The 144,179-nt window shown below is 36.2% G+C and overlaps 1 long non-coding RNA gene across 1 annotated transcript in view; it reads left to right on the top strand.

Moving 5' to 3' along the window:
* LOC120243877 overlaps positions 1–1,013 on the top strand; it is a 13,366-nt gene extending 12,353 nt beyond the window's left edge. The window contains exon 4 of the long non-coding RNA XR_005531419.1: positions 940–1,013. This is a non-coding gene — a long non-coding RNA (uncharacterized LOC120243877). The remainder of the gene's footprint in view (positions 1–939) is intronic.
* Positions 1,014–144,179: the final 143,166 nt, after the last annotated feature.

Raw genomic sequence — 144,179 nt, 5'->3', positions numbered from 1 at the left:
CCTTCAAGAGAGCACAGGTAGTAAGTAGTGTCTCTGACATCAGCCATAACAACATTTTTCTAGACATGTCTCGTGAAAACCAAAAATGAACTATTTGGAATACATCAAAATAAATTCTGTACAGCAGAGGAAATAATCAAGAAAATTAAAAGGTAGACTACGGAATGGGAGAAGATATTTGCAAATGGCATATCTGATAAAGGGTCAGTAACCAAAATATGTAAAGAAATTATACAGCTCAACACCACAAAACAAATAATCCAATTGAAAAATGGGCAGAAGAAATGAACATTTAGCCACCGAAGACATCCAGATGGCCAAGAGACACATGAAAAGATGCACAACCATAATCATCATCATGAAATGCTGATCAAAACTACTATGAGATATCATATTACACCTGCCAGAATGGATAAAATTAAAACCAGAAGAAGAAACGTTAAGTGTTGGCAAGGATGTGGAGAAAGGGGAACCCACCTGCACTGTTGGTGGGAATGCAAACTGCAGCAGCCCCTCTGGAGGACCGTATGGAGGTTCGCCAAAGAGTGAAGAATAGAACTACTCTCCAACCCAGTAATAGCACCACTGGGTATTTACCCAAAGAATATGAAAACACTAATTTGAAAGGATATATGGATCCCCTGTTTATTTATAACAGCCACATTATGGAAGCAGCCCAAGTGTTGACTGGAAGATGAATGGATAAAGAATATGTATATATATAATGGAATATTACTCAGGCATAAAAAGAATGAAATCTTGCCATTTGTAATGACATGGATGGAGCCAGAGAATATTATGATAAGCAAAATAAGCCAGTGAGAGAAAGACAGATGTCAAATTATTTCACTTATATGAGGAATCTAAGAAACAAAGCAAATAAGCAAAGGGAGAAAAAAGAGACAAAACAAAAAAAGAGTCTTAACTACACAAAACAAGTGATGGTTATCAGAGGTGAGGTAAGTGGGGGGATGGGTGAAATACGTGAAGGGGGTTAAGAGTACACTTATCTTGATGAGCACGGAGTTGAATCACTATATTGTGCACCCCGAAATATTATAATACCCTATGTTAACTACACTGGAAGAAAAGAAAAGAAAAGAAAGGAAAAGAAAAGAAAAGAAAAGAAAAGAAAAGAAAAGAATAGAAAAGAAAAGAAATAACAGCTGAATGAATAATGAAACCAGTCATACAAACAATTGAATAGTGCCACTTAAAAAAGATGACTTCTGTGAATGAAAATTTCCTTATGGCAATCATAACTTATTTTATTTTGGAAAATGAGGATACTATCTCCACAATGGATCAATATTTTCATGAAAAGTATGTCTTAATCACTTTTTCAAAGCTTAAGGAACTTTAAGAACAAATTATATAATTTGATTTGATCAAGACTAGTTAATTCTTTTTTCGTTTTGAAAAACCACACAAAGTAAAGCCTTTTGAAAATAGCTCAGTAAGATAAAATTATTAGAGAAAGTTACCCTAAAAGTATGGCTCTTGCTGTACTATCCTGGAGTTATTAGAATGATAAGATACTTCATTTTTTTAGTGTTTATTTTTTGAGAGAGAGAGAGAGCACAAGTGGGACATGGGTAGAGAGAGAGGGGACAGAGGATCTGAAGCAGGTTCTGTGCTGACAGCAGTGAGCCCGATGCAGGGCTTGAACTCATGAACTGTGAGATCATGACCTGAGCCAAAGTCGGATGCTCAACTAACCAAACCACCGATGCACTGCTAGAATGATAAGAGTCTTTAAATGAAATTATTGCCTGACTAAGAGATATATTTTGTTAGGTGAATATGCTTTGAACTTTTAAGCTTCAAAACTGTTTTATGTCATATAGTGCAATGTTGACTCCTATTTGCTGTGGTTTCCATTTGTATGTTTATATTTAACCCAGAATAGCGAATCAAGTAACTTATGGAGTTTAGAAATATTGTGATATTATGGCACAAAGTAATAATATTTTTTATATAGCCAAGAAGATGTTTTTATAGTGTAGATAGATAGATAGATAGATAGATGATAGATATTTAAGAAAATGAAAGGCAGGGCATGTGAGGTCTTAGGCCAATAGCAGGAGACTTGTTCCAGGTAATAAAATACTCCATTTAATGTGTTCAGTCTGCTGTGGCTTGTCTATAAACAAAACACATGCCTACCTTAGTACATAAAGAAAGGGAGCTGCATCAGAATTATGTAGTCAAGAGTACCTTAATTAGTAAACACAACTGAAACAAAGTTTCAATTATTGGAGAAAAAGGCAATCTATCAAAAATTACAAGGCACAAAAAAGCAAAGGAAACAGAAAAGCATTCTTAAGAGATACAGCAATCAGCAGAATGAGACTCAGCTGTTGGAACTGTTCATCAGGAATTAAAATATCTATGATTCATAGGCTAAAGATCTAGTAGAAAAGGTAAACAATAGGCATGAACAGATGGGCAATTTTAGCACAGAAATAGAAATGATAAGAAAGTGACAAAGGGAAGTGAGAAAGTGTTAGAAACAATATCCTTTATGAAAAATCCTTTGATAGGCTCATCTGAAAATTCTACATAGTTATGATTGAGCTAAGAATCTGTGATCTTGAAGCTATATTAATAGAAGTGTCAAATTAAAATACAAAGAGGCAAATAATTAAAATATAATAAATAAAGTAGTGGTGGGACTACCCACCACTTGGGAATACCCAAGAGTGGTGGGACAATGTAACATGGTGTAATATACATATATTTAGAGTAACAGAAGGATAAGAGAGGAGAATAGGATGGGGTAAATATTTTAAGAAATCACTGAGAATTTTCCAAATATACTGAAAGACATCTAATGTCAGACATAAGAAGCTTAGGATGAAACAACAAATAAAACTACATCTAAATATGACATTGTAAACTTCTGAAAACAAAGAGAAAAATAAAATTTTAAAGGTAGAGAGAAAAAGACATTTTGTACAGAAGAATGAAACTATAATGACAGCAGACTTCTTGTCAGAAATTCCGAAAACTTTGAGTTATTAGAGTGATATAAAGTGCTCAATGATAACAATTAAAGCTGTTAATATAGATTTAAATCTCTTTACCTTTCTTCTTTTTAATTTTCAATATATTTCATAAATGAAGGCAAAGAAACTCTTTTTCTGGCAAATAAAAACTGAGAAATTCATTGCCAGTATACATGCATTACAGGAAACTTTAAATGAAATATTTTCAAGCAGAAGGTATGAGGAATAGCTGGCTCTACAGAAAGAAATAAAGAGAGTTGGAAAGAACAAAATTTAAAGTAGAAATTAAAAAATATATCAAGTGCTTTAAAATGCCTGTATGGAACAAAAATAAATAGTAACAAAGCACTGTGAAGTTTATAACCTGTAAAAGTAAATGCAGGACAATAGCACAGGAATAGGAGGAAGGGATTGGAAGTCTACAGTTTTAAGATTCTTACACTCTATGTGAAGTGTTTTAATATTTTTAGAAAGTAGATTTTACTAAGTTCAGATATATATTATAAAGAAGAGAGCATCAATAAAACTAAAAATAGGTATAAATAATAAGCTAAAAGTAAAGATTAAATACTAAAATTTACAAATCCAAAATAATGCAGAAAGGGGGCAGCACCAAGATGAGAAATGATGGATAATAGATGGCTAGCAAGATCAGAGATGAAATCCAAAGCTATCATAATCACATTAAATTAAAAGGTTTAAATACTTTAATTAAAAGAGAGGAGTTGTCAGATTCGATAAAAAAAAGATCGCCATCTAACTGTGAAAAAGAAACCAATTTTAATTATTACGAAATAGATAAGTAAAGTAATATGCAAATGTGAGTCAAAATAAAGCTGGGGTATATACCTGACAAAGTGGACTTCAGAGCAAGGAATATTATTAGAAATATAAGGACATTCCATACTATTAATCAGATCAATTTACGAAGAGGGCATTCAATCATAATATGTATGCACCTAACAAAATAGCCCTCAAAATACATAAATCTGGAACTGAAAAGGTAAATAGACAAACCTACAATTATGTTTGGAGTCTCCAACATTCCATTCTTAGCTAATCCTAAAATAAGTAGATACATAATGCTTAAGGAAGTAAAAGACCTAAACAACAGTCTCATACATCTTGACCTAACTGACATTTATAGAACAGCAATATTAGGATGCACATTTTTCTCAAGTGCACATAAAGAATTCATCAAGAAAGTCCATATTCTGGGGTGCCTGGGTTGCTCAGTTGGTTTAGCAAACCTTTTTGATTTTGGCTCAGCTCATGATCTCACGGTTCCTGAGTTGGGGTCCGACAGGCTCCATGCTGTCCTGGGATTTTCTCTCTCTTCTTCTTTCTCCTTGCCCCTCCATCACTGGCACACGTGCGCTTTCTCTCTCTCTCTCTCAAAAGTAAATAAATAAACTTTAATTTTAAAAAGTCCATATCTGAGCTATTAAAACAAACCTCAAAAAATTAAAAGAATTGAAACCATATAGTGTACGTTCTCTGATTATAGTAAAATTACATTGGAAATCAATAACAGAAAAAAAAATATTCAGTGAGAATCTCCAGATATATGGAAGTTAAATAACAAATTTCTAAATTAAGAGTTAGATAGTCAAAAAGGAATGTATAAATATTTTGAATTGAATGAACTTAAAAAGACTATCAAAATGTGTTGGGAAAGCTTTTATAATGATGCATATTTCATGTCCTGCTCAGAATATAAAACAAGAAAGTTTTAAATAAAAAAGCCAACCTTTTCCTTACAAAATGAGAAAGAAGAGCAAAATAAATCTAAAACATGAAGAATTTAGGAAATAATAAAAACTAGAGTTACATAAAATTGAAAACAGAAAAAAGAAAAGAAATCAATGAAATTAAATGAGGCTGATTTTCAGAAATGATCAATGAAATTAATAAACCACTATGCAGATACACTGAGTGAAAATGAAAAGAAGATACAGATTACCAATATTAAAAAGACCAAAGGGACATCTCTACCAGTTTTACATACATAGAAAAGAGGAAAGGAATAATATTCTAAACAACTCATACCAAGCAGTTTGATAATAATTGAAATGGACAAATTTTCAAAAGACACAAACTACCAGAGCTTACTGAAGAAGAAATAGGCAATTTTTTCAAATTGAATCACCCCTCCGTAATCAGTCCCCTTGAGCCTCTTCAAAGGTCCTCTTACATCACTAAGGTGTTCTGATGTTAAAATTTTCCTCAGGGTAATTGCTGTCAGGATTAGAAGGCAACATGTGCTTGAAATTTGGTTACTGTGGGTCTTGAATTGGGAAAATAACATTATTTAACAGATTTGGACATTGTAAAGAGTGAATGATGCAACTGGGATTTGGTACTGATGTAATTAAACTTCCGAGACCATAAAGGATTTACTCCTAACCAGGGAGAAGCAGCCAGGTTACAGTTGCTGTGGGAACGGCACCACCACCCAGGTAGTGATTAAAATAAGAAAATCATGGATGGGGGCAGGTTTTTATTTTTTTTTAACGTTTATTTATCTTTCAGACACAGAGTGCAAGTTGGGGAGGGACAGAGAGAGAGGGAGACAGAGAATCCCAAGCAGGTTCCAGGCTTTGAGCTGTCAGACCAGAGCCCTGGGGTGAGGGGTTGGGGTAGGGGTGGGGTTGGAGTTCAAATCTGCAAACTGCGGTCATAACCTAAGCCAGACAACTGAGAGACCCAGGTGCTCCTAGGGGCAGATTTGTTTGATTTGCACTTTAAGACACAAATTTTTTTTCTGACCCTCCCCTGCTCATGCTCTGTCTCTCTCACTCAAAAAATATATATTTAAAAAATATATATTTAAAAGCCAGGGTGGGGGTGCCTGGGTGGCTTAGTCGGTTAAGCGTCCGACTTTCGCTTAGGTCATGATCTCGCTGTTCGTGGGTTCGAGCCCCGCGTCGGGCTCTGTGCTGACTGCCAGCTCAGAGCCTGGAGCCTGTTTCAGTCTGTGACTCCCTCTCTCTGACCCTCTCCTGCTCACGCTGTCTCTCTCTCTCTCTCCTAGAAATAAATAAAACATTAAAAAAAAAAAATTTAAAAGCCAGGGTGGCTCAGTCGTAAAGCATCCAATTTCAGCACAGGTCATGAATCTCAAGTTAAATCATTCCAGGCCACGTCAGACTCTGTGCTGACAGCTCAGAGCCTGGAGCCTGTTTCAGATTCTATGTCTCCCTCTCTCTCTACCCTCCCCGCCAACACATGCTGTGTCTCTCTCACTCAAATAAATAAATTAATAAATAAATAAATAAATAAATAAATAAATAAATAAAAACATTTAAAAATATTTTTTAAGATATGCAGTTTTTTGTCAGTAGGCTTTAACTTATGAGAACAATATAATTTTATTTTTGATTTTAATTTCCTTGAATTTTAATGTCTAAGACACTTTAATTATTGTAACTGAATTTAAAAATTTTGGCAGTTCTGTGTTTCATTATTAAAATAGCTTTACGTGACATTCAAATGCCTAATCTCTGATAGGCTATGCACAACAATTTGGAATAAGATATAGTATATGGAGTGAAAATTTAGTTTTGGGTGAAGAGAGTATTAGAGTTGATAAATGTATGTATCAGAGCCTTTGAGGAGTAGATCATTACAAACCAGTAGAAATGTTCTGAAAGGCACACAAAGGGGAGGTGGTTAGACCTGGGGCAGTGAGGCCTTGTGAGTGTAGAAGCAGATTAGCAATGTTATGGTACCGATAAGTTCCTCAAGAATGGTAGAAAAAATTATGTATACATAGGAGAGGTTAAATCCTGTATTTATAAACGCTTAAGAATATTGTGAAGGTTAGAATAAGGCTGTTTTCCCCAGGCCTTATATTTCTATGCAAAGTGTTTGTAACACTACTGGCTTGTGCCTTTCTACACTTCCCTAGGGGAAAAGGAATCACTTAGCTGATTGGAGTGATAGAAGCCGCTAGACAACTAGACACCAGCTCCTTCCTTTCTCATGTTGAGTTGCCCATAATTCGCTCCTCCTGGAACAAGTTCTATAAGAAGCAGACTCCATTTTTAGAAGCACTTTCTCTAACTCCCTACTCATGACCAAATACAGCAAAATTTGAAGAAGTGTGTTGTTAAGATGCATGTTTTCGTATAGGAGGATTAGGAGGAAATTGACGGAGGAACAAGGGGGAGAAGAAGGGCGGAAATGGTGGGGGAAAGGGAGAGAGGCAAACCATGAGAGACTCTTGAATGCTGACAAAAACTGAGGACTGATGGATGTGGGGGGGAGGGGGGATGGGCATGGAGGAGGGCACTTGTGGGGATGAGCACTGAGTGTTATGTGGAAACTAATTTGACAATAAACTATTTGTAAAAAAAAAAAAAGATGCATGTTGCCTACTATAAGCTTTATTAGAATGCCAATATTCCTTCCACTTGCCTTATTGCTCTTCAATTTTCAATTTGTTCAAATATTAGGATGTGGGGAAACAGGGCTGTTACATATCAATTTCCATTATGATCTTCCAATTTGTTTTCCGTCTCTGGACCATCCATTATTGAAAGATAAAGGGAGACGGCAAACTTAACTTTACACTTTACAAGTCACATTAATTTGGTTCAAGAAGAAATTAGTGTATTATTGAAATTAATGCTTTGGAATATGTTTTAAAAGAAAAAAATGTTTTGTTGTTATCACATGATTTAAGAATATAATAAGTATTTGTTCTATGTATTATAAAGTCAGTACTTTTTATAATGAATAGAACAATTGCTATTCATTAACGATTTAATTTTCTATCTTCTGTTGTCAAGACAACCTTCCATTCTTTACTCAATTACTAAGCTGTAGAAAAAATACACTTCCTGAGTCTTATTTACATGATTGGGCTTATAATATTGATGGCTTCTTTTAGAGACTTTGTTTTCCAAACTTTAACTATTAATCGTAAGTACTACACTTTGAAAAGATACAAAATATAATTTAATTTTAAGGCTATGTGAAAGAAGGCCAGCAACATCTCAAATGTATAAAGAAATTTCATGAATAAAATTATTTATTAATTTTATCTTTTAATGAAGCAAACTATTATAAAGCTCTTTAATTTAGTATGCTTTGTAACACTGATAGCACTACTATAAAAGATGTTACAATGATGTATATTTATAATGGTCTATTTTAATAAGATAGTATTTCAGTATGTGCAAGTAACCTAAAAATGGCAGATTTTCCTGACTGCAGAAATACTGTGTTACCAACCAGCAGTGATAAAGCGTTTTGCTTTCTTGTACTAGGCTGGCTATGTCCAGGTCAATACTTTTACCAGGCTCTTATATGTTCCATTTGTTAGGAAGTTAACTGGTATAATGAATTAATGCACTTATATGTGAATGACTTCAACACATATATTTACATGCCTGTTTTGTGCCGTGTACTGTAGCTAACGCGAGGAGTAAGACATTTGCTTTCTCTGTTATCCTGGATCCTCCGAGCTGCCTCTTCATCCACTTCCTGAAAAGGAATCAACATCCAATTATGGACAGAAGTGAATGCATTCTTGGCATTATGAAAACCTGTGTTCAACATTTATGTTAAGCTCTTTTATTTCATTGGCATATTTTTAGATAGGATCATATTTTTCTTGTAAAAATCATCATAGAGAACTATATATTTTAAAATATTCTCATTTATTCTATCTCCCATTTTCTGTATCAGAGTTAAATATTCAACAACACTTTCTTTTTATGAACCTTGCTAAACACTTAAATAATATAAAAGTTAAGAAAAAATTGAATATTAATCACATTACAATGAGGAACTGGGTATTGTTTTCTAATTTAGTTTTCTATGTAATTATACATCTTAGAGCTATTTCCTTGTCAATTTGTACATAACTATATATTACTTTATAACTGCTGTTCAGTTGTCCATAGAATACTTACACAGTAGTCTTTTTAGATCTGTCCTAAGTTATATTATTACAAAAAGCCATAGCAAATGTGGTTGTACAGGTATATTGGTACACACTGCAAATAGTTGTTTTGGATGCATGCTTAAAAAAAGACTTTGCTCGGGGCACCTGGGTGGCTCAGCTGGTGAGGCATCTGACTTCAGCTCAAGTCATGATCTCACAGTTCGTGGGTTTGAGCCCCACGTTGGGCTCTGGGATGACAGCTAGCTCAGAGCCTGGAGGCTGTTTCAGATTCTGTATCTCCCTCTCTCTCTGACCCTCCCCTGCTCACGCTATATCTCTCTCTCTAAGAAATAAATAAAACCATTAAAAAATTAAAAAAATAAAATGACTTGCTACATCAGATTATATGCACACTTTGGTGGTGGAAATGAGGATATAGGTATAAAATTTCAGTTATTCTAGATGAGTAAATTCTAAGGATGTTATATAACACAAGTGCCTATAGTAAACAGTAGAGTATTGTACATTTCAAAATTTGCTGGGGTAGATCTCATGTTAAGTATTCTTACTTTTTCTCACCCCGTACCTCCAACTAATAAAAATAAAGAAAAAGATAACTACCAAAGGAAGTGTATATGTTATTGTCTTGGTTTTGGTTAGGGTATCATTTGGGTTTGCATTTTTGCAAGCCCATCAAATTGTTTATATTAAATCTATACACTCCCTTGTATGTCAATTATACCTCAATAAAGCTATGATGTTGTTTTGTTAGAGATATGAAGTTGCCAACCACAAAGTTTAAATCCTCTGCTGGGGTACCTGAGTGGCTCAGCTGGTTAAGCATCTGACTCTTGATATCAGCTCAGGTCACGATCTTGTAGTTTTGGAGTTCAAGCTCTGTTTCTGCCTCTGCGGTGAGAGTGCGGAGCCTGCTTGAGATTCTCTCTCTCCTTCTCTCTGCCTCTCCTCCACTCATGTACTCATGCTATGTCACTCTCTCTCAAAATAAGCAAAATAAACATTACAAAATAAATCTTCTGGTAATATATGAAAGTATATTTCTGATAATCATTCTTTATACTAGATTTTATCACATTGAAAATTATATAGCCAAATATTGAGGGAAAAATCATATACCATATTTAGTTGACATATATACATTCTTGATCATTACTGAAGTTGAATATATTTATATATATATAGGCCATTAATATTTCTTATGTATTTAATCTGTAAATTTGTCTTCATAATCATTTCTAGTTCTTTCTTATCATAAATAGTTATTTAAAATTCTAAGCTATTTGAGTTATATAAAAAGAGATAAAATTAATCTAAATATTACAAGTCAGGATAAAGCATCTAGAAACATGATTATAAGTATCTTCTTTGTGCATACACACACAAATTAAAAGGATCATATTATGCATGTAGTTTTCCCAAGAACCTTTTCTTTTATCCAAACATAAGAAATAGTCCTTTATTATGTGAATTACCATTCAAAATCAAGCCATTTTAAAGTAGTAATTCAGGTATCTCTTCAATGGTTGTACATAATTAATTTAACTAATATCCTATGACAGAACATTTAGAATTGGACAGTTACTTGATATTATAAGCAACATTGCAATGATAGTCTGTGTGTACACACACACACACACACACACACACACCACACTTTCTCCCTTAAAACCTGAGGATAAGTTCATAGATGTGAAACAGCTGGGACATGATATGCACATTTTAAACACGGATACATATTATAAATCTGCCTTTTTACAAAACTTGCACACATTAACAGATTGTCAGAGAACTGGTTTTCACATAACAAATCCTAGAACTACATAGGGCATTTCTTCTGACTTGCTTATCAGTTAAATGGCAAAATATTTTATTATTGATTTCATTTGAAGGAGTTCATTAATGTGCTTAATATTTGCTAAATAGTTATTGGCCAATTGTATTTCTTCCTCTCTTCCTTCCCAATTACTTATTCATGTTCTTCAGCTATGTTTTTCTCAAGAATTTTTCTTTTTCATACAAATATGTAAGAATTCTTCTCAAATTTTTACCTATGATAAAATTAAATAAATATTCTTCAGTTTATAATTTGAAATATATTTGCATCATATAGAATTTGCAATATTTAGGTACTTTAAGTTAGAATGGTGCTGTTATTAATTGCATTATTTTTGGTCTTTTTATCAATGTGACAGTTAATTTTTCCAGCTCAAGATTTTTTAATTTAATTATAATTTATATACAGGGGCACCTGGGTGGCTCTGTTGGTCAACTGTCTTACTTCAGCTCAGGTCATGATCTCATGGTTCATGTATTTGAGCTCCATGTTGGGCTCTGTGCTGACAGCTGAAGCCTGGAGCCTGCTTCAGATTCTTTGTCTCCCTCTCTCTGCCCCTCCCCTGCTCATGCTCTCTCTCTCTCTCTCTCTCTCTCATTTTTTCTCTCAAAAATAAATAAAAATTTAAAAAATTTAAAAGTGATAATTTACACTCAGGTATATTTCTTAATTCCTTAATTATACCTCCCAGTCCTGATGCCATGCTTTTTAATTTAAATTTTTGAATTTTGATAACTGATTGGGAATCTTTCTATATTTATATTTATTTTTAGTAACTTTTTAATTGCCAATATTTTTTTATTTCAGGAATTAGTACTAGAATCATTTGTAAAATATTAAGTAAACCTCAAGCTCATGAGATCACTTTAACAAATTAAAGTATTCTTAATAAATTTTAAGAAATCTCAGTCAAACTCCAGTAGATTTTTTTACATAAAAACTGACAAATTGATCAGGAATTTTATATGGACATGCAAAATACTTGGAGGGGCAAAAACAATTTAAAAAAAACCCCAAACTGGGAAATTTATACTTCCTTAACTAGTCTTAACATCTATAAGATCTATTACAAATCAGAGTAACCAATGTAATATTGGCAAAATACAGATGAGTAGATTAAGAGAACAAAGTAGAGAATCAATATTGATCCATGCATATATGGTTAACTGATTTTTAACAAAGGTGCTAAGATAATTTATTGGAGAAAGATACAATGTTTTCCATGAATTGTCCTGGACAACTGGGTATCTTCTTGGAAAACTGAAACTTTACCCTTATTTCTAACTATGTAGAAAAATTAATTTATGATAGATTATAATTGTAAACATAACAGCTAGAAGTGTATAACTTCTAAGGAAAAAAAAACCTTAGACCATTATATTTGCAGTTTTGGAGTAGACAAAGATTTCTTGGATAAGACATAAAAAGCCCAAGAAGAAAAAGGGGGAAAAAAAAGATATATTGGACTTTATCTCAATGAATAACTTCTGTTCTTCAAGAGATGCTGTTAAGAAAATAAAAAGTAAAGACACAGACTTGGATATAATATTTGTTATGCATATATTTGACAAAGAACTTGTATCCAGAATATAAAATGATTCTTACTACCCAAAAAAGATACCCAATTTTTAAAAATTGGGCAGAATATTTGAACAGAAAATTCACAAAATGAATCTACAGATCATGAGTAAATACTCATTATCCTCTAGGGAAATAAAAATTAAAACCATGAGATAATACTTCACACTGACTAAAATGGCTAGGATCAAAATGACTGGTGAGCTTTTGTGATAGATGATCCCCAGTGATCCTCATCTTATTAAATCCATACCCTCATAGAACCCCCCAGCCTTGAATAACTTTCTTATAATAAATGGAATATGAAAAAGTTGATGTGATGTAACTCTTATGATTGGGTTATAGGAAGGCTGAGACTTTTTTTTTTAAATATTTTTATTTATTTCTAGGAGAGAGAGAGAGAGAGAGAGACAGCGTGAGCAGGGGAGGGTCAGAGAGAGAGGGAGTCACAGACTGAAACAGGCTCCAGGCTCTGAGCTGGCAGTCAGCACAGAGCCCGACGCGGGGCTCGAACCCACGAATCGCGAGATCATGACCTAAGCGAAAGTCGGACGCTTAACCGACTAAGCCACCCAGGCGCCCCGGCTGAGACTTTTGTCTTACTATCACACTGTTTCTTCCTATCACTGGCTTTGACCAAACAAACTGCATGTTTGCAGTAGTCTCTGTGGTGTGTAACTGAGTGCAGCCTCCAGGCAATAATCAGTAAGAAACTAAGACCCTCAGGCCAATAGGGTCCTGAAGGAACTGAATCCTACAAATAAGCAGTGAAGTTGAGCTTGGAACTGAACAATCCCCAGTTGACTCTTCAGCTGGGGTTCCAGTCTTGGCCAACACCATCAGATATGGAGGAACTGTACTTCTCATCTTTCTGGTGAAAATACAATATAATTCAGCCATATTGGAAAATGATTTGGCAGTTATTTATATAATTAAACCATATCCACCTTATAACTAGAAATTCTATTCCTATGTACTTATTAAAGAGAAATGTGGTACCAATTACCACAAATTGGATGATGTAAAACAGCAAAAAATTATTTCTTACACTTCTGGAGGATAGAAGTCTAAACACATGATTTTGGCAGGGCCATGGTCCCTCTGAAGATGTTAAGGGAGATTCCTTCTTTCCTTACCCCTTCTTGGCTTAGTATGGTTGCTGGCACTCCTTGGCATTTCTTGGCTTGCAGGTGTATCACTGTGTCTGTCATCATTTGGCCTTCTTCCTTCTGAGGTATTTATATGTCAAATGTCCCTCTACCTATGAGGTTACAAGTCATTGGATTTAGGGCCCATCCCAATCTAATATGACCTCATCTTAACTTGATGGATATTAGTGGAGAAACTGACAGAAACCTAATAGAGTCTAGGTTTTAATACTAATGTACCAATGTTGTTTTGTTAGTTTTGACAAATATATCATGATTATCTAAGATATTAATAGGGGGGATAGGTTGAGAGTCACATGAGGACTTTCTGTGTTCTCAGTGTCACTTTTACTTTATTTTATTTTATTATTTTATTTTGTTTTATTTATGTATTTTTGAGACAGAGAGAAACAGAACGTGAGTAGGGGAGGGGCAGAGAGAGAGGGAGACACAGAATCCAAAGGGCTCCGGGCTCTGAGCTGTCAACACAGAGCCTGATGTGGGGCTCTAACCCACGAACTGAGAGATCATGACCTGAGCCCAAGTCGGACTCTTAACTGATTAAGCCACCCAGGCACCCCTCATTGTCACTTTTAAATACATCTAAAATTATTCCAAAATAGTTTGAGTTTTTAAAATGAAATCTATGGGGTAGACTCAGGAAATTTAGTTTACATTAGATGGTCTAAGCCAGCTTTTTGGAGGACTTTGTATTTAAACCGTAAACAAAGAGTCACATACAACCAGCCTTGCCAAGAATGGGGGACAGGGCTGCCTGCGCAGAACACACAGCCAGCAAACAGAAGCTGGAAGAGAAATGTGCTTGGGACGTTGGAGGGAATGAAAAGCTTCAGAGTGACTGGAGAAGAGTTGATGAGAGGGAGCACAGCATAACATTGACCTGAGGAGTTGCTTATGAGCAGCCTATACAAGGAATTAGGAAGGGAGGAAGAGCAGACAGGAAGAAGGGAGGCAGGAGGGAGGAAGATTGAAAGGAAAGAAGATCATTTCTATAGTATTTTCTATGTACCAGATGCCTTTCTAAACACATTTCATATGCGAGCATTTTAATTCTTTTCTCAGTTGTATTCGGTGTATACTCGTATTATGTCCCCATTTATGGTTAGAGAATCTGCCTCTAAAGGTTGGCAACTTGCCCAGTGTCACTCCATTGCTAAAAGGCAGAGCTGTGGCAGTGTGGTTTCAGGGTCTCCATTTATCTACCATGATCTGAGTGCCAGCCCAGTCCTTAGAGGCTAAGACATCAATTTAGACAAAAGATGATAGTGATTCAGGCTGATATGGAGCTGAGCTGGATGCGTTTGAGATGGCCTCCAGGTAAAATCAAATGGAACTGCCTGTAGCTTAGGTAACAGTAATGAGGAAGAAAACAACCTCAGGAATGGCTTTGCAACTTCTGCCTTGATTAGATTTTTCACTAAATGAGGGAACAGCAAGGATGTTTGGTGAAACAAATAAAAATTACAGTTTTTGTCAGTGTTCGGGATGCTAAAGCAATGTCTAAGTAGTCAAAGCTCAGTGTTTCACTGTTTTCATTCCTCTTCCTCAAGGGAGAGAGGTGTCTGAGAAGATCATCTGACTGCCTGGTAAAAGGAAGGAGGCCGTGGTGCCAAAGGCAGATAATCAGGCTGCCTTCAGGTCAACACAGGTCACAGACTCAGGTGGCTGGTCAGGCATGTTCTCTGAGAGCTCCGCTCACAGTAGCTTCTGTTCCTTGAGGATGGAATGTTTTTCCTTGCTGACCAGGCCCCCTCTTCCCTGTCACTTGTGCCACAGATTCTTCACGAATACACAGCGAACATGTTGACTCACCCATTACCCCTTGCTGTATCGTACACTAGACTCCTCTTATCAGATCCCTACCCTTATAGAACCCCCTGCTGCCCTGATACTAGACGCAGCATCCCTTCTCTAACCTGAGGGAATGGAGAGGTGCTCAGTCAAGTCTTCTCATGGCTGGACTCCAACACAACGCCTTTTCCCCTGTGATGCCGTTAGCCTATGGGAGAGAGCCAGAGCGCAAGACGATTTGCTGACAGCTGCCCCCTCAATCTGCCTACTTTCATTCTAAATAGGGAAGCCAGAACACAGGATGGACAACTTCCCTTCCCTTCCTCTTCTCTTTCTTTTTAGGAATCAGAAGAAACTTAATTATTTATTTTCTTATGCCTGGAACTTCCCTATATTGTATGTTATTTCTTCCATAACCGGTAACCCCCAGCCCTTTTCTACAAAGACTGTAAAGCTGAGTCTCCGAGAGAACATGGGTCGCTGAGATGATGAAAATACACATCCATAAACACTAGTTCAGTTTTCTTAAAATAATTTCCCCATTGCACCCATTTACACCAAATGCATTTCATGTCCATCCCTCCATCACTCAATAAGAATGTAAATGTTAGATGAGGGAGACAGTTTAGAGTCTTTGTCACTGCTCTTCGAATTTAGATACAAATTAGAGAAATGGACAGGCCCCCTATCTCCACAGAAGAGTAAACATTGAAAGGAGTTAGCTGGTTAAAATATTTTTTAATGTTTATTTATTTTTGAGGGAGAGACATAGCATGAATGGGTCGGGGCAGATAGAGGGAGAGACACAGAATCCAAAGCAGACTCCCAGCTCTTAGCTGTCAGCACAGAGCCCAAAGTGGGGCTCAAACCCACGAACTGGGGGATCATGACCTGAGCTGAAGTCAGACTCTTAACCAACTGAGCCACCCAGGTGCCCCAGGAGTTGATGGATTTTAGAGAGTAGATACACTTGTGTAGCAAAGTCTGTAGTTTAGATGGAAGAGAAAGAAAACTGGCCCACATCAGGGGATATTAACGGGAAAGTTAAATTGATTCCACTTAAAATTTCAGTGTTTGAAAAATTACTATATCTAACTGAACACCCCACTGGGCTTGGTCCAAAATGCCCTGTAAGAACTGCTGCTTCTAAGCAGGAAATACAAATTTAAAATATATTTTGTACATTTATGAAACTTGAAAGCATTCAACAGATTTGACATGTTTTCAGATTTTCCTTTCTGTGCTTTATTTTCAATAGAGAAACATAAAAGTGTCTGCAGACAGTGATTAATTTAATATGTGGTTACACTTTCTTGCTATTAAAATACTCTTTGCATCCAGATGTTAGGACTTAGGATGTCTTTCTAAATAATTTTCTAATTTGTGTTTTCACAAATGTTTGTTATATGAAGAACATTGTGAGATCCATATTGTTTTCCAATTGCCCACCTTCTCCTTTTGGGTTATATTCATGACTTTTTTGGTGTCAGCCTTTCCTCATTTTTAGTAAAAAGAATTTTTTCTTAGGCTTATGATGTTTATAAGAATCAAACAAACAGGGGTGCCTGGGTGGCTTAGTCGGTTAAGCGTCCGACTTTTGCTTAGGTCATGATCTCGCGGTTCGTGAGTTCGAGCCCCGCGTCGGGCTCTGTGCTGACAGCCAGCTCAGAGCCTGGAGCCTGTTTCAGTCTGTGACTCCCTCTCTCTCTGACCCTCCCCTGCTCACGCTGTCTCTCTCTCTCTCTCCTAGAAATAAATAAAATCTTTAAAAAAAAAAAAAAGAATCAAACAAACAGAAAGGCTAGAAGTAGAGGATGGGTAGTTATTATATATTCATTCTGCTGCTGTTAGTCTCAGTTGATTTCCTTGGCTCCTTAGAGCTTACCTCTGAATTGGCAACTGGCTCAAAAACTCTTTGTTCCTGAAGTAATTTCAAATAAGATTCAATGGTTGTTGTATGTAAGTGAATAATCACTAAATTCTACTCCTGAACCTAATGTTACACTATATGTTAACAAACCAGAATTTAAATAAAACCTTGAAACAACAACAATAACAACATGACCTTCAATGGGATGGCTGTCCCCTTCCCCCAAATCAAACAAGAGAAGGAATTTGAGATCACTTCCCTGTGCCTGGATGTCAATTCCTACTGCCATGGATTTGTTCCCATATTGCTTCTTATGTCTGCTTTTCAGCCAATTCTTCCAAGTTCACTGTTAATCTCCTTTTCTGGCTTATTCATGTGATCAAATGGATATAATTTTAGCTTGGTGCCTACTCTGAAGACTGTTACCCTGCTTTGAATAAGCATATGAATTTGCATGCACTAATGTACATTGGAGGTCATTCTGTTCTTCTTTTCTTTTTTAATGATTTTACAAACAGAAGTGACATCTCATTTTTGTTTGAATGATCATGATTATGATTATGAATGAGATGATATTTTAAGCAGTTTGAACATCTTTAGTAAATTATTTCTGTGACTTTCTCATTCATCCAAACCAGTCATTTTGGAGAAATTTCCCCAAGGGTCTCATTGCTCTCTGCTCCTTCCATTAGGGGCTACTTTGCTCCGGGTGATAATTGCTTGACTTCCTGAAGGCTGTCCTTTTGAGGTCAGAGGCTGTGTGATGTATCCACCTGAATGGCTAACTCTAGCAACCCGGGTCTTGGCAAGTGCCGAAAAAATGGGCAATTGATAACATCAATTAAAACCTCTCTTTCCCAAAAACGATTTGTTTTTTCTTCCATCTAACCTACAGACCTTGCTACTTAAGTGCATCTGCTCTAAAGTGTGTGTCTTCTCCCTAATAACAGACTTACAAATGCAGGACTTTATTCCATTAAGATTTAACTTCACGACCTTTAGTTATATATGTAGCCCAGAAACATAAATAGATAGAGAACAAATATTTGGCACATAATGAATACCCTAGATGGGTGTTAGGAAATAGTATAGAAAATTCTTAAGTAAGAAATTTATTTTGTGGTTTGAAATATGTACTCAAGAGAGAGCAAGGGAAGCATCTATTATTGAGCTATTAATTTCTCAATTAATATGACCAATTGTAAAATTACTTCATCTTCATTGATTTCCTCCTGTGGCTACAGAGTATAGAATTCTTTGAGAAATAGAATTATACAGAGTGTGATTGTTCACGCAATTAATAGATTTTTCCAGAAAAACTTTAAATAATGCCCTGTCATTTTATGAGGAAATTAGATCTTTTCATGAGAAAGCTGGAAAAATGATATGGCAGGACCATTTTCGTTGTTAATTTATGAAGTGGCAGGTCAAGAGTTATTGACAAGACCTGTTTTTATGATTGGATCAAAATATGATTTTCGGGTTTTCCTTCATGCGCCTTCAGATTTGAAGAATCATGATCTAAGTTTTAGCTGAATGTATACAATTTTTGCTTATTGTAAAAATTTAAAGATGCACCAGAAGTTTCTCTACTGTTTATCCTCCTGGATAACTGCTGTCATTTGATGTGTAGCTCTCAGATTTTGATAATTATGTATCTATAATATGTATGATATAATTTTATAAATTCTTTAGTCTTCTTAATGTTTCTCTTTTAATAAAAAGCAGTTTTTGCTGTCAACACAAATATATTTACCCTCTAATTTCAGTGGCTAAATATTCCATTGAATGGAGCCCCTGAGTTCTTAACCAGCTCGCAGATCTTAAATGCTTAGATATTTTTAATTCTCGCTTAAAAATTATGTTGCATCACATATCCTTTCCTTTAGGAAAATGTCCTGAAAATTATATTGTGAAATTGATGGATCTGCACATTTAAACATTGCACATGGCCTTCTGATTACTCTCTAGGCAGGTGTTACCTTCCACACATCAGCCTGGGGAGGAGAGCACCCATTTCTCAAAGGAAGGTAACTCCTGAAATTCAGACCTGAGCTTTGCATCCAAGTAGAAAAGCAAACAGTATAACTCATGCTGACAAAATGTACTTTATTAACATACTTAAACCCGTGTATTCGCATTATTGGACTGCACTTCTGAAAAGTAAGTAGGTAGAGAAATCTCTCACTTTTTCTATTATTAATCCTTGTAACATATATTTAAAGTGGACAACTTCCTGGATTTATTTCTGTACCTTTTTGAGTATCCTATTTTTTTCTCTTCCCACACCCCAAAGACTATATCCAGGTCCATGCTCAAAATAATTTGCCTCTATGTTGATCCTAACACAAAAGCTAATTTTTTGGTTTCAATTTGCTGCTAGGGGAAAGCAATCCAGCTTAACTCATGTCAAGTAAAAGATAAATAATTTGCATCTTTCTAAGCCTATTTAGAGAGTTAGTTTTGACAGTAAGCAACTCGAATGTATTTATGACCTGTAACAAAGTGAAGAATGCTGAATTGATTCAGGAAATAAATAATTTCAGGCAATTTGAATAAATTATTTTTAATATTTGTAATGTTTTTATTCATTTTTATTTAGTTTTTATATAGAGAGAGTACCCAAGTGGGAGAGAGGGGCAGAAGGAGAGACAGACTCTTTTTTTAAAAAATTTTTATTAAATTTATTTTGAGAGAAAGAGAGGGAGAGCAAGAGCAAGCATGAGTGGGGCAGAGGCACAGGGGGAGGGAGAGAGAGAATCCTAAGCAGAGTCTGCCTTGTTAGTGCAGAGCCCAGTGTGGGCCTCTGTCCCATGACCCTGAGATCATGACCTGAGCAGAAATCAAAGGTCAGATGTTCAACCAACTGAGCCACCAAGGTGTCCCTATTTTTAATATTTTTAAATTGAGGAAAACATATCCAATAGAGTACATACACTAAGCTACTCTAAAATATATAGCTCAATTTTTTTTTCATATACTGTGTTTATGTACATATGCACACAGGTTTAGCTACTGCTCAGATTAAGATGTGGACTATATTCAGGATTATATGAGTCCTTCATCTGCTTTCCAGTCTATACAACTCACACACACACACACACACACACACACACACACTCACATTCACACACTGAAAGTACATACTTTGACATTCCGACTTCCATGTTTTATTATATTTGTCTTAGACTGAACCGTTCTTGTGTAAATATTCCATTTCCTTCTTGATAGATGTTTGAATTGTCTAGTTGGTGCTGATAATGGTACTGCTGCTATGAGTACAAGTCTTTGTGTGGATACATATACTCATTCATGAACAAGACCTTGTATAGGTAGATACACTTATTCATGAACAAGACCCTGTGTGGGTAGAAATACTCGTTCATATACAAGCCCTTGTGCGGGTAGATATACACATTATTGGACACATGCTTGTATAGACTGATAGACTCACTTCTTGAGTGGTGCAATTGCCAGGTCATAGAATAGGAGTATGTTTCACTTTATTAAAAAACCCCAAACCACTCCAAACTTAGCAGTACTGTTTTACACCCCAATTAGATACATAAGAGAGTTTTTATTGCTCTATGTACTCAATGAAACTTAACATTGTTAATCATTTTAGCTACTTTGTTGTGTAGTGAAACTGCTATTTTGCATGAGACTGGGCATAAAAACAGTAGTTTATTACAATCATGCAAAATACAAGATCACTTAGGGGTCTTGAATTCTTTAATGCTTTATACACATCTATCTTGAGGTTATTATTATTCTTGTTTTTTCATATATTCTAAGTTTTTTTCCTATATTTTAACATTTGTGTTCTTTGGGATTTTTCATAAGACAGAGGCTGTGACTGCTATTACTGAGAAGGCTGTTACTTTGTGGTCGTATCTTACGTGCAGTGATAAACAGCATCCTTGCTGTTCATACCGCCATCTCTTCAGCTGTACTTAAACTACATGCAATAAGTTTGTCTTTTTAAAAATTTTTAATGTTTATTTAGGTTTGAGAGAGGGAGAGAGAGACAGACTGTGAGAGGGAGAGGGCAGAGAGAGAGGGAGACACAGTATATGAACCAGAGTCCAGGCTCTGAGTTGTCAGCACAGAGCCCAACTTGGGGCTCGAACTCATGAACCGTGAGATCATGACCTGAACCAAAGTTGGACGCTTAACCGACTGAGCCACCCAGGTGCCCAAATGTCTTCTGAAATATATTCAAAAGCTTACACTATGACTTGGTGTTAAAGAAAACTACTATGGATACAAAATAGCTCTGAAATAGAGTGGTGGATAAATATATTTTGGCAACACAAAGATATTAAAGGAATATCTTTAATTGTCTTTTGGGGGTAAATCTCTATTTTGTTCATATTTTAATTGCTTTCTATGAATGAGAGAGATTATTAATAAAATTTTTTGTTTAAACAATTCATAAAAACCTCTTTTAGGATAAAGAAAATTAAAACTCAAATTTTAGGAGACATGTTACACTCTGTCATCATTATTTTTTTCCTCTTAGTGCAACATGAAATCATGGTGCTTCATAAAATATACACCATCTTATACTCAATGAATTACAGCATTGCCCTCTGTTCTTTTAAGTTGTCTATGCTTTTCAATGCTTTGTCCATTTCTCCACCCTCCTCTGGTTGGGACGGATTTGGGCTGTCATCTCAGCAAAGAACTGTGGGCTCCCCATCTTGGAATGAGAGTTGCTCTATTTTCTATATTGAGGCCATTAAGCAAGTTGAGGACTGTCCATAAGCAGCATTCATGGAATGAAAAATATGGGGAAATGGGAAACCTAATGAAAATCCTTCCTATTTGTTGTTCTGGATTTACCAGCCCATTTTCGGTCATTGTGTCATCTACGACAAAACTTATTCTTGTTGACGTCTTCAACTATGCCAGTCATTTTCGGCAGCCATTGCTTAAATAAGCAAAAGATCAAATTTCACATTTGAAGGCATTTTGAATACATTTTAAGATCATGCTGCTAAGTTGTCTTCTCTTTTTAAACGACTCTCATGATTTTTCTCCTTATGGTGGCCCACTGGTTGGCACTTCCCAAATGGTCTATACAAACTACAACAACTATCTGGAAAGGATTTTCTTACCGCTTACCTGTGTCCAGAACCAGTGTGCTCAGCCTGTAATAATAACTCTCCCCATTTTTAATTCTAAATAAATCATAAAAACAGTTTTGATTTGCTGAATTCTTTCCTCAAATACTGAGAACACATTTCTGGTTTTAGCATTTGATTCTTATATCCTTGAAGAAATTGATACATCGATCCAGAAACTATGTTTCACAGGATTTCCCGAGTGGCCAAAAGTAGTTTTCAATTTCATAAAAGCAAATTGACATGTAATAGGCCTCATTATTTGTCTTTGGTGGATATTTTGTAATAGAACATATTTTGGGGGTCAGTAATTATATGTGGAGGGATGCTTGTTATCCCTAAACTTCAAAATTGATTGGCACATAATACCCTGGCTGAGGTGGGTCAGGAGGGGAGATGGAAAAGATGATGAAAAATGATCTCTTTTTGTCCATTCCCACCTCTTGGATAGTTTCATCTAAGTAGATTTTTTAATACTAAGATGTGAAATTTGGGGGCACTTCATGAAATCTCAATATTACATATTAGTTTTAATCGTAATAATTTTCTGTTTTTGTAGCTCAAGGATGATCATAAATGGCCATTTCATGTGGTTCAACATAATACTTAGGAATAAAAGTTAAATTCTACAAAAATGTACTATAAAAATCATAAATGCCATTTTTTAAAAAATAAATACAGGTGTTTTAATTATTAATGGGACCAGAAATTACTACACTATTCACTTCTCATGTTGGTATTTTCACATTTTACATTCATACCATAGTTATATATACATACATGTAGATAAAAGATTTGAATAATATATAAATAATTTGTAAGTAATGAGGTTAGTACCTCTAAGGTAAAAAATTATATTTATATGACCAAATAATGATGGCCAGAATTTAATAGTCTAATATTGAAGAATTTACCTAACTCTTCAAGGCTCATTTTCCTTTTCAGTAGATTGATGATATAAATCCCTACTTTCCAGGGCGCCTGGGTGGCTCAGTCAGTGAAGCGTCTGACTTCAGCTCCCATCATGATCTCACAGTTCATGAGTTCGAGCCCTACATCGGGCTCTGTGCTGACAGTGTGGAGACTGCTCGGGATTCTCTCTCTCTGCCTCTCCCCCACTTGTGCTCCATCTCTGAAAATAAATATTTTTTTTAAAAAAAGAACAAAACCTTTACTTTCCTCACAGGACCGTTGAGAGTGAATGATGGGGACACAAAAGAACATAAATCTGAGAAATATATAATTTAATGGATTATTATCATTTTGTTCTTCTGTTTGGTTTATTTCAAAAAGTTAGGCAAATTTGTGATTTTTTCCTTCTTTTGTCACCTAGAGAAAAAAGTCAGAAGCTAGAAGAAAGACAACACCATCCCTTTAACACTGCTTGATGCTTCCACATAAGCCCCAGGCCACCTCCAGGGAGATGAGGGTGCTTTTCCAAGAAACAAGCCAGTCCCGTCTGAAGGGCGATTTCCAGCCTGCATTTTTGGGTATGGGAGGGAACTGCCTAGGAGAGGAATATATTTGAATAATGAGTTCTTCATCGGGGAGAGGAGGGAACAGGTTTCAAAGCAGAGAGGGGCAAGCAAGGTGAAGACAGAGATTATCACCAGCCCGTAATGTGGGACAGCGACTCTGTCAGGTTTGTGGGACCCGAGTTGGGAAAGCTTTCTCACTGCAGTGGGAGACAGACCTGGAATGTGTCCCAGGCTTGAATTCCTAAAGCCTGTGCAGGATTCGTGCAGCAAATACCTAGACCTTCTGGATACGACTGCATGGGAGGTTTGGTTTAGATTAAAGAACCAGTTTGGAAAAGTCATTTTCCGAGGTGAAGAGCAGAACAAAAACTGAGAGGAGACAGTATTGACTGTGGGGGCTTGTGACAGACTCACCATTGCTGAGACGATGCACCAGAAAAAGTGTCCCTTGGGCCACTGTAATTACACTAGTAATTGCTAGGATGTATTGATCACTGCCTTTGTGCCAAGTTTCACTATTAGTAGTTTCAATGTTTGGGTTGTTTAATTCTTCCAACAACTCTATGATCATCATGATTTCTGTACTGTTAAGATTCCTCATTTGATAGATGAGTAAACTGAGTCTCAGGGAAATATTGTAATTTCTTAAGACTACCCGGCTAGCAAGCACTGGCATCAGATTCAATCCCAGTCATTCTGATTCCAGAGATAGGCCCCCTGGGCCTTAAGTCAGACAGTTTCTCTTTCCTGCCTTCCCATACCACTTCTCCCCACATCGTACAGTTGTAGCATAAGTCTTAAATTCTTCTTTCTTTTTTTGTTTGTTTGTTTGTTTAAATTTGAGAGAGACATGGTGGGGGGTATCTTAAGCAGGCTTCAGGCTCAATGTGGAGCCCATCCTGGGGCTCAACCCCACAACCTTAAGATCATGACCTCCACCAAAATGTAGAGTCTGACCCTCAACTGACTAAGCCACCCAGGCGCCCCTTAAATTCTTCTTTCCTTAATTTTTCCTCTCCTTCTTGTGAACACTACTGACCCATGAGAATTTGGATGCAGTGGTCACCAAGGCAAGCAGGGTGCTGTGGCAGCTCTCCCCAGTCTACCTGGGTGCATTTGCCGAGACAGAAGGGGACAGAAGCATGCTCCTGGAGCACTGTGTTCCCTGTGACCCATGCTGTAACCAGCGGCACAGTGACTTTAGGCTCCCAGTTGTGTAAAGTGATGGGAGAAGATCCAGTAGACAGAAAGGATTGGAGGGCAACTGGGTGCTGGGAGCCTCACTGGCCTCTCTGGATGACAGTCACAGTGAGGAAATGGCAGTGTTTGCAAAACTCCTGCCGCGAGAAACCAAAACTGGTATCTCCTTCTGCTACTACTGGCTCATGTTGGAAATGAGGCTGCTGGTATTGACCAGGCCTCACAATATTCCAAATCAGACCGATATTCCCCACACATATTGCTCACAAGGAAAAGCATATTCCTGCCTTTTCAAAAGAGACTTCAAATGAAAGCATTGTGGATGATTGTCAAAAGGCTCTTCCTATGGGCCTTGCAGATCCAAGACTTACATAATAAAGAGGGGGAAGAACACAAGAGTTACAATTGAGTCTGGCCCTGAGACAAAGAGCCTAATTTAGAATTAAGGACAGATATCCACCCCCACCCAATTGTTTCTGCTTGGAGCATCGGTCCCCAAGGCATCTTGTGATCAGTATTTGGAGTGACTTATTCTGGCCTTGAATATGCTGATTGCACCCTGTGAAGGAACCTATTGAGGAACTTCTTCTTTTGTGATTATGGGAGCAAACATTATGTTTCCTGAAAGACCTGTTTTTCTTAATACTTCTCCTTAAACAAACAAACTATTGACCCCTGCTCACAAAGAACTAACTTCACCCTTTTTATGCTAAAAACATTGTCTTGTGTGCTAAAGATACCTTCTTCTCCATAGGATAAGCATCTAAATCCCCTACCTCAATCACTACTGATAAAGGTTATACATGAGTCTTCTACAAATCTATGTTCTGGGAAGATCTTACATATCAAAGAAGTTTGTCATCAGAAATCATTGTCTAAGGCAAATGCCACTTCTGTGCCATCCCCCAAACTTAATTATAAAATAAAATTGAGTCCCAGTCAGAGCAGAGATGCCTGCCTGGTGACCAGAAAGAATCTCTGGGCTCTCTCACTCTCTTGCCAACACCGTCCATCCTTCAGGGACCCCTGGACCAGCTGGAGCCGGCCTCTGGCAACTGGGCATCTTGGGAATACTCTGGAAACAAACTGCCCCCACCTAATACTGATTCCCGTAAGAGACAAATAGCTTTCTGTGGCTTGAAACTTTGCTAATGAAAGCACTTCCGGAAAGACAAAATGGCAAATTACCGAAAATAAAATCAGATACGTATTGTGGATTTCCTTCCACATTTGAGATTACTCGGTGGCTTACTGACTAAACTGACGTATAATGTATATTTAGTGATTAAAAACATTTTTAAGTACTTGGTAATTATCAGGCCCCAAAATACTGTAATAGAAAAATTGAGTTTGTTATTCAATTTCACATCTTGTAACTCCTACTCAATTTCCTCCAGCAGCTTAGCAAGGGGATTTCATAGCTTCCTTCCGCATGCAAAGGTTGTTCAGTATAACAAAAGCTACTCTCTCTCAAACTTGACAATTCACAAAAGGGCATTCCAAGACTGTGATCCTGAGTGTGAGAGTGTTTCAGCTTATTCTGAGAGAAGAATAAATTTCTTGGCTGTGATAGTTGTTCTTAGGAACTGTCACTTTTCTTGGCTGTTAAAAGTATCCTACTGATTTGTGTCACCAAGCGTAAGTCATCCAAAGCCATAACAAAGACCATAGTACATGGCATGCTTGATTGGGGATATTATTTTCCCCCACTCTGGGGACAAGCCGATTACAGGTACCAGGCTCCTTTGACACAGCCCCCTGATACCAATAAGGTCATAGGATTTCATTTTACTTTTTGTATAATTTCCAGCTGCAACGATTTTGATTCCTAAATTGCAGGGCCCTCAGGAATGTTACCTGAGATGGAATTTTACAGTTTCTTTTCTCCAATGATTCGTTCGGGTCCTTTGTACTGCGCTGCTTCGTTTATTATGTATCTCTTAGGTAATAGACATGCAATTTCAGGCACAATGCCCTGCATTGGGCCATGTCTGTGTTTACTCTCCTAGTAACTTTTGTCCCTAATATGGGACACATTACTTAGATTCAAGGGCTAGATGCTACTGACATGAGTATTATCTAGTTAAACTTTCCCCTGAGTTCTCGCCAATGCTAAGTGCAGCTGTGTTGTTAAAAACATCCTTCAGGCTGTCACTGAAGAATTTTATAAAGCTAACATAGTTATCAAGCCAACTTGGGTATTGCATATTGATGTAGGTACCATCCAGAGTCTTTTCTTTCCAACAGAATAAAAAAAAATCAATTCTGACTATATCTTATGATTAGATTCAAACATTTGCTTAACATTCAAAAAATATTCGGTGAGCAAATTCTATGCCTCAGTCACCTGTCTGGGAAGATCAGGATCCAACACAAAACAGGAGTTGAAAATGCTTGCAGTCACAGAATTTTGTGATGTAGGAACTGGCTTTTCTACAAGCGAAGGGACTGTAGTAGATGTCTGTAATATGTCTTCTCTAATCATAGGCAAATATTGAGAAGTAATTTAACTAACATTGTAGAAAGAAACTTAAAAATAACCCAATCGGACTCATGAAGATTGTATAAGTTATCAAGGAATGGCATTACTCATTTAAGATTATCACAATGTGGCAGATTTATGGCCATCCATATTTGAACATAAATTTATCTTTTGTTAAGAAAATAATTTTAATTATTGATGGATGCATGTGCATTTCTAAAAATTGCTTAGAGAGATATGAGTTGCTGGGAGATACTTTGCAATGATATTCAATAATTTTGCAGTCTCTGTCATTAGGTCTTGCCCACAAAACCTCCACCATCATAATTAGATCATAGGGCATAGGTGTCTCTAGGAAGATGCTCGCTACCTGAATCCTGTACCAAGTCTGTGGCACATGTATGTGAGTTTATTTCCCTATTGGCAATCCTGCCTGCTGAGTGCATTTAGTCCAGATGCCTGAATTATGTAGTTGGTTCATGTGGTACTAAGGGAGTTGTATCTGGATATAAGAAGTACTAACTACGAGACTTAATGCATAGGTTGGTAGCTATAATTTGAACAGAAACCACCTCTTGTGACCAAGGATGTTCTCTTTGGTGGTTGTGTTTGGTTGAGGGAGGAGGGGAGGTGGAGGGGTCTAGAAGTTAAACCTGATATTTTTCATGAGCATCTAACCCAACTGCTATTTGGGTGTGTGCTGTTTTGTCTGCTTTGCATCTTTTGCAGTTAAATAAAAAGTTATCTGTAGAACATATTGTATCACATAAATCGTTTTAATCATTTCGAACCAAGGACCAATGGATACTGTCAGTGGTCACATACCTTGCGAGGAACCATTCCCCACAACCCCCACCCACCTGTATACAGCCATTGCATCTGATTTAGGCAAGTAAGATATTACAATACATAGACAAAATGGCAGATGGCATCTACAATAAGGACTCTACAAGATATGAGAGTGAAATCTTATCAGGCCGAAAAAATTCTCCATAGACACCAATTACATAGAATAAAATTTAGGCACTCTCTCTGAACCGGAATTAAATATCCTTAAGCAATTACAGGCATGATGAAAATCTTTATTCAGAAATATTTTTAGAAATTCCAAAAACAAACAAACAAGAATCAGGGAGCTATTAAATGCAAATAAAACAGACCAAGAAAATAATTAAAAACATTTTTAATGATTGAAGAGAATATTGTAGAAAAGGGGAAAATCATTGTTTTGGATTAATATACAAAACTGCCAAAGAGAAAGTAGATTTGATCAAAAGCATAAGAAAGATGTTGAACTAAATAATGAAGGAAATAAATGTTCTAATGGCTTAAAATTGATCTGAAAAGAAAGTATTTATCTAGGAGATAGGAAACAAAATCAGTTATATATTTTTAGTGGAACTTTGGCGAAGAAAAACAAATGCTACATGGAAATATTTAATACTATAATCCAAAGTTTATTTCTGGAAATAAAAGATCTGCATTTGTTTTTAAAAGGGCCAGAGTGTACCTGGAAAGACTGACCTAGAGCTTTCGAAACCAAGACATATCATAATAAAATTATATTAATAATAAATGAAAGTAAGTTCTCAAGGCCTTAGGCAAAAAGAGCAAGTCAGCTACAAAGGAAAGAAAATCAAGTTGGCCTTAGAGTTAAATGAAATCTACAAATCAAGAGGAACTTCAGCATTTTCAATAAAATAAGGAAAGAAAGTATGAAGAAAGATTTTACATCCATCCATGCTATGATTCATATTTCAAGGTTGCAGAGAAAAATTCAATAGGCAAAAATTCAGGGAATATGGTATTCATGAAAAATATCAAAGAGAGATCTGTTCATCTAATCAAAAATAAAAGGGAATTTTTCCAAAAGAACTGATGGCGGGAAGTAAATATATCTAATTGCAGAGCTCATGCTAAAACAAATGTGCATTCTTGTGTGGAAAACAATACATAACAATATAGAAATACTTCTGTGAGTAATGTAAAAATATGTCTAAGTAATGTGACACTGTTATGAATAATGTAAAAACAAGAGAAAAAGATATGTCTAATCATTGTCACATTATTAATAAATGGAGTCAAATAAATCACAGAAAACTGAACCATATTATTAAATGACACCTAAACGATGAAAAAGGATATTGAAGGCATTGTAACTCTATTAGGAAATATGTAAAAACCTCTAGAACTATAAACAGGCATCCTTAAAGACTCAAAATAATGCAAAATGACTAAGTAGAGTCTGAATGGAGAAATGCATGTGAAGAAAACAATCTTGATAAAGAACAGTCAAATCAGTTATATAACTTAGGATAAAGAAGATAAAACAAGATCCAAGAAGCTTTTGAACATAGTATTCTGACTGCCCACTCTCACTGTGGCATATTCTTTTTTAATTTTTTAATTTACTTATATTTTTAATGTTTTATTTATTTCTGAGAGAGAGAGAGGTAGCGTGAACAGGGGAGGGTCAGAGAGGGAGGGAGACAAAGAATCTAAAGCAGGCTCCAGCCTCTGAGCTACCTGTCAGCACAGAACCTGACGTGGGGCTCAAACCGATGACTGTGAGATCATGACCTGAGCCGAAGTCAGATGCTTAACCGACTGAGCCACCCAGGTGCCCCTCACTGTGGTATATTCTAAGCATGAAAACAATTGCAAAGTAATTTTGAATTTTTCTTAGTTTGTTATTCGTTATGTTATGTTATGTTATGTTATGTTATGTTATGTTATGTTATGGAAGCAGTCATTTTGATACAAATCTGTGTTCAGTGGAAGACTGAGCAAGTGGTAACTAAATTGCAAGTGTGTACAGCAGGGGACACATAATTTAACACTGGGGTGAGAAAAGGCAGTTATCAAGGATGTTATTAACAAAAGTGGGGAAGTTCAGATAATGCGCCGGTGTTAAATTTTAGGTACTTGATGATTGTATTTTAGATGTCCTTGTTTTCAGTGATATCTTGAAATATTTATTTGTGAAATGACATGGTGTCTGCAATATATTCTCAAATTTTCAGAATTGTGAATGACAGATAAAGAGAATACACAAATTTGGTGATACTAACAATGCTAATAATTAGGTGAATGGTATTCATCATACTATTCTTTCAACTCTTTTGGGATTGAAATTTTCCAAAAAATAAGTAGAAGAGAAAGCATTAACCCAACCCTAAAAAAGTTACAAAGTGCACTATAGGCCAACCTGCTGAAACAACACATTTTAAAAGTAAAATGACAGGGGCGCCTGGGTGGCTCAGTCGGTTGGGCGTCCGACTTTGGCTCAGATCATGATCTCACAGTTCATAGGTTTGAGCCCCGCGTTGGGCTCTGTGCTGACAGCTAGCTCAGAGCCTGGAGCCCGTTTCAGATTCTGTATCACCGTCTCTCTCTGACCCTTCCCTGCTCACACTATCTCTCTCTAAGAAATAAATAAAACATTAAAAAAAAAAGTAAAATGACAAAAACAGTTTATGTAGAGACTGTTATTTTAGGTTTGGTAAGACAGAGAAATAACAAAAAGTGAAATTATGGTCTTTGAGTTGCAAACTAGGCTATTAGAATTCACAGAGGACATGGTGGTCTTAAAGAAAAAGTCATGCTCTTATTGGAGAGAATGCTTTAATTTTAGAAAACTTGACTTTGTGTTTCCCTACAGGACTTGACACATAAATGCTCTACCCAAAACTCAAGTGTCATATTTTAGATTGTGCAGCTTTATCGATGCTTGGAGCCACAGTGCTAATGCAGCCATGTATTTATTTATAAATTACATGTATAAACATCTGTAGTAATATATTATATACATTGGAGATTTCACACAAAAAATACAAAAGAAGATAAAAAGATAAATAGGAATAGAAGCTCAAATGCAGATAATTTCAAGTGCACCCTGGGAAGTGTGCCTCATGTTTTAGAAACCAGTACCTGAAGTGCTAGCTTTGGGAACTCGGTGCGGTGATGAAGGACTTTGGTTTACAGCTTCAAATGAGAAGAGGCTAAATGGCTGAAAAAAGGATGGAGAATTGGAAGAAGCATCAGTGGACTTGATTACAGATGGAAGTTTCTGAGAAGTGATTCACATTCCTTAAGGCAAAACTTTACTGGGGTGGGATGAGGGAAAAAACACCAGATAATTTGGGCACAATCCAAGCACAATCCAAGAGTGGTTTCAAAGGTATAGCCAACAGGCCTTTGTGGACCTGTTCCAGAAGCTGCAAGTCCCGCCCCCCAGCAGAGAACAGAGTAACTGCAACAGAGAACAGCATGGCGGCAATGGCGATGGTGAACGAGCGAAACTGAAGGCAGAATTCCAGTGCCCAGAGTCCAGTGATTGTAGTCAAGAGACTGATAAATGCGGCCCGGGCTAACAGAGGAAGATGAGGCTAAAGAGTGTAATGAGTTGTTTGAATTTTAATTTTCCACTTAAGGAGCTTCAACCTTGAAATAAGTTTGGGAAAAATAATTTACTGAGTTTTTCTGGAACTGAATAGATCATTTTTTTGTTAGCGAGCAGAATGAAATTCAAAGTCAAATGTAGTTGTTACGAAAAAAGTTGTATTTTGGATGGTTAAAATTGTGATGTGAAAATCCCCATCTGCTACCTTAAAAATTATTTTTTTTTACTTCTACCACCAGAACTAATTACCAATTATTTCATGAGAACTTTCTTGTACGTGTGGCAATATTAAAATCGAATCTCTTACACCCATTCATCAAATATTTATTGAGTGTTTACTTGTTCAGGATCCTGTTTAAACTGTTGGGGATGTTTTGGTAGTAAAATAAGGCTCTAACAGATCTGCTAAGAAAATGTCAAGATCACTGCTTTAATGCAGATAAATTGTTAAAAATATTTGGCAAATGAAGGGCAGCACATATTTATAACCATGTGACTTCACCGTCCTAGGCAGTTTCTTGACATTTGGACTCTATTGTTCTTCCTGAAGTTGAATAATAAGGCACGTCTCCATTGCCATCTCTTTCCATCTAAAAAAAGTTCTGGATTGTTCATCTTCTGTTCCATTAGTGGACACTGAGGACAGTAAGGTGGGGTTTGAGTACTGGCATCCTAGGGTTGGTAAACCAAGCCTTCGCTGAGTCAGGCCAGTAACTTTGTCAATTAAATACCAGATTCAAGGATGTTTTTTCTCTGGTTATCCAGACACTTGGAAATGCCTTGGTTTTTGGGATTTTATTTTTATGTTAAACTTTTAAAATTATTTTAAATGTACTGTTTTTAATTTACATTAAAAACCATTGATTTCCAAAATGGTTGATCCTATGTTAAAAATCATGGAATGGAAAAACTTAGGTATAGAGATTTTTTTTTTTAAGTGTTTATTTATTTATTTTGAGAGAGAGAGAGAGAGAGAAAATGAGCAGGGAATGGGTAGGGAGAGAGAGAGAGAGAAGAGAGAGAGAGAATCCTAAGTAGGCTCTGCTCTGTCAGCACAGAGCCTGATGTGGGACTCTATCTCATGAACTGTGACATCGTGACCTGAGCTGAAATCAAGATTTGGATGCTCAACTCATAAGCTGTCCAGGCACACGATAAAAAATTCTCAAAGTGTCTAGGTAGCAAAACATTTCAATAACAGGAAGCTATTTGAGGATTCTATAACAAAGCTTCTGATTTCTACAAAATGAATTTAAAGAATTAAATTAAGGAAAGTATATCTAACTGAAGATTACGTTGACTTTCCAAGGAAAATAAGCCACAATTTGTATGAGTGGACCATCGCTGATATTTGACATAAGGCTCCTGTAAGACAACGGCATAATGTGAATAGGAGAAAAGGGCCCGTGGCAAACAGATCATTCGTTCTCTACTGGAATACATCAAATTCTAAATACCTGTCAGTCTCAGGCAGAAATTACCCACTGGCTTTTAACAGCCCTTTGGAGACCTATAAAATGAATTTAAATTAATTTTAATATTATGTCGATTCAAGTTCTTTTCAAATCTGTATATTCTGATCTTTGATATTCCTGATTTATTTTGCGGATTTTAAATGTGAATTATTAACAACTTACTTCTCTTGGCAAATAATTTCTGTTTGCTCACATTTCAGTGTTTTATCATAATTTTAAGCTCTCAATTTATTTATTATGTCATACTTTTATTAAGTTTGGTTTATGAAAACACTCAAGGGATTTTTTTCAACTTTATTAAAGTAACTTCTTTCACTCTGTGCTACTTTTTGCATTCTACGTTCCATATATATATATGTATATGCCTATATTATGTTTTTATACAGATATATTTATTATAAGATATTATATTATATATATAATGTATATATATAATGTATAATATATAATTATAATATATAAGATATATATTATAAGATATAAGATATTACTATAATAATATATTTATTATAAGGTTATATATGGTTAATTACCACCATTTCTTTTTATCTTGATCATGTTTAATTTGGGCATCTCATTCTATACCTATTTGTTCTAAGATACTAGGAGTGAATTCCACTTAGAGGCTTTCACATTTTATCTCTATCTTATTTCTCTTTTATTAATTCATTCAATTGTTCATTAAAGAGAATGGAATTGGGGCGCCTGGGTGGCTTAGTCGGTTGAGCGTCCGACTTTCGCTTAGGTCACGATCTCGCGGTTCGTGGGTTCGAGCCCCGCGTCGGGCTCTGTGCTGACTGCCGGCTCGGAGCCTGGAGCCTGTTTCAGTCTGTGACTCCCTCTCTCTCTGACCCTCCCCTGCTCACGCTGTCTCTCTCTCTCTCTCCTAGAAATAAATAAAACATTAAAAAAAAAATTTAAAGAGAATGGAATTGAGTACTCACTGTGGTATGTGGGCAGGCACTCTGCATGATTCTGGAGAATCAGCACTGACAAAAGTGGGCAAAATCCTTGCGGTGGAACTTAATGTTTATAGGGAGGCACAAGTAAAAAGGCAAGTTACATAGAAAATAACTTGGGGGGAGGGGAGGGTGATGGGCAAGGAGGAGGGTACTTGTGGGGATAAGCACTGGGTGTTATATGGAAACCAACTTGACAATAAACTACTGAAAAAAGAAAATATCTTAGTGAACAAAAAAAACAGAAAAAAATGAGGAAAATAAGATTGAAAGTATGGTGAATGTTGGAATTTTAGACAAGAAAGATGATATTGTTGAGAATGTGACTTTGGAGTCCAGATTTCCTAACCCCTAGGCAACAACAAGAGGGCTAGAAATGGCTTCCACTAGTAGTGAGTGGGCTCAACTTGGCAGGATTGTCCTGTTGGGACAAACAGGCCTCGTTTCTCTTTGGGGATCCTAATAGTTTTTATGCTTGAGGGCCTGTCCCTTCCATTGGTGGTATAGCCCATGTATGTAACTTGAGCTCACTTTCCTATCCTGCTTAGCATAGAAGTCTGGAAAATAGGCTTGTTTATAAATTCTATTCCTAAGAGATTATAAATTAAGAATTCTCCCCTGTGGTGCTATATTTGTTCCTTAGTAATTTTTTTTTCTTTTTTTGCATTTAAGTCTTTTACTCACCTGGATTTGTTTAATGAAGCAAAACTCAAACTAAGTAGTTTTTGTTTTGTTTTTTGTTGTTTTTTTACTCCATTAAAATGAAGGGAAAAATCTCTGCATAGGAAGAAAAATCTTCAGAATCTAAAAACAAATGACCAAATAAAAATAAATATTGCAGTGTTGTTGGAAATGAATGGCTTTTTGAAACCATGTAAATGGTTCCTAGAGACCAATACAGAAAGAATACACAGCAAACCAGTTAACATCTAGAACAGTGGCCATCTGAGAACAGACAGTTCACAGAGAGAAATGTTTACTTCTTTTAAATATGTGAAAAGATGCTATAACTCACATGGCATAAGAGAGATGCCAATTAAAAGTATAATAATATAGTGTTTGATTTTAGCTCTCAGATTGGCAGTGATGAAGAATCCTGATGACACATTTGTTGGTGAGGGTATGGAGTAACTGGCACTCCCACACATGTGCTAGAACTCTAAATTGGTGTGTCTCGAGTTCATCAGTCCCATGAGTAATTTCATTGAGGGTTGGTTTAACCTGTAACTTCCTTCTAAGCAAAATAATACAGGAAAAGTCACAGGATGTACATTGTTTCATATATATGATTTCATTATGTAAGATATAGTACCCATCTTGCTGAGAGATTCATGGCTTGCTGGCTTTGATGATACAAATGGCTAGGAGCCTGAAGGTGAGGGGCCTGAAGATGTAAAGAACAAGGTTTGACCTCTAGAAGCTGAGCAGACCTTCAGCCAACAGTCTGCAAGAAAGTGAGGCCCGCTATCCTAAAATTCAAGCTAATCAATTCTGCTAATGAGGTGAACGATCTTAGAAGAGGATTCTTCCCCAGTTGAGCATTCAGATGGATCGTGGCCCCAGCTGACACCTTGATTGCAATCTTACATATAGCTCAGCTAAGCCATGCCTGGGCTTGTGTCCCATGGAAACTGTGAAAAAATAAATGTACATTGTTTTAAGCCCATAAGTTTGAATTTGGTATCTTGATATGTAGCAATAGATAAATAATATAGTATATATGCACAAAAATTTGACGATACATATAAAAATAATATTAATAAGCAATTTGATCAGTTATTCCTACCTAAGGAATTTATTTGTTTCACTGTAGATATGTACAAAAATATACGTACAAAAAGAATTCATTGTAAAAAGTTTTTGTGATAGCAGTAGAATGAAAAAAAAAAACCTCTACATGCTTATTAATATCTAATCAAAGTAGTGAGAGATCATGGCAAAATCACTAAAGAACACTATAAATAATGTTAGTATATATATTACATATATCTCCAAAATGATTCTTCAGGGGAAAAACAGGATGCAGGATATTTTATAAGTCTGCTAATATGTATAAATGGGCAAAAGTATATGCAGAGCTAAGCTTGTATATTCATAAATTATCTCAGGAAAAATACATGGAATTGGTAATATAGGTTGCCTCTTTAGAATGGCATGTGGGACTGGAGGAAGGGCTTGAGAAACTATGTTAGTGTCCACTTTCTTTGGTATCTTTTGGATTTTTAATGGCATATATGATTTTATGTTTAAATTCATCATTGTTTTTAAATGAGATGAACTAGAAACAGGTTTTAAAAATAATGAAATTATCTCACTAAACTTTAAGAAGCTCTGGTGAACTATTTTCCAGAATGTATGATTACTTGGATAGTAAACTCTTTGATGGTGGAATCATTTGCGAAACAGTCTTGATGTCGTTTCCTTCATTTTTATGTACTTGCTGCATTATTCATTCACTCAACAAATAAATATTTGAGTGCTTGCAAGATGTTCTGTTATTTATCACAGCTTTAGGTTCTGTGAAGAATTTATATATGAATAAGATAATGTCCCTAGTCTCAGAACTTTATAATCCAGCAAAGGAAGTGAAAGAAGGAAAAACTTACTAACAAGGCAACATGTGGTTGCCATTAGTTAAATGAAACACATGGAGTTTGTGGGTTCCTACAGGAAGTTCCATCTCCTTTCTGATATGTTCAGGACAAAGGAAAGTACATTTAATTTGATGCTCAACTTTATGTAAAATATCTTCATTTTAGGTGCATTCAGAAAGGCATTTCAAACATTTGGAATGGATTCAAGCCATGGATCTGTGAATAACTGTTAGATGTTCCTAAGAAGAAGGTACCTCTGTTCTCTGGCTAGAAGGTAGAATTCTCGATGGAATGTAGTGAAAAGTAAGGGCAAATAAGAGATTTTTAGGAATGGTTTTTGGAGTTCCTTGATAACAGGAAATTTTATTTAATAAGAAATGGTAAGCAATACACAATTTCTGAGCGGAGTAATACATCAGTCAGAACTGTGAATGAGGTATATTATCCTAACAATGGTGTAGAGATGTTGAGTAAGATCAATTTTGGATGCCTTTAATTTGGGGTTTTGTTGTTGTATAGGAGTTATAGTGGGAGCAGTCGTATGAAAACACAAAGGTGACACTCAGTAGAGGATTAGTTGACTCTCAACTGAAGATTTTCAAATAGATATGATTACTGGAAACCTGAACAAAAAAGAAGAGTGCCAAGGAGTTATATTTGTGAAAACTCTCATTTGAAGAACAAAATGAGTCACAAATTCCTATTTCTCTGGGAAAAATATAATGAAGAAGCTGAGACTTTATAGCATTAAAGGTAGTCGAGAAATTCACAAACATTCACATATTATAATGATTAAACATTTTATAGTCTGTGCTTAAATTTAACTCAAAATTAAATACATATGTGGACTAACACGCATGAAATAACCCATTTATTTCACAAGAGTCCTAATTATTAGTTATTTACTAACATCTTCTCTAACTTTTAAGTGGCCAGTTTCCTTTGGAACATTGGAAAGTATCAAGTATTTGCCTCAAATTAGGTCCTATTTTGAAAATTATTATTTTGGCATAATGTTTCCAATGTATAAATAGATTTCTCCATAGGGGTGTGTGAAGAGAATAATTGTTTTAAAATTCAAAATGTAAAAAGGCATAGTGGTTCCACCAAAACTTGCTCTCACAGTTGGTTTTTTGAATTCTTAATTAGAAATACAGAGAGAACATACATTACTGGAATATTTTAATCATTTCTAAAATGGGAAAGCTGAAATAAGGGAATATCAATTGTTAGTAATTTCAGAGCTGCTTCTAATAGTGGGGAGGAAAATAAAGGAAAGATTTAAAAAAATATCCCTCAGCCATCTGGGTTAACAGTCAAAATAGATCGAAGCTGAACTTTCAATGAATTTGGTACATTCATTTGCATGTCGAGTTTCACAGCATGAAGTGACTTCTTTTTTAACAAAAGATAAGCTGCACTTCAACCTCTATTACTATTATCAATGTGTCCTGTCACAGTGGCATTACTTTCTTTTCAAGGAAAAAATGCCACTACACTCCAGTTTCTCTTGAGAGGCCATTTCTGGTCCAGTCAGCTCTGCACATATTATAAATTCCTGGTATGTGCAAAAGACTAGTCAGCATTTCTTTAGCAAAGGAGGAACATAAACCGCATTGTTCAGTACCAAGCACTCTGATGGATGTGAGCAATACATGTTGGAAATGAAGACATGGCTCTGGCTTCATAGAACATGCAAGACAGTTTTCAAATAATGTCTAATAACTTAAAGGCTATGAGAATTAAAAGGTGACTTGACTCAGTCAAAAATGTCAGGAAGGAATTAAGGAGTATAAGTATGACCAATCCTGATCACAACAATAACATCCATTGTTGGAAATACTTCTAAAAGAAGAGTTGTTTATATAAATGTCAGTCATTTGGAGAGACAGAAAATATAAGAGGGGGAATTGAGGTGGGGAGTATGGGAGGGAAAACTATCTCAGTAGCTTCCCGAGTGTGCTATTAAGCAAGCTATTATAGAAATGTTCACAGACTAGATTAAGACATTAACGTTACATGCTTTATTTGGTTCATTTTTAACATGCAAAACAAAGCAGAAAGGAAGAGACCGGGTGAGTCAGCAACCTTAGGATAGGCTGGATGGAAAGACCACGCTACCTGTATCCTGTGTGATGAATACTTCTAGGCCCCGTCTTCTTCAGATGCATCAGTTTCTGCCACTGGCGGTGTGATTAAAAGGGGGATAATTGGGGTTTAAAAAATGTAGTTTAGGGGCGCCTGGGTGGCTTAGTCGGTTAAGCGTCCGACTTTCGCTTAGGTCATGATCTCGAGGTTCGTGGGTTCGAGCCCCGCGTCGGGCTTTGTGCTGACTGCCAGCTCAGAGCCTGGAGCCTGTTTCAGTCTGTGACTCCCTCTCTCTCTGACCCTCCCCTGCTCACGCTGTCTCTCTCTCTCTCCTAGAAATAAATAAAACATTAAAAAAAAAAATTTTTTTTTAATGTAGTTTAGCGGCCAAATGCCCCTGGAGCCAATCCATGCTGTCTTGGTCAAGTATGGTCACCAGTTGTCACTTTCCAATGAGCGTGTGAATTGCACTTAGTCTCATCTGAGTTTCTCGGAAGAACCTGGGGTCAGAATCAGATGATAATGGGTGATAAGGCTGATTTGGGGATGACATTGCTGTTTTTCTGGAAGAGGCATGATTCAGAACTTACGATTTGGCCTTTCCAATTTTTCTGTCTATAAGTAACACCCTTGTTTGCCTCATCTATTTTTTTAAATTATATATCCCATTTATCATATACATCTTTAACTTATCTTACAGATTGCTAACTTATTATGCAAACCTAATGTATCTTATAGATTTGGCCCATTTCTTATGAGATGTTTTACTTGATTACTCACCATCTCTGACTAATGCCTTATGAATTTGCTTACATCTCAAAGGCTACTCATGTACACATTCTTTATAGTTAGCCCTTCTAATGAGTCTTATTTGTCCTGTTTGTTTTTATTTTTGAATTTTCTCAAATACTAGAACAAAGATGCATCATAGTGGGTAAAGAATATCCAGTTGATTTGGGATGTGTTTGATTTTTGAGGCATCGGTATGAAAATTGAGGGTAGGAAGGTGGATATATGGTTAGGTTAAGATGGAGCTCTAAATATGGAGATAATTTTTTAATCTTATTTTATGGCCCATTGTGTGGTCTGTATTTGTGAACAAAAAAATACAAATACTAAAAGAAAGTCTGTTCTACTTTTGGGAGGTGCAGTGTTCCATAAATACTTCTTCCACATTCCTTTTTTCAGCTTTTAGTAACAATAGATTATCAACAGTGATAACTTCAGATAATAGTGTTTTTGCTGTTACTGTTAAAATGTGTACCGAGATCTTGTTCAGAAAGTGTGGATGAAGTATTGGAAAGCATTTTTGCTTGGTGCATGTCTATTTAAATTTTGGCACTGAAACTAAACAATTATTTACGTTAGAACTCTTTTCATAGATGTAATTTTATGCTTTTCTTATTAGGAAAAAAAAAAAAAAGGCCTGGTATAATTAAGACTTCTATTCCAGTCTTGAAAATATCAGTTGAAGATATAAGGGTCAAATGAAAACTATCCAGCATGTTGGTCTTGTTCTCTCTGCGTTTTCTGCAGCTACAACACATTCATCAGGGAGACCACAGAGAGGGTAAAAGGAACAATCAGTGAACTGAGTCTGCCTTCTTCCTTGAATTAAGATATTCATGACATGTTTGAAGAATTGTTTCTTTATTTTACCTTCAAATTTAACTTTTACAAAGTAGGGGTACCTGGGTGGCTCAGTCAGTTGATCGTCTGACTTCAGGTCAGGTCATGATCTCACAGTTTGTGGGTTTGAGCCCCACATTGGGCTCTGTGCTGACAGCATAGAGCCTGGCGCCTACTTCAGATTCTGTGTCTCCCTCTCACTGTGCCCCACCCTGGCTCGCTGGCTTGTGCTCTGTCTCCGTCTCTCGAAAAATGAATAAATATTAAAAAAATTTAAATTTTACAAAGTATATTTTTATCTCCCATCATCATGAAGTTGTGTGTGTACAGAAGCTTTGGGGGAAATTTATTTTTCCTGTTTAAGGGTAAAAACAAGGTGCCTATTTTATATTTACATTGTACCAAATAATATAATTCAAAGCATACCCTGAATTTAGATGATGAAAGTAATTTAGTCATTCTAATGTCTGTAAAATAGAAGTTTCCACTCTGAGTAGAGCTCTGTATGTATTACAGAGGAAAAAGATTATCAGACGCCATAAATTAAAGCCATATTCTGGCAGAACATTCTATTCTTCGAATAGCATCACGATTCTTTCTGAAATGGTTTTCAGTGTCATCGAATTTGCATGTCTATACTACTGGAATAGACTCCTTATGATTTAAAAGAACAAAAGCTTGCTATGGATAAATTTGTTGTTTATTTAATGTTTCATTTGAATCTTAGCTTAGCATAACATTCTATAAAGTGTATTTTCCCCTATTGTAAATGGTAAAATTAAAAAACAAAGGCTACTACATGCCTCTCACATACAGATACGGTGCAATTGACTCTCACTGAAATATTCTATGCATAGTGATAAATAGAAGATTATTAAGATTCCTTGGAAATTTCAGCTTTAGCAATAGAATCAGAAATTTCTAGTTAAGAATGGCTTACACACAAACTGTTTACAATTATTTTAGGTCATAGGGGATATAAAATACATTTGCAAGGCCAGTAACCATTTTAGCAGGATTTTTAAGCCCTAAGAAAGAGACACATTCAAGCTTACCAATAAATTATCGAGTAAAAATCTGAACATTAACATCCTGTACCCAGGTGAAAAATTAGTGTAAGGTTAGGTATATTTGTATGTAAAGCATGGCTTAAATAAGAATCAAATGATTAGTAGAATGTGAGCTAGAGCCTATCCCACCTGTTATTTTCTAGAATTCTCTGTTACCATTCAGCAGCCACAGTCTTGGTTACCACTTTCCAAGCAAGACATGGTAACTCTCTATCCTCAGGGTACAATTCACTGGCAGAAACCCTTGGGTCTGGCCTTTCCTTCCAAGTTAATTCACAATTAATAAACTCATTTCATTCAACAGTCTGCTACAGAATATGCCTGATCATTATCTCTAAACACCCCACTTTACGCTGCTTTATTTTTCATATTAGCACGGAAACCACCTTGCACACGGTGTATGAATTTGCTCAGTCATCATTGTCTCCTGCACTGGAAGGTAAGCGTTAGGAGGGTCATGTTTTGGGTTCTGTTCTATCCCAACACCCTCAGGACATAGGTCATAAACACCGAGTGAGTTGAAGGAAGGATACAATTCTTCTCTCACGCAGATAGTAAGTAAGCCTCATTCGACTGGAGAACCATATATAATTCAGCTTTGCTAAATGAACCGCACATTCTCTACCTCCTTGAGGCACCTCCCTCCCCAACATCGTTCCCCGTGGGAGTCATACATGCAGCTACATCTACCAGCTACCTCAGGCACCACAGCGACCAGTCTCCTTTTCTTCCTTTCCCTGATAATGCTCTCCTACTTCGAATCCACTTCTCCTGTGTGTCTCTTGAGATTTTACCGTGTCCTTCAGGAAGATCTCTTCAGTCAGCTCAGACTCCCCTTCTAACTCTACCCAACACCTTCCAGAAGATTGGAAAGGGGTTCTTGGCCTCACCCTGTTTGGTCTTGGAATCCCTTGCCAGTGTCTCTCTTGTCGTTGACAGTGGATTCTGCTCCCATGTCAGATTTTTCCTTTGCTTTGAGCTTCTGTAATTATGCTTTCTCTACTGAGGTAAATAAATATAATATATGCCTTACTTTGGCTTAGTGCTGCAGAGTTTCAAAGTACTGGAATGTTTATTTTAATATTTAGTTAAAAATAATACATTCTACGGGGCGCCTGGGTGGCTTAGTCGGTTGAGCGTCCGACTTTCGCTCAGGTCATGATCTCGCGGTTCGTGGGTTCGAGCCCCGCGTCTAGCTCTGTGCTGACTGTCAGCTCAGAGCCTGGAGCCTGTTTCAGTCTGTGACTCCCTCTCTCTCTGACCCTCCCCTGCTCACGCTGTCTCTCTCTCTCTCTCTCTCTCTCCTAGAAATAAATAAAAATATTAAAAAAAAAACAATACATTCTATCAACTGGAAAATGAATCATTATTCCTAATGAAAGTTTCCCTCGCCGTTTTGTTTTGGAAAAGGTGACTATTCTCAGACCCTAAGAGAAAACAATGTCCTTCCTTCCTGTGACATCAGGGAAACTCTTTTCTTGAAGGTCATAGGTCCATTTTATATTTCCTAAAACATCCCAAGATTTATCTTCCCAAATGCTGTGTGGAGGAATCCCCAATTATTGTTCCTAAATCTCCCGAGATAGTCAATCATATTCTATCCCTGACATAATTTAACCTATTTTGCTTAGGTCCCGTCATGTATGACAACATTTTTAACAATTAGAAGCAGTAACAAAATAACAACTAAACATGTACTGAATACTCAATAAATTGTAGGCTTTATGTGTTCATAAATGTTATCCTATTTACTTTCACTAACATCTGTGGGCAATAATAGCTTTGCTGATGAGATAACTAGGGATGAAGGAATTAAGTCATTTCAAAGAGTAAGCAGTCCTTAAGTGGTTAATTGGATCTAATTGCTCTTCTCCACTCTGCTAATGAAACCTTTCCTGCCCTGCTCCTGAAGTTCATTCAATCAACACAGATCTGAATGCCTCATCCTTGCTCAGCTCACATTCTAATGAGTTGCCCCCAAAATCAGAAGAGATGATGTATGTAAACTGGCAACTCATGTGCAGATAAAAGCGAGGACTGGCTTTGGCATTCAAGTCTGCTTCTCCATCGGAGAAAGAAAAGGTGTTAAAAGAAAAAGTGTTAGAACACCTGCCCAAGTTTCTTTTCCTCTTTTTGAAGGACTTAGGGAGAGGGAAGCAAATCCAACAGCCTTTCTTGTAAGTATTGGTTCCACTCATCTATGCTGGTTCCAAACGGATGCATTCTGTCTTTTAGATTCAATTGAAAAGTTGTGAAAAGCTCTGGGTAAGTTGAAAGAACATGAAAACTTCAAATTAGGCTGGTGAGAAAAGGGAAAGCATTTATTCTGAATATTTGCCACCTGGGAGCAGATTTGCAGTAAGATCTTGCTTTTTTCTTTTTCTTTTCTTTCTTTCTTTTTCTTTCTTTCTTTCTCTCTTTCTTTTTTTTTTTTTGCTTGTGGCAACACACTGGTTGTATCACAGCAGGAATATTTAGCTAAGCCAGTGTTTTCAATAATATTACTGGGGAGATTTATGAATAAATAGACACACTTGTTGTCTTCTTCAGATTCTGTAAGTTTAGGCAATAGGCACTAAAGTAGTATTTATATACAGTATCATTAAAGAAGCATTTATAACAGCAAAAAATATTTTAAATACCCTAAGGTCCAAAAATATGAGGTTACTACCTTATGAATATGTTAGATTAGCAATTTAATTATCATAAAAAAATAAATGGATATTCAAGATCCTTCGTCTAGCCTACAGGTTATGAGTTATACTCCCCAACTCCAAAAACTATTTTTCAAGAGTCTGAATAGTTTACTTCTTTATACCCCAAACAATAATAGATGTATCTGATAAAGAAACTAATCTGTTAACCCTTTTATTATTCTATCTTTAGATGATTTTATATAAATGAGTTTAAATGGAAGAATCACTTGGTGTCGTTTGATTTGTCATGTAAGAGTTGGCTCATAAATTCAAGCAACTTTTCTTTATTGCTGTGTGTCTGGTTTTATCTTGGGCTCTGAAAACACAAAGAGTAGTAGGAAATGATGTAAACTCACAATGCTTGAAGTTTTATGTGAGGGAGCTGAAAACCAGCTTGCAAGACAAGCTTTCATGGGAGTACATCAGGTCATGATAATGTCTGTTTTGAATGTGTTTGACTTACAGTTACTTAGAACCACATATAGACACCTCATTCAAAAAGGAATAGACTTAGACCCTATGTCATTTCACCTGGTGGAACTATGATTTTGGGAAAGGTCTTGCCCGGGGAGAGGGGCATTCCCCAGTATGTAACCATCACCAGCACAAACCCCTTCAGCTTGTGTTAATAACCATAGATTAAATCTTTTTTTTAAATGTTTTTTATTTATTTCTAGGAGAGAGAGAGAGAGACAGCGTGAGCAGGGGAGGGTCAGAGAGAGAGGGAGTCACAGACTGAAATAGGCTCCAGGCTCTGAGCTGGCAGTCAGCACAGAGCCTGACGCAGGGCTCGAACCCACGAACCACTAGATCATGACCTAAGAGAAAGTTGGACGCTTAACCGACTAAGCCACCCAGGTGCCCCTCCATAGATTAAATCTTGAGAAGAGCATGGTTGTAAAGAATACAGAACGTAAGTCTTGTTTAGGTAACAAACATACCATTAACAGGAGTCTAACAGTCCCTCACTGTTAATAGAAAAGAGGCTTTAGAACCCCTACTTCACTCAAATTTGACCCAGAGAGAGTCCATCATACCACTCAATCTGCATTATTTAGTGTCTGTTGAATAGAAAAGCTCATTGTAGTAGAGGCTCTGCAGAGAATCATCAGAAGTACCTCCTCATCACAGTGACATCATGCGAAGAAAGAGAAGACATGCTATAACGGGAAAAAAGTATCATGTAGATACTGAGAGACATATAAGAAATGAGAAAAGGGCAACACTTGTGTGAAAGGGAACTATCAAGAAGAGTCTGTAGGTATCATGAGAACACAATTAAAATTGTGTGCAATTTTAGTTTGGGACATTGTGAATATTAGAAATGTTATATAGCTTGTGTGGCATTTCTATGTTAGTTGAACATGTCCGCAGACAATCTACTGAGCTCTGATTGAGTTGATTTGGACTTGATCCTCACATTCAAAGCACAGGACTCAAAATTCTTTCAAGCATTTCTGCAGAGCTTTAAATCAGCTTCAGTATGCCCAGACACAATGAAAACACTGGAAGGCCAATGTCATTAAAAAAAAATATGGTGCTTTCATTCAAAGAGATACTGTGTAATTATTGATAATGATGTGGCAGAACATATTTACTTAGTTATGACAGTATGTGGAAGATGTCTATAAATTTTTATGATATGGAAGAAGGAAGAACCTAGAGACCAGAGAGAACATGAAGTGTGCTTTGTTTCATTTTTGTACCATGTGTTCTGTTCACATAATGAAAAAAGACATGGCCCAGAGGAAAAGCAGGGATGATATCTGTATGGGGGGATAACAAATTCTTCTTACTTTATTTTATTTTGTTTATAAAGTTTATTTATTTATTTTGAGACAGACAGGAGAGTACAAGTAGAGGGAGGTGGGACAGAGAGAGAGAGAGAGAGAAAGAATCTCAAGCAAAATCCGAGTGTGCAGAGTACAGAGCCAGATGTGGGCTTGAACTTATGAAAGATCATGACCTGTGTTGGTTGCTTCAGCAACCACTCAGGAGCCCCTCTTTTTACTTCATTTTATATTTAATATGCATTTTCTAATTTTTTACAACAAGCATTCACTAGATAGAGCAGAAGAAAGATAGTATCATAAACAACAGTGAAGAGAACGAGTTCTCCTGTGTCTCTGTTTTTATCTTCTGATCTAGTGTTTTCCAGGAGAGGAAGCCATGTTTCCTCTCTAACAACAAAGTGGCCTTAGCGTCAACAGTCAAACTAATGTGCACAAAACAGTAGCCTTTTCCCCTAGTTTTCTTCTTAATTATCCTCTTCCAGCCTGGTGCTGCTCACCTTCCCTTATACCACTTCTGCCCTCCCATCAATCACACAAACCAATCCATGACACTGAGGAACATTCAGCAGTGACCAACAGGTAACACCCTGAGGAAAGCCATGATTAGCAAGCCTTCATCTATCTTTGCCTTGGGAGTGCCACCATCTGGGAGCAATGAAGGTGCAGAGTAGCGATGGGTAGATGGCTCTGCTGTGCTATGCAGACCCTGGCTATTTAAGGAAGAGTCAAGTGCTTTAAATGATAATAAAGGTCAGGGATTATACTTTTTAATGCTTAACACTTACTTTAAATGTTTTTTTTTATGTTTATTCATTTTTGACAGAGAGAGAGAGGGATTGTATGAGTGGGATAGGGGCAAAAGAGGGGAAGAGAAGATCTGAAGTGTGCCCTGAGCTGATAGTAGTGAGCCCCATATGGGGCCTGAACTCATGAACCATGATATCATGACTTGAGCTGAAGTCAGACACTCAACCCACTGAGCCACCCAGGTGCCTCTAGATCATGGAATATTTTAAGAGCTTACTCATCTATAGAAATATTTAATTTCTCTTATGAGAAGGTAAGTGAAATTAGGAAAAAGCTAAAATGGAATGCAAGTGAGATTCCCCATGGGTTGCAAACTAATGTAGATTTGAGGATAATGTAGTTGTTTTTCTTCTTTGTTTAATTACATTCATCTAGTCTTTACTCTCTCTGAAGCCAACATTTTTTTTTAAGTGAGGATAAAATCCCAACTTTAGAAGAAAACACTTGTTTTATTGGACCTTAAATTAATCTTCTGCTTTTTCTTAGTGACACTATGTGATATTTTCTTCTGAAAAATAGAAGTCATTGTTGTTTTGTTTTAAGACACATGACTGCTTTTTAATTAATAACATTAGGAATCCATTTCTGAGAAGACGGATGATGTCATTTTCCCCCAAAGTCCATGCTTATATAAATCTTTGCTTTCATCAATTTATATGCATGGAAGAGTTTCTAAGAATAAAATTTCCTCAACTAAGTAATGGTGGCATTTAAGTGTCTCAAGGATCCTACTTGAGATTTTAGTAAAGGCTGTGGAGGAAGGTCCCAAATTGGGCAAGGAATGATACACCGTGATCTATAGCAATTGTGTGGTCAACTGGCTCTTCCTATCTGTCCCACTATTAAATTAAATATGGGTTGATGGATGACACCTTTTACATTAAAGTGTTAGGTGTTTCTTCCTCTCTCACCCATATGAGATTCACGTATTCTTTGTTCAGTTTTTATTTTCAAATATATCCCCTTAATATAAGAACTAATTGAAGCATGCAAATAATATAGAATAGTGGATAATCCCCCCAATATAGGAGTGCCCACCATTTAATAAGTTTGATTTCAGTCTCTGGTATATTGTGTCACTTTATCTTCATGCTCACTTATGAATAAATGAAGGGACATTGATGAAATTAACTCATTTGCAGTTTGTGTAGCTTGTTTATTGAATAACTAAACCTACAGTTCAGATTGGCCTGATTTTGAGCCAATTTATTTCACCCCTCCTCTCTATGAGCTGTTTAAACTTTATACTGCATTCAAATTTTGATCTGCATATATTCTTGGAATTTCAAACATTTCAAAGACAGCAATGAACTCTGAGTTAAAAGTAGAAAGAAAGACATTGGGATTTGAAATCATTAATGGAAATTCAGAAACGCTTTCCCACATTCTAATTAAATATCTGCCTCCGCTTTTGTTATGCTCTGTATGGACTCTTCTTTGTTCTCCATTTGATAATGAATAGCAACCGTCATCACCCTCAATAAAAGAAAAGCCCACATATATGTGTGTGTTTACCTACACATTATTACCCCACACATTATTTCTATAAAACTTGGTGGCCCAGATACGTATTGATGCCTAGCAAACCAGAAATAGGATAGGCAGTTGATTCTAGCAGTTTTTCCTAAAACAAAAATAATGATAAATGTTGCTTATGAATCTTCCATTTGGCCAGGGCTCAGAAGAGATGGCTCATCTCTGATCTGCACAGCATTTGCTGGGGCGGCTTTACTGGGGATAGAAGAGCCCCTTCCTGGATGGGAGGTAATTCAGTGTCCAACTGAGACAACTCGGTCAGTCATGGCTGGAAACTTGCGTCTGGCGCCTGTCCACATGAGTCTCTCCACACGAGCATCCCCTCGTATGCTGACAGCTTACTTACAATGTGCACATCTCAGGAAAGCCAAGCAGACGCGATGCCAACCTTGAGACCCACCATCAGAAGTCATGTAGGGTCACTTCTGATGCAGTTACTGTAGCTGTAAGATGCTGTTTGGGTAGTTGTAAGATGCTGTTTGGGTGGTAGAAAGCAGGTGTAAGCAAAATTAAATAAGAGCTTCTGCCACCCATTCTGATTGAGCTTTAAATAAGGAAATAAAAGCAGTGATTGCCACAGACAGTTGAAGATTGTCTTTATCTTCAACCTGAACACTCTGCTATAAAATCAAGTTCTCCCTGGGCACACATCTAGAAGTGCACGTGTTTTAAAAGCATCTAGTTGGAAGTTACAAACCTTTATGTTCCCCGCAGCACATGTGTTACTTCTTTAAGGAATATGCCTGGTGGACTGTAAGAATTTTATTTCTGCAAATTTTACTTAAAATTATAATTTTTCTTTTCAGGACAGCACTGAAATGATTTCATACTGATTTCATTATGCTCTGCTCAGCACCTGACACACTGCCTTGCACACCTGGGTGCTTAATAATGTGATTCGATGATGAATTCTTATTATAAGCCCTTCATGGGATTCAAAAATATTTCACTGTATGATTTGGGTTCCAGCACTTGACTAAAGTTTTTCTTTCCCTCTTATTCATTTAATACATATTTATTGAGGATTTCCAAGGTCATAGTTTTTAATTATTGGCTTTGGGAGTAAAATAGAGGGAATCTAATAAATACCTGATTTTTTTGAAATGATATAAAGCCCAGGGCAGATGATATAATTTAAATCTATTTATTCGACTTAAATACATACCAGGCCATACATAGAGGCCATGCCCTTGTCCTCTGAGAGAAGGGACAGTGTGTTTATGTCACTTTGGAATATAAGATCATTATATTAACAAATGGTCAATTCAGCAAGTACAGCCACAGAAATAGCCAAATGACTCCTATGAATATTTTTTTTACCTCTATCTCAAGGACCGAATCGTATTTCTTTGGTTGTAGGTACGTGTAACATGTGCATTTTTAAGTATTGAAATACATGTTTAGAATATACAATTATTGTCATACCTGGAAGAACTTTAATTTGTTTTTCATTTATTTAAAATGGATGGGGGAGGGTCTGGGTGGCTCAGTTGGTTAAGCGTCCGACCCTGGCTCAGATCATGTCCTCACGGCTTGTGAGTTCCAGCTCTGCGTTGGGCTCTGTGCTGAAAGCCCAGAGCCTGGAGCCTACTTCGGATTCTGTGTCTCCCTCTCTCTCTGCCCCTCTCCTGCTCATTCTCTCTCTCTCTAGAAATTAATGAACATTAAAAAAATTTTAAAAATGGATTTGGGCAGCAAACTGATACCAGATATTTCTGAGAGAAACTTATGTGTATTTAAATATCAGTTTCCTTGCTATTTTAAATACATACTTTGCCAGCATCCCTTGGAGACCAGTCCTGCTGAGGTCACTGATAGTGAATGACTGTTATAAATTATTCTCGCTTCCATGATGATTTTCTAGACCACAAATCTGGTGCTGTGGAGTGTGAACCCGGATGCAATGAGGTTACATTTCTTTAGCTATAGATTGGATACAGTATTTCTGTTTGTTACCATTTCACTCAGACACTTCCACTTTCTCCATTCCCCAATTCAGTGTTGTAGTTTGAATTTCTAATGAAATGAAAGTATGGACCTCACCTGTTTCCCAAGGGTCACCTTCTTTAGTTTTGAAGAGGAGGGATGTATGGCTGGTGCACCCTAAGTTGTTGGCCTGTCAGCAGCTGGACATGTATAGACTCTCTTCCCTGTGAGGTGTCCCACTCTTTCCTCTATTGTAGAGGCCACTCTGCCTTAGTGCTACCCAGGGCACTGCTCATTTCTTGTACCTTAGCTGATATGCTATGAAAGATTTTCACTTCTTCTGCAAGTCAATTCTTTTTTCCCCTCCAAACTAAAAAGCATTAATAAAATATATTTCATTGCTTGTTTTCTTTTTAATTTATCTTACTGAAAGTACATTATTGTGCATATATGGGCATTAGAGGTACCAGTTTAAATGTGCATTGCTTTTTTAATGGCCTCCATGCCTTTCAGTGGAAGAACATCTATACACGTAGGGATTAGGTAAGATTATTAATATTTCTTTCCCTGGGTTAGGATGATTTCACCCATTAATTCAAACATATTTTCTTCTTATTGCAACTCACTTGAATTGCTCTGCAGATGCAAGCGAAGTTCAAATCTGTTTGATTTTGTAATAGTCCACTTCAACCTGAAATGATAGGATTAGAGCCTGGATGTTATAGTGTGATTAGTTTGTTCATACAATGTGTTATGAAACTTCTGTTGTTGCTGCCTATGATGAGTTGCCTAGTGATGTAGAGAATGTCCTGCCTGAATTGACAAGATCTCCTGCCTTTGACGGAATCATGTGGCCTTGGGGGGAAACTAACCAGGTTAAAGGGATTGGTATCAGGGTGATGATTAAATCTTGATGAAATGGGTGTGCTGACATTTAAAACATGAAAAATAGAGGTTCTTATCATGTTTACCTCTTGTACTTAATAACTTATCATAAAACTAAAAATTACTTGTAGAAGAGGGATTTGTTCAGTCCTTTCTTCCTTTTCTGGGTCCACCTGTCCTTCTATGTTTTTAATCATTCCAGTGGAATGGCTAATGTTCTTATTGGTTTCAGCCCTTCTTACTCTCTGGAGGCAATCACACAGCACCAATACCCACATGGAATTCCTTATGCTCGCCACAGACTATTTCGAAATAATTGGCTATAAATACAGCAGGCATCTGACTTACTTCCTAATGGTTTAGAATGGAAAAGGAAACTGTATCGATTCACTGGCCTCGAATACCTCCTGGAGATCTTTAGAAGGAGATATTTGAAAACTATTAATTTACTGTTGCCAGGTAACATCAGAGAAAGCCAGTCATCTATCCCTGGAGGAGGTGACCTAAAATAAAAAATATATATATTTAAAATCCTCCATTTTTAAGAGTAATTAGTGTGCCAGAGTGTAAATTGATTTTTCACATAAGCTCTGTTCCTTAAACTGTTTTATATTTTCGTATAAATAGCTACAATTCTTAGGAAATATGCTAATTAGTTTGTGTATACATTATGCATAAATTACCCATTAGATTAATTGATTAATTTTTAAATTTCTAACTTTTAGACAACAACATGACTTTAAAAAAATGGTTCTAAGAGGTATCAAAGATTCCAATAATCTGGAAAGTTTTCTGCTGCTTTTATTTTAGCCTTAACTTCTGTATATGAGAATGTGACTTGTTTGTGTTTAAGGGATATTAGAAAACTGATCTCTTTTCTCTCTTACTCAAGTCAATCAGCAACTCTTGTAAGAGCTGCAAGTTCGTAGATTACACCAATTAGGGTTGTCATGAGGTGTAAAGTTGGAGGAAATGTTCAAGTTTGATCTTACCCAGTGAATAACAAGTCAAATAATACTTCAGAGTGTTATGGTTTCATTATTTCTAACTTAAGTTTAGAATAGAAACTACAAAGCAAAAGGAGAAAAAAAAATGTTCATTAGCTTCGTTTTCAATATCATTAAATATCTTTTTAACATTGTATGTTGTCTAAGAAATATTAATCGGGTAAAATAAGTCCACCAAATGATGGCTGAGTGACTGATTTTATTCTTTCTACAATTTTTGCTTTCATATCTTGAATAAGGGCATGAAGCCAACAGCAACATGTTTTAGAAAGAAGTGGCTTGTGTTTAAGAAGGATGTTGTAACATCTCTGAAGCTCTGTCCTTCCTCATCTTGAGTTGAGACTTGTCTTTTCAAAAAGTATTGATTTATACTTAAAATAATAGTAAATATTAGTGTTATGTATAGGATTTGCATTTTAACTAGGGTTACATTCATTAAGTTTGCTTTATTCAGAGTTGTGGCCACTGAGCTTAATAACAAAAATATATTTCAGTTTGACCCATAACAGTGTAGTGATTTTCTACTTGCTTCCTATTGGTTACCCTGTATCAGGGATGATCCTTAGTATTTTATATATTTACTTCTTTAATCCCACTTAGCCCTGTTACAGAGAGATTCTGGCAGTTACAACATTAGAGATGCAGAAACTGAGGTGGAGAAGGACATTTACTTCCCCCAAAGTCATGCAAGTCAGCCACAAATATTTGATGTGAACCCAGGCTACTGCACTCCAGAGTCTCTGCTCTCCTGGGCTATGCAGGGGTACTCTGGATAATGCAGAATAATGATAGCTACAATTTTGTAGTTCCTAGTAGATGCCCGAAAATGTGATTTCTCTGCAATATCTCATGTAATTCTCCCAACAAATCTACAAGATAAGGACATTAATTTACCCTTCTTAAAGATGAGAAAATGTTGCTGCAGAATGCTGAATAACCTTCCCATTTGCTCAAATTATGTTATCAGCTGCCAAACCTAGAATATAAATCTTTGGGTTAAGCTACCCTTAGGCCTTAAGTGTTTCAACCAATTCCAAAATTGTACAACGTTATTATTTTTTCCTTTTAAAAATGTTACAGTGGAAGTGATAAAGTTGAGGTTGTGGACTGGCATCAGGAAGAAGGGGATGAAGGAAAAATGCAAATTATTATTGCAAAACACATGAAAGAAAATATTGTTGTCAGGAATAGCAACACAAAAACGTATTAAAGCAAAAGCACCGATCATGATCAGTGTTACAATGTGGTTTCCTTAGCAACAGACTCAGAGTTAGAGATTAACACGAGCAGAAGTTTTATTAAGACATTATCTTGGGCAACATCTGTGGCAGGGGGGCAGGTGAGGGCTTACAGAGAATTTGAGCAGTGATGCAATCCTCATCAAGGCCATGGCTGACTCTACTGGGCATCTCTGTAGCTGCGATGGCCACTCAAAATTTTCCTGATTTGGGATATGGGGCTCAGGCCTTTACAATCCATTATCAATCAGTCATTAATCAGCTAAGGAAAATCATGGGCTTCCCTTGGAAATAGGTCTGACCTTGAAGAAAGCCACTTTCATTAGCCAAGGTAATTTCCAACTAACAAAATTCCAGTGATGGATATTGGCCAGTGGTACCCACAGAAGCAGGGAAAACAGTCCTCATTTCCTGAAGGGGGCCTGAATGGCACATCATTGCATCCACCAAAGGCCATCTGTTGTACTAACCCAATTCGCTTTTTCTGTATATTTTTGAACATCCTTTCCAGGATCACAGTAGGCTTCTCTTCCCAGAGGATTTATGAAGGTTAGGGGTATCCGGTATAATCCCCACTACTGGAGTAGGTCTTGGGAGTTTCAGTAGCTACTTATGGGTTTAGTGACATAATTTATTTATTTATGAGTTCAAAATTAAAATGTGGCCTCCTTGGTAAAAATGCATTCAAAAATTTCAAGGGGGTGATGGTAGAGTTTAAACCAAGTATGAGATTATTCTAAGTGTGGGGCCTTAAGGGCTCTACAGGTTGAATGTTCATGAAGCAAGCCCTGGATACCTTTTGTTTCCTTCTCTTACTATTTTGTCTAGACTTCTCTTGCCATCAGCCAGGACCCTATATGGTCTTGAAGGATTACCTGGTAGTCTGAGGGGGCTGAGTCCCTGGGATGGTGACAATAGCCCACATATCATCATATGGGTTAAGAAAATAGTAAAAGAGGCCAGGTGGACCACTTGTCACTAAACATAGGTCTCTGCCCCCAGTGTTTATAAGTAGCAACATTCCCTCCTGATTATCAACATCAGTTACCCCTATAAGAACCTCTTTTCTTTGTTTGTTAGTTACAAGATACTAAGAACCCCATATCTTGATAACTTGATGGATGCAGCTTTCTTGTGAATTTTTTGTTCTGCTATGTTCAACCATTTTTTAAAAAATTTTTAAATGTTTATTCAGTTTTGAGAGAGAGACAGACAGACAGACAGACAGACATGAGCAAGGGAGGGGCAAAGAGAGAGGGAGACACAGAATCCGAAGAGGCTCCAGCTCTGAGCTGTCAGCACAGAGCTTAATGTGGGGTTTGAACTCACAAAACATGAGATCATGACCTGAGCCAAAGTCAGACACTTAACCGACTGGGCCACCCAGGCACCCCTCAATTGTAGATGTAACATTCAACTTATGATATATTATTGCAGGGTTCACCCAACCTTTTGACTTCATGAGTCAAACAAAATGCAGATCATGATGAACAGTACTGGATTTTTGGTCACTGGGAAGCTTGTGGTCATGTAATTCTCCTCTTATTTAAGGTGTATAGTCAATTTTCTCTTAAAGTGATTATAAAATGAAAAAATCTTTTTTTTTTTTTTTAAATGTTTTATTTATTTCTAGGCGAGAGAGAGAGACAGCATGAGCAGGGGAGGGTCAGAGAGAGAGGGAGTCACAGACTGAAACAGGCTCCAGGCCCTGAGCTGGCAGTCAGCACAGAGCCCGACGCGGGGCTCGAACCCACGAACCGCGAGATCATGACCCAAGCGAAAGTCGGATGCCTAACCGACTAAGCCACCCAGGCGCCCCGAGAAAAATCTTTTTTATTGTCCCACATATTTATCCATTTTGACACTCTTATTCCTTTATGTAGATTCAGATTATCATCTGGTATAATTTTCTTCTGCCTGGAAAGCTTCCTTTGACATTACTTGTAGAATAAGTCTATTAGCAATGAATTCCCTGCAATTTTCTCTATTTTAAAATGCATTTAATTTACTTTGATTATTGAAGGAGATATTTCTCTGCATATATAATTCTAGATTAGCTTTTTTTTCTCTTTTTGTTCCCTAGAACTTTTAAGACTTGGTTGAATTTTCTGTTGGCTTGAGCATTTATTTTCTAGTCAGAAGTCTATAATAATTATTGTCTTTGATTTGCTGGATGTGTATGTTATCCTTCTGAATGATTTTAAGGTTCTCATTCACTTTTTCATGGTACTTATGAAGTGTTTCAATGCTAAATTTTTTTTAAGTTTATTTATTTATATTGATAGAGCCAGAAAGCATATGCACACATTCAGGTAGAACAGAAGGAGAAGAGAGAGAATCTCAACCAAAAAAAAAAAAAAAAAAAGAATAAATAAGAGTATGAATCCTAAGAGTCCTCCAGTGATCCTGCATTAGATCAATGAGATTTCAGGAATATGAGTGTTCACAGAAGAGGCAGAGTATACACCCGACAGTATACACCCGAGAGACCAATTAAAGAGATATTTTTAACCAAGCTTTGTTAAGGGTGACTAGTATACACAATGGAGAAAGGACAGTCTCTTTAACAAATGGTGTTGGGAAAACTAGACATCTACATGCAAAGGAATGAAATTGGACCCTATCTTACACCATACACAAAAATTAACTCAAAATCCATTAAAGCCTTAAGTATGTATGAGACCTGAAATTGTAAAATATCTGTAAGAAAACAGAGGAAAATCTCAACATTGGTCTTGGTAATGTTTTCATGGATATAACACAAAAAGTACAGGCAACAAAAACAAAAATAGACAAGTAGTACTATGTCAAACTAAAAAAGCTTCCACACAACAAAAGAAACAATCAAGACAGTCAACAGGAAGCCTATGGGAGGGAGAAAATATGTGCAAATGATATATCTGATAAAGGGTTCATCTCCAAAATATATAAGGCACTTCTATAATGAAATAGTAAAACAATAAAAATAAGTAACCCAATTAAAAAATGTCCAAAGAAAACATAGATACAAGTGATCAACAGATATATAAGACGGTGCCTGACATCCCTGCTTATCAGGGAAATGCAAATCAAAACCACAATGAGATATCACCGTCTGCTTATTAGGATACACATCATCAAAACTCAAAAGATAACAAATGTTGAAGAAGTTGTGGAGAAATTGGACCCTTTATCCACTGCTGATGGAAATGTAAAGTGGTGCAGCCACTTACAGACAACAGTATGGAGGTTTCTCAAACATTAAAAATAGAACTATCATAAAGCCCATCAATTCCACTGCTATGTTCAAAGGAAATGAAATCACTGTCTTAGAGATATTTGTACCCCATATTCATAGCATCATTATTCAAAAAAGCCAATAGATGGAAACAGCCCAAATACTCATTGACAGGAGACTTTAATGGAATATCATTCATCTTTAACAAAGAAAGAGTTCTTTGTTAAACAAAATTCTACCTTTTGTTTCGATATGAATGGATCTAGAAGATGTTATGATACATGAAATAAGTTAGGCACTGAAGAATCACTGCATGATTCTGCTTCTATGATGAATCTAAATTACCCATATTTATAGAAGCAGAAAATAGATTTGTGGTTACCAGGAGATGGGGGTGGGGGAAATGGGGAGTTGTTGTTCAGTGAGTATAAAGTTACCATTATACAGAATGAATACCTTCTGGAGATCTGCTGTACAACTTAACATCTGTAGATAACAATATGGCATTATATACTTCAAAACTGTTAAGAGGTTGAATATTATGTTAAATGTTTGTACTCCACTCATGTGTGCATGTACACACACACACACACCAAAACCAAGGGGACACAAGTAAACTTTTAGAAGTCCAAACTTATCAAATTGCATACATTTGATATATATATGTCTATCAAATGTATGCAGTTTTGTATACATGTGCAGTTTTCTGTGTACCTATCATACTTCAATAAAGCTGTTAAAAAACAAAACTGTAAACAGCCTTTAAAAAGCATAATTTTTCAGTTTCCCAGTTTTTCAGTTTACATTTCTTAAAATGTGAATAAATGCGTTAGCTTTTCCTAGAACTGAGCAGGGGATGGTGAGGTAAGTAGTGAGGAAGGAGATGCCGGTCTCACTTGTTTCCCTTTAGGAAATCCTACCATCCTCATCTGGGGAGACTGGCAGATGAAAGGAAGGGATCGACACATTCCGGTACAAAGAACTTACAACAATGGATTTTTCAGTGAGCAATGCAGATTGCTTAATACCCCTAACTAAACGTTAAGGATCTAAACTAAATGATGTAGTTTTTGTGAGCGTTTTTCAGAATAACAAAGCAGAACTTTAAATGGAGAACACGCCTTTTCACTTCCCATCAACATCACTGTGTTTTCTTTCTTCCAATCAAAGTTGAATATGGGTCAGAAAAGAAATAGCATAATGCTTATTCATGAAGACTCTGAAAAAAAAAAAAAACCCAACCAAAGAAAATGAAAAGCAAGGAAATCAGTGTAAATAAAAGGTAGATGAAAACATCCTGATAGGGAGATTTTACTAAGACATGGCATAAGACTTGAGAGAAATGCTGCTTTATAATTTCAGTGAAATGACAACATATTTATTCTTAAACAAACAAACAAAAAAGAGATCTGATTCAGATCTAAGAGTTAAAAAATGATAGTATAAGACAACAGAGGGAGATAAAGATTGAACACCGACTTAAAAGGGAAAGGAACAGTAAAAGCTTCACAGAGTGAAGCACTTTAGAAACAACATAATAGTGTAATCATGACAGATGACAGAGTCAGTGGTATGATAACAAAGGAAATCAAATCCCAGTGACATAGGAAGAACAAGGATTTGAAGAACTTGTAGAGCGCGAGATGGCTTTGAGCAGAACAGAATGATCCGATGGTGTTACTGGACCTCAAAGCATTAAAAAAACGCCATCAAATAAATATTCAAGTCTATAATGGAAGGAAATTTTTCTTTTAAAAATTTTTTTCTAATGTTTATTTATTTTTGAGGAAAAGAATGAAATATTGAGGGAGCAGGGGAGGGGCAGAGAAAGGGAGCCCCAGAATCCAAAGCAGGCTCCACAGTTTCAGCACAGAGCCCTACGCTGGGCTTGAGCTCAGGAACCAAGAAATCATGATCAAAGCCAAAGTATGACGCTTAACAGACAGGCACCCTTTTAATGGAAGGAAACTTTTCTGAAGTAAAGACAGACTTAATCTAACGATCAAAAGTCATTTAATGTGTGGGTGGGTGAATGAGGAATGGGAAAAGAGGATTCTGAAACAGATCTGTCAGAAAAGAAGCCACATCGTGGTTAGATTATAAGTAAATATCCTAAAATATTGAAGAAAATATCAGTATAATGCAGATTTTTCCAAAATAGCTTTTAATACTAAAAGAGTACAGAAGCATCCGCAAATTTCTGAGGAAAGTACATCTAAAGAGTTTTATATCATCTGATTTATCTTTCATACATAGAATCAAAAAATATACTGTCAATTATTCAAGATTTTAGAGGACATTGATAGTGAATTTTGAAGCTAGAAATAGAATAATAGAATGTCACATGGAAAATATTCCATTTTTTTAGAGACACCTAAGGTTAAATAACTGTAGGACATATTTTTATATGATCAAATGTAAATACACTAATGAATGACAGTAAAGTAAAACGTTTTGAAATAAGGAAAGGTCAAACGGGGGCGCCTGGGTGGCTTAGTCGGTTAAGCGTCCGACTTTCGCTCAGGTCATGATCTCGTGGTTCTTGGGTTCGAGCCCTGCGTCGGGCTCTGTGCTGACTGCCAGCTCAGAGCCTGGAGCCTCTTTCAGTCTGTGACTCCCTCTCTCTCTGACCCTCCCCTGCTCACGCTGTCTCTCTCTCTCTCTCAGAAATAAAGAAAACATTAAAAAATTTTAAAGAGATCTTCTAGTAACTAATATTTCATTTAATTAGCATTAGGAAGCCATTACTTATGAGGTGCACCACTATTTTATGTATCACTAATGAAGGAAAATAAAGGCTACAAATAAACTATGATCATTATTAAGATGTCCTTGACTGTAAGGAGTGTCCTGATTTCAAAGAACTTAAAATGTGGAAACTCAAGTATCTTTAATGGATACAACACCATATATCTTTTGGTGAAGAAGCATTTATCTAAAGTTCTAAAAATCCTTTAACTTCACCCTAATATCTAAATATTATATTTAAGTAACATTAAGTTTAACATTTTATTTAAAAATAACCTTATATAATGTCATTTACATGTATTAATATACTTCCATATGTGAAATATATATTTATATTCTTTTTCTCCCCTTCTATCTATTCACTTGTCTGTCCAACTATTCCCCATATATCTCTATCAATAGAAAAAAGGATGTAATTGTGTCTGTCACACAGTAACTAAAGTTTATTAATGTGATTGTATGTAATAATATGTATGTGTATTTGTGTATGTACTGTTTCTTTGTTCTTTTGTCCTTTCTTTGAAAATTTTGTAACAGACATCTAACAAATTTGCACAACAATCATTAGTCTTAGAAAAAATGCTTTCTATATGTGAATAACAATACCAAAAAGTCTTTTGTCATTTTTCTTACAAAATATTGTTGCATTATCTACCAATTGTAGAAATTTGTCCTGATTTTCATAGATGTGATCTGCACATCTAGTTTAGTGACCAGGCAATTTTCTTTACCTTTTTTTGCCTCATAACAATTTTAAGAAGTCAAATATATATGTCTATATATCTACATTATCTATTTATCTATCTGCAATTTGATTTCACTGTTCTATATCTGAAAAATAACTGCAAAACTGCAAAAAAAAAAACCCGAGCTGAATATAAAGTATGGTGTTTTCTGACTGTTGAAATGCTGCTAGACATTTTTATTGGTTTATCTTCTTGCTGATAGATTGAGTTGCTCAGTCATATGACAGATCATCAGGGTCTGTGATTCAGGCTAATCAATCAATTTACTGCCTCATAGAAATTCTTCTCATGTGATTGTTATAATTGATAGTTGACTTATGATGTGTTTATTCTACAAGTAATAATAGAATTTTAAAACAGGTAAATAAGCAATGATCAAGTAGTTCTTGGTCTATAAAATTAAATTTGAGCCAAGCCAAGGGGGGCATGAAGAACAAGCATAGTATTTTGGCTCTGCTACTTCTTCGAAGTAGGTTACTTGAGAATACATTTAGCTTCCCAAACTTCAATATTTCCATCCTTAACCAAGTGTTCTTGTGAGGAATAATGATAAAAACCGTATGAAAGCATTAGCAGGATTGTATGTCTGTTATGCAACTGTTTGATAAGTGCTTTGTATTATATACATATTAACAAACTCTGTCTAAATGAAACAACAGGAAGCTAAGGTTTTCCATTAGCCAAAGCACCTCTGTGGACAGAGAAGGAGAGAGGAACAAAAAACTACCCCAGGAATGGGGCTTCATGAAAAGCAAGGAGCTGTCGTCCCCATCTGGAAACTGATGGAGTTTCAGAAGGAACAGAGGCCATGCTTACCTGGGACCTGGACCCAGATACTCACTTTCTTGGGAAATTTCGTAGAATTTGTAGCCCCCAAGCTGCCAATTTAGAACCTACTCAGAACTGTGGGACTCTGATTTGGAGAATCTAATTATAAAACAACCAGATGAGAGATTACATTCCCAAGGTTATCTTCAAATACAGAGCTTCCTTCTCAATATTTGTGTAGAAAAGAACTCAGTCCTATGGCATATAGAAAACTAAGAACATGCAACATAGAAACAAGCACACACATTTAGTTCAGAAGGAAGTGTAAAAACTGGAACTTTCAAGGAGAACTTGAAATACGTACATTTATAGTTCACAAATATGTAATGGAAGGAATAATGTCCAAAATGGGCCAGGATCTATGAAACAAAACCAGAATAATTGAAAGTCTATGCAACAATAATGGGAAGAAAAATGAAACAAACTCTGAAACTTCATTTTTATTAGGTTATCTTCCCACGTGTAATAACAAGTTCTTTGCACCTGTTGACGGTTACATTGGTTTACTGATATGTTAAGCTTATGGCAGGTGATACACAGGGATCTGGAAGCAAATTCTGGATCTTCACTTCCATGCCATAGAGGATTCAGGAATGTGCTTAATCCCTATTAGTTTCATTTCCTCATTGGAATATTATTAGAAATAATAACTCAGTGGGTAACATTGAGGATTAACCTGCTGGTAGCCCTTTCTTTCATAGTAAACCCATCATATTAACCTTAATTACTGATTAACAGTATTTAGTCTTGAAATAGACCCTCTAAATGGGTCATTTATTGATTATTATTTTGATGAACAGGGGACTCACTAGGTGTGGTTGTTTTGTTTGTTTTTTATTCATCACTAAGACATTTTTCCATTATGAAGGAAAATAAAATTAAATATCAAGTTTAAAATCCCTGACTTGAATCCCCTTTGAGATAAGCAAGCATATCTTTCAATGGTTTCAGAAATTATTCTTGATTACACAATGAAATTGTCAAAGTAGAAACTTGCTCAAACAGCTGTGCACTGTTCTTTACATTTGTCGCTTTGTTTCCACATTACACTTCTAACTTCTGGCAAAGACATTGGTGAAAAAGGTCTTTATTTGTGTTGATTTAATTGACAAGTGAAAAAAAATCATGAGGAATATTGTATGAAATCCTTCCACAATCTGGAATACACTCATTTCTGTTTTTTCTTTTTAAGTTTTCATTTAAATTCCAGTTAGTTAACATATAGTACAATATTATGGAATGCACTTATTTCTTTTTATTTCAGTCTCTTATTTAAAATTTACATATTTCTTAGGCATAAAAAATCAATTAGACATGGTTCTTAGGAGTTCTACTTACCTTTCTATCTTTATGAAGCCCCACAACTTGAAGCAAAGATAAAGGTGTTTTTGTTTTGTTTGTTTTGTTTTTCATTTTCAGTTGATTCAATAGTTTGGGTGACATAGTTACACAAAACTGAAACAAATATATTTGCAGAATATTTTGGTCATATTTTTCTGGAGAGTGTATTAATGTTTATCTGCTTCAAATAATTTTTATTATTTTCATATGAAACAAGTTACAGCATTCATACTTTAAAGGATTTTAGAATTAAGCATATTACAACAAATATACTATTTTTCACACCATGAATATTTAAGACATCATATTGATGAAAAAATATTTAAAATCACATGGGAAAGTTTTAATTTTAATCTCACCATAATAAATTTGTGTACTTGACTGCCAAAAGGCTACTTTGGATTTGTTTCAAATTATGATTTACCATTCACATCTTCATGGTTTTTAAAATCATAATTAGAGGCTCCTGGGGGGCTCAGTCAGTTAAGCTCCTGAGTCTCGGTTTCGGCTCAGGCCATGATCTCACAGTTTGTAGATAAATCCTTGTATTGGGCTCTGTGCCTACAGTGCAGATTCTGCTTGGGATTTTCAGTCTCCCTCTCTCTGCCCCTTCCCCCTCTCCAAATAAGTAAAAAACATTATAAAAACCCTTTAAAAACAAAATAAAATCATGATTACCAGAGAAAATAAATGTTGTAAGTGATAAATGTATATATAGACAGAATATTGTTAGAAAAACAGTTTCAAAAATTTTAGATGGGCCAAAATCTTGAAACCACAGTCTCATTCAAATTTCTCTTAGTGGAAAAAAAAAGGAAGAAAAAGGAGAAAAAAAACCCAAATTTCTCTTAGTGTTACTATCATTAGATTCCCCTTCAAAATATAAACTGAACACAAAATATATTTCAGATTGTGTTGTTGATGATTAGTTCAGCAGATCAATTATGCATCCTTTGTAAGAAAGGGACATTTTTTAAGCGTGCATTTTTATAACAAAGTGAAGAGAATCTATTCCTTATGGGAACACTGACCTTATGTTAACATACTCCACTACAAACCTCTAAAAATAGGATATTCAAAGGACAGCATTAATTGTCTACAGGTCTTACTCCCAAGGGAGGAATCACCAGCAGGGGACAAGGCATAGAACTCTTTGCATTAAAATGGAAAGTCTTTCCTCCAAGATGGTCTCCCTCACAAAAACCTACAACCTTAGTCTAATCATGAGGAAAACATCAAATACCTATTGAGAAACAGTCTACAATATGCCCAATCATAATAAGAGTAAGGAGATGCATGTCTGGAATATAAGATACCATCTGGGACACTTTTTCCGTTGTCCCATGTCCTGGATGACAATGAATGGAAAGCTACAGAAGCATCAAAGAGTCAGGACTGGACTGCTCATAGCTCAAAACTTGCAGAAATGAAGATGATTTGGGCCATCCCATCAGATAAATAACTACACAAAAAAATAGATGATGAAGGAAATAAGGCACGAGTAATGAAGGAACAAAGTAAGAGCTATAACCATGTGAACAATTGTAGAAATGAGGATTGTAATCGTTCTGAGTATTTCTGCCTTATTTTGGTGTGAGCTGTATTAAAATAGGATTAACCAATTTTCTCCTCCCATATACCTCTCAACTCCTATAGGGGTATGAGTAGTAGGTAATCTTAAATATTAATATTTAGGCTACACTCTATTAAGGGAGGTTTGACTCGCTCAAAAAGGGAGAATGTCACCCAAAGGTAGATAATGAAACTGTTTTGTCTTTGGGGAGCAGTTGGAATGTTCTGTGTATGAGAAGAAACAAAAACATTGGAGGTGAAAGCATGATTTTATGTACTTGAAAATTAAATATGGTTGAAAGAGATGTGCATGGATGCCAAGAAAAGAAGTTGATGGTGGTAGTGTCGAACTATGTCAACATGGCTATGTTTCCCAGAATTCTCTTTATTGTCTATACTGGATTAGAGAAGGTGTGCAAGATGCGAGGGCAAAATGGGACCAGTAACCACTGTGGTCTGAAGATCACCATGGGATACAGAGGTGCTGTCACTCACACATATCCTCTCTGATCCACCAGCTGGTTATCCCAGGGGGTGCCCTACCTTCAAGGTCTCCACAGCCTGGGGCAGGCACCTGTGGGAAGGTAGCCAGCTCCTTCTGCAGATCATTTGCACAGTCAAGGTTGGAGACAGTGAGAAACCAACAGAGGTGTCCCTTTGTCCCTGAGGGTTTCAGTGTGTCTTCAAGGGTCTGAATTTGCCTTTGCTGTTCTCTGCTGCAAATCCAGCTGTTTTTCTGCCTCATGACAATGGCCTCAGGCCACCACCATAGCAAGAAGCTTTCCAAAGGCTTCTTTTTGAGCTCCCACCATGTAGATTAATCACTACGATTAATCCCCGATTTCATGTCAGGCATAATAGTTTTGTTTTGCTGATCAAACCCTAAGCAATATCAAACATGCAAAGGAAAGTTGTGGAGGTGGAAGGAATTCTGGCTTGGATGGACCAGAATGGGGAGCCAGAAAACATACAGCAGGGTCAGTAATCAGAGAATTTGGTGAAACAGGCTGCTTTCTCCTTGCTGGTCCCCCAACACTACTTGAAGAAGTAGAGGTTAGCAAGTGTGTTCTAATGAGAAGTGAAGCTGCTAGCAGTGGTTGGAGCTGCAAGGAGTGTGTTCTAGCAAGAGAGCAGCACCTTGAGGAGACAGAGAGCCTCAAGAAGCAGAGATCCAGATGCTAACTCATCCCAGTAGGCAGCATGGCCTTCCCCAACATGCACAATTACAAGAAACAAGATCTTGCAATCAATCACATCTGTATTCCAAGACAAATGAACACGGATTATCAAATTAAAAGAAAAGGAGAAAAATCAAACCTCACTAATTACTTGAAGAAAGCAGTAACCCGAGAGAGCCATCAGCCTTAACCAGCAGAATAATTAACATAAGATTTCTGAGGAGACATCCCAAAGCATTAGAGATTTAGAATAAATATATTTAGAGACAATGGACATAACTTAATTCCCACAAATAACAGTGCTACAAAGTAGAAAAGAATATATGTTGAAACTTAAAATATCATTGCCAATGAACTAAGAATGAAAACAACTTACTGTAGAGAATATAAAGCATTCTCTTTTCACCTAGGCTGTCTACATGAGAAAGTGAATTGGATTCATAGTGAAATTTTTGTTAAACACTTTGAGCATGGGATGACAAAAAGCAACATTGTAAACATTCTAAAGGAAAATGAATTTGAAACTAGATTCCTCTACCCAGACATTCTACAATTTTGGGGAAAGGATAACTGAAAACATTTTTTGGATATGCAAAGGTTCAGAAAGTTTTTACTACTAGAAGCTCTCCCTCCCTGAAAGAATTATTGAAGAATGAATAGATTCAAGGCCATTTTAGGCTAAGAGAAATGGGAACACTAGCAGTAGCAATAAACATTGAATATAGGCCTAAATAATTGTTGTCGAAAAATTGTTGCCATAATTTTTTTAAAAATCCCAGGAGATCTCAAAATGGGAAGTGGTAGGGATGGTCATAGGGGAAAAAAAAAGTGGAAATATGCTTAGATTCTTTACCAATTCAGAGGTATTGATACTTTATGTTCAAAAATACATCTTTAAATGTGACGTGAATGAAATAAATAAAATCTGTTCCAATCATCAAAAGAAAAACATGAGGGAAAGGCAAAATAGAAGGCATAAGTAGAAACCATGAACGAAGACGGTGAGAAGATGGGCAAATCGACATAAGGGGTAAGGGTGAACTGGAGATGATCTCAGTGCTGCAAACAACCTCGCCATGAGCTGTTTTCAAGGGATGCTCATTTAAAGTAGAAACCTTAGAGCATCTGGAAAGTCTGGCATGGAAATACTGGTCGTACAAGGAAAATAAAGCACATGTTGTACTACCGATGTCAGGTGAAAGGCAAAGCAGAAAGGTTTGCAGGGGTGGAGAGGAGGCATTGGAGTAAAGTGCCGGAGTCTGTGCTGAGCAGGGAGTGTTTGCTGGGTCAGTTAAGAAGAGTGATGCCAAAGGGAAGAAGGTTGGAGAGCCTTATGGGAGAGATTTTGAAGATATTGTTACTGTGATAAGAAAGGGGCTGAAAACAAGATGGCCCCAGGTCCTGGGGCACACATTTATTTATATATCATTTAGCATTTTATATATCTCTAATATGCCTGTATGACTTTCAACTTAAAAGATTCTGGGACCGCATCTGCATGGAGAGTCCCATTTCAGGTAAAGTATGAAGGAGTGTGAGAAATATTTTTAAATATCATGGTGATGGGGATGAGTTTGCAGATGGTCAAGGAAGAGACAATTCTGGGGGAAACCACTCCTGAATGAGGGAAGGAGCTGGGGGTAAAGAAGTAGAGAATAGAAAGGGGCGCTGATCCTAAAGAGGATAGTTTGTCTGAGGGTCTGCCCTGGAGCATGCTGGCATCAGAGCGAGCTGTAATAAGCTCCAGGCTGTCCATGCCCTCCAAGTGGCCAAGCACTACTCACAGAAGTGGAGAAGGCCTTTAGAGAGGGCTAGGGTGACAAGGTATCGAGTTGACATTCTTTTGGGTGGCAGACATTCTCAAAAGGAGGGCAGGAGTGGTGGTTGGTTAGACAGAGCCTCCTGTTAAGGCTGCCTCTTAAAAAATTTGCTTCAACACAGGTTCTTGAAATGAGTATTTAGCAGTGTCTTTTCCCTGTGGGAAGGCAAGGAAATACAAGAGAAACAAATTCTGAGATTCTACTAGTGAATGGCAGTCTGTGGTGAAGTAAATGCTCAAATGGTAGAAATTAAAATGCAAAATGTTGAAGGAAATCCGTTTCTTGTGGAAATAGATGTGGTTAAATCCATGCACCCGCATACACTTCTACACACTGATAGGTGTTGATAAGCCTGGAAAATATGTCTACCATATCCTCCGAGAGTTCAGAGAGGGCTAGAACAAACATGGCTACATTTGCAGAGGTGGGGAAAAGGGGGGTTGGGATATCCTCTGAAGGATAACCCTAATCCTAGATGAGTCATTTCTCATCTATCATCATAGACTCTGCAAGGTGGGAATCCTGGCTCTTACCATTTACCTTTTTGTGGTGCTTGTATGGAAAAATAGCATGATCATCATATTTAATTCACAGGGCCATTGTGAGAATTAAATCTATCAAAGTAATGTGCCTAACCTTATATCTGGCTCATTGAATGTTCAGTAACTGTAATTATTATAATTATTTTTCTTTTCCTCTTGGTTATTTGCCAGAAAAGGAAAGACCAAATAAACAAATATATATCTGAATGTGAAACCTGGCAAAATGTGACATTTTGATAGGAACTTCTTTTAAATGATAAATATATATGTATGAGGGCAGCTGGGGAGACAAGTTGATCTATATATAGCTGCATCTGCTAGATACAGTTAGAATATGTAATCTTATGGGAAATTCTTCACCTGGGGCACATATTTATTTATATATCAACTTCTATCAGATATTAAAATAGATCATTTAGCATTTTATATACCTCTAATATGCCTGTCTGACTATGACTACTACATTAATAATAATAATAAAGCTTTCAGAATAAATCCATGTCTCAAAAATGTCATATTTATTCTGAAAAAAAAAAAAAACCCAACCTTTAAAAAGTCTAGTTTGGAAAGCAGTTTTTTAAATATTTCGCTTGTAAAGGTGCTACTGAATAGTGAGGCTTATTTTTCTTACTAGAGGTAGATATAATATGATTATTTTGCTATCAGATAAAGTAGCTTCTTTACTTCTTTCCTGGGATGATAAATACTAAATATCATCCCTCTCTCTTTTTTCTTCCTTTACCCTTTCTTCCTCTCTGTTTACCCTTCTGCCTCTCTCTATACACAGGAATTTCTACAGAATATTACACACTTTTTTTCTCCTACTAAAGAACAGGGTAAATGAATGTTGTAAGACATTTAAATTTTTTTAGTGTTTATTTATTTTGAGAAAGAGAGGGACAGAGAGTGAGCAGTGGAGGGGCAAAAAGAGAGGGAGACCCAGAATCTGAAGCCGACTCAAGGCTCCAAGCAGTCAGTGCTGAGCCCAATGTGGGGCTGGAACTCAGGAACTGAAAATTCATGACCTGAGCTGCAGTCCTACACTTAACTGACTGAGCCATCCAGGTACCCCTGTTGTCACATATTTTAAAATGCAGGGTGCAGATAATCTCTTCTGAAGCAAACAACAAAGACTTTCTTCTTTATTTTTTAAACTTTATTTGAAGTATAACTAACCTAGAAAAAAGAGGAAAATCCTAACCAAATAGCTCAATGAATTACCACAAAGTAAACTCAGTTATACTCTAGAGCAGGTCATTACACTGACCATTTTAGTGCGGAGGCAGGAGGGTGGGAGGGGGCTATTGTGTCTCTACTCAGCCATTAATCTGTCTGGTCTTAAAAAGAAAATAGCCATCATTAAACCTTAAAATTGAGTTTTACCTGTTTATAACTTAAAGTAAATTGAATCGTAAAATTGCTTTTTTTTTTTTTGTATGTGTGTTTGGCATCTTTCACACAATATTTTCAAATTATTTAAATTGTTTCATGTAGCTATTGTTTGTTTTTCACATGCTCATTGGTGGGCAATCCATTGCTGATTACCACTTGAGTTGTTTCCTGTATTTTCTAAATCTCAGCTCTGAACTTCTTATACCTGGGTCTTGATACGCACATGAATACACTTGAAATATTCTTAAGAGTGGAATTGTATTGATGTTCAACTTTGGCGTATCTTGACTGCCACATAGTACTCCAAAGTGGCTGGGCCAATGGGTGCTCACACCCCCACGGTGGTAGACTTTCCTTGATCTACAGCCTTGTTCACTGTGGATGTAGTAAGTGGCTCTTCTCTTTAATCATTTAGAAGGTGTGCAATAATAACTCCTATGAAATATATTGATCACGTTTGTGCCTCTGTGCTTAATCATTACAGTTAATAATCTTTGGTGCATTTTGTGTTTGGATTGTCTTTTTAAAATTTTCTGGCAGTAGGGCCTCTGGCTGGCTCAGATGGAAGAGCATTTGGCTCTTGATCTTGGGGCTCAAGTTCAAACCCCATGTTGTGTGCAGAGATTGCTTACATAAAACTTAATTTTTTGTGTGTGACTGTTTTTGACTATTCTAGATAGGAGATGTTTTTCAGTGTGCGTTCTGTAAATATCTTCTCCCACTCTGTGGCTTGCCTTTTCAATTTCTTGAAAGTATTTTTTGGTGAAGAAAAGTTTCTATTTCAGGTAGTCCAATTTATCAATATTTTTCTCTGTAGCATTAGTGTTCTTAATGTCTTAAATCTTTTTCTTTACCAAACTCATGAACTTATTCCCCTTTGTTACTTCAAAGTATATATATGTGTACAAAAGTGCATATTTTCTTTGATTCTAATGCTTTTATCAGGATTTTGTTATCAAGGCCATACTAGAAAAAATTACATGTTGTGTATTCCCATTTTTTCTTATTTCTTAAAGAGATGTCTATGACTGACACGACTTATTGCTTAAATGTTTGGTTGAATTCACTAAAGTAAAATCATGTGGACCTTGAGGGTTTTTTTTACAAAGATATTTAGTTATATACTCTATATAAGTTTTTCAAATTTTATTTTTCTCTTCCGTAAGGTTTGAGAGGTTTTCATTACTTTGTTGATTCAATTTCAGTTTTCCAATCTATTGGTAAAGATTTGTTCATAATACATTCTTACAGTAATTTAATATCCATAGATTCTGCAGTGAAGTTTTTATTTATTCCAGATATTCTTTTCACATTTTCTTCCAACTGTTCTTTCCGACAATTTATCAAGTTTATTAGTATTTTCAGAAACCAATAATTGTTTTTGTTGGTCTCCTTAATCCATTTTCTACCATTACATCTATTATTTCTTTCTATTTTGAGTGATATAATTTTTATTAAAGTATAATTAACATGCAATACTATATTAGTTTCAGGTGTATGACATATTGATTAAACAATTACTTGATGCTCACATGGTAAGTATAGTCACCATTTGTCACCAAACAGTGTTGTTATATTATTGGCTATATTCCCTATACTGTACTTTTCATAGCTCCCTTCATCTATTGCACCCATTTCCCACCTACCCCCCTCTGGCAACCACTGTATTTGAGAGTCATCTTTTTGGTTTGTTTGTTTTGCTTTTTAAATTCTGCATATAAGTGAAATCATATGGTACTTGTCTTTCTCTGTCTGACTTATTTCCCTTATCATAACACCCACCTGGTCTATTCATGTTGTTGCAAATGGCAAGATTACATTCTATTTTATGGCTGAGTAATGTGCCATATCTTCTCTACAAATTCATTTATCGACGAACATGTGAGTTGCTTCTATATATTGGCATTAGTAAATAATGCTGCTATAAACTTAGGAGTGCATATATCTTTTCAAATTCATGTTTTTGTTTGTTTTAATAAATACCCAGTTGTGGAATTACTGGATCATATGGTATTTCTAGATCACTTTCTTACACCATACATAAAAATAAACTTAAAATAGATAAAGATTTAAATATGAGATCTCAAACCATAAAACTTCTAGAAGCAAACACAGGCAGGAATCACTTTGATATTGGCCATAGCAACACATTCCTGGATATGTCTCCTTCGGCACGGGAAACGAACAAAAATAAACTACTGGGACCACACCAAAATAAATAAGCTTTTACACTGTGAAGGAAACCATCAACAAAACAAAAAGACAATCTACTGAAAAGGAGAAGATAGTTGCAAATGATATGTTAATAAGGGGTTAATATCCAAAGTATATGAAGAAAATGACTCAACACTAAAAGAAAAAATAATCTGATTAAAAATGGGCACAGAGGGGGGCCTGGGTGGCTCAGTCGGTTAAGTGTCCGACTTCAGCTCAGGTCATGATCTTAGGGTTCGTGAGTTCGAGCCCCACGTCGGGCTCCGTGCTGACAGCTCAGAGCCTGGAGCCTGTTTCAGTTTCTGTGTCTCCCTCTCTCTCTGACACTCCCCTGCTCACGCTGTCTCTCTCTCTCAGAAACAAATAAAAATAAAAAATAAAATGGGCACAGAATGTGATTTGTTATGGATTTCATTTCACAAGGGAGTGCTTAAGTTGTTTTTCAGCCTTTTACTTCTTTTGCATATGTATTAAAGACTGTATGCTATTCTTTATGTATTGCCTTGCTGCATTCTACAAGTTTTTATAATTGTATTTCAATTATCATTCAGTTCACAGCATGTGATTAATTCTAAAGAAAAACAAAATAAAGTAAATATTTTATTTTACCTGAGTTGTCCTTCTTCTGGTGTTCTCTATTTATGTAGCTTTCAGTTTCTGGCTGTATTATTTTACTTCTCTCTAAATAACTTATTTCAACAATTCTTGCAAGGAAGATCCACTGGTGATAAATTCCCTGTTTCAGTCCATCATTGACCTAGAGACTAGGCAAGGTATATCCAGAAAAGTAGGAACCACTTTATTTATTTGAAACAAAGTGAATATAAAACAAATAACTTTAACAGACATAATGGAAGACCTAGAAGTTAAGAGAGGGTTTGTGATTTCACCAGAACAGAAAATGTAGGGAGCCTATTAGGACCAGCTGGCTGGAGGAACGTAAAGAATCAATTAGCTGAGGAGAGAACTTGGAACTCCAGCAGCCTGTCAAGCGAAGATCAAACAGGAGTACAGAAGGTGACACGGATGGAGATAAGGCTGGGGGTGGAGAACTAGGAGAACAGACAGAGTGGCTTCTTCCTCTGCCTCCTCTCCAGTGCTCCAGTGGGCCAGCTACAGTGGGAGACCTGAAAAAAGGCCAGGGAAATGGTCCCTTTCAGAGGTCGGGTACGTGTTTTATATGGCAATATAGGCAAAGTGCGGGGAGTCCATCTGCGGGTAAAGACCCAGAGGCATTCAAATGTTATATTGGTCAATATTTTAGATACATTCTTTCATTCAAGAAAATTTTGTTGATCATCATGCAATGACAAATACTAGCATGGTAGGTGCTGGAATGTACAAGGAGGAGGGAAATTAAGCCGATGATTATTAGAGTAATGGATTGTTAGGAAACGGGGATGCAGCCTTGTGTGACTATCAGGGAAGCTGAATCTGGACAAGGTAAGTAGACTATCTCTGTCTTTCCATCTCTCTGAGGAAGTGAACCTATTAGCGACATCTGTAAATTAGGCGGGAGGAAGCTAGGACGATGGAGTGAGGAAGAAGGTCCTAGGCAGAGGGAAACCCATGTTTGAATGCAAGAAGCTAACAGAATAATACACCAGGAAGTTGAAGGAACATGGCTATAGCTAAAGTCCTGAGAGAATGGGACAGCCCAATTTCCTGGAGGTCAGTTGGTGTGGTTTTCAGAAGCCAGAATGTGCGGCTCTTTGAAAACTGTCAAAGTTATGGATATCTTTCTCTAAAGAGTAAAGCATAGAAAAAAATAGTTATAACAAGACATAGATTTTAAAGGGATTTCTTTTACTGCAGGTGGTAAACTGACTACAAGGCCTGTAAAAGTAATATGGAAAACATGTTTCAGAAAAGAGATGATAAGAGCTTGGACATTGGAGACTGAAGTAAGGTAAGCAATAATAAGTAAGCAATATATTCACTCACTATATCACTCACTATATTCACCAATATTTGTTGAATTACTAAGTGAATAAGGTATATATTATGTATATATTGAGGATTATGAATATATGTTGCTATAGTTTGTGTTACTTTAAATCCTAACAATAATTATTTCAGGAAGTACTCTAACAGAGAATATCAGAGAGTGGGATGGTGGTTTAATTACAATTTAAACAGGTGGTTTGGCCAATGCACAGACTTTTGGAGTAATTGTCTTAAATCTATCATTGAAACTGTAGAAAAAATAATTACCTCATGGGGAGAGGAAAGATTCCTGAGTGAGTTGATAAAGCACTGGAAAGACCAAAATAGTAGTGGACAGAGGCCCTTTCCACCTTTACAGTCTCCTCATCTCTAGCAAATCAAGTCAGGTGTTCAGAGCAATATTTTTATGTCTAAGTCAGTGAAAGAGATTTAATATTTTATTTATTTTTTTGAGTATAGTTGACACAAAATGTTACATTAGCTTCCGGTGTATGACATAGCAATTGGACAAGTCTACGCATTATGCTGTGCTCACCACGAAAGTGATTTAGATTCTCATTTGCCTTAGGGATTTCTCCAATAACAAGACTGCTAGACTCATGGCCCAACAGTGAGGAGAACAAGCACAAATGACGAGAAGTGGAACTGAAGATAGACTGGGTTTAGATTACAAATCCCTTGCTATGGATTTAATCCAGTACTTTTGCTGTGGTGATGCCTTTGCCCCTGATCCCCCTCAAATCTTTGCCCCCACCCTCCCAGCTTGGCCCAAACTTACTTCTTTCAGGACCCTGTGTCTAACACTTATGGAAAAAAATAAAACCTTAAAATTTTGTAGACATGTTTAAACATCAAGTGCTTTTACTCCTAGCCCAAAAATCATTATACTTCATTTTCTTTTACTTTGGTGGCACTGAAAATGTGCTAGCCTTCTGTACTAAAAACAGAAGATGTTTAAAATTTATTATGCTAAGGAGCCTTGAGAAGCACTAGTTGTCAAATATTAAATATCACCATGCCTAACCTGCAGTGAAGGCAGAACATATTCATTTAAAAGAATTTGTTTTACATATCACATAAGAGGAATAAAACAATTTTCTAGAAAAGTCAACATCTGCTATTTTTCTCAGATCTAGCTGTGGAAGATACTGGAAGGAGGCTGGACCCTGAAGCCAGAGAGCCTAGTTCAAGTCCCTGCCTGGCTACCACTGAATGTGAGAAATACAACCAGTTGCCTAAATGCTCTGAGAATCAATTCTCTCAACCACACAACTCATAGTGGTGGTATGTGGGTGAGGAAGATGAGGCACAATATGCATAAATAATAATGGTACAAATATGCTAAGTTATTTAGGCATGATAATTTTTAATGCAAAATGATGTGGCTACTATAAAACAAAGTTGGTCAATGTTTTGTGAATTTTTTATGTCATTGATAGATTTTCATACACCAACATGCATTTGTTGAAAAAAAGCCACACACTTGTGAAATTATTGATTGAGAATATTGACTTAGTGTGGGGTTGTAGAAGGAAGGGAAACTCTAGTTGGTTTCTGAAGAAATATATTTGACAGACTGTCACTGCCCTCAACCTGTTAAGTTTATTTAAAGTAGGCGATGTAAGAAAATAATTCACTCTTATATAAACAATTAATGTCAATGAATATCTTATATATTAACTATTTATCCAGTAAAGAAGGTTTACAAGCAGAAATAATGAGAGAAGCTTATCTTTCACGCCTAAAATATAAGCCTTATAAAGATTTTTTATGGTTAAAAAGTATGAGTATCAGCTATTTACGGCTGGATTTGTTCACATAATAAGGAAGATGATACCAGTTGCCAACATATTTTCAAAAAATATATACTTAGTATAACAATGTTCATAGGCTTCCAAAAATATATCCAAATGCTACAGCAAAAAATAAAATCCATGATTTTGAAAAGTTGTCACTGCAAGACTTTTCATCCATAAATATTAAAAACAAAACATGACCTAAATTACACAAATGTAAGCTTTTCCTTCAATGCCATGAAAAGTAAATGATAAATGAATGAATAATCCATGATTCTTCATTCCCCAGTTCTGCTAAATAAAATGTGACTCCTTACATAGCGGTGCATTCACTGCATAGATAAGTACCCCCTTTAAGAGCTTCAGGCTGGCCAATCCCAAATTCGATCCCTAAATTACTATCGGGAGAAATGGTGCCTTTACAATATGATTAGCATATACTATATCAGACGAGTGAGAATTTCTCATAAATATGAAACATTTGAGGCTACGGATGTAATTTTATGTCTTGGATGAACATTTTATGAATGCACATGATGTTTTCCTTCTTTGTCTCTACTCTGATTAGTAAGGTCCTTGAGAAGTTACGGGTTTATTGAATCACCTGTTCGCTTCCACGGTCCTGGATGGGTTTGAATGATGTACTCTACTTGGTCTTCCATGCATCTTCAATAGGCTCAAATTCTCCTGGATCTACAGGAGAAATCCTTATCCGCCTCCCTGTAGAATATATTTAAGGGTTTTGGAATAAAAACAACCTCTCTTCCAACTTAGCCCTCTACTGACTAGCTTGTGTAATTTAAGACAATATGTCATTTCTAAGCCTCATTTTATTTTTATGTAAAGTGATTGCACAGTAATTATCTCTCTGAGGATTAATTATGATAGCACGTGTGAACTGTCCTACAAAATATAAACTGTTTTCTTCCTGCTTTTTTGTGTAAAATGTGCTTTAGATGCTGTCTGAGGTGCTGAGAATTTCTAAGAACGTTACTGCTCATGAATCTTATGTGTGATGTACAAAAAGAATGGGTAAAACTCCTCGTATTGTTGTATTGTTTGTATGGCCATGGATTCTTATGGCCCGAGGCGCTCCTGGATCATCCTCTCCTCTCTCTGTTAGATGTGTTCCTCAAGCCAATGTCCCATCCCCAGGTCCTCTCTCTGGGCACCTGCTGGGAGCCACACTGGCCTCTCTGGATGACAGTCACAGCGAGGAAATGGCAGCGTTTGCACAGCTCCTGCCATGAGAAGCAAAACTGGTATCTCCTTCTGCTACTACTGGCTCATGTTGGAAATGAGCCTGCTGGTATTGACCAGGCCTCACAATATTCCAGATCAGACCGATATTCCCCACACAGATACCTCAAAAGGAAAAGCATATTCCTGCCTTTTCAAAAGAGATTTGAGATGAAAACTCTGTGGATGACTGTCAAAAAGCTCTTCCTATGGGCCTTGTAGATCCAAGACTTAGATAATAAAGGGGGTTAAGAACATAAGGGTTACAATTGAGCCTGGCCCCAAGACAAAGAGCCTAATTTAGAGTTAAGGAACAGATAAGGGCGGGAACTTAAGTTAATACTTATACCTTTTCTAACTGGTGATGTATGGCAGTCTCTTCCCTAAGGCCTACGTTCTGCAAACACCCTCCCTTACACTGGCAGCTGGGATGAGGATAGATAAGAGTAGCTAAAACATAATCCAAAAGCAAAGGCTAACACACTTAAGGCCTCCATGGTGTTTACACATTCAGCATCAAGTCAAAAAGAGTTTCCACGAACAACTTATTAACCAGCTCAAAACATTCGTCCTCTTGAGAGCCAGACAGAATGACTCCTAGCCTATCTATATGTGTAACCTATGTCCTAATCTTAGTATTATTAACTTAGAACAAATATGTATGTCATCCTATTTTTCACTAAGAACATCCTGTTATTTCCTTAGTTGTAAGATTTACTCAATCTCACTATGATTGGGGTAATTCTGCAAGAATATTTCCGAAAACCCTGTTCTTGTATACTTTTCAAAGCATCTTATCACAAAGAGTTTTCCATTGTAAAAATTCCTTTTTCATGGAATCTCATGTTATCGTTTGACCTATAAATAAAGACACCAAAACTGACAGTGCAGAGATGCCTGCCTGGTGACCAGAAAGAATCTCGGGGCTCTCTCCCTCTCTCTCACTGACACCGTCCATCCTTCAGGGACCCCCGGATTGGCTGGAGCAGGTCTCCAGCAGGCACCCTCACAGAGGCTTTGCAACTAAGACTTTGTCTTAGTTTGCTTGCAAATGATAATAGACTCTAAATTTCTACTCATACTACTGCAAAATTATCTTTCAAATTCTGGTACTGTATAACCAATGCTCTATTTGACATTTGGACTCAGGTAAGTCACAGGGGGCTCAGTTATATTTTTAGAAGCCTTTCTGTGTCTTTCCTCATCCAGTTTTCCCTCACGCTTCCCCATTTCAGTAAATGGCACTGCCAACTACCAAGTGCATTGGCCAGTAACGTTTCCCCTTTCTTATTTCCTCTGTTTCTGTTAGCAGTCACATCACAACCACCAGCCAAACAGGACAGTTGTCTCCCCATCTCTGCCGGTGCAACTTGAATACAAACAAGCCGGTGTTCTTTCTTGTCTTAAGTATTATGGGAGCTTCCTGTTTCTATTCTTTTTCTATTGCTTCTCTTAACTCTGACATCCCCCAAATTATAAAAGTAAGATTTGGAAAGTGTGAGTTAGATTATGCACATGCCCCTACTCAATTTAATAAAATTCAGGGAATATTACATGAGACACACATATGTGAGTAACTCAGTTCCTGTTCTCCTCTGCAACATCATTTTGTATCATCTATTGACATAATCAGCATCCTTCAGACTGGGGTCTTCAAATAACATGCTCTTTCCAACATTGGTCCTCTGTACCTTACTTCAACTTCATGAGTCTTTCCTACCTTTTGGCTTTATCATAAACATTTCCTTAGAGTCTCTTCTTTAAACTATTTTTTAATGCTGTTCTTTTTTTGAGAGAGAGAGAGAAAAACAGCAAGAGCAAGGGAGAGGTAGAGAGAGAGGGAGACACAGAATCTTAAGGAGGCTCCAGACTCCGAGCTGGTAGTACAGAGCCCGACCTGGGGCTCGAACTCACGAACTGTGAGATCATGACCTGAGCTGAAGTCAGCTGATGAACCAACTGAGCCACCCAGGTGTCCCTTAGAGATACCTTTTATAAACAAGTGAAGGAGCTCTCAACAGATATATAGTAGATTGTTGTTTAGCTTCTTTTTCAACCTTTGTTATTGTCCTTTCATATAAGGCAGAGAAAAGAGAGATCAAAACTTCTAAATTCTGTATATCTAGGTATGTGCATCAGAGAAGTCCTAGTTCATGGATATTTAAGTAGAAGGGAGTTTGAGGCTTTGGGTGGTATCTACAAAAGAAAGGTGTGTCTTCTTTCTGCAGGCTGGAATTAGGATGTGGTAATGTATCATTTTAGAAAATACAGATGAAGTGAATCCCCTTAAGGTTGGTGGTATAACAAGATAAAAATTTGATTGGTGAAAAAGTGTGGTTGGTGCCTACCTAGACTGTTATGTAATAAAGAAACACTTTAAAAATTGTTTTTTTAATAAAACCATTGTTACCTGAATGTGTCTGTTATTGCATTTGGCTCTAAACCTTGCTAATTCAACTGCACTTTTTCTTTTTTGTCTTTGAGCTCTGTTTAATTCTTCCATATCTTATTATTTTGTTTATTTGCTTGTACAGACTATACCATCTTTGATAGACTGGCTGCAAGATAGCAAAAATGGGAGCTCTGGTTGTTTGCTGATTACTGGATACCTAGTTTGGTATTTGGTCCTTTGTTCGTAGTAAGCAGGTTTGCAATACATATTTGTGAATGTACAGATAAACTGGAATGCAAAAAAGTTTGAGTAAATGTTTTGAACCTATTGTTTATATAATTCCTTCATGTTATAATCCCAGCAATCACTGAGGGAAATTCAGTTCTGGAGCAATCGATTGGTCTGGAGACAACTGCAGCTGCGTAACAGAAACTCCCCAAATAATTTCAAAATGCAGCCAAAGTTGAAAATGACTATCATGAAAGTTTCTCAGAAAAACACATTCCCTTATCAAAAATGATAAGGTATTGCCTACTGTGATATTCCGAGATTTCACATGCAACCATCTATCTGATGTTTTGACTAGCTTACTGAACCAATACATGGGCAGCAGGATCAAGAGAAGAAAACAATTAATCTACAGAGATACAATGTCATTCTACTGAGTCCTTTTATAGATGGTAAAGTCAGACATAAAAATAAAGCCTGGGAAATAACTCAGAGGAATAACACAGACCACAGCACTTTACAACTTGATGTAATCTTGGATATGATTGACACTCTGTCAATGTTTTTGTCCTGATCACCTCAACAGCTATCATACTTCTGACTGCATTTGTCTGTTAGTGGCCAGCACATTAAGATACTTATCAGTAACTACACCAAAGAGCTTTTTTGTAAAGACAGCAGTTTAAGACAAGAATTACTGATCATGCAATAGAATGCTCTACATAAATGTTCTTAATTAATAACCAAATACACATACACATAGGCTGCATGACAGACCATATTCTATATGGTTTCATGAATACAGAGATTTGTTGGAAACTCTGGGCAGGTTTGGTTATGTAAATAGCTTCTAACATGAGCCTCCAGATTTTCCCATACTTTCATATATATGATTCAATAAAATGTCAATATTTCTCTGGTTTCAGAGCTAGTTCTCCTTCTATATTGATCTACACAAAATAACTGTATCAGCACTATTAACTAATTGCAAGTCTCTACTATGGGGTTACTTTTTTTTCTACTATTCTGTGAAATATCAGAACCCAATAAGGGTGATCACATCCTAATGTATGTTCTACAGAATTCTTGCTGTAACTGTTTGGAATATTTTCTTCTTCCCTCTGCTTTGCATTAATAAGAATAGTTGAAAGAACAGTTCTATTTTTTTGAGAGAAGAGAATCACCTCTTGTTTGTAAGCTAGCAGAAAAAAATATGGTGAACTGTACAGATCTGGGTGATTATGTCTTCTGTATGTGACACTTGCATATCCTCCTTGCAAGGAAAAACCTAAAATTTCACACTAGCTCTCATTACTGTGTTTGCTTATATGAGTAAGGGAATTACATTATATGTGTTGAATAACTGAACTAGAGGTATTTTGGAATCCTACAATAGTTAAAGGTTAGCAATATTTATTAAATTATATTAGCCCCAAATAGTCATATATATTAATGTTTTATGTTAAAGCTTTACATACTTTAACATGGAGGTGCTTCCAAAAAGTGATTTGGACAATCAAAAAAAAAATCAGAGAGGAAATTTTAAAAAAACATGGAGACAAATGAAAATGAAAACACAATAGTTCCAAGTCTTTGAAATACAGCAAAAGAAAAAAAAAAAAAAAAAAAAAAAAAAAAAAAAAAAAAAAAAAAAAAAAAAAAAAAAAAAAAAAAAAAAACCCTCAAATAAAGAATGTAACTTTATACCTAAAGGATTTAGAAAAACAATAAACCAAACCCCAAAAAACGGTAGTAATAAGGAAATGATAAAGATGAGAGCAGAAATAAATGACTTAGAAAAAATAACAACAAAACAGTAGAACAGATCAATGAAATCAGGAGCTGGTTCTCTGAAGGATCAACAAAATTGATCAAACTTTAGCGAGACTCATAAACAAAAAAGAGAAAGGACTCAAATAAACACAATCAGAAATAATACAACGTATTTTAAGAGAATATTATGAAAACTGATATGACAACAAATTGGATAATCTAGAAGAAATGGATAAATTCCTAGAAACATATAGTTTTATAAAACTGAATCAGAAAGAAATAGAAAATTTAAAGACTGATTACCAGCAATGAAATTGAATCAGTGATCAAAAAACTCCCAATAAACAAAAGTCCAGGACGAGACAGCTTTATAGGAAAATTCTACCAAACATTTAAAGAGTTACTATATATTCTTCTCAAACTATTTCAAAAATAGAAGAGGAAAGAGAGATTCAAAATTCATTCTTTGAGGCCAGCATTACCTTGACACCAAAACCGTATAAAAACACTACAATAAAAGAGAGAGCTATGGGCCAATATATCTAACAAGCATAGTTGCAAAATTTCTCAAGAAAATATCAGCCAATCAAAGCAACAACACATTTAAAAAATCATTCACCATAATCAAGTGGGATTTTTCCTAGGATACAAGGGTGGGTCAATATTTGCAAATCAATCAGCGTGATACATCACATCAACAAAAGAAAGGATAAGAACCATATGATTATCTCAATAGATGCATAAAAAGCATTCGACAAAGTACAAAGTACTATATCCACTTCTCATGAAACCCTCAACAAAGTAGGTTTAGAGGGAACATACTTCAAAGTAATGAAAGCTATATATGAAAAGCCCACAGCTCACATCATAATGGTGAAAAACTGAGAACTTTTCCCTGAGGCTTAGGAACAGAACAAGGGTGTCCACTCTCACCGTTTTTATTCAACATAGTATTGGAAGTCCTAACTACAGTAATCAGACAAGAAAAAGAAATAAAAGCCATCCAAATCAGTAAGGAAGAAGTAAAATTGTCACAATTTGCATCCTTTTTACCGGGAAAAAAATGATACCATCTTTGTACATACAATCAAAAGTTGATTCTTATACATGTTTATAGTCTACGAAAAGTGTATAATATACATGTACATATATTCTATATTTATAAAATATGTACATATGTGCATATATAAATACAAATTAGTACCTTTTATAAAAAGCTATTTTTAGTTTTTTAAAGATTGCTTTTAAGTAATTACTACACCCAATGTGGGACTCAAACTCACAACCTCAAGGGGCGCCTGGGTGGCTCAGTTGGGTAAGTGGCTGACTTCAGCTCAGGTCATGATCTCTCAGCCTGTGAGTTCGACCCCCACGTTGGGCTCTATGTTGACAGCTCAGAGCCTGCTTCAAATTCTGTGTCTCCCTCTCCCTCTGCCCACTCCTCACCACCACTCGCACTCTGTCTCTCTCTTCCAAAAATAAATAAACATTAAAAATTTTTAAAAACTTCACAACCTTGATTTCAAGAGTCTCATGCTCCACTGACTGAACCAACCAAGTGCCCCTTTAAAAAGTTTTTTGAATGTTTAATTGGCCTCAAAATGATAAGAATCTTGGACAACTTTAAACACACAACAAATAAAAATTTGATATTTATAGTATTATAATTATATTTGCATATGATGTATACATAATTAAAATATATTGAATACATACTATACCATATATTCTAATACATTCATGAAGTGATTGATATCATGAAATAAATATGTAGGGATTTACAATTCTAAATTCATTGAGTTTATTCCATTTCATTAATTCTTGTAAGATAATGTTCAGAAACTTAGAGTCACACTGATGAACCAAACCCAAGCATTACTTTTGTACATTTAAAGCATAAAGTATATAGACTTAATCTAAGTACATCAGGTCCTCAATTAAATGCACTGCTATTGTTACATCTCAAGCAAAAGAATTCTCAATTGTCAATTTATTGGGGATGCGAAACATGACTCCGTATAATGCTAGACACAAAAGAGATATACACATTCTTATTGATTTTATGGACACTGTATGTATCTACTGAACTATAATTTTGTCAGAGTCAATGAAACTATTTACTGTGTTGAGTTTGAGGGTGAGAAGTCAAGGGAAGTTCATGGGTCTTTCAAGAGTAAGTTTTACTAAAAACTCACCATGCAACCAAATATACACATGAAAACAAATATTTAGATTGGGACAGTGTGCCTTGGTAGTACTGGCTCAGGCAATAGGGTATAGAGATGACTTCACCTCTGGTAAACCTTTTTTTTTCAGCACTCTGCAGACTAATTATCACATATATTTTGAAAGAAATTCCCATGGCCCTCCTTAAAATATTTCTGGATTTTCAAAAGTGAAGCATTTGTGAAGGTTCTCACCTCTCAAGATGTCTAATTAGCTCTCCTTGTGCATTGAGACCCACAAGTTTCTTTCAAGATTCAAAGCTAAAGTTAGAAACTTAATTTCAAATGATATCAAAACTTGGTTTGATAGCACTTTGATTTTTCATATAAAATGAAATGCTTGAGACACTGTAGGCAAATTACCATGTTAAATTATAGGCATCTGTCAATGTTTCAGCCTTTTAAAAACATTTTTGCAAGTTATTAAAATTATAACAGATAACTGAGTTTTCATTTTCATATAAGTATGAAAAGAATGAAATTAGAACCTTATGTTAACTATTAAAGACAATAAATGATCTTTGTTTCTCGGTCACATATATATTATTGGGTATTCTATACCAAATGATCTGTCTATATTTATTACTTACAACATTCTTAGCAGTATATATATGAAAGGAATACATATACATCAAAGTTGAAACTATAAAGAGAGACATGGCTCAAAAAATCATCTCTAATTATGTTTTGGGACCCAACCTGTTCTAGAAGAATCTTGTTCCTGTACCTATTAGAATTTATGCATGTCAATATAATATCCTTAATACATTCATAGGTTCCTATACTTTCAGAAAAAATTGCTTAAGATATAGATATACAAAGAATTCTTCTTTGTTTGTCTGAGATTCTAACTTATCTGGCATCCTGTAATCTTATTTGTTAAATCTGACAGCTCTATGACAGAAAAACTTTAGAAGTAACCTAACTATTCATCAGTGGAATAATTATATAACACAACACATGTCAGGCACCATTCCAAGTAGTTTCCAAATTTCTCTGATAAATTTCTTCCACTTCCAGTTCTATTTTGGTTTCTGGTTTTTGGGGTGATCCAAACAAACACAGAAAGTCTGTTGATACTGGTGGTCCAGAATGTTGGTGGTGAAAGATTTGATGTTAATGACCCCTCTCAAGCTATGAGTTTATTATGACTGCATACCCAAGACTTGGAAATCTTGACATCTTGTCTTCAAAGCTAGCTATATATTTTTTTATCTTTTTCCCCCAGTGATAATGATTTCTCCATTAGGGAAATAAATTGGATTTAACAGGGCATATTTTCACATGCCCTGGGAATTCTTCCATTGATTTATACATAATATATTTCTTAAGACTTGGGTCATGAGATATTATACATGTCATCACTGCCAATTATCTTGGATGTAAAATACGAAGTAGGAAGGCAGAATGCCTCACCTCTGTGAGCATTCATTTTGAGCTTTCAAAAGAAGCAACCAGGTTTTCTTCACTCAGCTTGGGTATCAATAGATTTCTAACACTAGGGGGCAGTAGGGTGGTGTTCTCCATTCCTAAACAGACCTTGAAATAATTCCAATAAAGAGATTTCACCAGCAGATGGCCAAGAAAGTTATTCTGATGGGATTTAGTTTAATTATTATTTGATGCTATCTGGTGTTTAAAAACTTTTCTAAAAAGTTTGAAAAATTAAAACTACTCTCCTGAATGATTATGTCAGTTGGAATTATGGAGTTTCACTTGTTAATTTAAAAAATAATTTATTGGGGTCCCTGGATGGCTCAGTCGGTTAAGCGTCTGACTCTTCGTTTAAGCTCAGGTCATGATCTCATGGTTTCATGGGTTTGAGGCCCCCATAGGGCTCTGTGCTGCCAGGTTGGGATTCTTTCTTTCCCTCTCTAGCTGCCCTTCCCCCACTTGTGCTATCTCTGTCTCTCTCTCTCTCAAAAAAAAAAAACACAACTTTTTTAAAAATAGAAAATAATTTATTAATTGTTTTCACAACTTGAAGGAGGGGAATTTTCTTTGATTTTTGATCAAGAAGTAACATAAGGCATGTGTTTACTTTCAAGAAATCATCTTTTTCATTATGAATTATAAATGTCAATTATATGATGTTCTAAAAAAGGCAACATTATTGTGATAGAGAAGAGATCTGGTTTTCAGAGGATATAAGTGGAGGGAGAAGGAACTTTGCGGATAATAAAACTGCCCTGTATTCTGACTGTGATGGTGAATACAAACTATACATTTGTAAACACCTGGAAAATTTACACTAGAAAGAATATATATCACTGTAAACATGTTAAAAAATAAGTAGATGTGTAATACTGTTTATTACCTGGCCGCTGTACTTTTTAATACTTATTGAAATATTACTACAAAATCATTGAAGAATTTATTACAATGCAATTGCAGTTGTTAGGTAACCTTTTTGCAAAAAAAAAACACCAGAATTTCATACTCAAGATACAAGATATAATAGAGCAATATAAAAGAATTAAGCCATTATTTGTATAAGAAGGGATTATTAAAAAGCAAAAAAAAAAAAAGGCAATTCCAGATATTCTGGAAATGGAGATATAATATTTGAAAAAAAATTAATGCTTATTTACCTTTTTGAGAGAGTGAGAGAAATAGAGTGTGCATGGGGGAGGAGCAGAATGAGAATGAGGCAGAATCTGAAGCAGGCTACAAGCTCCATGCTCCTGCACAGAGCCCAGCTCAGGGCTCAAATCCATGGACTGTGAAATCATGACCTGAGCCAAAGTGGGAGGCTTAACTGACTGAGTCACCAGGTGCCCCAAAGATAAGAATACTTAAAATAAGAAATAAGGGCCTACACTATAGTCACTGTATACTGAAATATTACTATTAAATTATTGAAATTACTGACATTTGAGTCCCTTTCTCATGGTAACACATTATGTAACAATTATTTTTAAAAAAATAATTTGTCTTGGTAAGCTTGTAAACTTGGTCAGAGATCATAGCAAATTTATTCCCTAGGAATGACACAAAGTCATGAGTAAGTGTAATCACTGTGGAAAGTAATTCTTGGTGAATATGTAGTCATTTATAAAAGTATAAAATGTATTGGAACACCTGGATGGCTCAGTCAATCAGGTGTCTAACTTGATTTCAGATCAGGTCATGGTCTTGGTGGTTCATGAGATCAAGCAAAGCGTTGGGCTCTGTGATGACTGCACAGAGTCTGCTTGGGATTCTTTCTATCTCCTTCTCTCTATCCCTCTCTCCTGATCTCTCTCTCTCTAAATAAATAAATAAACTTAAAAATTTAAAGAATAAAGCATTTAAAAAAGTCCACAGTCATGTGATATAGAAGACAAAAACATAGGATATTTCATGACCCCCAAAATAAGACATAATAGAGTAATACAGAAGGAGTCTGAAATAGTTTAAACATCTATTTGTGAAACAAAATATGAATAGTAAAAGTAGGAAAACTTGAAAAATAGTCATACAAAAATCTTGAATATGAAAATGTAATATTTGAAATATATATTTCATATGACTGAATATTAAAGAATAAACACAGTTGAATAGACAATCAATGGATTGGAAGACTGATATGAAGAAATCACTCAATGAATCATTAAAATATAAAGAGAAAAAATAAGAGGGATTGAGTAAATTGTAGACTGAGAAGTTACAAAACATTTTTTAAAATAAATGATTCGGAAAATATGAATGTGTGCTCCTCATTGGGGCCATTAGAAACTATTCTAGAGACTGTTAAGACTTGTTATTATTGACTTTACTAGTTTTATTTCCTGCTATGGTTGCATATTTTGTATCAGAATAAGCTCTAACAAAGTAAGAAAGCAAACTGAGTGTGCTTAGATTTATAGAACTCCCAATCAAGTAGGGCTTGAGGAGTTATGATCCTGGAATACATTGGAGAGGTGAGCCCCAAATTAAGCTTTCAATTGCAATTTGAGACATTTATGGATTCTTAAGCAGTGACTGAAAGACAGAAACTGAACCAAGTTCTTGAGAGTATCATGTGTTTGGGAAGAAAAATTAGGGGGCTTAGGGCAGGCAAGGAAGAAGGTCTCTGGTGAACATGCCAGACTTTCAGTTGGGAATTTTGTAGCTTTACCACAAAAGAGAAAGAAACCAAAAATGGAAACAACTTCACAGATACCAAATCTCAGCTACCAGTCAGCTCAATCTCTCATCAAATTAAAGTAGCCTGTCACAGCACTAATTGCTTGCCAGAAGAAAAATGATTCCACTTTATATAATGGTAATATCACTTATGCCTTTAGTTTTCTTGAACTATGTTTTATTCTGAGATATTTGTAGATTTATATTCTGTTGTTAAGAAATAAAAGAGAGATGCCATGTACTTTTTACTCACTTTTTCCAAAGACAGCATCTTGCAAAACTACTATATCACAACCACAACATTTCCATCGCAAGGATCTCTTATGTGCCCTGTAACATCCACATATTCTTCCTGTTCCTACCTGCAACTTAACCCCAACAACTATATTCTGTTTTACATTTCTGTAATTTTATTACTCCCAAAATGTTATATAAATGAAATCATACAATAGATAACTTTTGAGATTGACTTTTTTCACTTGGCATATTCTTTGGTGATTCATGCAAATTGCTGCACATATCAATAGTTTTTCATTTTTGGTGCTTGGTATTATTCCAAACTATGGATGTACCATTGTTTATACAGCCATTGACACATTAAATAATATCTGCTTTGTTTCTAGATTTTTGCTATTATGAATAAAACAGCTATACACATTCATGTATAGATTTTTGCATTAATCTAAGTTTTAAATTATATGGTAAAATGCCCAAGAGTTTATCCAATTGTTGGATAAACCAACTCAGTTGTTGAACCAACTGAGCCATGCAGGCACCCCACAAAAGACATTCTTATATGAATCCCTTTCATTTTATAAAATGTATTTAGCCATTCTTTAGAGTAGGTGTCCTTTCCACAATTTCTGTTTGTTTTCATCTAGAAATGTCTTGACTTCCCTTCATTCTTTTTTAAATTGAACTTTAATTGACATACAATATTGTATAAGTTTAAGGAATACAACATGTTGTTTGGAACCTTTATATATTGCAGTATGATTACAACTGCATTATCAGCTAACAACTCTAACACATCACATAATTATCATTTTTATGGGGGAGAAATTAAGATCTACTTCTTAGCATCTTTGAAGTTTATAATACAGTATTGTTACTTATGACTACTATGCTGTGCATTTTATTTCTAGGACTGATTTATCCACTGGCTGGAAGTTTATACCCTTAAAATACGCCTCCCCAGTTCCACCACCCTGTATCCATGGTAATCATTATTCTACTCTGTTTTTATGAGTTCAGCTTGTTTAAGGTTCCACATGTAAATTATATCATAATATAGTACTATTCTTTCTCTGTCAGACTTACCTCCCATATACAAAGCCATCAAGGTCCATCCATCTACTTCTGGGTATATATCAAATGGAAATGAAAACAGGGTATGAAGGAGATATCTGCACTCCCATATTTGTTGCAGCGTTATTCACAATATCACACAATGTGGAAAAACCTAGAGTGCATCAATGGAAGAATGGATAAATATATATATATATAATATATTATATATAATATAATTATACATTATATAATATATATATTATATATAAATATATATATTATTCAGCCATGAGAAAGAAAAAGATCTTGCCATTTCACCTTCATATTTGAAGGATATTTTCTGTGGGAATAAGTGTCTGGGTTAACAGTTCTTTTATAACAGACCCTGGAAAAATATCCTGATATAATTCATATTTCTGGTGTCCATGGTTTCTCATGAGATATCTCCTGTCTTTTGAATTGTTTTCCCCCAATGGGGAAGATGGTGTGTGTGTGTGTGTGTGTGTGTGTGTGTGTGTGTGTGTCTTGCTGTGTCTTCCATATTTTCTGAATTTTAATTTTCAAACATTTGACTATGATTTGTCTTGGTGTAAATTTATTTGAGTTTATTCTGATTGGGGTATGCTCAACTTCTTGAGACTGTTGTTTTATGGTTTCTGCAAACCTTCAAAACCTGGCAAGTTTTCAGTCGTCATTTACTTGAGTACTTTTCAATCCTTCCCTCTCTTTTTCTTCTGTCATGACTCTAAGACCATCAGTGACAGTGTTTGCTTATTTTGTTTGGTTTTTGTCCCCTGGTGCGCTGTGGCTCTGTTCATTTTCTCCTCCAGTTTATTTTCTCTCTGTTCAGGTTGGATAATTTCTTTTGATCCTTCTTCAAATTTACTGATTCTTTCCTCCATCCCCACCATTTTTTTTACATTTATTTATTTATGAGAGACAGCCTAAGACAGAGTATAAGAGGGGGAGGGGCAGAGAGAGAAGCAGACACAGAATCCGAAACAGGTTCTAGGCTCTGAGCAAACATTCAGCACAGAGCCTGACGCATGGCTCGAATCCACAACCATGAGATCATGACCTGAGCCAAAGTTGGATGTTCAACCGACTGAGCCACTCAGGCGCCCCCTCCCCCACCATTTTCTTGTTGAACTCATTCACTGAGGTGTTCTTTATTTGTTTCCTTCATTTTGCAGTTCTAAAGTTTCCATTTGATTGTTCTTTAAAATATTCCATTTATTTGCTAATGCTTTTCTGTTTCTTTGCTGAGACTTTAAATTATTTCATTTTTTTCAGATGTGTTTGCAATTGTTCATTGAAACATTTTTATGATGGCTGCTTTAAAATCTTTCTTTGATAATCCTAACCTCTGCCATTTCAGTGTTGGTATGTATTGACTGTCTGTACTCATTTACTGTGTTACCTCCCTGGTTTTTAGTATGACAAATGGTTTTTAGTTGAGATCTGGACATTTGGAGGATAATGTTATGAGATTCAGGATATTATTAAGGCTTCTAGATTTCCTGGCTTTTCCTGGCTCTGCTCCAGGGAATAGATTAAGGTTGAATTAGACACCTCGGTTCTCCACTCAGCTCAAGTCTACATCTTGAGGGGGATTGCTAATTGCAGCTAGGAAGGCATGAGAAGACTGACTCCCCACTCACCCCCCACTGATACCTCCCTAGTTTGGAAGGGTAGATATACATCATTATTGCTCCATACTGGTGGACTACAGTAAAACTTGAACTTCTGCTAGGTCTCCCTGTACACAAGAAGGGGAAAGGATGTCTTGTTACTGTCAAGTGAGAATGGAAATCCAGGATCCCTATGTGGTTTGCATTAACACCACTCTGGGCCTAGTGACCACCTGGTGAGAACAAAAGTCCTGTCTCCCTGTAAACTTTAATCTAGAACACTCTGCCTCTAGAGGGGGGAAGTAGGATCCATTCTTGGCATATGCTGGTTTAGATATAACTACACTTGTTTTGCTAAGATGAGTTTGTTATGTTTAAAATTTCTCAAGTGCCTGGGTGGCTCAGGTGGTAAAGTGTCTAACTCTTGATAGCTGCTAAGGTCGTGATCTCGAGGGTGTGAGATTGAGCCCCACTTTAGGCTCAGCACTGAGCATGGAGCTTGCTTGGGATTCTCTCTCTCTCTCCCCCTCTCTCAAAGTAAACAAATAAAAAATTTAAAAACATTAAATAAAGTTCTCTATTTTGCTAGTTGACCTATTTCTTGGTTCTTTGGTTAGAACCAGGTCTCTTTTTGGGGCTTCTTTGTGTTTGTCCATTGGCATCTCCATGTTCCCAGCTTTTTCCACTCCAACTCTGGGATTTATAAAGCAAATAGTAAATCCAGGGAACTAACTACTCTGCCACTTCCTGGATGCTGAGGTCCCTAGCCAAACTTCTTTCTTCTCACCCCTTTGAGAATTTTCCAGTATTTATTTTATATATAATGCTCAAGGCTTTGTTTGTATTTGGATGAATGAGCAATATACATCTTTTTAACCTCCCTGAAAGTGGAACTCTCCTACACTTTCATTTTATACCAAAAGTCCAACATATAGTAAAAAATTATCAGGCATATTAGGAAACAGAAACAATTTATCCAAGACTAAACAAAGGCAACAGAAAGAATCTTTCAGGAGTTATCATATAAATATATATTTGGAAACTGGAGTCATCATATACAGATTTTTAACATAATTGTGAAGCAAATATTATAAGCAAAAGTAAACACAGTATGGATGGAGAATACAGCAAAAATTTATATCGATGAAAAGATGGAAATACAGGACCTGAAAAAACTGATATTTTAAAAATAAAAAGAAATGAAATTAATATAAAATAATTGAGATATCACAGAACCCCAAATATTTGAAGGAATAATACAAAATATCAACATTTAGGAAGATGAAAGAAGCTAAAAAAAGGACAGAAAAAGATCATAAAAAGTGACATTAAGACTGATACAAACATACATACTCATGCACACATACATATTGGCAGTTAAGATATACCAGGAATCACTATATGTGAAAAATTGATTTGGAGAAGTGGGAAATTTTGTAGAATATTACAATTAAAAATTACTCAAGTTACCCAGATTAAAGACTGAACATGATTACACCACTAATCATTACACAAATTTGATGGCTACTCAAGTCTTATCACTTTCAAAGCACATGATCTAGAAAATCTACAGGCATGTTTAACTGAAACCTCAAAAAACACATTGATGACATATCATCAAAAAAACCTCTTCTAGAAATTATAAAAATTAGCAATTCTCCCTAAGTCATTTACTAAAACTAGTATAATGTCAAATATTAAAACTATATAATTTAAATTCAATTCAAATAAAAATTATAAGGTAACATCATTTTTGTTTACATACATAAAAATTCTAAATAAGATATAAGCAAACCAAATAAGATATTTTTAAAACAAAATTTCATGACTATTATGGTTTATATTAACCTTACATTTATGCTTTAATTTTAGAGAAACACGACATTGCTGGACTAAAGGAGTAAAGACAAATGATCATTTCTGTAGACCCATAAAAAAAAAGAGGGCATTTCAGAATGAAACTTCATTAAAAGGATAAATGGTGTCTCTCAAAATCTGACAGCAAACAATGTACCTTATGGACATGTCATAAAAATTAACCAAATCTTGGAAATAAAGCAAAAGAATGGCTAAAAGTCCCTTCCATTCCATTGGCTGATACTAGGGTTATTTTAATATCAAGAAGAATAGATCTGTATTGGACTTAGCTATTTACTTGTTAATTAGAGCCCAGACACTGTGATATTACATGGTCAGTTGCAGGTTACTATCTATAAAAAAGATAAGCCTAAAGGTTACATGTTTTGTATGTCGGACCTTAACCCATTTTGTCTCTATTTGAAAATTCATTTTAGCCTTCCTTGATCTATTTACCATTTGACAAGTTTTCTCTAATGAACTGAAAATTTTTTGACATATATTCATTTACGTTTTTATGAGAGTTATGTTTTTAATTTTGAAATTTATACTCCATCAGCGCTTAAAAACCTTAGAGACATTTACATTAAAGTAGGGAATAATGCATGCTCACTACCTTCACCACTATTATACAAGATTGAACTGTAAGTTTGCCATTCAACTTATTTATGAAGAAATATTTATTAGAAAATAAACAGAAATAAAAAACTGGAAAAGAAGACATAGAAGTGTTAATGTGGCAATATACTTCCCCTGATATTCTCCTGGTGCACATTAAAAAATACATTAATTTAATGGATATTTATGCCTTCACAATATGCCAGCAACAACCACGTGGTTTCATCCAAAGTGTATTTCTCTCTGAACAGTAGTTCTTAAAAATGGGATAGCTTAGGTGTTTTATAATGTTTTGAAACAAGTGATGATTTAAGTTGACAAATTTCATTTAACGTTTTTAATGAAAATGGACTCATTGTATGCAGAGGCCTTAACATCCCTTAATTCATGCTATGAGTACTTAGTAAACACTATTCGGCACCAGGCACTTACTAGCAAGATAGTGGTCAACTGTAGGTGCTCACCTGGGAACACTGTCCCCAGGATCATTCAGGGGAAGGCTGTCACACTGATTAAGACTTCAAAATGACCTGGAAACCACTACATGTCTCCATGTGTCCTAACAGTTTACTTCCAGCGCTTCTTTTCAAAGAGAGTCATAAAATCACCGACAAAGGACCTCAGACATGAGACCTATGAATCGCGTTTGATCTCTCCCCACCATTTTACTTCTCTACCATCCTGTGGAAGGCTGTCAACTCCAGGCAGGACAAACAACTGGGTTCTCTCAAACAGCTGAACACAGAGACATTGATCTCATACCATTGCTTTACTAAAAAAACAAATAAACAAACAAACAACAACAGGAAAGCAAAGAAGCAGAGAAAATGAACAAATCAACCCAGAACATATCAGTAGGTACAAAAATGTGTACTCTAATAGTAAATCAAAACAGAATTTTCTCGTAGTATATCTACCTTATGCTATTCAAAGTATAGGCCGTGAGTTATTTCTGGCCTTTAAAATGTTTATTAGTGGACAAAACCAGATAGGTATTAAGAGTAAGACTTTAGGAAATTAGGAGTAAGATTTTAGCAATTGTATGGTAATTTGCATTACCACGACGATTTGTTTTACTTTACAAAAGTTTGCTGCTGAATAGGTAAGAAAAGATTAAAGAAAAGAAACAGTATTTCACCAAAAATATCTGAAAGTGCTTCATCTAACTTCTAAATTAAGACAGAATATGGAACACCTGCATCACTCAGTCAGTTAAGCATCCACTTCTTGATTTTGGCCCAGGTCATGATCTCAGGTTTCATGAGATAGAGCTATGTGTTGGTCTCTGCATTGACAGTGGGGAGCCTGCTTGGGAATCTCTCTCTCCCTCTCTCTCTGTTCCTCCCCTGCTTGGATACATGTACTCTTTCCCTCTCTCTCAAAATAAATAAATAAACATTTTTTAAAAGTTAGACTACATTAAAAATTACCAGGTTATTGGTTTAATATGTTTATATAAACTAGCTATTTAATTGTGACTCCTATTCTTTTTTTTTTTTAATATTTTTATTTATTTCTAGGAGAGAGAGAGAGAGAGAGACAGCGTGAGCAGGGGAGGGTCAGAGAGAGAGAGGGAGTCACAGACTGAAACAGGCTCCAGGCTCTGAGCTGGCTGTCAGCACAGAGCCCGACGCGGGGCTCGAACCCACGAACCGCGTGATCATGACCTAAGTGAAAGTCGGACGCTTAACCTACTAAGCCACCCAGGCGGCCCTGTGACTCATATTCTTGCATTGCCTATAGTAATATTAACATCCTTGAGTGTCCTAACTTTGGAAATAGCGAAAAGCGAAATAACCACTAGTAGAGTAAGAATTCCCAAAGTATATTGGAGACAGACTCATAAAATTCTCTAAATTACCTTGCAATTAAATCTATGTACCAAAATTTCAGGTTAGGCAGTATTTTCATTTCCTGTTCTTACATTTGTTACCAAATAATAAAATTTTCCTTTATATTACTTAAATTCATGTACATGGTAACTAGATATTTAGGGTTCAGTGATAGCATATACATTGGATTTATTTATGTATGTATGTATGTATGTAAGGTAGCTCGTGGTTTGAAAACATTTCTGTGAGTTCTCAATATAGTGATCCAATTGTTTTCACTTTTCTAATGAGAAAACCTACAGGAGAAATTGTTAGATTATCTTGATTTGTAAGATAGATTATTTTCCCTGAGACATGAATTGGCACTGGTTGGGAAACAAATTACTTCATGCTTACCCTTTCATAACTGCCAAATAATGGACTTTCTGACCTCTCACAAGAGAATATACATTTAGCCAGTGTTTGTTAGGAATTACTTATGATAATTTCCACCCCTTTTTTTTTGTTTTGTTTTCCATAAGCTTTTATCTTCCCATTATATTCTAACTGGTTTTCCTCTGAATTACTATTGATGCATGAAGCTTGAACGTATTTGTTTCTTCTTAATATTTTGAAAATGAATCCAGCTCTTGCCCTCTGTACCAGGAACAATGATGAAATACAACATCAGTATAGTGCTTTTTATTGCCCCAAAGGAATTTCTTTCCTAATTAAAAATTAAAGGTAGCAATAATATTTAAAGTTTCCTTTTAAGTGAAAATATTTTTCTATATTGGATCTCAGTCATAATGAGTAAATATGGCCATTATCTATTATAAATGAGCTACTTTATAATAATTGAAATAGCAGTAAGATATAGAAGGCTAAGTTCATGTTATACGGTCTCAGAAGATTCAAGTTTTACATGCAAGAGATTTTTTTTGTTTGATTTGGCTTTTACAGGGACATATACTGTGTATCTGTACACTGTATCTGAATTAATCAAGAAATGTTTATAGCATCCATTGCATTCACCATGGAGGACATAAGTTATGAAAGGCATCACCTAATATTCATAATTTGTAGAATGAGAAATATTTGTACTCAAATGGGAATGTGTGATGCAGGGAGTCTGTTAGCACTGTGGGTAAAAAATACACGATACCAGTGTTGTAGAAGAGAGAAACCAAGGTGGGGATGGTTAGGGAGCACTTAGTAGAGGACAAGGCTTTGTTGAAACAGTACAAATTTATAAAGTAAAGGATTTTTAGTCACATGAAACCTTTGGTCCAACTGCATCAAAAAAGGGGAATGTCTAACTTACAATGGTAACAGCGAACAGCCTTGGTGGTGTGTGTGCAGATTAGGGGTGCCCAAAGCGTCTTATTTTTCATTCAATCATCCATGTTGCCTCAATAGACTCATTATACCTCTGAAATTTTTTAAAAATTACAAATAAAAATAAATTGCTATATGGCAATAAAAACCATCGAATTTACTCCTGCCAATTACCAATTTGACTTCCAATTTGTATTGGTAAAATTGGTCAGGTTATTTATTTTATTTTTTTAATGTTTTATTTATTTCTGAGAGGGAGAGAGAGAGAGGGAGAGAGAGGGAGAGAGAGAATGACAGCATGAGCAGGGGAGGGTCAGAGAGAGAGGGAGACACAGAATCTGAAAGAGGCTCCAGGCTCTGAGCTAGATGTCAGCACAGAGCCCGATGCAGGGCTCAAGCCCACGAACCATGAGATCATGACCTGAGCTGAAGTTGGATGCTTAATCGACTGAGCCACCCAGGTGCCCCAAAATTGGTCAGGTTATTAAAAGCAACTGTAATTGATTGTTTATTAGAAGCTTGCAGAAAAAATTATTTGACCTTCACTAAGTGTATTGCTTTGATGTTGTAATATCTATTATGTTCTTTCCTTCTTGTTCCACGTTTTTTATAAGGGGGAATGTGGCTGGTCTGGTTGCATGAATGGACATAGACCCTCAGAATAACTTTTTCATCCTTTTGAAAAATGTTAAGTATTTTTGACACAGGGTGATGTCATAGTGACAAAGTCCATAGAAAGATTATTCTGGGGTTGAGGGAAATTGTTAAAGAAAAGGCTGACAGGAACATCTTTGAACATACTCAGAAATTCTCTCCTGTGTTTTACTGACCCTGAGTATCCTGGTTTTACTGAAAAGTAATGCTCTGTGGAAAACAGGTTTTAGAAAATGCATTAATATCTGTCATTAGATTGTAGGCCACCAATGGGAAATATATTACCCATCTAGAATAATGACATACAATTTTCCACATCTAAAAAGATAAATTAGTTAATAACTTTGTATGCATTTTTACACTTTGGTAAATAGTTTTGGCTGAAGTTTTATCATTTTGAAGTGATTGGAAGTGTACAGCACAACAATCTTGCTCATAAATTGTACAAAAAAATAACATCCAGATGAAGATGGCTCAGAGTATCTACTTATATTAACAAAACTGAAGTCCTCAGATCTCATGGTTTTTATGTTAGGTTTAAAAAATATGAACATATAAAAATATTGGTTTGAAATCTTCCCCCAAATAAAACCAGGTAACAAAATCACCAGTTTTTAAATATGTGAGATATATTGAGACATGCACATGCATAGTATTTGAAAAATAGCCCTGCCTCTCAACGTCTCCCATTTGGGTTTTCTATGTAGCATGCAATGAACTGAGCCAATCTTCTATAGTGTTGGCACTTTCACCGAAATGAGCTGTTATTTGCTTTAAAATTACAATTTACGTTTCCACTTCCTACCTTGAAAATCATCTCATTTAGCATGGACTTAGTTATTTTCTGTATTTTTTCCTAACTATAAATATCTATGGGATAATGCCATATAGCTCCTGTCTAAGTGTTAAAACTAGTAATGTTCAAATGCTTAATACTTTTCTATATGTTGTATCATGCTTAGCTTAATTATTAAAGAACTCAGCCTTGCAATTCTGCCTCGGGTTCTATTTATGAGCTGTTCTGTGGAGATACATTGTTGTTAATAGAATTGTAGCATGTATGGACTTGATTATGTGTCATCTGTTGAATATTAAATTCCTGCTTGACAATGCTGGCATTTTGAAAAATTTTTTTGTAATTTTTTATCATGTATTTTTGAGAGAGGGAGAGATGGAGTGTGAGTGGGGGAGGGACACAGAGAGAGAGATACACAGAACCCAAACCAGCTCTAGGCTCTGAGGCATCACCGCACAGCCAGAAGCCTGGCTTGAACTCACAAGCTGTGAGATCATGACCTGAGCTGAAGTCGGATGCTTAACTGACTGAGCCACCCATGCGGCCCACAATGCCGGCATTTTGAATGGCTTCAGGCCACATGTTTCTACAGAAATGAAGTTCTATGTTCTCAGCTTGCAACTCTGATAGGCAATAGAATCTAATACTGAGCACCACACATAAGTTTTATGTAAATATTGTAAATATTCCAATAATCAAATTAATGAAGGTAAGTGTATGGAAAAGGCACAAACTTTCGTTTGTCTTTGGAAATCATTAAATGGCTTTTGGCAACAGATTTGCTTAACACACAATTTTTGGTAATATTTAACATATCTTACATTTCCTCTCTTTATTCACTTGAAATTCTCTAACTAGAGTTCTAAGAGGCTAAAAGAATCCAAACTTGGATTCCAATTTTGCTACAGATAATGGGAAGGGGAAAATGTATATATGAGTAATTAAAATGAGGATTTACTCTTTCTGAACATAACATGGATTTGCCAGAGATTCATCTTCTAGCTTCATAGAAAAACCAAGAATTCTTCTTGAATTCTCATCCAGTCCTCAGCCTTGCATCTTTCTTGATTTTTTCTCCCTGAAAAATCATTCAATAATTTTAATATTTAATATTACATTTGAGAATGATCACACTGGAATTCTACTCGCTCGTGGGCAAGGTATCAGAGTGAGTCTTTCATTTCTCCAAAGAGCAGTTCCTGCAATTTCTGCTGTTAGAAATTTGGTTCCCCTGAAAGCTATCATTTTGTGTTGTGCTAATGTTTTAGAAATAACAACCTTTTAAGTGTAGTCTTCTTTACTTCCGGACTCCAGAGCATTTATTTGTCAGGGGCATGACTCCAATTCAATTAATAGAATTGTGGTTCTTATGTTTTTAGGAATCATAATAATATTTCTTTTAATGTTTATAGCTTTAATCTTATTTTGCAATATTTTAGAGTCATTTTGGCTTATAACAAAGTTAGAGGAAAATAAACAAGGGCCTGATGACCTTGGTGCAATTCTGGTCTCTTCTACTCATTAACTGTATAAGAAAAGCCATTTGGTTTCTCAAAGAGAATGTTGACCTGTTTATGAAATGAGACTAAAACGACCTTGACCATCTCCAATGACTGTAAACTGGGTCACAATATATGACAATGCGTGCACAATTCTGCATAAACCTGTAAGCTACATTGCAAATTTAAGATAATTTTGGTTCCAGTGAGTATATATGAAGTATACAAGACCCAAGAGAAAAGAATTAGAATTAAAATCATAGTTTCCGCCTTAAAGCAATGTGTCTGTTAGAATTTATTAATCACATAATGAAATCTTTATTCTTTTCTAGATGCTTTAGATAATTAAATAAACACAGATTCATGCACACACATACAAATGCACACACATGTATGCCATGAAGCAATTTACAGTCCCGTTCCAGGTGAAAGATTAATGCTCACACAGCGTCTGTACAAAGTCCTATATAGTTCAATATTAATTTGTATGGCATACCAGACTATATGTGCTATAAAGCTTCAAGGAAGAGGACATTTCTGTGGGTAGAAGAGTGTCACAGGCAATGTCATAGAAATCTATTTAGGTTTGCAGTTGTCCAAACTCTTCCTCTCAAGGTTATTCTTGCCTGGAACATCCCTCTGCCTAAAATACTCTCTCTTAAGTGGACCCCATGACTCACTTACTCAAATTATTCAGATCTCTGTTCATGTCTTCTGTGAATAGTCCTTCACAACCACCCTACTCAAATAGCTGCCTTGTCCTGTCACAACTCATGCTCTGACCATCATCCCTTCCACTGATTTCATAGCTCTTACCATCTGCTATGTAGCTATGCAAGCATCTGAGGTAGGTGCTATGATTTGTAGGTGAAGGTACTGACAAATAGAGGGTTTTGATAAATGTCCCAAGGTGACACATTTGATGGTGGAGCAAAGATCTGGGCCCTTTTAAACACATTCCAGAGTTTTGTTATATAACCACCTTTTGTGGCTAATGTCAACGGGCATGTAGGCTCCACATAACCTACTTTCATCCACAATTACACCTTTCTAATACATGCTACATTTAAGTGAGAAAAATCACTTCTGAGCTAATAATTGTAATTCTTTAAAACTCGTGTGTGGGGAAAAATCTCAAGGTTTTTAATCTCATTCTTCAACATTTTCTGAACCCCCATATATTGAACTGCTCAAGTCCATTATTTACGAGTTAGTGGAAAAATACAGTGGTTGAAAGGGTAGATTGTGGAGCCAGAAGACAGGGTATAAAGTTCAGATGCTCTTAGGCTGAGCACTTTGGGAAACTCACTGACTCTCTGGGCCTGAATTTCACTTGTAAGAAACTGTCTCAACTCTACTGGACTGTTGTGAGGATACAACAAGTTTATACTTGTAAGTACTTGCAACAGTTTGGTTGTGCAAAAGCATCATATTGGTGTAATGATATGATGCATTGCTTTGTACCATCTGTATGGAGGTATTTCTTAAATTGTTTTTACTTTAGAATGATTTCAGATTTACATAAAAGTGGCAAAGATATAAAAGTGATTTTCTGTTTCCCATCACTCAGCTTTTCTTAGTGGTAATGTCTCATATAATTATGGTCCTTAGAAACTAAATTAGTGGTTGTGAGAGGCTGGGGGATATATGAGGGTTTAGGAAATTAATAACTAAAGCATTTAAGGTGTTTTCTTGAGATGATGAAATTGTTCTAATATTGACTGTGGTAATATTTGCACACATCTGTGAATATACCTAAAAAATTAATTATAGGGGTGCCTTTGTGGCTCTGTCAGTTAAGGATCTGACTCTTGATTTCATCTCAGGTCATGATCTCATGGTTCGTGAGTTTGAGCCCCACATTGAGTGCCATGTTGACAGTACAGAGCCTGTTTGGGATTCCCTTTACCTCTCTCTCAGCCCCTCTCCTCCCTAATAAATAAATAAACATTAAAAAATTAATATAACTTTAATGGGTGAATTATATCTCAATAACACTTTAAAAATAAGTTAGTTTCTCCAGAAAGGAATTTAAATATTGAGGTATATGATCAGATTAGGTTAAGATGTCTGGAAAAAATATATATATCCATAGTTTAGGAAAATGATCAAGGTAATGTTTCTTAATAGTAGTGACATAGTGTTACAAGAAGAGCACAAGTAAATAGTGAATGTAGATTTTCTGAATCCCAACGGACAGAGAGGTGATGTCCACAAGTGGGTTCACATGCAAGCCACCTGCCGGCCATGGGCTGAAGTTGAGGCGGAAGAAGCGAGGAGGAGGAGGAAGGATTTTTTTGACAGAAAGATTTCATATTAGCAGTGTATTAAAATGAGAAATGGAAAGCCGATCCTCAGGCTAACATCGAGCTATATATATGCAGCTTTGTCAGGTGAAAAAAGACATTAACATTTACTGAGCCTTTACTTTAGTTGGGTGTGGGCTCACAGAAAAGAAAGGTCAAGTAGAGCTATTTTGGGTCCTAGAAAATTGCCATCACAAATTGGCATTAGAAAAAGAAGGAGAACAGGAAATAATAGTTTGAGGTCCTCTTGTAATTAGACATAAACTAGTTAAAATTTACTAGAAGTTAGGGGAAGTATGCTAGGGGGGCCTAGGGATTAGTCAAAGTGGCTTGTTTATAAACCCACTTGAAATATTAGGAACATATTTCTGTAAGAAAACACTTCTAAGTCATACAAAAAAGTCACTTGTTTCTGGTTAGAATTTGTTTTAAATTCCTGAACCCCATTCTAAAGTGTGTGTGTGTGTGTGTGCGTGCATGCACGAGCGTGCACTTGCCCACACCACCAAAAAGCAATTCTCAGACATTAGCTGAGTGTCCTACAATTCAGCTCCATTCTGACCCTCTCTACTCTGAGAAAGTATCCAGTTCTGCAGTTTAAGTGCTCAGTTCTCCAAGACTGCCCTAAGCCCTTCAGATAGACACCACTGGCAAGCCCAGGCTGTTTACCCAGGCTTCTGACTGGCTGGGTACAAATTGGAGGGTCCAAGGACACTTTCCTTGGACTTCAAGTTCCAATCACAGGTGCAGGTTGTGATCTATTCTTTTGACCCACTGGCTATAATCAGAGGTTTCCATGACCTCCTTGCGTTCAATTAATTTGCTTGAGAGGCTCACAGAGCTCTGAAACATTTTCCTTTGTGAATTACTGGTTTCTTATAAAAGGAGATGACAGGGGATACAGATGAACATCAGGATGGAAAGTATGAGGAAAGGGCAAGGAGCCTCCATGCTCAGAGTGGAACTATGCTACTCACCGAGTTCTGAGCACATTGCTTCCTCCACATCTCTACATGCTCACCAACCTGGAAGCTCTCAGAAACCAGTCCTTTTGAGGTTTCACGGAGGCTTCATTACAAGGTATGAATGATTAAGTCAGTGGCCACTGGGGATTGATTCAACCTCCAGCCCCTCTCCCCTCCCAGCTTCAAAGTCCCCTCATTAACATAACAAAACAGCTTTGCACTGGGTTTTGGGAGCTCTGTCGGCAACGGGAGTAAGACCAAATATATATTTCTTATTATACATCACGTATCATATGATCTCATTAGGAAAGTAATATTTCTTAACCAGTTATTTAGCCATATGGTTTATATGTCTATATTGTGTATGCCCATATATTTCTGTACTTTTAAAGTTCTTTTGATGATGATGAATTATCAAAACTATAAAAATAGTTAAGTAATCCTGATAATTTTTGAGTCACACTTTTGCTGGAAGGAATATACCTCGTATGACTAGTGTATCATCTTGTGGAAAATAGAAACATTCGTTGTAGCATAAAATTTGATATAGCCTGGGGCGCCTGGGTGGCTCAGTCAGTTGAGAGTTGGACTTCAGCTCAGGTCATGATCTCAAGGTTTGTGGGTTCAAGCCCTGCCTTGGGCTCTGTGCTGACAGCTAGCTCAGAGCCTGGAGCCTGTTTCAGATTCTGTGTCTCCCTCTCTCTCTGACCCTCCCCTGCTCACGCTGTCTCTCCCTCTCTCAGAAATAAATAAAACATTTAAATTTTTTTTTAAAAATTTGAAATAGCCTTAGAAGAATTGTTTGGATAGATTTTAATCATAATAAAACCGTGCTCCAGCACCTGAAAATGGCCATCACCTGATGGGGGTTTTCATGCAAAAAAGTTTAATATAGAATTTTTCACAAAAAGTGTGTAAGCCAAATCGAGCTTCCAGAAACACTATCACTTCAGTACTTATTTAGTAGGATGCGTTTGAATCTCACAAGGAACAGTTTATTTTTAAAAAAACTTTGAATTTGCCCTCCTGATCTTTAGTGTTTGAGGCAAGATAATTCCTCTTGAGAAAAGTCAAATAACATTAGTATTAGGATTCCTACCCAAGCTCAGTTATGCAGAATATTGCAGAGGAAGTTAGAACAATGGAAAATGCCAGTTTGTTTCATTTTTCATTTACTTTACTATCCCTAGTGACATACATGTAAAACACACACTTACTTTCCATGTGAGGGTTAAGATGATGATATTTGTGATCTGGCATAGTATAAGATATTTTAGGTATTTTACCTTTTGATATCCAAATGATCTTGACTATTTTACTAATTAGCTGGGTGACATAAGACAACTAATTTATTTTTTTTATGTTTATATTTGTTTTTGAGACAGAGACAGACTAAGCATAAATGGGGAAGGGTCAGAGAGAGAGCGAGACACAGAATCCGAAGCAGGCTCCAGGCTCTGAGCTGTTGGCACAGAGCCCAACGCAGGGCTTGAACTCATTAACCTTGAGATCATGACCTGAGCCCAAGTTGGATGCTCAACCCACTGAGCCACCCAGGTGCCCCAATAAGACAACTAATTTAATCTTAAGTACAATTTAGGACTTTCTTTTTATGACTATCGGTTGTGAACATTATAAGATGTATGATAAGGAAAAAACAGAAACTCAGTGGTAAAATTTGAAGAAAGTAATTTAGGCTGGGTAGTTTTCAGGTGGGGTGTAAAGGAGAAAGACACAGACACAAGGTACATAATGATACACTTATGTGAAATATACAGAGCTAAAACTATCTTATTGCTGTGTAAAATTATGTATTTGAAGCCTATGTCCTATAAACAAGAACAAAAGGAGAGCTTGAAATATATGGATTTATTTCTCGGCAAGATTCCTCAGCATGCCTTACAGTAGCTAGCCTATAGCCCTCATTTGGGACAAAGAAACTTCAATCCTATCCCTAATCATCTCTGACCTTAAAAAGGCTCATGTCAAAGTAGAGGGAGGAAGGTGTTTCCCACCCAAAGTTGGATCAAATCACAGTATGACAGTCCAACAATTCAAGTGACAAGTTGTTGAAGCAAAGAATGTAACTTTATCTGAGAAACCCAGCCAGCTGAGATGATGGCAGACCAATGTCCCAAATTCTTACAACCTCAGTGCAGGTGGGGGATTTTAAAGGGGAAAGCAAGGGGGAAATAAGTCTCAAATGTTAAGCAGATAAAATCAAAGGTTAATTATAACTCTTCAGAGGATCTCCTAGACTCTAGTCCTGATTGTCTTTTATGTCTTGAGCAAGACCCTTTGGTCATTTGACTGTCACCTGCTTTTGGTTTGGCCTCAGTTGCATCCTTTACATTTTCTGTAGAGTTTTACACAATATTGATTATTATCTTGGTTACAATTTAAGCTTTAGATTGTGTTTGAGAGTTACAGGCAGGGGTAATAACATCGTTTGCTTTATACTGTAGGTCAGGCATTCTTACATATAGATTATCTTACTTTCAAACAATTCAAGGCTGAAGGAAAAGGTGGGCCTTCAAATTGGCCTGAGCTCTGCAACGAATAGATCATGGGTGCAGCAGTAAGCACCCTTGGGGGCTGTAGCTATAATGAAGGAACATTCATTTAGCCAACCCAAAACTCAGTATCACGTACGAAGGTCATCATTACTGTTTCTTTTTCAGCTTTGGGGACCCCTTTATTCAACAATCACATTCCCATTGCTTTTTGGCTGGGCCTTGGGATATATCCTTCCTCTAACTCAGGCTCAACTAATACAGCAAGAAATGGGGTTTTTTGAGTTTTTTAAAAAGAGGTATTGTTAAAAGGTGTTTAAATACATTAACTCAATATATTATTTGCCAGCAGGTAACTGTAATTAGCTTTGTAATCCTAATACTTTGGGCCTGTAAGAGCCAACTATTAGTTAGTGTCTCATCTGTCATTTCTTACAGGAGTCTGTCTGTCTCAAGGAAATCTCCCTTAGAATGTTCCTTCTTAAGAGCTAGGATAATCTGCAAAAGAAAAGCAAGGACTCCTATTTTTGCTTATGAGTGAATGTAAGGTTAGCGTGTACACTGCAGGAGGGACGGAGATGCATGTTTTCCTTGCTCTTTCTCTTCTTTCTTAACAGGCATTACCTTACCTGCCCTATTGTTCCAGGATAACCCAAGTTCTAATGATTCCCAGGGGAGGGGCTGTAGCAGCCATGAAAATAAGTTGCTTGAACTTCCCACTGGGAGAGCATGATGTGCTGGTATTCCCAGGTGCTGCTTCTCTGAATCAACCACTGCCTTCAGGCTGAGGCCACGGTTGTGATGGGCTTCTGCCAGGCAATGGCTGAGCATTGTAGGGGGTCTAAAGCAGGCCCATTGGGGTGAGGTGCAGTCTTCCCTTTTGGACAACCTTGGCTCAAGTTCTCTGCATTAAGCTGGCTAGACCTTTCTTGGCATTATTCTACACTCATATGTTCTTCCCACCCATGTCTCCTCCCTTCCTGTTCTTTTTCCACAGATACGAACTTGCATTACAGTTTGAAGTCGCTCTTCACCTGCTCATACTCTGTCCTGTAACACATCTCTTGCACTTTTAATCTTGGAAAAATTTCTTCAGACCCAAACTAATGACATAAGATAGAGCTTAATTTTTTTTTTGTTTTAAATACGTACTGGAAACAGGGTAAAGAAAAACCATATTTTAGACGTGCTAAGTGAGGAACTGAGGCCAATGAACTCTCAGATCTCAATGTCTTCACAATTCAAACTTTTTTTCCTTCCTTTTTTTTAAAATCATGGTCTTAAAATTGTCCAATGGCCTCTTGGTGGAGTCATGTCTTCCAAATGTTGGTTTGAAATTGTATCTCTTCTATGTTTGTACTTCTCCATAGTATGTGATTTAAACATATGAAATTTCAATTTTGGTAGGTCAATTGTCAATATCATTGTATCTACTAAGGTAACTCTGGAAGTCATATCTGTCCCCAAGGATGGCAAACATGAAGAATTACACATGAGATATTTTCATGAGATAAGCCTGCCAGTAGCTCACGGAATTTCTACCTGCGTTCCCCTCACATCAATTACTTACACAATTATTACTGCACAGGGGGGCTGGTAAATGTAGTCCGGATTCATGTACAGGAAGGATAAACATGTTTGGTTGATGTCAGTAACAGTCACATTCTAGTAACAAATGCCATTTCATCCTCCGTCCCACTCCCAGGGGCTCTCCCTAATTCCTGCATCCAATCACGAAACAAAGATTTTAAAGGACACTAGTCTTTTCCATCAGTCTCAGATGGAGAGCTTCCAAGTCTAGTGACCTATAAACTAAAGAGTTAAATTATATGCCTTCCTCCACCTTTATCCATATAGGATATTAAACCAGGGGTAATTATATTCCTTCCTCCACCCAATATAGGATATTAAACCAGGGATAATGTAATTGAACTAAAAACTTTTATTTCTTGTATTCCCTGGCCCAATAGGGTTTTTTTCTCCCAACTTAATGGCAGCTACCTTGAGGCTATTAGAAGTAATGGCATTAGGTGAGAAGGGCATACTCATATATATGTCAGAATGTGAATATTAATAAGACTTTATCACTCAAAGCTGCTTGTGTCTTATCCCATACTTTTGAAGTATAAAGGCAATCAATTTTTCTAACACTTTAAAGCCCTAAATTACTACCTCTATTCACTTTCATTTCTTCATACAAATAGACTGATTCTTTTCTGCATTTGTTTTTTTTTTTTTCTTGTATCCCCTTGTTAAAGCAGAGAGTACAAGGCAAAACACGTTATTACTCTGAATGTCTATAGTCTTTTGACCTTGATTTAGACTCAGTGGTCTGTGGGTACATCTTTTCCTAAATATTTTTGTGCTAATGCATGGCATGATTATCAATATTTCCACCCATGAGTCTATTTTATTTATTTTTAAAGTTTATTTATTTTGAGAGAGAGGGAGTGACAGAGAATCCCAAGCAGGCTCCCCATTGTCAGTGCAGAACCCAATGCAGGGCTCCAACTCATGAACTGTGAGATCATGACCTGAGTGGAAATCAAGGGTCGTATGCTTAACCAACTGAGCCACCCACGCATACCCCTCCACCAGTTTCTTTTAAATTATGCAACCTGGTAAAGCCTCTTAAGTAGGGACCAGGAGATGTGTTAGATTTGCTAGAAATTTCAACATATTTTCAGTTTTGAAATTTTCCCTTTGAAAATATGGTTTCTCATTGCTTTTTTCTGTGTACCTGACTTACTCTAGTGTCAATGGTTACTGAAAACAACTTACTGAAGGGGGATTTGTCTTCCAGTCCCTGAAGTCTGAGAATTGTTTACATGCACTGACAGCTGGGAGAGAAGTCAAACCTCTCTGCTTTCAGTCCTGAACTGATGACCCCCTCAGTCCCAGATCCTTTATTTACTGCCAGGATAGATTGTACAGAGACCTCCTAAAAGTAACCAGCCACAGGTGTCACATCCCATTAACTCATTTAAAAACTTTTTAAAAAATGTTTATTTATTTTTGAAAGACAGTGAGAGAGAGAGAGAAAGCTCGAGTGGGGGAGGGTCAGAAAGAGGGGGAGACATAGATTCTGAACCAGGCTCTAGGTTCTGAGCTGTCAGCACAGAGCACCACAGTCTCATGAACTGTGAGATCATGACCTGAGCAGATGTCAGATGCTTAACCAACCAAGCCAGCCAGATGCCCCTCATTCAACTCATTTTTTATTATCCACATCATCACCATCAACAAAATCTGCTAGGGTAGAGCTACACTGGTGTCTAGTTAATCTAGAAGTTTTCCCCTGTTCTGGAGATAACACTATTTGGCTTGTGGCAACATCCTCCAAAACTGTACTCTTAAACATGGACTTAAAAAATACATACAAACCTATGCATTATGAGATAATTCAAATCTGAATGACCATTTCATTTTTGGCATTCTCTAGTTCAGTCCTGACTCTCAGAAAAATTAGTCTCCATCCATATTGTTAGGGCCCTGAGGATTATTTCACTTTTTCACATTGGATTTTATCCAGTGACCAGCCCCCATCGTTGCTTCCATTAGGGTTTCCTCCCACTATGCGAAGTTAGGTAACCTTGCAGAGGGCACATTAGGACCTGAGTACATGGTCCACTTACGTGGACCATGTAGTGGATGTAAGGACGACAATCACTGCTTTTATTCATTTCTATGTTATGCCTACATTTCTAACTACAGTGCTAATCAAGGCATGTTCTTGTTTTTGAGTGAAAAATGGCCACTTAATATTTAACTGATGAAATGCATTTCATTTTAGCCATGAAAGTATAAAAATAAATATTACTGTGATGTATACATGAGAATGTATATTTCACAAGGCATATTTCCAACATACAGAAATATAGATTCAGGCATAGCTATAGATATATTTCAATATTTTTTTAATTATGAAAAATAAGTTTCCTTTTGATAAGTACTATAATCAACATAATATTGGAATCGATGTGGTTTAAAAGTCATGCTCAAAACACTAGTCATTCATGGATAAATAGGCCAGGTATTTTCTTCTCTGAAAACCAATTAACAATATATGTAAAAAGAGTCCACAATAACAATAACTTGATTCTATAATACAATAAGGAAATGAGATAAACCAAACCAGTAATTTTTTTCACATATATTTATGGAAGATTTTTTTATTAGGGCAAAAACAAACCAGTCTCCCAAATTTATGCCAAAAAATAAAGTAATAGTAAAAGCAAAACAATGCTGCATATGCAGAATTGGGAAATTATCAATTAAATTATTTTCCATAAAATTAAAGACATGTTATATAGGTGCTAAACTGATGTTTGCTACTAGTTTCAACAATGCAAACCAAAAACATATCATCATTCAAAAAAGTCTCTGTATGATGTTTTTCAAAACTGAAAGACAAAGAAGCACATGAAATTATTAATATTTGTTATTTCAAAGACAGAAAACTTGTATTATATTGTAATTTTTTACTTTGTATACCTTTTACAAATCTATAGTAAACATGTACTTTATACTTGAAACCAACAAACTTTGTTAAGGTAATTTACTTGTATTTATTTTGTAGCTTCCTGAATTAAAGAATTTTCATTTAAGGGATTAAATGAGGATTAAAACCAGTTTTCTTTCTCTGTTTTCTAATACCTGTTTTTTCACAGCTTGTCAATACAAGACCACGAGGTAGCACGTATGTTATTTTCCTCTGTAGCTGAACAGATCACAAAACTACTGTGAAATAATTGTAGCTTGTCTGTCTTCTTCCCCAATGGGCCAGCACTCTACAAGTTTCTGGCCTCGTGGGGTCACACAACAGAGAGGCCAGAGAGAAACAGCTCCACACCATTGAGAGCTTCTCCCTGGCAAGTGGCACTGCCTCAGTGGACTCCCACACCTTTGACTTTCTGGGCATAGATTGCTTGCCCTGAACCGCGTTATCTCCCACTCCTTACTGCCTACTACTGTCTTTGAAAGTTCTGTCCCTTTGGATCATTCGTAAGATAAACCCTTAAATCCTGTAAGTAAAATATAGAGAGAAATCTTTCACAGCCAAAGCCAAATCAACAACATTTAAATGGCCAAAAAAATGATACTCTTGTTTGATAAATTTCACTTAAGATAAATGTCCTAATGTCATGATAGTTAAACTAACTAACTTTCTATATATAGAAATAAAAACTTAATAAGAAAACTAAAATAGGCATTGAACTTCAGAAGCAATATAACTTTCTTGTCTATATTTTAATAGTTTTGAATATATTAGGTGCCTCTCTCTCCCATTTCCACGTATAGATCGAGGGTCATTTCTCTCTTCTTTATGAACGATGAAGAGGGAAAAATTTTACAGTCTAAAATGGAACAAAGGACATTGTCTTCACATGGTCACTCAGAGACAGCTTGTTAGTTATCAAATTAAATAAAAAATCATAAATTCCTTTTAAAAATTGTAATTGAGAGTAATAGTGATGTTAAGGAAGGTGTGGCAATGGAATACGTTTGTTTTTGGACAGCAGAAGTGTGTAGTGTGAACAATTCCTAGAGAAAAACAACACTGATAGAGGGAAATAGCTATGTTTTACAAAACATGAGTCTGAGACCATAAAATAAAATTATGCTAAGTATTTTTATTTCCAGTTTTATTTGGGACGTTAAAAACATAATGTAAAAGGTTATTCTAACATATTATCTTGCTGTTTTACATGATGAGTCAGGATCTTTCTTATCACATAATACCTGAAAAGCAATAATTGCATTCACAATCTCAATTCAGTAGTATAAAAAGAGCTTAATATTTCTTCGTATTTGAAACAGCTTTACTTTTAATTTGTCCAGCAAAGGTTAAAGAATAATAAAGGTACAGATCTTCCTCAACCGAGTATGAGGTTTCATCCTGATAAACCCATCATAGGTTGAAAATATCACTAAGCATAAAATGTATTTACACACGTAACCTGCCAAACATCACACTTACTTTAGTCTCATCTACCTTAAACACTTCCATGAGTCTACAGTTGGGCAAGGTCATCTAATACTTGTATAATAAAGTGTTGACTATGTCATGTAATTTACTGACTACTCTACTGAAAGTGAAATGCAGAATGTTTGTTGTACGAGTTTACGCTTATGATCGCATGGCTGTTTGGGACCTGTCAGTCAGGCCCTACAGAGGATCAGGCTGTATATCACTGGCTCTGGAAAAGATCTAAATTCAAAGTATGGTTTCTACTGAATGCATATCAGTTCTGCACCACCATAAAGTTGAAAAAATCAGATGTGGAACTGTGGTAAGTCAGGGGCCATCTATAAATAAATTGTTCTTATTAGATACCTGAAGCCATTAGCGTCATAATAAATCAGTTGTTTCCTATGTACCAGAACATCTTATTTCTGCCATTAAGACACTATTTTAATGTGGTGTGAAAGTGAACTGGATTATTAAATGACACACTTTAAATTAATCAAGGCTTGTAGGACCTATGCCATTATAGTGATTTTCCTATGTCTCGTTTTACCTCGGTTCTATTTTTAACTCAACACACACACACACACAAACACACACACTCCACATTTTGTTCAGCTGGAATTAAGCACAGTCTTAATTAGATACCTTTGACAATTATAATACATTGTTCTTTGGTATTATTTTGTTTTCAATTTACGTATTGTGCTCTGGGTCAGAATTATCAAATAAAACATTGTAATGACAGAAACATTTAAAGGGTTAAAAGTCTAAGTGTCCCACACTTAAATTCTTAAATATTCTTCTCTTATTTTAAATCTGCATAAAATAGGCTGATTACGAAAATAAATGCAAATAGAGTTTCACTTTTTTATGGTTAATGGGAATAATAGAGACAAAATGAGTAAGTACTGGGAGATGGGAAGGAACATAGCAGCATCCCTGACATTTTATCTGTTATATGATTAACATTTTCAATAAAGTCAGTTTACATATAAAAATATTTTGAAAGATAGAGCTTTAGATGTAGGTGCTAGCAAAGTGGGTCAGTAGAAGTGTAATTTTCATGAAGGCAAAGAGCCACAGCTCTAGAATGACAGGTATCAGCACTGTGGAAGCCCAAAGATCTCTTTATATATGTAATAGCCTTGCTGATCTAACTTCAGTCCTCAGTTGTACATATGAGATAGAGAATTACATTCATTTTAGCATAATGACTATCTCTCTTGCAATGGCATTTAAGGACAAGTAAGAGACACTGTTCTTTAAAATTGAACATAAGGGATCATATCATATACGTTTAGAATTTGTTACATTTATTAACTAATATAGTAAGATCCAATGTGCCATTAATGACAAGAATGTGGTAAATTTAGATTTTGACACTCTTCTCAAATGCATTTAATAGGATTTTAAAAGTCACCAATCTGATAATAATTGAGCTGCAAGCATTAGTTACAGCAAATAACTTTTGCTAACTTCAGATTCATGGATGAAAATCATCTCCACTTGCAGTTTCAATTCATAATATGTGGATTCCTGACATGCAATTGATGAAGTTGTTTATATTTGTATTGGTTTTAGATATTTTAGTCTTAAACTGATAGAGCACAGAACATGAGATTGAACTGTACAATATTTCCTTCCTGCAGGTCTAAATACCTGATTACCAACAATGCTCCATTATTGAAACTAATACACCATAAAATGAGAGCAAAATGATGACATTTTAATACTTCACTTTTAATGAATTTGCAAAGATTATCGATCCATTTCTGGTACTGTGTTTCGTACTTATTTTCTAATGTAAGATCTACATTCCTTTAAAAATCTATGGGACATATACCCACACTCAAAAAAGCAAACAAAGAAATAATTCAACAACTCAGAATGTTTGACCAGAAACAGCAAATATATAGAAAAAATAGATTTTTAATTTCTTCAAAATATTCTATAGACATGTTTTAATACTAATATTTGTTTAGTCTATTTTAAAGGATTTCTTCCAGACCTATAAGAATTCCAATGTCAATTATGGAATGACTTCTGTAAGCAAGTCTTGTATCACAATCTTATATCCTTTGTGTTATTTTATAAAATAATCTATAATTATGCACAGTAAGAGTCATTTTTTGTGGAATTGTGTTTATTTCTGATTGCATGTGTGTGTATGTACCTGTTATGTACTTTTAACAATTAATAAGGTGTTTCTGCAATTCTGCAAAGAAATATAATTTAAAAGAGTTTAAATAACAGTCTAATAATAAGTATTAATTTATGCTGCTAATAAGATTTCTAAAGTTTAAGATATTTTTGATATATATTTTTCTTTTCTAAATATATAATTTTATATTCTATATTTATATCTATACTCAATATATATATTTGATCTACATATTTATATATTTAGTTTTCATATGTGGACATTCATATTATTAGCTACAATAGATAAGATCTCATACTGACATGGCAGTGCAACTTATCTTTGAGAGATTATCATCCTAGTCACTCATGTGCTTTATCTCTCTTTTTTCTTTTTGATATTTTGTTGCTATATTTCCGTATGATGTTTGAACTATAAATATAAGGGGAAACAGTGCCATAATTTGAAATGCAGAAAACAGCCTTTTTAAATTCTATTTCGTTCTGGAAATATTTTCAATTTCATTTAAATTTCTTTTTTTTCTCTTCATTTAATTTTCTTGATAGTCCATATCCTCTTACTACCTGCCATGTAACAGACTAAGAGGGGATAGATTGTTAGGATGGATTCCCTTAGAACTATAATACAATTTCCATTTTTTGAACAAAGACGTTTATGAAGACATCTGTTACGTTACCTTGTTTTCCCCTGAGATTTGTAATTTATAATGGCAGCAGGTTAAGAAGAGAAATCCATTGAGATCATGATATTTAACAGGAAATATAACTGAATTTTTACTGACGCCTGGATACTGAGATGCATATCCTCCACATTTAGTACCAAACATTTCTTTTCACTGTTAGTTTTCCATTTTACATCTTTGTCTTCACTTTCTCTTTGCTGATTAAGCCAAAGTTTAGGTACAATTTCATTATCTACACCCTCACTTGAAGGCAGTGGTAAGTCTTTGGTGATAGAATACCTGTTGCTTTTACAAAGCACTGTGAATGGTGCTGTTCCTCCAAACAATTGTGGATTATCCAGCTCACGAAGAACCATGCCTGGCCTGTAACGCCGTCCCTCTGCTTGCTACACAATCTTGGCACTATCCTCACAATCTGAAAGGGGCAAATGACACAAACGTACAGAGCAATATCTAAAATACATAGGTGGGGGGCAGGGTTGATCCAATGCAGGCATAAAACCTCAGACCGTTCCTCTCCCTAATGTGACCAAATTACATTCCTGACCTTGAGAAAGACTAGTCTTGCTTTTACCTTTGGAGAAAAGAATAGGAGTGGGGTAAGAGCCTTCAGTTTCTTCTAGAAATAGGTGTCCCACCGACAACTGTGTCCCATCAGAAACCAGCATGGTAACCTATGTTTAATAATGAAAAGAGGTAAGAGAGAAGACATACGGGTGTGTGTCCTACTCTGGTTATATGATTCAATGTCTGAGTTTCTCCCTTCCAGTCACCTATTTGAGCAAGAGCTAGCTTTGTCTCTGGGTTAATTTATTGAGAACTGAGACATGTTTCAATTATATCAAAATAATGTGTGCATGTATGGTAATTATAGTTATCTATTCAAAGAATGATAGAAATTTTCCTCCAATGTGCTGATGAAGTGAGATACTAACTTTGAGGAGACCCTTCAGGGTAATAAAATAGAATGATATTCCAAAGACCTAAAGGTGTACTTTTATTCTTTTACCACGACAAGAAGGGTGAGAAATTATAAAGCATTAGTATGTACAAACATACTGGAAATGGAACCTTGCTTTGATTAACAGTGAACAAGCAGCCTATTTCACCCTGTTCCATACGACTCACACTCTTCTTTGTGTGAGGTATCCTTTTTACTCTTTAAGATATTGACTGAAATTTTCTTTTCCCTTGTCTTTTAGTTTACTTATTCCCCTCGGTTTTCCGGCTCTACTTTTTATCAGTCACTGTATTTCCAGAGTTCCAATTTTGTTCCGTATAGCATCACTTTTTCTACTGAAATTCTTGTCATTTAATTTCTTGAAAATATTAGCTGTGTTATTTTAAAGCCTTTTTCTGATAACTTCAGTATCTGGGCTTCCAGATAGTCTGTGTCACTGCCTCTTTTTTTCTCTCATTTCTCAATCTACATAGTCTTTCACATGCCTGTTATCTCCTCCCTGTGTACTGGCTATTTTGATGAAAACTTTGTGAAGTGATATGATGATCTATATAATGTTTCCATTTTGCAGAGAAGATTAACTTTTGCTTTGGGTAAGCAATTACATCGAGGTAGATCCCCTAATCCACGGACGACCAGTCAGAGGTGGAGCCGGTGCAGGACTAATTTATTTTTACTTTCTATTTAATCTCAGTATATAGCCCTTTGCTCTTCCCAAAGATGTGTCCCAGCTCACCGTTCCAAAGGTATCTCTCTATCCTCGTGAGAGTCAAAAAGTGCAGGGAAAAATTGCTATCAAATACTGGCCTTACCTTGCTGGACTCCTCTCCTCTCAGATCCTTTGTGACTTGCAAGCTGACTAATGCCTTGAAACCAATGTGACTCTGTGTGTGTGTGTATGTGTGTGTGTGTGTGTGTGTGTGTGTGTGTGCGCGCGCTTATACACATGAGCACATGTACGTGTATATTTTGCTTCCTTTTCTACTTCTCTTTTGAAAGTTTGGTTTGAAATAACTGGCTCACTTATCTCAATTACCTAAGAAGACCTTGCTTCTGAAGACTTAACCTGTAGTGAAGCTGGTATGTCTGGAATTATGATAAGGCTGAGAGAATTGACAAGTTATATGCTATTTTACCTATATTGTTCTCCACATTGTTCTGCCTACTCAATTCAGACTTTTTTCTTTCACATTCATTATATGAGCAGAGCTAGGTTCTCCTTGGCTCAGATAATGGGGCAGAGTTCCCCCAAATCATGTAAAAATTTTTTTGAATATAATGTCTATGAGAAAGAAAAAAATTGACTTCCTTATCTATCTGGGGATTTCACAAATATATTACTTAAAATTATGTCTAAATAATTCTATTTGGTGTGAAATAAATGTAAATTTCTATAAATACACTGTGGTGAAGATTTTCAGTTAAAAACTACACGTTGTAGTAGGCACTTTGGTTTTTCTATTGTTAAAGATTGGGACTCTAGCTACTTGGTCATCTGTGTAAAAGAGCCCCCACTTATAGGAAGTTCTGACTTCCACGGTGTCAGCTACCCACAGTCAATAGCGGTCTAAAGATGGGTGACACTCCTTCTGATGAATTGTCCAAAGGCCAGTAGTGGCCTAACACTTCAGCACAGTGCCTACGTCATTCACACTTCGTCTCGACAGGTAAGCAAGTTATCATCTCACATCATCACAAGCAAGTGAATTACAGTACAATAAGATATTTTGAGAGAGAGACCATATTCACATCACTATTATTACAGCATATGATTATAATTGTTCTATTTTACTATTAACTCTGGCTGTTAATCTCTTACTGTGCCTAATTTATAAATCAAATTTGTCAAAGCTCTGTACCTACTGGAAAAAGCATCGTATGTATAAGGTTTTGTACTCTGTGCAGTTTCAGGCATCTGCTGGGAGTCTCAGGATGTATCCCTCACAGATAAGGGGGGACCACTGTGCATTGATTTGCAAAAGGGCTTTTGCTGGAATGAACAAAGTACAGAGCTGAAATCAGGAGCAGCTTTAGGAGTAGGAGTAAAACTGATCCTGGGACGATTACGGGATGATGCACGGAGATACCCGACCTAACTTTCTGAGACGGTTGTCCTCGCAAAATATGGGAAGTGCCCGGAATTGGGCTGAGGGCAGGAGCAGAGATAAAGGCATTATCCAAGCACCCGGGAGGGGAGGGACTTTAAGTCAGACTCCTGCCAGCTCGCATCGCAGTCTTCTAGAAAATGAGACCATCACATCTGCGACAGGAGTGGAGACCCTGTGTGGGAGTGGGGATGTCTGCTCTTTCTCGCCTAGCGCTGAGCACGCTGACCATCTCTGCGAGAACTGGGATGCAGTTACACCTCGATGGCTGTAGTAGGAGAATGTTCTAGTGGAGGAAGGAGCACATGGACGGGACACAGATATGCACGCTGCGTGTGAATAGAATCTGTGAGTATTTTTGTATGTGACCCTGTACTTATTAATAAAAAACTGAAGAGAGACAAAATGTACAAATTGATGATTGTATCAAGGCTAAAATATACCTATTTCCATTTTGCCTTTTAGACAATAAAACAGTTTATTTAGGTTATTTATCAGTAATAAGTACCCGTGTATCTAATACACTATCACCCGTGGAGAGAGTCTCTGGAATACAATAAGAATAATTTATAAAGCTACAGTTAACTATGCAGTAAAGAATGGTTTGGTTTAATAAAAATCCAATTTAATTGCCGCATCAGGATTGGTAATAAGAAAGAACAAATGCACTCCAGTGAGTGCATATAGCAATTTTAAAAGCTACTCAATTTATACAAAACCAGGTTTTCCATTTGTATTTTTAAAATCCTTAATAGCATCATTAAAACACTAGAAACTTTATTCTTAGAACAATATTATCTGATGATTTCATTTAACAGATATTTACTTAGTGAACATCTATTATGTATTCCAGACACAGAGGATACAGATAAAATTTCCTGCCTAAATGAAGTTTAGGAAGCTTACTTTCCGGCGTGGGAGACAGCACACACACACACACACACACACACACACACACACACACACACACACTGTACACACTGTAAAATCAACAAACCTACTTCCCCAAAACACTTAGTAGGTAGCCTGGGTGACTCCGTTGGTTGAGTGTCCAACTTCTACTCAGGTCATGATCTCACATTTGTGAGTTTGAGCCCTGTGTGGGGCTCTGGGCTGTCAGGTGGGAGCCTGAACCTCCTTCAGATTCTATCTCCCTCTCTCTCTGCCCCTCCCCCCTCTCAAAAATAAATAAACATTAAAAGAATTTAAAAAACTAAGGCAAAGGCAGATGAGAAAAGAAGGGACTCACTGCAAGTTACACAGGAATGAACTTAGGAATGCTACCTGGACTCTTTAAAGTCATGGTCCTGAACCTCAGGTGGACCCCTCATGCTAATCAGCAATATACCTCTTGATATTTCCATACTCTAGGACTGTTTCACACCTTCTCTTTCCATAAACTTCCAACATATTTTTCCCTATCCTCACATTTTTCTGGCCCTCTACCATTCCTTCTTCACCAAGGAAATTGAAGTTATCAGAAAATAAAGTCCATAGTCTCCCACAATTCCCCTCTAACAGCGTCTGCACCCACATATAATACCTTCTTTCTTGATACCCCAAATCTGGGCTGGCTGGTACAGAAGCTATGGCCACCCAGCATATGTGCATATGAAATGAGCATATGAAATGAGCATAGTCCAGTGGCATCAGTTAAACGTCCAACTTCAGCTCAGGTCATGATCATGCCGTTCATGAGTTGGAGTCCCGCATCGGGCTGTGTGCTGACAGCTCAGAGCCTGGAGCCTGCTTCAGATTCTATGTCTCCCTCTCTCTCTGCACCTCTCCCTCTCATTCTCTGTCTTTCACAATATGAATAGATGTTGGAAAAAAAAAAAGAAAAGAAAAGAAATGAAGCTAGTCCGATTTGAGATGTCCTGAAAGTGCAAAAGTCACACTGAATTTCAAAGACAATATGAAAAACTGAAAGAAAAATATCTCAGTTAGTTTTTTAGATTGGTTAAGTGTTGAAATAATATTTTGAATAAAGTTGGTTAAATAACATGTTACTAAAATGAATTACCTTTGCTTCTTTTTACTTGTTTAGAAACATGCTACTAGAAAATTAAAAAGCCCCTGTGATGATTATGTTCTAATCCTGTCAGGCAGTGCGACGCCACAAGTCTGGACTTCCATCTTAAGCTGACCTCTGCTCTCCTGTGGAGGATAAGTAAGCCCATGGCAATAGCATGTCTTCTATGTCGCCCCTCACAAAAAGCTTGTTCCTCCTGCATTTTCAACTTCATGGACTTAGGCTGTTATTCTACCATCTTTCAGAAGTAGTTCCCAGAACTCCTCTGTCCTTGCTAGTTAGCATCCCACATCTCTGGTTTCCTTTTCAAGATCAGGTGCATTCAGGGAGGTATGGCCGCAGATGTCAGTCTCTGGTCTCCTTTTCAGCAAAACTGTCCAAGAGCATCTTATATTCTCAGTGTTTGCCTTTTCCCTTTTACATTCTCTATTACTACCTGTGCTCGCCCAGCACTGAAAGCATCTTTGGTTTTCCAAGGTTGACTTTTACACATTAACCATCCAGTGGCCAATCCTAAATTCTTAGGTGACCTGGCGTCATCATTTGCAGAGTTCTTTATCCTCCTTCTTGACACCTTAGTCTTTATATGTATCTTCTTGGTGATTGTATGTAGCCCCAAGAACTTTCTTTTTTTTTTTTTCTTTTAATGTTTTTATTTCTGAGAGAGAGAGACAGCATGAACGGGGGAGGGTCAAAGAGAGGGAGACACAGAATGTGAAGCAGGGTCCAGGCTCTGAGCTGTCAGCACAGAGCCCGACGTGGGGCTCAAACCCACAAACTGTGAGATCATGACCTGAGCCGAAGCTGGATGCCCAACCGACTGAGCCACCCAAGTGCCCCGCCCCAAGAACTTTCTACCTTTATCTTCAGACAGACCTGCGTAAGAGTTCGACTAGTATGTATGAGTGTCTAGTATGTTCCTCTCTTCTTTCTCTCTTCATGTTTCTAATTAGCCTATATAGTTTTGTTTTGTTTTGTTTTGTTTTGTTTTCAAAACTGCTATTCTGACCTCCTCGTCTCCACATCTATTCCAGCTGTAGTTTCCTTTATCTCAGTGGATGGTCACACATTCCCTGTTGTTCAGACTAAACACCCATGAGGGGTCATTTGTAAATCTTCTTTCTTCTCTTTCTCTGTACTCAGATGCTGTAAGGCACCAAATCTGTTATCTCCAGTTTGGAAACACAATTCCAGCCACTTCTCACCACCCCCATTACTGTCGCTAGAAATGTACCTTTATCTCCCAGTCCTCAAACAGCCTCTCTGCTGTTTTCTCTGCTCCTTTCTCTTGCTCACTACAGTGTGTTCTCAACACAGAAACAAGACTAATCTGCTGGGAGCCACACCTGCCTCACTGGATGACAGTCACAGCAAGGAAATGGCAGTATTTGCACAGCTCCCTCCATGAGAAGCAAAACTGGTATCTCCTTCTGCTACTACTGGCTCATGTTGGAAATGAGCCTGCTGATATTGACCAGGCCTCATAATATTCCAGATCAGACCGATATTCCCATACAGATTCTTCAAAAGGAAAAGCATATTCCTGCCTTTTCCAAAGAGACTTCAAATGAAAGCACTGTGGATGATTGTCAAAAGGCTCTTCCTATGGGCCTTGCAGATCCAAGACTTACATAATAAAGGGAGATAAGAACTCAAGAGTTACAATTGAACCTGGCGCTGTGACAACGAGCCTAATTTAGAGTTAAGGGCAGATATCCACCCCCACCCAATTGTTTGTCCTTGGAGCACCAGTCCCCCCCTCCCCCAAGGCATTTGTGATCAGTATTCGGAGTGGCTTATTCTGGCCTTGAATATGCTAATTGCACCCTGTGAAGGAACCTATTGAGGAACTTCTTCTTTTGTGATTATGGGAGCAAACATTGTGTTTCCTGAAAGACCTGTTTTTCTTGATACTTCGCCTTAAACAAACAAGCTATTGACCCCTCCCACAAAGAACTAACTTCACCCTTTTTATGCTAAAAACATTGTCTTATATGCTAAAGATACCTCCCTTCCCCATAGGATAAGCATCTAAATCCCCTACCTCAATCACTACTGATAAAGGTTATGCAGGAGTCTTCCACAAATCTATGTTCTGGGAAATTCTTACATATCAAAGAAGTTTGTCATCAGAAATCATTGTCTAAGGCAAATGCCACTTCTGTGCCATTCCCCAAATACTTAATTATAAAATAAAATTGAGCCCCAGTCAGAGCAGAGATGCGTGCCTGGTGACCAGAAAGAGTCTTGGAGCTATCTCACTCTTGCTCTCTTTCTCTCTCTCTCTCTCTCTTTCTCTCTCTCACCAACATCGTCCATCCTTCAGGGACCTCTGGATCCAGCTGGAGCTGGTCTCTGACACTAATCTTTTTTGAACACAAATCAGATCACATTGTTCTTTTCCTTACAGCCCTGCAATGGTTCCCATTCCACTGGAATAAAGTCTAGTAGGGCCACTGTGATATGCCTAGAGAACTCTACATCATCTTCTTTCCCCCTCAACCCATTTTCTCTTTGGACTAACTTTCTACTAACTGTTCTTTTTCCTAAATATGCTGAAACCATATTGGTTTCCTTGCTATTTGTGGGGAAAGAAACAGGTACATCTCTGCTTTAGAAGTGGACACTGGTTATTTGCTCTGCCTGAAAAATGTGTCCTCCAGGTTATAATGTGGGGTAATGTTTTAACGACTTCAAGTCTTGGTTCAAATGCCAACTTCCTGATGAGGCCATTGGGCAAATTAATAAGAGTGTTCTTGTCATTCCCCATGCTGATGTCCCACAGCTTTCCAATAAACTATTTTCTCACTACGATATGGTAAGCCCGATCTTTTAACATCCAAATCTGTACATTAAGGCATTAAGATTAGGCAATTACTGGTTCATCCCCCACCATCTGCCATCAGGGACAAGAGTTCTTTTTGCTTGACTGCCAACTTTCTCCCAGAAAGCTAGAATAAATAATGAATATTTTCTGTCGGGAGGTTTCTTTGAACTTTCAGGGAAAAAAAGAAACCTGAGGAGTGGGAGAAAAAGGGAAAGAAAAATTGGGGATTTCATTGATAATGGCATGTGAAGAGAGAATGAAGATTGATTACACTATAAAGAGGCTTCTATTGGATTTTGTATTTTCTTTGTTGCCTGAAATGCCAGAAGCAAAGTCTGTGTTTCCCTGGTGGATGTCACAAGGCACAAAGTTGCAGCCAGCTTGGACACAGAGTCCCTGGCTGAAATCAGCATGGTTTTTATTTTACTGCCACTTTAAAAGGAAAGCATGTGTTTGTGAATACACAGTACTGTATTTCTAATAGTATAACCTTTTGTCAGCTTTTATTAAGGTCAGTTTTAATCCTAGCAGGTTAAAAAAGCCATTCCTGAGAGAGAGAGGGAGAAGAAAAGAAAACTTGAATCAGAAAACATTGTTCGCTTCATTTGTGATTGGCAAAAGTAACCTTTAGGGCATCTTTTGTTTCATTAGTGGAGATGTCCAGAACCTGTGAATAAGACTCACAGCTTGCTTCTTTGCCCCGTTCTTTGTATCCTTTTGGTTTTAGTGAATATATTCTTATCTCATGTAGCTCATATTGTTGGTTTGAAGGTGTTTTTTTGTTTGTTTGTTTGTTTGTTTGTTTGTTTTTTGATTATAGTCTATCTCCTTCTAAGTCTGTAGTGCAAGTGAATTAAGAAGCTTGCAAGGATTGGGGCGCCTGGGTGGCTCAGTCGATTAAGCTTCCGACTTCAGCTCAGGTCATGATCTCACGGTTTGTGGGTTTGAGCCCCATGTCAGGCTCTGTGCTGACAGCTAGCTCAGAGCTTAGAGCCTGGAGCCTGTTTCAGATTCTGTGTCTCCCTCTCTCTCTGACCCTCCCCTGCTCACACTGTCTCTCTCTCTCTCCTAGAAATAAATAAAAAAAAAAAAAGTAACTTTTAGTATAATTCTTTTACATTCAATTGTAATAGCCATACTGGTATCTTCAGAGGTCTATGATATTTGATCAGATCAAAGATTGAATCAAAAAAGAAATTCTCAAAATTCTTCACATGTAAATAGAGTAAACTGACTTTTTGGTAATTATTTACTTTTTAAAAAATTTATTATATCTGTTCTTCCAATGCTGGAATCATTTGTTTTAACCATAAAATGGTAGTTAGCTTTTTCTACCTCAATGATCATTCTTACTGGTGCTCTGATCTTTTTCAGGAAAGGCCTTCACCAACTTCAATCTTGTCTGTACATTCTGGATATATTTTCTGTGTTTTTAAAAGTTTTTTTTTTAATGTTTTATTTATTTCTGAGAGAGAGAGACAGCGTGAACAGGGGAGGGTCTGAGAGAAAGAGAGACACAGAATCCAAAAACAGGCTCCAGGCTCTGAGTTAGCTGTCAGCACAGAGCCTGATGTGGGACTCAAACCCATGAACCGTGAGATCATGACCTGAGGTGAAGTTGAACGATTAACCGACTGAGCCACCTGGGCGCCCCTATTTTCTGTGGTTTTAACATTTGCTTTATGGGCCAATGTGAGTGTAGACAATAGGATTTTAGACACAGTCTGGCCAGTGTACATCTTTTTTGGATTGCTAGATGGAGTAGCGCACTCCTATAATAATTTGTATTACTGTGTTTATTTCCAGAAACAGCTGTTCGACTTTGGCATGGATTGTTGTTAAATCTCTATCACAGTCCTTCTGCCACAGATAATTATAATTAAAATTAATTTTTGTCTGAAAACAATTTTTTTTTAAAATAACATTCTACGTTAGGGGTTTCTTTGAAGCATGAAACCAAAAATAATTTCTTTAACTACATGTAATTCACTCTAAATGGAGATGTTTATGAGTGGGTAGAACAAGGGGACAATTTGCCTATGTTTCCCAACTCCTTAGAATAAAATACATAGTAGAACTTTCCTATATGATAAAAATAAGAAGGCATATATCATTCTTTGCTTTTATTGCAATTACTCTGTTAATGAGATGCAAGTATGATGTAACTATGAGTAGACGGTATCAACAAAGTAAAAAGAAAGAAAAGTGTGTATGTGGGATACGGTGTCAGCAGCTATATGTTTACATAGATGTTGGGATGGTGGGAAGTATGTCCCCATATACCTCCCAATGTCTCCCTGCATATGTCACAGACTAGTATGTAATTTCTACATAGGCATGTTTTATATAGGTATCTAATAAGACATTAAAGTTGCTTTAATAACAGAACTCTATTCTTGGCAGTTTCGTCTTTTTATAATGATGTTTTCTAAAATTAGAAGATTAGGGGCACCTGGGTGACTCAGTTAGTTAGGCATCTGACTCTTGGTTTCTGCTCAGGACATTATCTCACTGTTGGTGGGTTTGAGCCCCACATTAGACTCTGGGCTCCTGGCACAGATCTTTCTTGGGATTATCTCTCACCCTCTCTGCCCTCTGCTTCCCTGCTCAGATTAAATAAATAAACATGAAAAAATAATTATAAATTGATTTATAAAACAATATTAATAATTTATAAAATAATTAAAAAATAATTTAGAAATTACACAGGGATGTAAAGTTTAAGGTTCATTAATGCTTTCATTCATCTTTCACTTTAAAATTTTTTTGATTTTTTAAATATTTTTGAAAGAGAGAGAGAGGGAGAGAGAGAGACAGGGTATGAACAATGGAGGGACAGAGAGAGAGGAAACAGAGAATCCAAAGCAGGTTCCAGGCTCTGAGTTGTCAGCAGATCCCAACACAGGGCTTGAACTCACGAACTGTGAGATCAAGACCTGAGCCAAAGTCGAAGGATTAACCGACTGAGCCACCCAGGTGCCCCCATATTTCATTTTTTTGACAATGCAGTGTACTTTATTATGGCATTTCATGTAGATATAGATTATTAGGGGTGATTTATATATTTCTATAACATTAACATCTGATTTATTATAGTTTCAAGTCTAGGCTTTGCCTTGTTTACCAAATCCTTTCTGATTCTGAGTTTATAAGGACGTTTTCTTATTTTCTTTAATAGTTTTAAAGTTTACCCTTCTACTTTTGATCTTTCAGTAAATCTTTATTTTTTGTATGGTGTGCAATATGGATTTTTTAATATGTGTCATCAAATTGATGCTTTTCAATATTGTAAACATTTTCAAATTAAAAAAAAATTAAGGGATTTTTAGACACCACTTATTCTGCAAGGAATATGTTAATAAATTATTTGCCAGACAATTTTAATTTATTGATCTCTTTATCCATTAAATATTGTATTTTTGCATGAATTTCAAAGTATATTATACACATCAAGAAATACTTTGATACCCTGAATATTCCGAATATTTTCATATGCATAATATTAACAAGATGTCTATATATGAGTATAGATTTTATGTAAAAATGACATACAATGAATATGCAAATGTTGAATGTATATATAAATCATGGCTCTTTTAATGTTCCTAACCGATAGATAATTACATCTCTGGGTCTGGTTATGATGTTCACATTATCTTTTGGAAGCGGGTTGTTTTTCTCTCGCCTTTTTGTGTGCTCTGTGATTTTTTATTGAAATCTAGACACTATTTGTGGAATACTGGGGGAAATGGCAGTTATATCCAGGATCGGGCCCACTTTTCATCCATCAAGAAGCTAGTGCGAGGAACTGAGTTGATCTTGTCAGTTGAACTGGGTATGGTTTTCATTTGTATCTCAGTTGCCTACAGTGACTACACAGGCTTCAAATTCCTCCTGGGATGAGCTGCTACTACCCTGGAATCATTGTAAAGTCTGAGATGCTTCGATGTCCTTTTCCTTGGGCCCCTTCTCTGTCCCCAATTTTTATTAGTCCCTGAACACTTATCCCAAAGTAGATACCTTGTCCATGTTCTTGCTGCTTCCCCAGCAGAAGGCTCTCCTGACTGCACTCTGGGTTAGGTCACTGTGTGGTGACGTGAGACCCTTTTCCACTGTGTGGACCAATGGAACTTTGTATCGGGGTCGCAAGAGTGGGTTTTCTCAACATCCCGTTCTCAACCTGTATGGCATCCAAGAGCTCTTTAGTAAGACAGAGAGAGGTTTCTGCCTCTCCTTCGGGAGTGCTGCACTTGTGCTGTACATTAGGTCAGGACCCTGTGCCCAAGAAGATTTCATACCTGTACTCTCAGATGGAAAACTCTTGTTTCTACCTTCCACCAGAAGCAACAGATCTTGTACCATTTGTCCATTTGTTATGTATTGAAAATACTGAGATGCCTGGGTGGTTCAGTTGGTTACGTGTCCGATTTCAGCTCAGGTCATAATCTCACTGTCTGTGAGTTCAAGCCCTGTAATGGGCTCTGTGCTGACAGCTCAGAACCTGGAGCCTGCTTAAGGTTCTGCATCTCCCCCTCTCTCTGTCCCTCCCTTGCTCTCTCTCTCTCTCAAAAATAAACACTAAAAAAATTTTAAAAAGAGGAAAATAATGGTATGAGTTCTACATATGACTAAAGAGAATTTTAAAAAAATCCAGACTTCTAATCTTTACTTAGCAAGACTATTATAATCTTTAAGGTTTCTTCAGGATATATTTGCCACATTAGCTTAAATTATGAGAAGTATAAATTGAATTACAGATAATTTGTAATGCTCTGTGTTCAGAGTCCAATGATTGATTTTACATATATCTTTCAACAGTATCATCTGGTATCAAATGTTGTTGTATTAATTTTTATTTTTGAGTTGGTTTAAGAAAATATCTGAAGTTAAGACTTACCTTCCCCAAAGAAGTTTTGGGTGATTGTGATAGTTGCCAAATCTAGCAGGCGTTTTAGTTGTCAATTGCTTTCACTCTTGAAATCAAAAAAAGGACAAAGATCAGTTTATTTCACTGAGTGACCTATATAGAATGTGTGTGTGTGCGCGCACACACACACACACACACACACACACACATTCCTGTGTCTTTCAAAACCCAATTCTAGTCCTTTGTAAAGGTGTAAATTTCTCCAGCTAACCTGACAAAGGAAGCATGCACATTTCTCCCCATGTACATGTGGATAAGTTGTGGATCTTATTAGTCACTGAGTCATTACATAATGCAATTTAATAGTACTTGTCTGTCTGAGGTGAAATATGTCCCTTTTTTTTAATGTTTATTTTATTTTTTGAGAGAGAGACAGGGCTCAAGTGGATGAGGAGCAGAAAGAGAGAGAGAGGAAGACATAGACTCTGAAGCAAGATCCATGCTCTGAGCCGTCAGCACAAAGCCCGATGCAAGGCTTGAACTCACAAGTTGTGAAACCATAACCTGAACCCAAGTTGAATGTTTAACCAACCCAGGTGCCCCCAAATCTGTACCCTATTGACTCACTTTAGAGATTTCTTTATTAATTGGTGCCTGACAAATTCTCCCCAAATTCTATAGTGAGGAAGTGTCCCTCTCAGTCCAGTCAGCTTTGTGGAAGAGTGAATTTCCTATTCTACTTCTAGTACTGCTGCTAAGACTCAGAACCTAAGGATTTCTTACATAAGACCCTGCAACCCCCTTTTCCTGATATTCCAGATGGACAGTAGGAAAGATAGGAAGTCTTTCTTAAATATCTTCCAAGTGGGAGGCGCCTGAGTGGGTCAGTTGGTTGAGCATCCAAATCTTGATCAGGTCATGATCTTACCATTGTGAGATTGAGCCTAGCCTTGGACTCAGCGCTGAGTGTGGAACCTGGTTAAGATTCTCTCTCTCTCTCTCTCTCTCTCCCTCCCTGTCCCTCTCCCTTGCTCATGCATGCTCTCTATCTCTCTCAAATAAAAAATAATAATAATAGTTAAAAACATATTCCAGTTGGAAACAGTCCAGACTGTAATCCAAGGTATTATAATTCCTTTTTAAAACTATCTCCATTTATAAAATAAAGATTTTATGGGGCGCCTGGGTGGCTTAGTGAGTTGAGCGTCTGACTTCGGCTCAGGTCATGATCTCACGGTTGTGGGTTCGAGCCCCGCATCGGGCTCTGAGCTGACCGCTTGGAGCCTAGAGCCTGCTTCAGATTCTGTGTCTCCCTCTCTCTGCCCCTTCCCCACTCATGCTCCGTCTCTCTCTGTCTCTCAAAAAATAAATAAGTGTAAAAACTTAAAAAAAAAATAAAGATTTTATGGTGTTAGAGAAGTCTTAGGTTGACAGTAAAATTGAGGAGAAGGTATGGAGGTTTCCTATGATATCCTCTACCCCTTCATACACATGTGGTTATAAACACATGTGATTATCACATCATTATCAACAAGCACAAGGGTGGTACATTTGTCAGAACTGATGAAGCTACAATGATGTCATGATCACCCAAAGTCTACAGTTGACATTACAGTTCAGTCTTGGTGCTGTCTATAATTACTTTTTGAGGGGCTCCTGGCTGGCTCAGTCGGCTAAGTGTCTGGCTTCAGCTCAGGTCATGATCTCACAGTTCGTGGGTTTGAGCCCCACTTCGGGCTCTGTGCTGACAGCTAGCTGAGAGCCTGGAGCCTGCTTCTGATTCCGTCTTCCTCTCTCTCTGACCCTCCCCTGCTCACGCTGCCTCTCTCTCTCAGAAATAAACATTTAAAAAAATTTTATAATTACTTTTTGAATAGCATTACCTAAATTATGATCTTCCTTGTTTTATTTGTGTTGTGTGCTCAGAATGGCAACCTGAGAAGAGAAGTAGCCTCCCCTTTGACCTTTGACATCAGAGGTCCTAGCTAGCTGATTGACAAGTGGGAAGTTTCTGGGAAGACTCTGAGAGCCAGGAAACTCTAATGGGGAGGAGCTTCTTGTCCTTCACATAGCTGTCAGGCATGTAGCCATCCCTGGACATTGGAGAGGCTCTCAGGATTGTTAGCTGCCTACCTGAATAACATAAAAGGAGAGCTCAATGTAAAGCGATGTCAGGAAGCTAAACTGAGAGCCAATTTTCCAGGATGCTAAAGTGTTCTTAGCAACATTCCAGCTCTTTCCAGAAGACTGACCACTCAGATTACTGCCTGTGGCACAATGTCATGTCAGAAACAGCTGGGAGAATCTCTCAGATGTGAGGAGGCAGTTTTGCTAATTCAACTGATGTGCATTTAAGAATCTCATAGCATTTAATACAGACAAGGCATGTCAAAGAGTTTCAAGGTCATGTCTAAAAATGTGGACTCATCAGTATTTCATGTTTTTTAAAATAAATATTTCCCAAATTTTTGAGGCAATGAAGTTTCACATCTGAGACCATCCAAAACCTGAGTGTGGCATGGCACTTTGCTTTCTCTTGGGCACCTTGCCCATCTTTCTGAACCTTAATTAGTTCCAATATCGTTGATCATTCTAATGAGATTTACCAGTGGTTAAACCAAAATAATTCAGTCATGAATGCATAAAACAGAACAAAGCAAAAAACTTCAAATCTTATAAAATAACTCACTATTATAAAGCAAGTGGTAATACTAGTAGTAACAAAAAATTTGAGGGGAAAAAAATACAGGTGATTTATCATGAGATTCCTCAACTACTTCCCATACTGAAAACCACTGGAGGTATTATTATTTTATTGTATTTTATTGTCAGATATTAATTTTAAAGTGGATATAAGGCATTTATTTCCTCCTAGATATAATTGATGAGAATCTGTCTCAGTTAAAGACAGATTATGTCTCATTTATTTACACAAACTAGCTAGATTTTCATTAATTAAACTCACAGCTTAATTATAAGATCTGGTCACAACCATAAAAAGAAGTAAAATTGACAAATACCATCTGCAAGAAAAGGTGTGCATTTTTTCTTTGTAAAGTTAACTAAACTTTTTTTGGAAGTTTTTCATCAGCTTCCAGGAGGTGTGACCAGCTTAGGAACCCCCAAATTATAAGCCTTGACTCGCCAGGTTTAATACAAGAGGCAAGCATTAACTTGCATATAAACAGTTTACTGCTGAAAGTTACCTAAGTATGGTGACCAGTCAGCCTCATCGTTACCACCGTGATAGGATATTGTCCCTAATGAAAGAAGCTGTTATGATTCTCTGTAAACATTATCATTTGGAGCTATAAGAAATCTACCTGGATTGGACAAAAAAAATCTCTTCCTGGGACGATATTTCAAAGTTGTTGTCATGATTGCATTACTGATGATTGACTGATTGGATTCTAGGATAAAAACATTTCGAGTTGAGAGAATACTAACAGGAAAACCTCAATTAATTCTCCGGTATAATCTAGATGTCAAAGTCAAGTTTAGTTCTTTTGTGTGGGCTGGGCTGAAAACTTGAAGAATTATTTGGTTACATTTTATTTTGTTGATGTTTGTCTTTCAATGCTCTATTTTTAAAGCTAAATTAGAGCTTTCAGTAAGATTTAAAACCTAAGTCAAATGCTATGAGAACATTACATTTTTCAAGTTCCAAACATTACATTTTCTTACTTGTGATAATTTTTTAAATGATACTTTTAGACAAGTGGCTTTAATTTAATTGTCAACAGACTTTCTCTACTTTTGCTCTAGGGTGTTGGTTACAATGCACAAGACCTGTCCAAGACCTGAGAATAATTTTTCTCATTCTGACCTGGATCAGGGCTAGCTTTTGTCTTAAATGTCATTAAATAGAAATTTGCTTTTCCTTACTAGATAGTTCTTTATAAGCATTGTTTCCACTGACTGGTTAAGCATATACATATATGTGTGTGTGTCCTTGGCTGTATATGTACTATGAAACTATAAATAATATAAATTAGTAAATATATTAGGTAATTATGTCCAAATAAAGAAACCTTATAAAAGCCCCAGCAGTTACTTTCTTAGCTATATCCCTATTATAGCGTATCTATCTACTGTTTGTTTAACTGTAAGGCTCTCCTTATATTTCTAAGGTTTTAACTTTTAATCCAATAACCCAATGAGTTTAAAAGTATAATGGTCTTGATGGCTGTCAGCCAGGGGCCATGCTCAGCTCCCTGAGGCTCTCTGTGCTCCCATCCATATGTCCTCTCATCCTCTGATCCATCTTCAAAGAAGTCGTGAAGGATAGTCCTCACGTTTCAAAATCCTCTGAATTTCCTTTCTTTCTCTGTCTTGTAAAGGCAGCTGAAGAAGGTTCTCTACTTTTAAGGGACATCTGATTGGATCAGATGATTTCTGTTTCTCAAGTGACTTAGACTCTAATTTTATCTGCAAAATCCTTCACAACAGTACCTGGTTTTGTGTTTGACTATACCCTCAGGGGATGGGAATATTTGCCACCTAGGCACTCCGGAAATTCCTTTTGATTTTGATTTGTATTTTGAAACTAATATTAATAATAATAATGTTTCTCTTGTCCTTTTCTCTAATCCATTTACAATTTTCCTTATCCCATGGTAACCAGTGGTCCTCATCTTTCTGACTTTTGTGATTCATCATTTCCTTGATTTCTTTAGTCTTAAAAAAATGTCTAAGTTCTTAAACCATAGGAACATTTTTATAAATAATGTCAAAAAAATAGTGTCAAATTTTCATATTCTCTGCCATTTGATTATTTCCACACAAGTGCAGCTTCTTAATTTTCAATGTTGTACAGTATTTCTCTGTGAGAACATGCCACAATTTATCCACAATTTTCCTGATTAATATTTGAAGAGTTTCTAGCTTTTGCTATTGTTATTTTGTAATTATAATTAATTTTCCTCTGAATATTCTGGTGCTTATCATCTGAAGCCTTTACAGAGACTTCTCAAGGCTCTAAAATCTAGAGCATGTATAAGTGAAATCATTAATCTTCATTTTTACTGCTTTCAAAGTAATTTTCACTACCATTACCAAGTATTTGAGAAGTGCTGTTGTTCCTAATAATATTGACCAACTTTTAAAGTTTTGCCAAACAGTGAGCTCAAAGTCTTTTATGTGCTCTTGATTTCCATTTTCTTGATTATCAATGTAGTTGAGTATCATTTCACATTTTATTAGCCATTAATTCATCTTCTGTAAAAGACCTGTTCAAATATGTTACCCATTTTATTCCTGTTTCGGTGTTTGTTATTTACTTATTGGTTTGCTGGAGTCCTACATATTTTTTTTCCGATAGTATCCGTAACGTATACTTTCCTCCAAATATGGCTTTTTATTTTCTTTATGGTTCCTTTTGATGAGCCAAAAATCTTATTAACAAAATAAAATTTTGTAACAACACAAAACTGTATAAATGGCTTACTATAAATTACATTAAAATGTAGGAGGTTATCCTGACCTTGAGCTTTGCATTGAGAAGTGAACAAATTGTAAAAAGTGAAAATCAATGATTTATATAAACAAACACACATGATTTGATTAAGGGGTCCTCTTACTTTCTTTTTAACGGATTTGAAAATTTGAAATATGTAATTCTTCTTTTAGTATTGCCCTCAATTTTAGCATGAAATTTAACTTAAATTTAAATTTAAATTTTAACTTAGAAAAAAGTCTACCTCTGCTCTCTATTTCTTTTAACATTCTTCTAAAATAATGTTATTATGTTTTAAAATCATAGTTCTCTATAGACATAAATGTCTTCTCAGAAGTTTGGTGATAATATTCAATTATTTTCCAAATACCAGAGTTACCATTTAGAACTCAATGGTTTAAATGAATTTATTTATTTATTTATTTATTTATTTATTTATTTATTGAGAGAGCATGCAAGCAAGAGAGAGGCTGTAAGAGAGGGAGAGAGAATCTCAAGCAGGCTCCATCCAATGCAGGCTCAATCTAAGGACTGAGATCATGACTTGAGCCCAAATCAAGACAGGACACTAAATCAACTGAGCCACCTAGGCATCCCTGAAATTCCTTTCTGATTTTGATTTGTATTTTCAAACTATCAAGTTTCAGTTTTCTTCTCTATTGTTACTTTTTTGAAGCATCACCTAAATTTACTTAGGTGCCTTTTTATTTAAATTTAGTTAATTAACTAATTATTTGATTAATTGTTATGGTTTTATCGTACTTCCAAAATCTGTGGATTCCAAATGATCTAGTTCTAGAAGTTTCTCAATTACTCTTTCAAAGTTTGTCTATCATCTCTTGAACTCTCAATAGAAGTTTTCTGTCTACCATTCTCACTCTTTTTTAAGTGTTTATTTATTTTTGAGAGAGAGACAGACAGACGTAGTGAGTGGGGGAGGGGCCAAAAGAGAGGGAGACACAGAATCTGAAGCAGGCTCCAGGCTCTGAGATCTTAGCATAGAGCCCAATGCAGGGTTCAAACTCACGAACTGTGTGATCATGACCTGAGCCAAAGTCGGATGCTTAACTGACTGAGCCACCCAGGCACCCCTACCATTCTTTAGCTCACTTTCATATTGTCCATGTCTTTCACACTTTGTGCTATTTTCTGGATATTTTATTTAATTCTTTCTCTGACTTAGTAAATTTATGTTTAACTCTTTCTAATAAACCACCGTCTCATCTACTGAGTTTTAAAATTTAAGGTATTTTAAATTACCTGTCTATATTTTTATGCAGATTCTTTTTATTCAAATGTGTTTGTTCATGTTTATACTACTTCATTCCATCCTATACTTTCAGTTTCCATTTTATGTCCTTAAATGTGTTGCAGAGGTTTATTTATTTTATATTCTGTGCTTAATAGTCGCAATAAAACCCTCTATTTCTAATTGTTCTTTTTGCACATTTTTGCATGGAATCTTGATAATGTGCTTTATTTCTTTCTGTGTGTTGTAATTTTATATAGGGTGTTATTTGGACTTTATATTTAAATGTTTTGAGGGGTGATTTCAGGCAGTTTTCTCCAAAGAAGAGTTTTATTTGCCTCTGCAGTATATTATAGCCGAATTTCATTGAAAACATTCTTACTCTTCTGTTTTTGTTCCAAATTTTATGCTTAGTGGATCATTTGGGCCAAAATCTGCATGATGACTTGCCTTGTGGTTATCAGCACTCACAAGAGTCACCTCTTCCATTCCATCCTAAGGCCAGATCAGACGGAACATCCTGTGGATGTTGAGTGTCTGTTGTGTTAGTGTGTGCTCTGACATAGGTATTGTGTATGTGGAAATATTGGGATACATATACTTCACCTGTAACTGAGAGACGGGCTCTGGCACAAAGGAGATTTTGATCTGGTACCTCTGATTGAGAATGTTCTAGAAGTGTCTTTGATCTCTGACATGATTAAAAAGAACAGACTTAGCAAATTTTTCCAGGACAACAGTCAGCTTATCTTACTTCTTTTTTCTTGATTCATACTCTCTTGCTCTTTCTTCCTCCCTGTCTTTTTCTTTGCTTCTTTATCTTTAATGATATCCCTGAATTTATTTATAGTTACACCATTCTATAAAGAGAGTTATAAGTTGTATAATTATACATCATAGGTATATACATAATATACAACAGATAAGATATATAACATATTATATATAATAACCAAAAAATAAAGGGTCATATAAAACACTATATACCATATATAATGTACTATATACAATATATTATATAGCTATATGTTCTATATTATATATAATATAATATATATCATATACAAAATGTTATAACATTATATATTAATGCTATCCTTTATATTATATTAAATTTACATATTATTATATTTATATTTACATATAAAACAAAAATATATTTATCATGTATACAAATGATTATTAGATTAATGATATTTATAATATCTACATTAATAAATATATTAACATATAATATTAACCTGCATTTTTCATTTAGTTTGCTTTTTTTAACCAAAGATAATAATGTAATTTGCACATATATGTAAAGAAACTCATGAATCATATATAGTGTGATACAGTGAACCCTAGAATTGTCTATTATATTAGGTTATTAAATTTATCTCTTTTTGTTTATCTTCTTGTTTACTTAAAGTCTTCTTCATCAACTTTTGATTCTAAAGAAAAACCAGAGCAACAAAACAGTTGTTTCCAGATAAATTAGCAATGTGGCCTGGTTAATTTCCTTTCACAGTAGTTTTTTTTAGAAATTTAGCAGATACAGCTATATTGGTGTTCTACTTTTTAAGAAATATTGATTACCTATAGCTATACAATTTAAATGTATATAATGTTAATCAGAGGGTAATAGTACTAAATCCAAGAATATAGTATTAAAGATGTGGAAAGAGAAAAATCCACCAAAAACCATCAGTTCAAGCCTTTATGAAAACATTGCAAAATGAATACAGCTTTCCCATAGAGGTTCTGTGAAGGAGAAGTATAAAAAAATTATAGGGCAGACTGAGGAAGACAGTTACTGTTTAGCTTTTTGTTGAGAACTGTTTTACTGTTCAAATTCTTGTAAAGTGTGGAGAACTATTAGTCGCCAGAGACACGAGATGGGCTGACACAGGTAGAAAGAGTGTAGCTACAGTTTGTCAGCCTCGGTTGGACAGGCTGGGTTTGACCAAATAGGTGGAGAGGAAGAGCTGTAGACTGACTTACAGAAGGTCTCACCTGGGAGTCTTAACAAGGTCAGTAGAAGATGGCAGACTCTTCATTCCTCTCTCCTAGTGACATCAGTGAATCTTACGTTAAGAAAACAAACGCTGGACTGAATTTTACAGAGTAATGAATGCTTCACAGCTGGGCATTGGATTGCAAATGGATACTCTCCTCTTGAGAACTGGGATTAAAACCAATTTTGTGTATGAAGTCTGGAACTTTGTTCTGGTAACCAATGAATATCCCAGCTTTTTTTAGGAAAACTAAACTGTTTGCTGTTTGAAAATACTAGGAGAAAAAGACCTAAAATAATAATTTGCAGTTATTCAAATTATTTCAGAGACAAGGGAATAAAGAAAATGTAAATTTTGAATTTAGTTAATAAAATATGATTGATTACACTTTAAAAATATAATTTAGTATACTTGAAATAGCATTATTATAACTAATTTATAATAAGCATATTTTCAAATCAGAGAACAAAGTACTTCTGAGGCAAAATTCTCACCCCAAATTTATTTATGTGAACTTTCAATCAGGAATTCTGAGTACCTGTGGGATTAAAGAGGTTAATTTAAGATTAATTTAGGAAATCAAAGCTATAAGCAATTATATGAACTATGATTAATAAATTTAGGGAATAGAGTTGAGTAATCTTTTTGTTTTACTCTGAGTTACAAAATATTGCACCTCCTTTGGTATAAATCTGTAAGGAATTAATTTCAATTAATTTTGAAATTTGTGTTTAATTTTTTAAAGAAGATAAATATAGGACAAGGGATTTTTTAGAGCTTGAGTGTCTCAAATTTGATAAAAACCAGGAAAAAGAAAACTGCAATCAGATGCCCTTGAAATTTAATATTGTAATGTACTGATGTACTCACAGTCTTTCAAACTATTTAAGTTCTTAATTTTCGAAAATTCAAAAATTCAAAAATAAATATTCAAAATAAGTAAATAAATGAATGCTTTCATTTATTCACTTAAAGTATGAACTGACCTAGAAAATTCATTATTCAAATATAATTTCTACATAGATATTTTAGCTCAGAATTTTTAAATACATACATTTTTATTTTTATTTTTTTAATGTCTATTTATTTTTGAGAGAGAGATAGGGATAGAGCGTGAGCGGAGAAGAGGAAGAGAGAGAGGGAGAAACAGAATCTGAAGTAGACTCCAGGCTCTGCGTTGTCAGCAGGGCTTGAACCCACGAACAGTGAGATAATGACCTGAACTGAAGCTTAACCAACTGAGCCAGGCGCCTGGCTCAGTACATAAAGTTTTAAATACCTAAGTTTGTCTAAATATACATCTTAGTCCAAACTGTACTTCTTTCCGAGGAAACTAGCTTTTAAAAGACAAATCAACTAAAACTACAAAATGATCTCACTGGTGTTTGAGGGAGGGGTGAGAAGGTGGGTGTGAGTATTTCTTTCCCACTCACTCAGTCTTAACTTCAATAAATCTTTAATCTGCACCAGAGAAACCAATTCCATGTAAAACACCTGGCACTGTATTTCGAAAACTTAATAAAGTCGTACACACAAAATGTCATTTTATTTTTAGAAAATTCAAACTCTGAGATGTTTGAAGGCTGAGTATGTTGTTTCGAGCAGCACTGCCTAGATTCACCACGGCTATTCCCTCCTGTGGGCACGTAGGGAGGTGACGCAGCTTCAGAGCTGGAAGAATGATGGAGACAGCTGGAATACAGGCCCTCTGCTTCACATTTATGATATGATATTAAAAATGCATGGCATCATAACAATCTAAAGTTCTGAGTATTTAAACAATGTATCTATATGCACTCTAACTTCTTGAGAAGATTTTCGTATGTTTTTATCTGACGTCATGTAAGTGTGTGTGTGTGTATAAATGTCAATTATAGAAAACATCTTTGGTGTTGTATATTTTGGTGGTTGTCTTAGTTCTATTCATTCAGATCATATGTGCATGGTTGTGTGTATCTATTTGATCATTTTTTAAAGCATATTTTATTTATTTTTGATAGAGAGATAGAGATAGCATGAGCAGGGGAGGATCAGAGAGAGAGGGAGACACAGACTCTGAAACAGGCTCCAGGCTCTGAGCCTACAGTCAGCACAGAGCCCGACGCGGGGCTCGAACCCACGAATCGTGAGATCATGACCTGAGCCGAAGTCAGACGCTCAACCGACTGAGCCACCGAGGCGCCCCTATTTGACCTTTTAATGAATGTGGTCATGGCCTTGCAGCTGCGATCAGTTCCAGCTGCTTCTTACACCGTGGTTATCTTCTCATAATCTGTGCACCAACTGCAAGGCTTTCTCCTCCTGGTTAATTCTGCCAAGCAAACTATTTATTTACAGGGTGTTTTCCCTCTTATTAAAAGCATTAATGCATAGCTTTAGGCTGACTCTATTGCTGCCGTTCCAGTCTTTAATACGGATCAATTTGATATGATGCCAGCATGTTATAAAAGTAAAAAGTGTTTTTGCTTATGATAAAGCACTGCTAGAAGGCCTTCCACAAACTATAAGTAGATATTTGGGTGGGTTTACTTTGAAAAGATCTGTGCATCATACATTTTGAGACAAGGTACTTGAAATTATTTTCTACATTAAAAACTTATATGTTCGATAACCATGTTTTATCTTGAAGTATCAGTATCTGTATCTTGGAAGATGAATCACTTGGAAGTGAATCAAATGCACAATCTAATTAACACTAATAGGATAGTAAATCTGCTATACCTTTTATTAATTCCTTACACTCACAGGAGATGATACCTAAGAACTGCTTTAACCATGTCAAGCAGCATCGAGTCTGAGCACCTTCCAAAATCTGTACTGTAAAAAAGTAGATCTTTGAATTATTTTTTATTAACATATTATTAGCTGCTGGTGGAATAGGAAAAGTGAATAAGGTTACAAATATTTCAAAGAAATATTAAATACTTGACATTTTCCTGCCAAGTTTCTTTTCATAAGTAACTTGTTACAACCAAATATAATGCAAGAGAATCACTTTAAACATAAAACTTTTATTCATTTTTATGATATTAACGTGCAAAAAGTCATGTAAACTAGATGGTGTGAGTTCTTATTGAGAGGTTATATTTATAAAATGCTTGTGGTTCTTCAATTTTTGGAAGGAAATTAACAAAACCTTTGGGTAATTTTTTTATGTTGTGTGAGTGAACTAATTTACGTGTGTGTATGTGTGTGTGTGTGTATAAATACTTGCTAACGATAACAGAAAAAGAAACAGTACATGAAAATTAATAGGTTAAAATCTATATATTTGTGATTCTGCAAGGGGAGCAATCCTCTGTTTATAAATCAAGAGCCAGTTATCCAAAAAGTTTCAATTAACATGTTAGCCTACTTTCAGGTCAGTTGGAAAGAGATAGACAACAAAGGATAGCAAATATAAAGAGAAATAAAGAAGAGAAAGAGAGAAAGAAAGAGAGTGGAGAAGACAGGAAAAGAGAAAAGAAAAACAGTTAGAAGAAGAGGAGCCCTTGCTAGAGCAGGGATCTAGGGACTAGATTTCCTCACCTCACACAACAGCCTGGTTACTACCTTCTGTGTGACTTGACTTAGTAACTTAATTTCTACGTACTTGTAAAATGGGAAAATCAATAGTTAATAAATATTGCATTATTGTAAGAGTTCATTCCGTAAATTAGGAAATGCTGTGCAAATGTTACTAGTAAAAGTGGTACTGTTGTCCAATCCTTGCTGTTGGAAGGATAAAATGAGTTCACAGGTATCTAATGGTTAGGAAGGGTCACTTCTGGTATATTGCATCTTTATACAAAGGAGTGGAAGGTGCCCATCTTAGGTGAATGACAGAAAGTCCTGTTGTTAGTTGGGCCACCGAGTGCATGGGTGGCTGGTAAAGAGGTAGCTGGGACAGAGTGACCAGTCACTACTCCATGACCATGACCATCTTCTGCTGGGTCCAACCTGTACAACCTCACCAGCTGGCTTTGGGCTTTGAACAGTGTGCAGCACAGAGTAAGTGTTAACTCTTAGTTACTTAGGTATTTATAACTTTGTGTGACAGTCACCCTAGGTGAAGGAGGTTTTCAGTACTTTTGACTTACTAACAAATAATGATGCCTCTTTCCTACTCAAATAGCAAAGGTTATTTATTTATTTATTTATTTATTTATTTATTTTTATCACACTCAGCTTTTGTTCTGGGCTAATTCCTCTCCCTTCTTGATATCTTTGGAAGGCAAGGCCTCTTGTCCTCATCCATTCTTGTACCCTCAAATTCACCCTCTTCTCCTTCCCTTTACATCTCTTAATCTCTTTTCTTCCTTTGTTTCCCTCCTGATCCAGCTCATCAATCTTATCATCAAGCATTGGACATAATAATTAGAATTCAAGAGACTGATTGGATACTAAGCTAAAGGATCTGTAACAGGTTTCCGTAACATCACCATATTCTGTAACATCCACCATATTCTGTAACGTCCACCATATTCTGGAACATCACCATATTCTGGAACATCACCATATTCTGTAGCATCACCATATTCTGTAACATCCACCATATCTGTAAAAAAAAAAATATTTGGTCATTTACTAGTTTAGAAAGACAAGAAAAGACATGATATCTGCTGCTGTATATATTTTTGCTTAAGAAGACCATATTGACAGGGCACCTAGATGGCTCACTCCAGTAAGTGCCCGACTTCAGCTCAGGTCATGATCTTGCACTCTGTGAGTTTGAGTTCCACATTAGGCTCTGTGCTGACAGCTCAGAGCCTGGAGCCTGGTTTGGATCCTGTGTTTCCCTCTCTCTACCTCTTTGCCTCTGTCTCTGTCTCTATCTCTCTCAAAGGTAATTAAACATTAATAAAGAAGAAGAAGAAGAAGAAGAGTATAGTGGCTATACTGCATATGACCTACTAGCTACAGAATAATTTCTCAAGTGAAATATTAGAGATGCATAAAAATATTAGGGACACATACATTCTTTTGGAGTTTACAGGCTCTCTCTCCTCCAATATCCATACACAATTCCAAAAAGCTGTCAGTAGGAATAAATGGTAACTATAGATCAGAATGTTTCCAACTATATCTATTTTAATTATGTCAATATTCATTAGAGTAAAAAAAATCTCTTGACCATGTTATTTTACTTTGGCAATAACAAAAATGCTGCCATATGAAAAAATGGCCAATACTTTTATATACTAAAGGAATAGCTCCAACATGTTTCTTCAAATTTTTTAGTTGTGAAGCTGAGAATTTATGATTCTTTTATGTCCTGATGAAAACACATAGGAAGGAATAGAAAACGAATTAAGACTTTGAAATTTATACTCAGTGAGGAATTTATATGAAAGTAGAATCTATTGTTAGAAGGATAAAGAGTTGCCTTGCCTGCAAAAACAAAGACAAAACCACAACTAGCTTGGTTCTTTGGTGTGCCAAGGATTTCAGTTGATAAAAATGTTTTAAGCATTATTTGGGGTGGGTTCCTGGGGGGCTCAGTCAGGTAAGCATCTGAATTTTGATTTCGGCTCAGGTCATGATCTAGCAGTTCATGGGATCAAACCCTGCACAAGGCTCTGTGCTGCCTATGTGACACTTGCTTGGGATTCTCTCTCTCCCTCCTCTGCTCATGCTCTCTGTCTCTCAAAATAAAAAAAAAATAAACTTGAAAAATTATTTGGAAGTTAAAGTAACTTTAACGTCTGGAGGCAATTTTCATTCGCTTCTGTCAGGCGCCTTTCAAGGAAACTAGTAGTGTGTGGTCATCTCATCCAAGTTTCAGGGACTGACATTTGAGTTTGGAAGGACAGTAGGTTCATCTTTATTTCTGGGGTTTAGTTTTTCAGGGTCCTCGCTTAAATAACAAAATAACAAAATGTTTAGCAGAGCCCCATTCTGCATGGCTCTGAATATCAACTTTTACCCCCCTGATGCCACAAGACCCCAGACATGCTGTTCATACTCACTGGGTCTCAGTTGCCTATCGCAGAATTGAAGAGCGATTCTCTTTGGATTTCCATCTCCTGGTGGATCTTGGTCTGATAATACTTCATAGCCTTATAAAGTTCCAGTACTGTTTGTACTTGGCCTCTGGTGCTTAGCAGGAGGGCTGTTCTGAATTTTCTTGTTCACTCTACTGGGGACAAATGTTCACATTTTCTATAATTTAAGTAATTTTTTAGTTCCTGGGGAAAATATATTTTTCTTGGAACTTTAAAGCTTGTGAATAAAGGCTTAGCAAGTCAAGGTTACCCACATCAAATCAGCAAAGGAAGCTAAATTACTGTTGAATATTTTATTCATTAGACTTGCACAGGAAGGACGCTGACAATAATGACAAAAAAGGAGAGCAATGTTAAAACATGAAAAGAAATAATTAGTCCAGATAGTTGCATGACAAGAAAAATGTAATCATCTGGAGAAAACATCTATTCATTCATTCACTTGTTCACTTACTCAGTGCATGTATTGCGTGAGTTACCTATGCCACGTTACACATCAAGCCCGGCATTGGGATTTAGCAGGTAGCAAGAGTAATATTACCCTTGCTTCTTAGATGGGTTGAAATCTAGCATGTGGTGAAATGTGTTGTTTCATTGTCCTGAGTAGCAAAGAGTCCTCAGTGGTGGAGTTTCTGCTTTAACATTTAAATAGTCCCTCAAGATACATGGTAGTCAAATTTCCTCTCTTACTGCGAAAGAAAAAGTTACAGAGTGAATCCCATTCATTTGCTCAAGGTAACACAGGTTGCTCGTGGATGAACATATAATAAAAACTCTTCCAATTCTCAAAAGAATTTATTGTGCTATATCACAACAGCTTCTTTAGTCAACTGAGTGCATTGGGCCATCTTTATAAATACATTTTAGACTTTGGAAACAATGATGCAGGCTCTGAATTCATAGATATAATGAGTGAAATCCCAGTTTTGTTCGTGTAACTTCAAAAACTAGAAATAATTTAAAAAAGACTTTTAGATTAAGTTGCTCCTTTATGCTCCATCTAGTGTACTTATATATAATCAAACTTAAAAATAGTTGTACCAAGCATGAATGAGCACTTGAAACAATAATATATGTTAAATGTTACTTATAAATCTCTAATAGTTTTTTTTTGAGAAGTTATTTTCTGCATCTCTCAGTTCTGCTAGTACTTTCCCACTATTCCCATTATTTCAGGTAACATAAGATGTTAGTTTTACATTTGTTTTCATCATGAATTAGCAATTTATGATGTTTAAGGAAAATAAAATAATTACTGTAACATTACATGCAATTAAAATGTCAAATGCGTGTGTAATATTAAGATATAAAGCCATGATGTTTTTCTCAATCTTTGTTGATAAATCACTAAATTCTACTAGTACATGCCCAGCTAAATCCTTATTGGTTTTACTTTTCTACTATAGGAAAATTTTTAAATTTTTATTATGAAAGAGTATGTTAAGTGTTTACATGAAATAAAATAGAAGTAACCTAACTATAATATCAAAGCCATTTTTTGAGAGAGAAAGAGTTGGGGTGGGGGTGGGGAGAGAGAAAGAATCTCAAGCACGCTCTACACTCAGCACAGAGCTGGACACAGGGCTCAATCTCATGACCTTGAGTAACATTATGACCTGAGCCGAAATCAAGAGTCTGATGCTGAATCAACTGAGCCACCCAGGTGCTACCAAAGCCATTTTTTATTCTAATCATATTTGCAAAATATATTAAGCCTCACTTTAGCCAGTTTGCCAATCCTTGCTTGCAGGGAAGAAAGCCCTAGCATTTTTGTTGAAATTAACAATAACTCATATAATCAGAGAAGGCAACCCCCCCAAAACAAAACAAAACAAGACAAAACAAAAAACCCTGAAAACAAAAGATGAAGTCTTACAATGACAAGAAGAGAAATGTTAAATTGTTGAAGGAGTAATAACTCTAGCTATTCAGCAGTTGCATTATCTCCCTAGTACATATTTAATGAGAAGTTGTAATGGTGTGTACATTTTATTTCATAAAAAGGGTCACCGTTAGCTAAAATACAGAAAAAATAATGGCCCATCCTCATTTCTATCAAGAGAATGTGGGAGTCGTAGTGGTCGGCCTGCATTCATATTCCAAGCAGTATATGTAAAAAGGTAAGGGTCCAAAATTAACCGGGAGAATTGAACACAGTCTAAATTTAACCAGCTTTTGTGCCAGGGTGATAACTGCTGAGGACATTTTAAATAGTGAGAGAGGTAAATGTTCTTTGTACCGTAATCCCCAGTGAAATCTGACAAAGAAAGTGCAGTTCTTATTATAATAAATAAAATGAAGGCAAGGTCTATGTTTCCCAGGATACCAGATGGGCAGAGCCAAAGGAAATAAATAGAAACTAGGATTTTGGCTCAAAATACAAAATTTATGTGAATAGATGTAACAAATTATTTATGCTTTTACTTTATATACATTAGCAAGTAATCCATTCTTTGCCCATCTCCTCATGACCCTCACTTATTTGGGAAAAGAAACTGTCTTTTCTTGTGGTTTTATTACTAAAAACAATGAAGGCAAATATTACAACAGCATCATGCTTGATGAAAAGAGTCGTGAGCTATGCATTATTGAGGATTTTTATTTTCTAAATCTCTCACCAGGCACTCGAGACTTCTAGCATCTTCATTTCTTTCTGTTTGTTCTCCTTTGGCATATCCAGGAACCTGTGAGCAATTCCTAGAGAAACTTTCCTTTTTCTGCACACACATCAAAGTGGCAACTTTTTAATGATCCCTAAGCTAGAGAAAGCCAGATAGTTTCCTCTGCCTTTGTAAAACTATAAAAAGAGCACAATAGATGTTTTATTTCTTGTCTTAATTGCCTTCCCAAGTTCCCAAGGTAAGCGAGCAAAATTATATACAAAAAAATGAGAATTGTCAAAGGTTGTTTGCTAGAGTACAGACACTTTTACTTTGTAAAATATATTTATAAAAGTACTATACTGCATAGAGCTTCAAGTAACAAGGAAAAGAGTAATGAAAACTTTTAAAATATATTAATTTAAATGGCAGTTAGTGCGGTAGAGTGGAAAAAGTATGAGAACTTTAAACCCTTATGGTTTGTGGCTTGTTATGAAGCATTATTGGAGCAAAATATAACCAGTAAACAGTCTGTATTGTCATTCATAGTTTTTGGGTATTACTTATCTTCTTTGAAAATGGAGCACTGTCAGCTCAATTAAACTAGTTTATGTATAGGTTCTGCTAGTTTCCTTGGGGGACTTTCTGACAAAGCCACATCATTTTGACTTATTTTCTTCCCTAAGTGTCTGTTAATGTCACGTCACTAACAAGGGCATGTGGGTATGTGTTTTTAAGCAAAGCTAAGTATAATCAGGAGCAGAGATTACATATTTTCCATTTCAGGAGAAAGGATAACATATTTCCCATTAAAATTTTATCCCAGGCTCTAAATTATTTCCTAGCTGTGAGGAGATAGGAGAATGCAGAAGAAAGAAAGTAGACCACTGGAGTTTTGAGTTTGGATTTCAGGTGTAGCATTTAATCTTTTGATAGTCCAGGACAAGTCATATTCTCTAAAATCCACTCTTTTTAACTGTAGGTACATATGATAAACCATATGTGTTACCTAGTCTCTGGAGCATAGATAGGTGTTCCTCAACACATGGTAGCAACTTCTATTAGTGACAATAGAGACTGATAATAAGTGTATTGGTTATATTTTGCCACAATAATGCTGTATAACAAACCACAAACCATAAGAACT

This window comes from Hyaena hyaena, unplaced genomic scaffold, assembly GCF_003009895.1.
Source record: "Hyaena hyaena isolate Hyena2069 unplaced genomic scaffold, ASM300989v1 scaffold_360, whole genome shotgun sequence".
Lineage (NCBI taxonomy): Eukaryota > Metazoa > Chordata > Mammalia > Carnivora > Hyaenidae > Hyaena > Hyaena hyaena.
The sequence above is the reverse complement of the archived record's forward strand: the minus strand, read 5'-3'. Positions and strand labels throughout refer to the sequence as shown.